Source organism: Lagenorhynchus albirostris, chromosome 11, assembly GCF_949774975.1.
Source record: "Lagenorhynchus albirostris chromosome 11, mLagAlb1.1, whole genome shotgun sequence".
Classification (NCBI taxonomy): Eukaryota; Metazoa; Chordata; class Mammalia; order Artiodactyla; family Delphinidae; genus Lagenorhynchus; species Lagenorhynchus albirostris.
In genome coordinates this window covers 91,445,226-91,589,404 of record NC_083105.1, presented here as the reverse complement: position 1 = coordinate 91,589,404, position 144,179 = coordinate 91,445,226, and the positions used below count along the sequence as shown (strand labels likewise).

The 144,179-nt window shown below is 38.4% G+C and overlaps 1 protein-coding gene across 1 annotated transcript; it reads right to left on the bottom strand.

The window, feature by feature from the left end:
• Positions 1–30,531: 30,531 nt before the first annotated feature.
• On the bottom strand, positions 30,532–121,295 carry SLC15A5 (solute carrier family 15 member 5). The gene is given in 10 exon segments (XM_060164420.1): positions 30,532–30,679; positions 36,629–36,737; positions 58,893–59,024; positions 68,670–68,858; positions 76,654–76,840; positions 88,735–88,852; positions 88,854–88,950; positions 98,100–98,269; positions 111,204–111,426; positions 120,935–121,295. Coding segments are annotated over 10 exon segments (1,734 nt in total).
• Between the last annotated feature and the right edge of the window lie 22,884 nt (positions 121,296–144,179).

Sequence of the window (144,179 nt, the reverse complement as noted above, 5' to 3'; positions counted from 1 at the left end):
CATCGCTAAAATGGGAATAATAATGCTACTTATGCCATAGAGTTGTGAGGATGACATGAGCAAATACAAGTAAAAGTACTCCGAAAATGCCTGGCCCTTAGTAAGTTATTGGTAAAAGTTAGCTACTACTACTCTTACTTCTAATTCCATGCTTGTCTGGGAAGGAAAGGGGATACAAGTGAAGGTGGAAAATAAAGCAATAGGATGAGGTCACTCAGAATAGAAGAAAAAATGTAGAGCTTGTGAGGCCTTAAATTGTTCCAAGCCTTTTGTGACTAGACTTCAGTTATTTTAAGATAAGATATCTCTATCTTGTAAAACTTGTCTGTCTTTGAACTTCTACATTTTCAGTATTTTCTTTTTATTTTCATTTTGCTTGGCTTCTTGGGAAAGTCCTGTATGAAAAATTCCAATGTCGATGTAAAGGAATCAATGCCCTAGAGCATGAATTTTTCAACTTGAGGGAGTTTTTGAAGTAAAAATTTGACCATATGTACTTAAGTGTATTTATGGATATAAGGTAAGAAAATTCCCCACTGAATTCTATGAGAGTACTATGACACCAAAAAGGTTAACACTCATCCTCTGAGAGCCAGCTTACCTGTGGCCTCTTCCTGACCCCACTTTCTGTGCCCCTAGATGAGTGGTTTTCAATCAAGGGCAGTTTTGCCCCCTTGTCTGGGGGCATTTGGCAATGTCTTGAGATACATTTGGTTGTCACAACTAGTGGGTTATACTGGCATCCAGTGGGCAGAGGCCAGGGATGCTGCAAAATACCCTACAGTGCTTTTTTTTTTTTTTTTTTTGCGGTACGCGGGCCTCTCACTGCTGTGGCCTCTCCCGTTGCGGAGCACAGGCTCCGGATGCGCAGGCTCAGCGGCCATGGCTCACGGGCCCAGCCTCTCCGCGGCATGTGGGATCTTCCCGGACCGGGGCACGAACCCGCATCCCCTGCATCGGCAGGTGGACTCTCAACCACTGCGCCACCAGGGAAGCCCTATTCTTTGAATAATATATAGGTTCTGTCTAGTGGCCTGGGGACAAGATCACCTGTGTCCCAGTTGTGTTCCTAGAGTGTCTTTGTGTGACTCTTAACTTTTCTTCAGTTTCTCCATCATTAAAATTACCTAAACCTTTATTGTTTTCTGTTCTGTGAAAACTCTTCTGTACCTTTGGAGAACCACATTTGGAGGTGAGGCCAACATCAGAGCTGTGAAATTTAAAGAGATGTGAGTTCATTAGCTTTCTAGAGTTATGTCCTAAATTTCTGGGGAAATAGAGTGGGTGTGTGAGAGAGAAGATCATTTAGACAAGAACATTCCTTTAAGTGAGTCACAGATGAGAAAAAAAATCATTGTAAAACTGGAAGAGCCAGCATACCTGCTATGGAAAATAAGATGGAAAATAAGAGGTAAGACTTTGGCTTTGTCATATAGACCTCAGGAATAGATGCCAATCAAAGTTCACAGGACTTTGACAGTTTCTGTCTAATCTTTCTCATGAGAGTACAGAATAAGAAGTGGTCTGGATTATATGAGGGCCAATTTTCCATAATCCAGGACAAGTGTGGCAGACGCCAAAGCTTTAAAAGTGTCAGTAATCTTTTCCCTGTTGTTCTTGTGATTTTTTCCACGAGGAAATAAAACAAAGAATTATCTGGATTCGAGTTCCAGCTTTGTCACTCACTAGCTGAAAAAAAAAGTTTCCTCAAATGCCAAAAAGAAGGAACTGTACTAGATGACATCAAAATTCCCATTCAGAGCTAAGTTCCTATAAAACCTGTCTCTGTGATGTGTCAAGAACACTGCCTTCAATTTCAAACAACTCTCTATCACAGAAGTTTCTATGAGAAACAGTAATATTTCTGTAAGCTTTACCTCCAAAACTCCCCGATTCTGGACAAGATCTCAAGCTTGGACCTTATCCTGACCAAATTCATCATCAGAATTAATTCACTGCTAGTGAGTTCCAAGCTTGAGTTTAAGCTGCTGTCACCCCAGACAGCTGGACACATTCACTGCTTTTGACAAAACCAAAACAGTGAGGTCACCCGCCAGGAGCCTATTTGCACAAGGGAGCTGTCAGCATTATGTATTCTCTGTCCAGGAAAGAAATTCTTGGAGAAGAGAGTTCCAGGTACCCAAGCTTGCTGAAACAAAACCCTTGAAAGGTTTTGAATTTGAATACACAATGGTGTCCATTATTTCTGTTTGGATGTTTCCACTAATACCTCCACAAGACCTAAAAGTGCCTGGCTACACTGCTTTGGTATTTGTGTGACAGAGGGGAGCACAAAATGGGCAAACCCTGTGGCAGGGGAAAAAATGTGGCTTCAGCAAACTGAGGGCTTCAGCATGTAGAATCCCAAAGCCTCTATCAGAGTTACAATGTCAGGAGCTGTCAAGATACCTAGGGGCTCTGACAAGGGTATCTGGCAGTGTTGGCACCTGGGGGTCTTGGAAGTACTGGGCATCAGAACGCTGATGGTTGGTGGCGTCACTGTGAGGACACGCTGCAGCTGTGCCAGTGAGATCCTCCTGAGTGACTCTTTAGGGAGTATGTGTGTGGGGAGAGGTGTGACACAGCAGTGGGTACTTACTCCATAGGGGGTGGAGAAGGCTCTTCCATGAGAACTTGTGAGGCCCCCCGGGGCGAGATTTTGAGTAGGGCAGAAGCTCCAACAATCACAGGTCCAAGGGGGAATCACACAGACATAGTCTGTAATTATACAACTGTGTATAAGCGTGACCCTGTTTTCACTCTTCATCCGCTACCTCTAACAGCACCCTCAGCCCCCAATCTCCTCCCTCTGACCACGCCCTCCCCACAACTGGTGTCTTAAAACCCACTCAGTTGGAAGTGAAATATCATGAGAAGGTCTGAACAGAACAGAGCTACTAAAATAGCTGCAGTGCTGGGTACTGCTGCAGTGTTTGGAAGCAGTTCTTATATAAAAGTTAGGAATACAAATGATTTTGGGAGGTCCAGGATACCTTGATGGTAAATTTGGGATGATAATGGGAAAATGCTAAAAGAATTATCCAAATAGACTCTCCTGGAACAGAACTTGTACACGTACCATAACTCCTTCCTTGGAAAACAGCTACAGCATAAGGTGTGCTGTACAACCTTACCTGCTGGTCCTAGCTTGGAATAGAAAAGTAAGCAACCTAGGTGCTGTGACCTTTCCAGCTCCAAAATCATTGCTTAATTGCACTAAGCTTCCTACTCTGACATCCTAGATCGTGGAAGTGGTCTCTGACTTTTATTTTAGTTTTGCTTCCTGGAATCCATTTACCCTACTTTTGGAGACTGTACCCCAGTTTTCCTCTGAGGACTACTCTATTCCTGATGTTCTATCCATGTGCTTCATCCCTAGAAAGTCATCTCCATCTCCAGCTTCAGAGATGGGCAATGAGATAGAGCCCTGGGTAGCTGGAGAAGGATATTGCTGTGGTCACAGTGCTTGGTTCAAAAATGGGCACCTGCTCCTTTGGAATCTGTGAGATGTACTGAGACAATAGCTAGGACTTTTGAGAAAGAACTCTATCTAGCTTGTTTTCTGCAGCCATCAGATAACCATGAACTAAGACCCTGGCTGAGAATAAAGCTGACATGGAGGCGAGTAGAGACAGATAACAGAAAAAGAGACACTGAGTTCGGATGCTATCATGAGCTTTCCATAACGTCATATCCAGGGACCAGGACTGGTTTCATGGGTGTATGTCCTATGTGGTTGCACAGGGTCTCGTGTTCAGAAGGGCCCTGTGCTGCGATTAATGCTCAGCTGTTGCTGTTCTCAAACATCTTAACATTTTATTATTGAACTTGCATTTTGTAAAGGAAGTCTAATGGGGCAATGGGTCATGCAGGTGAGCAGAGTAGTACAGGTAACGTGCGTCTGCCACTCCCTGCTACCCCGTTTGCACAGAGCATTCACGATGACCCAGAAACACAGAATTCCAGTGAACCCCACCATGTGTGGACGTTCATTGAGACTCCAAGTGAGGACAAGGTGAGCCTGTCAGGTCTCTGGCAGGGTAAGCGGGATGCTGACACTCCTGAGAAGCCATGCTTTCCCTTTGAATCAGAACTTGCTCAAATGCAGAAAGAAGGCAACTGCATTGCAAGAAACACAAACGAACAAAGAACCCTGGCAGATCCTCTCTTTTTTGAGTGCTACTTCCCTGTATGAGTCAACCATTTATGCTGAAAATGATGACATAGAAGGAAAAGGAAAGAAAGGACAACCTTCAGTTCCTTTTCCTTTCTGTCCTTCCACACTCATCAATAAATACATAGAGGAAAGAGAGTGTCGTAGAATGTGTGTGTATCAAGAAGTAAAGTAAAAACAGTTGAGTTAGTTTCTGCAGCATTTCTACTCTTCTGATAACAATAGTCTACATATGCATCTAAAGGGCATGAAAGATGAACTGTGCAATTTGGGTGATTCTGCACGTGAATTAAGTGTTCTTATATTTGCGTTTGAAACTGCCATTGTACAATAGATAAATGGTAAAATTCATGCTAATAATTTAACATTTTAATTTTTCTTTGCTCGGAATCACCTAAAATAGCAAAAACAATCAAAACCCAAAACCCCCAAAAACAAATCATCAGAAGTCAAAGAAAGAAGAAGGGGAAAAAGCCTAATGTTTTAGTATCTTTAGTGGCACTTTTTTCCTGCTTTTTAAACCAGGGTACCACATTTTCATTTTTCACCAGGCCCCTGCAAGGGCTACTATATTAAAACACCAGACTGGGGGGCTCAAACTATAGAAATGTAATTTCTCATAGTTCTGGAGGCTACAGATCCAAGATGAAGGTGCTGTCAAGGTCGGTTTCCTCTGAGGCCTCTCTCCCTGGCTTGCAGACAGCCACCCCTCTTGCTGCCTCTTCATTCGGTCCTCCCCCCTTGCATGTGTACCCTGGGTGTTTTCTTTTGTGTCCAAATTTCCTCTTCTTATGAGACCAGTCAGATTGGATTAGGACCCACCCACGTGACCTAATTTAACCTTACTTACCTCTTTAAAGACCCAATTTCCCAAACAGTCACATTCTGAGATACTGGCAGTTATGGATTCAACCTATGAATTTTGACCTAACACAATTCAGTCCGTAACTAGACTTTTCAATGGCATAAGCCCATAACTTCTGGTTTCTTTATGTAATTTAGGTTGGCTTTATTTTTGTCACTTAGGATTTGAGTCTGAGACGGCTTCCCAATGCAACCTTTCAGGTCCTGCTCCTCAGTATTCTGCTCTCCATGGACAAAATTATTATTATTTTTTTTTTGTGGTACATGGGCCTCTCACTGTTGCGGCCTCTCCCGTTGCGGAGCACAGGCTCCGGACGCGCAGGCCCAGTGGCCATGGCTCACGGGCCCAGCCCCTCCGCGGCATGTGGGATCCTCCTGGACCGGGGCACGAACCCACGTGCCCTGCATCGGCAGGCAGACTCTCAACCATTGCGCCACCAGGGAAGCCCTGACAAAATAATTTTAATGCTCTTAAGAAACTTGGAAATGAGGGAAGAGAGACAGATAAAGTTGTCACGAAGTACAACTAGATGCTTATGAAAATATACCTTCACACTATGTCCATGAAGCCTGAAAATATTAGTGGCAGTGGAGATAAGGTATCAGCCCTTTCATTTTCACAGAAAATAGAAAGGGAGCTTGAGGAAGTCCAATTAAATCCACAGAGCTTGGGAGCAAATACTAGGACCCACATCTCCTATGCCTAGATCAGAATTCTTTCCATCCTTCTCCATGGTATTTACTTCAATTATCCATAGTACAGAGATAAAGGGCATAATTTTGATCCCTGAATTGACTCACCTGTGTGATAAAAAATTCACCTCCTAGGTGATCTTTGATTACAAATTTTTTTTTTGGCTGTGTTGGGTCTTTGTTGCTGTGCATAGGCTTTCTCTAGTTGAGGCGAGTGGGGGCTACTCTTCGTTGTGGTGCGCAGGCTTCTCTTTGTGGTGGCTTCTCTTGTTGCGGAGCACGAGCTCTAGGTGCACAGGCTTCCGTAGTTGTGGCACATGGGCTCAGTAGTTGTGGCTCATGGGATTAGTTCCTCTGCAGCATGTCGGATCTTCCCAGACCAGGGATTGAACCTGTGTCTCCTGCACTGGCAGGTGGATGCTTAACCACTGCGCCACCAGGGAAGCCCCAGCTGCAAATTTTTTAAAGCAAAGTATTGTTTGAATGAAATATGCATCAATATATCAAGACCCCTGACTAAATTCAAACTGGCAAAATACATGTGATAAAAAACTGTTTTCTCATTTGTAAACAAATTCTTTGATAGAAATAATGCAAATAAATGCACTTTTCATTCAGGAAAAATTCACAAATGCTACAGTCTAAACTGGGATCTTTGTAGATGTGACTTCATTTCCAGTGTGTGAGAGGTAATCAATAATTATAGAAGGAAACTTCTCTAAGGCAATATTGGGCTTCAGAACCAGGACTGAGTTTTGAAATTTAGAACACCCTCTACCTATCCCTGGAGGCCGTTACAAATTCAGGGAATAGTCTCTGGTCTCAAGAATGAACAGGGAGCAGAAAAACACTATTTTATTTGCACAATTTTCTAAAGAGGAATCACATACAGGGTGGATGGATAATTTTTATTTATTGAATGTACTCAGCATTTCTCATTGGTGTCTCTGAGTGGCAGAATTAAAATCAATAGAAAGGCATAAAGAGGTAGCCTCATCCACCAGAGGGCAGACAGCAGAAGCAAGAACTACAGTCCTGTTCCTGTGGAACAAAAACCACATTCACAGAAAGATAGACAAGATGGAAAGGCAGAGGGCAATGTACCAGATGAAGATAAAACCCAGGAAAACAACTAAATGAAGTGGAGATAGGCAACCTTCCAGAAAAAGAATTCAGAATAATGGTAGTGAAGATGATCCAGGACCTTGGAAAAAGAAAGGAGGCAAAGATCGAGAATATGCAAGAAATGTTTAACAAAGACATAGAAGAATTAAAGAACAAATAAACACAGATTAACAATACAATAACTGATATGAAAACTACACTAGAAGGAATCAATAGCAGAATACTGAGGCAGAAGAATGGATAAGTGACCTGGAAGACAGAATGGTGGAATTCACTGCTATGGAACAGAATAAAGAAAAAAGAATGAAAAGAAATGAAGACTGCCTAAGAGACCTCTGGGACAACATTAAATGCAACAACATTTGCATTATAGGGGTCCCAGAAGGAGAAGAGAGAGAGAAAGGACCAGAGAAAATATTTGAGGAGATTATAGTTGAACACTTCCCTAACATGGGAAAGGAAATAGCCACCGAAGTCCAGGAAGTGCAGAGAGTCCCATACAGGATAAAACCAAGGAGAAACACGCTGAGACACATAGTAATCAAATTGGCAAAAATTAAAGACAAAGAAAAATTATTGAAAGCAGCAAGGGAAAAACGACAAATAACATACAAGGGAAATCCCATAAGGTTAACAGCTGATTTCTCAGCAGAAACTCTACAAGCCAGAAGGGAGTGGCATGATATACTTAAAGTGATGAAAAGGAAGAACGTACAACCAAGATTACTCTACCCCGCAAGGATCTCATTCAGATTCGACGGAGAAATCAAAAGCTTTACAGACAAGCAAAAGCTAAGAGAGTTCAGCACCACCAAACCAGCTCTACAACAAATGCTAAAGGAACTTGTCTAAGTGGGAAACACCAGAGGAGAAGAGGACCTACAAAAACAAACACAAAACAATTAAGAAAATGGTCATAGGAACATACATATCAATAATTACCTTAAACATGAATGGATTAAATGCTCCAACCAAAAGACACAGGCTTGCTAAATGGATACAAAAGCAAGACGCATATATAGGCTGTCTACGAGAGACCCACTTCAGACTTAGGGACACATACAGACTGAAAGTGAGGGGATGAAAAAAGATATTCCATGCAAATGTAAATCAAAAGAAAGCTGGAGAAGCAATACTCATATCAGATAAAATAGACTTTAAAATAAAGAACATTACAAGAGACAAGGAAGGACACTACATAATGATCAAGGGATCAATCCAAGAAGAAGATATAACAATTATAAATATATATGCACCCAACATAGGAGCACCTCAATACATAAGGCAACTGCTAACAGCTATGAAAGAGGAAATCGACAGTAACACAATAATAGTGGGGGACTGTAACACCTCACTTACACCAATGGACAGATGATCCATAATGAAAATTAATAAGGAAACAGAAGCTTTAAATGACACAACAGACCAGATAGATTTAATTGATATTTATAGGACAATCCATCCAAAACCAGCAGATTACACTTTCTTATCAAGTGCACACAGAACATCCTTCAGGATAGATCACATCTTGGGTCACAAATCAGGCCTCAGTAAATTTAAGAAAATTGAAATGAAATCAAGCATCTTTTCTGACCACAATGCTATGAGATTAGAAATGAATTACAGGGAAAAAAATGTAAAAATCACAAACACATGGAGGCTAAACCATATGTTACTAAATAACCAAGAGATCACTGAAGAAATCAAAGAGGAAATCAAAAAATACCTAGAAACAAATGACAATGGAAATATGATGATCCAAAACCTATGGGATGCAGCAAAAGCAGTTCTAAGAGGGAAGTTTATAGCTATACAAGCCTACCTCAAGAAACAAGAAAAATCTCAAATAAACAATCTAACCTTACACCTAAAGTAACTAGAGAAAGGAGAACAAACAAAACCCAAAGTTAGCAGAAGGAAAGAAATCATAAAGATCAGAGCAGAAATAAATGAAATAGAAACAAAGAAAGCAATAGCAAAGATCAATAAAACTGGAAGCTGGTTCTTTGAGAAGATAAGCAAAATTGATAAACCATTAGCCAGACTCATCAAGAAAAAAAGGGGGAGGACTCAAATCAATAAAATTAGAAATGAAAAAGGTGAAGTTACAACAGACACCGCAGAAATACAAAGCATCCTAAGAGACTACTACAGGCAAATCTATGCCAATAAAATGGACAACCTGGAAGAAATGGAAAATTCTTAGGTGTAACCTTCCACGACTGAACCAGGAAGAAATAGAAAATATGAACAGACCAATCACAAATAATGAAGTTGAAACTCTGATGAAAAATCTTCCAAGAAACAAAAGTCCAGGACCAGATGGCTTCACAGGTGAATTCTATCAAACATTTAGAGAAGAGCTAACACGCATCCTTCTCAAACTCTTCCAAAAAACTGCAGAAGAAGGAACACTCCCAAACTCATTCTACAGGGCCACCATCACCCTGATACCAAAACCAGACAAAGATACTACAAAAAAAGAAAATTACAAACCAATAACACGGATGAATATAGATGTAAAAATCCTCAACAAAATGCTAGCAAACAAAATTTAACAACACATTAAAAGGATCGTACATCATGATCAAATGGGATTTATCCCAGGGATGCAAGGATTCTTCAATATACGCAAATCAATCAATGTGATACACCATATTAACAAACTGAAGAATAAAAACCATATGATCACCTCAATAGATGCAGAAAAAGCTTTTGACAAAATTCAACACCCATTTATGATAAAAACTCTCCAGAAAGTGGGCATAAAGGGAACCTACCTCAACATAATAAAGGCTATATACGACAAACCCACAGCAAACATCATTCTCAATGGGGAAAAACTGAAAGCATTTTCTCTAAGATCAGGAACAAGACAAGGATGTCCACTCTCACCACTATTATTCAACATAGTTTTGGAAGTCCTAGCCATGGCAATCAGAGAAGAAAAAGAAATAAAAGGAATACAAATTGGAAATGAAGAAGTAAAACTGTTTGCAGGTGACATGATACTATACGTAGAGAATCCTAAAGATGCCACCAGAAAACTACTAGAGCTCATCAATGAATTTGGTAAAGTTGCAGGATACAAAATTAATGCACAGAAATCTCTTGCATTCCTATACACTAATGATGAAAAATCTGAACGAGAAATTAAGGAAACTCTCCCATTTACCATTGCAACAAAAAGAATAAAATACCTAGGAATAAACCTACTTAGGGAGACAAAAGACCTGTATACAGAAATCTATAAGACACTGATGAAAGAAATTAAAGATGATACCAACAGATGGAGAGATATACCATGTTCTTGGATTGGAAGAATCAATATTGTGAAAATGACTATACTACCCAAAGCAATCTACAGATTCAATGCAATCCCTATCAAATTACCAATGGCATTTTTTACGGAACTGGAACAAAAAATCTTAAAATTTGTATGGAGACACAGAAGACCCCGAATAACCAAAGCAATCTGGAGGGAAAAAAATGGAGCTGGAGGAATCAGACTCCCTGACTTCAGACTATACTACAAAGCTACAGTAATCAAGACAATATTGTGTTGGCACAAAAACAGAAACATAGATCAATGGAACAAGATAGAAAGCCCAGGGATAAACCCACGTACCTATGGTCAACTAACCTATGACAAATGAGGCAAGGATATACAATGGAGAAAAGACAGTCTCTTCAATAAGTGGTGCTGGGAAAACTGGACAACTACATGTAAAAGAATGAAATTAGAACACTCCCTGACACCATACACAAAAATAAACTCAAAATGGATTAGAGACTTAAATGTAAGACCGGACACTATAAAACTGTTAGAGGAAAACATAGGCAGAACATTCTATGACCACAGCAAGATCTATTTTGATCCACCTCCTAGAATAATGGAAATAAAAACAAAAATAAACAAATGGGACCTAATGAAACTTCAAAGCTTTTGCACAGCAAAGGAAACCATAAACAAGTCGAAAAGACAACCCTCAGAGTGTGAGAAAATATTTGCAGATGAATCAACGGACAAAGGATTAATCTCCAAAATATATATACTGCTCATGCAGCTCAATATTAAAAAAACAAACAATCCAATCCAAAAATGGGCAGAAGACCTAAATAGACATTTCTCCAAAGAAGACATACAGATGTCCAAGAAGCACATGGAAAGCTGCTCAACATCACTAATTATTAGAGAAATGCAACTCAAAAGTACAATGAGGTACCACCTCATACCAGTTAGAGTGGGCATCATCAGAAAATCTACAAACAAAAAGTGCTGGAGAGGGTGTGGAGAAAAGGGAACCCTCTTACACTGTTGGTGGGAATGTAAATTGATACAGCCACTATGGAGAACAGTATGGAGGTTCCTTAAAAAACTAAAAATAGAATTACCATATGATCCAAAAATCCCACTACTGGGCGTATACCCAGAGAAAACCATAATTCAAAAAGACACATGCACCCCAATGTTCATTGCAGGACTATTTACGATAGCATGGTCATGGAAGCAACCTAAATGCCCTTTGACAGACGAATGGATAAAGAAGAAGTGGTACATATATACAATGGAATATTATTCAGCCATGAAAAGGAACGAAATTGGGTCATTTGTTGAGATGTGGATGGATCTAGAGACTGTCATGCAGAGTGAAGTAAGTCAGAAAGGGAAAAACAAATATCATATATTAACACATATATGTGGAACCTAGAAAAGTGGTACAGATGAACCCGTTTGCAGGGCAGAAATAGAGACAGAGATGTAGAGAACAAACTTATGGACACCAAGGGGGGAAAGCGGTGGGGTGTGTGTGGTGGTGGTGTGATTAATTGGGAGATTGGGATTGACATGTATATACTGATGTGTATAAAATGCATGACTAATAAGAACCTGCTGCATAAAAAAATAAAATTAAAAATTTACAAAAATTAAAATAAGAAAAAAGAAAGGCATAAAGTTGCAAGATGGGAATGAAAAATGAGATTACGAGTAATGCTTGTAAAAATGCAAAGATATCTGTGTGAGAGGCAGTGGAGGAAGTGTGACCCAGACTCTCTCAAGCTCCCCTCTGTTCTTGTGTGACAGCACTGATGCCATGGCCCTCTTGAGAAAGCCCTTTCTAAAGTATATGGCATGTGGAGCTTGAGACAGTGACAGAGAACATGCAATTTTAGGAGAAATGACCGTTCAGTCAAAGTTGAGATTTTCGTCACTGCCCTAAATACCTAGGACTTTAAAATAATGTGGCTGTGGGACTTCCCTGGAGGTCCAGTGGTTAAGATTTCGCCTTCCAATGCAGGGGGTGCAGGTTGTATCCCCGGTCGGGCAGCTAAGATCCCACATGCCTTGCGGCCAAAAAACCAAAACATAAAACAGAAGCAAAATTGTAACAAATTCAATGAAGACTTCAAATAATAGTAATAATAAAATAACGTGGCTGCATTTTTGGGTTGGTTCTTGTTTTCCACAAATATACTAATACATTCAAATGAATGTTTTCATTTGAAATAGTCACCTGATAGTACATGTATTACAATACAATAGCCATTGCTCAAAGCATCTTTGCCATTACTTATTTTTGAGTATATTGAGAGCTAATAAACATATGTCTGTGGAATTTTGGAAGCTGCCAGAAGCCTGCAAGTACCATGTTTGGTAAATAAAACCTTGATTTAAGTGGATCATTTTTTTCTCTTTCTTTCTTTTACAATTGATAATCAAACATGGAGAGTAAATATAAACTAATGGAATTGATTTTCTTGTATAGTTTATAAAATGATGCTGAAGGCTTAAGAAAGAGTTGGACAATGACAACACCATAAACAGAACCTTCCAAGGTGGCTATTCTGAAGGGTCCAACGTTCAAGTACATTTGGCTATGTTTGTAAACACACACTCACACACAGAGCTTGTGTACAGGTGGCAGTGTTTTCAAGTGTCTTGGTTGTGTAGAAAATAAAGCTTTATTTTATATACTTCAACTAAATATGCATTCAAAGACACTATTACTCTCTGGTTATAAACAACACAATCTAAGTCAGTTCTGAGTTTTCCCTATTTCTGGTTTAAACTCCATTAAGTCATAGTTTCTCCTTTTTCTTGGGACTAATCTAAGCTCATAGCACAGTCTCATAGCAATAGTGGCGAGGCAGTACCTACTCCTTGGTCTTCACCTGTCCTGCACTTGTCTCTCCTGAGATAGACAATTCTCCCATTTGGTCCTCCACGCTGCTTTGTGCTTATGTGACCCCTCATCATGACCGCAAAGCGCATTTGGGGACACTTGTTTGCTCTCTCTCTCTCTCCTTTCTTTCAGAGCTATAACTTCTGCATCCTGAAAGTTGGGGAAGAGGGGGTGCTGGAGACTTGCAGATACCTTGGGCCCTCTGCCCCAGACATCCCATGAAGCCATTCATCTCTGCTGCTGCCTTGCTTTAGTGCTATAAACAATAACAAAAAGCCCTGTACAGATACACCTGGCACACAACAAGGATCACTCTGAATGTTTGTTGATTGGCTGACTGAATGTATGCAGATGCTGTCTCCCAGACTTCCAGAAGAACTGAGTTCTTTTGGATTCCCCAAATCATCCCAGAATTCTATTCTGTTCTCCATCTCTTTGAAACTAATCATGGGATGAGAGTGGAGAGAAGAGTGTGAGGCCCCTTCTATGAGACCTCTTAAAAATAATTCTAGATCTCCAAGGACTTCCTGTATCTACACAATCACTTGAGGAGGCTGCCAAGTGTCCCCCATTGTTTGGTTATATTATCCTCATCTTTCAGGGTTTAGATGATGCCTACCCCTTGATTCTTCCCTAGACTGTATGCTCCATGAGGGTGTCTTCCTCACCTTTGCATTATTAGGTACTATCCTGGGCATATCAGCAGTCAATACATATCTTTGAAATAATGTGAACATGAATAGTTGAACTATTTGAACCAGGCTATTTTGACATTTCAGAGGGTTCCTGGTGTTTTCTAGATTTTGCTAGTTCAGTTATCTCAGAAGAATAGAAGTATTGTCTTAGCTCTGGCTGCATCTTTGCAAATCTTGAGATAGTGGGTTAAGAGGGAAAGGTTACTATTCCTAAGTAAACATCCCTCATACAGCCCCCAATTTAAGGAGATAATTGGGTTTTAAGATGCCATTTATCTAACTTTTCAGTTAGATGGTTAAAAAAATTTTTCTGCAGACATTTAAGGTCCTATTAGAGTGCTCTGGGACAACTTGAGATCTGACAAAGTCAGTAATCACATGTAAAATTTTGGTTATATGACCAACAGTGCATTTCTTACTGTTCAGATTCTTCAGTGACCATAAATCACTTTGAAAGGAAGAGTAATCCTCATCAACTAGTACAGGGAAATCTCCAAAGGACACTTTGCACATTGAAGATTAGGAATGGCTGGTAAATCTTTAATGGACAATTGGCTCCATTCTTCATGGGTTTATGAGAACACCAAACTAACTAAATTGAAATGTTCTGTATTCTGCTGAGAAGGGTCAACTTTTCTCTTCCTTTATTCCTCCCTCTCCCTCCTCCTCCCTTTTCTCCTTCTTTCATTTCTTCCTTCCTTCCCTCCTCCCTCCTTCCTTCCTCCCTTCCTTCCTTCCTTCCTTCCTTCCTTCCTTCCTTCCTTCCTTCCTTCCCTCCTTCCTTCTTCACTTCTTTTAATTTTTCTTATTACATTTCTAGCTACCATGTCTTTAGTAAACTAGTTTTGCATAGAAGTAATTCCACCTATGATCGGCACATGTGAGGGTGAGAAGAGTGCTTATTTCCACTTGTTTAAACCTCATCCATATCCAATTCAGCTGTACCTAGGAGCTAAATTTTTTTAGGGATGAAGAATAAAGTCCAGGAAAGATACTAGTTGTCTGGGATTTTCTCTGGACGTATGCCTTCCTTGTATCAGATACCAAAGACAGAGAGATATTATATATCCTCAAAGTCAAGACAAAAATTTAGCATATATGTGTGATATTTGATCTTTATTAACTTGGGTTCATCACAAGGAGGCAGCACAACCAATAAGAAGGTGGGAATTAGAAGATGTTAGTTCTTTATCTTAGATTTGGAGCAGATTATTTAACTATAGTTTTGAAATCTGAAATTTCAGATAGGTTGCCTTTTCATTTTGTTGCTTTTTAGTTTTATGTAGTCTTACTTTATTTTTGTTTTTGTTGCTTGTGTTTTTGATATCATATCCATGAAATTATTTCCAAGACCAATGTCATGAAGCATTTTCCCTATGTTTTATCCTAGGAATTTTACAGATTCAGGCCTTATGTTTAAGTGTTTAATCCATTTTGAGTTGATTTTTGCATATGGGGTAAGATAAGCATCCAGCTTCATTCCTTTCTATGTGGATATCCAGTTTTTCCGACACCATTTGTTGAAGAGACTATCTTTTATCCATTGTGTGTTCTTGGCACCTTTGTTGAGGATCAGCTAACCCAATATGTGTGGATTTATTTCTGGGTTCTCTATTTCATTTCATTGGTCTATGTGTCTGTCTTTATGTCAAAACCATACTGTTTTGGTTACTGTATCTTTGTAATATATTTTGAAATCAGGAAGTGTGATTCCCCCAGCTTTGTTCTTTCTCAAGATTGATTGGGTATTCATGGTCTTTTATGGTTCCAATGAATTTTAGATTTTTAAAAATTTCTGTAAAAATTGCCATTGGGATTTTGATATGGATTACATTGAATCTGCACATCACTTTAGGAAGTATGGACATTTTAAAAAATATTAAGTTCCCCCATCTATGAACATGGGATGTCTTTTATTTGTTTTTTACAAATAAATGTATTTGTGTCTTTTAAAAAATTTCTTTCATCAATGATTTGTATTTTTAAGTGTACAACTTTTTCACCTCTTTGGTTAAGTTTATTCCTAAGTGTTTTATTCTTTTCTATGCTATAGTAAATTGGTTTTCTTAATTTTGGATAGTTCATTCTTAGTGTATAGAAATGCAGCTGATTTTTATATGTTGATGGTATATCCTGAAAATTTAATGAACTCGTTTATTAGTTCTAACAGTTTATTGTTGTTGTTGTTTTGTTTTGTTTTTTTATGGAGTCTTTGGGGTTTTCCATATATAAGATCATGCCGTCTGCAAAGAAGGACAATTTTACTTCTTTCTGATTGGGATGACTTTTATTTCTCTCTTTAACCTATTTGTTCTGGCTAGGACATCCACTTATTTTTTTTCTTACCTATTTGTTCTGGCTGGGACATCCAATACTATGTTGAATAGCAGTGGTGAGACTGGGCATCCTTGCTTTGTTCCTGATCATAGAGGAAAAGCTTTCAGTTCTTCACCACTGAGTTGATGTTAGCTGTGAGCTTTTCATATATGATCTTATTTGTGATGAGGTAGTTTCTTTCTATTCCTAGTTTGTTGAGAATTTTTATCATGAAGTGGTGTTGAATTTTGTCAAATACTTTTTCTGCATCTATTGAGATAATCGTGTGATTTTATCATTTATTTTGTTGATGTGTTGTATCAAATTAATTCATTTTCATATGTTGAACGATCCTTGCATCCCAGGGATAAATCCCATTTGGTTATGGTAATCCTTTTAATGTGCTGTTGGATTTGTTTTGCTAGTATTTTGTTGAGGATTTTGCATCTATTTTTATCAAGAATATTGGCCTATAATTTTCTTTTCTTGTTGTGTCTTTGACTAGCTTTGCTAGCAAACTAATTTCAGCCTCCTGAAATGAGTTTAAGTGTTCTCTCCTCTTCATGTATTTGGAAGAGTTTGAGGAGCATTGGTGTTAATTGTTCTTTGAATTTTTGGTGGAATTCACTAGTGAAGCTATCTGGTCCTAAGCTTTTCTTTGTTAGGAGTTTTTTTTTTAATTTTTATTATTTTTTTACATTTTATTTATTGATTTATTTTTTTAAAAATTTTAAATTACTAATTCAACCTCCTTACTAGTTATAGCTCTCTTCAGACTTTCTACTTCTGCATGAATTAGTCTTAGTAGGTTGTATGTTTCTAGAAATTTATCCATTTCCTCTAGGTTATCCAGTTTGCCGGTGTGTAATTGTACATAGTTGTCTTTTATGGTCCTCTTTATTTTTGTGGCATCACTTGTATTGTCTCTTCATTTCTGATTCTGTTTGAGTCTTCTCTTTTTTTTCTTAGTTAGTCTAACTAAGGTTTTGTCAATTTTTTCTTTTACCTTTTCAAGAAATGAACTCTTACTTTCATTGATTTTTTCCTATTGTTTTCTATTTTCTATTTCATTTGCTTCTGCTTTCATCTTTGTTATTTCCTTCCTTCTGCTAATTTTAAGCTTAGTTTTTTCTTATTTTTCTAATTCCCTGAGATGTAAAGTTAGATCAGTTATTTGAGATTTTTCTTCTTTTCTTATGTAGGCATTTATGGCTATGAATTCCCTGTAAGTACTGCTTTTGCTGCATCCCGTAAGTTTTGGTATGTTGTGTTTTCATTTTTATTTGTCTTGAGGTATTTTCTAATTTTATTTTTTAATTTTTCTTTGATACAATAGTTGTTCAAGACTGTGTTGTTTAATTTTTACACATTTGTGAATTTTCCACTTTTCCTTCAGCCTTTGGTATCTAGTTTAATTCCACTGTGATCAGAAAAGATATATGGCATAATTTCAATCTTCTTAAATTTGTTAAGACTTGTTTTGTGACCTAACATGGAAAAAGATCTATCTTGGGAAAAACGATGTGTGCTTGAGAAAAATGTGTATTTTTTTACTGTTGGGTGCAATGTTTGGTATAGGTCCATTTGGTCTATAGCGTTATTCAAATCCTTTGTTTCCTCATTGATGTTCTGACTGGGATGTTCTATCCATTACTGGAAGTAGATTTTTGAAGTATTCTACTTTTATTGTATTCTTGTCTATTTCTCCCTCAGTTCTGTCAATATTTGCTTCATATATTTAGGTGTTCTGACGTTGGGTGTGTGTGTGTGTGTGTGTGTGTGTGTGTGTGTGTGTTGTGTATACATATATATATGTAATTGTTATGCCTTCCTGTTGAATTGGCCATTTATCATTATGTAATGTCCTTCTTTGCCTTTTGTGACAGTTTTGGACTTAAAGTCTATTTTGTCTAATATAAGTATAGCCACATTTGCTCTGTTTTGGTTATAATTTGCATGGAATATCTTCTTTCATCCCCTCACTTTCAGCGTATGTGTATCAAACCTAAAGTGAGTTTCTTACAAATAGCATATAGTTGCTTTTTTTTTTTATACATTCAGCCACTGTACGTCTTTTGATTGGGGAATTTAAGCCATTTACACTTAAAGTAATTACTGATTGGGAGGGATTTATTAATGCCATTTTATCTGTTTCCTGTTAGTCTTATAGGTCTTTTGTCCTGCATTTCTTTCCTTGGCATCTTCCTTCGTGTTTTACTGATTTTTGTGTGTATGTGTGTTGATATCTGTCTTTTGCACAGTTCAGATAGGAGAGTTAAATGGGGTTTGGTGAGAATCATCATATCTGCATTTTTTAAGCCCTTGATGGTGGGACTAACTTCTGCAATCTCTCCAGAAATGTAGTATTTCTTTTGGTTTACTGTTTTCCTATGTGGAGGCAGTTCTAATGTGTTCCACTGGCCTTTCCAACCATAATAATCCTCAATCTATAGGAGAGCGAGCCAATGTGGAAATTTTGCCAGCTGCTAAGTATGTCTATTCCAATTATGCATTCTGGAACTGGGTCAATAACCACAGGGTGGGTTTGGGAATACACTGGACCCACTGTGAATTAGACTTGAGCTAAAACTCCATCGATCACCCGGTCTTCATAAGTCCCTACTCTGACTTGTGGGCCATAGTGATGTTTTGGGTCTCCTGGAATCAGTGTCAGCTCAGAGCCAGTATCCAGTAGTTCCCCCGAAGTTTGATCATTTCCTTATCCCCAGTGTACAAGTACTCTGGTAAAAGGCAGTAGGTACCTTTTGGGGGGGCCTAGGAGGAAAATTAACAGTATATTTCTGTAGTGTACTGGGGTCCTTTCTCAAGGGGACCTGCCCCGCACCAACTTCATCCAAGTGGTTCTGGGTCTGTAAGATGGCTCAAGCCTGGAAATGGTTCAGATGGCTGTGACTCTCTGTTTTTACGATTCAGATTAAACTTGTGTCCACTTGACCTAGAACTTTTCTGCCGATACACATTAAGTAAGAATTTAGCATCTTACATCTGGGAACACCATGATCAACTAGCCAGTGCCATAGGTCTGCATGAGTCAGGCTATCCTGATTGCTACTTTGACTCTGCTGTCCATCGTGGTAAGAAGGCTCCCCCTGCCTTTGGTGGTTGAGTGCTGTCGCTTGGCCTCTGTCACCCTGGGATCCAATCACTCCCATTGCATTTAAGTTTCCCAATTCAGTGACTGCAGTTCCCAGTGTAAGGTCTGGCCTACACAGAAGAGTGATCACAGAGTTCTTCAGGGACGCTGGGGCTCCATCACTACCTTATTTCTCATAGTATTGGTGAAAGGTATGTCTTCCAGGCCCTTCTAGTGTGGGTGAGTAGGTCTTAAATGACAAATCCACACTAACATTCCAACCTCTCCCTCTAAGCCTTTGAATCCCTTCCTATACTTTAAACCAAGGCAGGTTGGGATTTTCCAGTTTGCTCACTGTGGGCCACTCTTTGGTCCATGTTTCAGCCAACCAACTGAACAAACTGTTAGAACCCTTTCTAACTCCCTGAGCTGTAATATTTAATGTATAATCTTGATTTAGTGAAACCATATTAATAAATTCTGCCTGATCCAACTTTGTATTTCTTCTACCTTTATCTCATATTCCTAATATTCATACCCATACATGTTCCCTGTTTTCCTGACTATAAATTAGAAAACTCATGTAGTTCTTCTAGAGTGTAGTCCATTACCTCCCCTTTAGGAGTCTACTAGGACTTGAGTCCAGTTACAGGTCTAGAGGCGAAGAGGGGTGTAGGGGTGGGTCCTGAGGATACTCAGCATTGTCTTGCTGCCTCAGGGAAAGGCCTTAACAGTTTCCTCAGGCAATGCAGGGTGAATCCCCTCAGACTGAGATGGAAAGGTCTGGAGAGGCTAGTTCCACTGGGGGGTGGGGAGACCTCTTCCACTGACAAAGATTCATCAGAATTTAGAGGCTCCATGTCTCCAGCTCCCTCAGGGTCTTCCCAGATGACCCCATCCCAGCTTCCAGGATCAATGCCCAGACGTTAACAAATTGCCTTGTAATTCATTCCCAGGATGATTCTGCATTGATTTTCAAATCTTCAGCCCTGCAGCTCCAGGAAACAAGAATCTCCCTCAGGACACACAAAGAAACTCTTAGGTTGTTTATGTGGTGCCTGAACTGGGAATTCAGACCCCTGAGTTCATCCTTTTCTTACACTACTTTGTCCAGCAACATTAGAAGCAACCAATGTCATTGTATTCATTCGTTTTTAAAAAAAGAAAGTATCCTATGTAGTGCACAGAGTTACCTAGCTCCTTGATTCTTATAAGTGAGTGCCCAGTGAAGATGCTTTGTATATGTCTATTGCCAGATCATGCCGTGGACTTTCAGCCCTCTCTTTACTACCAGAAAGACTCATTAGCAACTTTAAATCTAATCACGTTAGAGAGCCAATTCCATAAACTCTGGAACCAATTCAGAAAACTCATTCTTAGTATTCTGTTCTTCTAGAACCACACTCAGTACCAAAACCTGTATTAGTCAGGGTTCTCCAGAGAAAAAGAACCATTAAGATATACATGTGAAGATTTATTATGAAGAATTGGCTCACACAAGTATGAAGCCTGAGAAGTCCCATGACCTACTGTTTGCAAGTTGGAGACCCAGGACCAGTGGTATAATTCCAGTCCAAGTCTGAAGGCCGGATAACCAGGGGAGCAATGATGTAAGTCTCAGTCCAAGGGCAGGAGAGCAATGTCCCAGATCAGCAGGCAGGTAGGGAGGGAGTGAATCATCCCTTCTTCTACTTTTTGTTCTATTCAGGCCCTCAGTAGATTGAATGATGTCCACCCCCATCGTGGGGGGACAATCTACTGAGTCTACTGATTCAAATACTAATCTCATCTGGAAACATCCTCATCGACATCCATAGAATAATGTTTAATCTGGGCACCCCATGGCCCAGTCAAGTTGACATATAAAATTAACCATCACAGTTTCTTTCCATCTTATATAGTGTTTATCTGTATGAAGCTCTAACTCATTTATAATTCAATTATGAGTACCAAGCAAGAGAAAACTTGTTAACCGTGTATCTGGAGAAATTCCAAATTCCATGAAGACTTGTTACAATGAATCAAGGGACTTTTTGTTCTCATAAATGAGATTTCTACTTCTCCATCTCTTCTAGTCCCCAAATTGGAAGAATTTAAGGTCTGGCGTCAAGGTGATTGGTATTAATGCATAAACATTTTATTTAGAGTAAAACAAATAGGAAAGACTAAATGCTTTTTATTTTTCTAAGAGTGAGAAATAGAATATTAAATAATATATACTTGAGAGTAGTTTGGGGAATATAGAAGATATCCAATGAGTATTTGCTGATTGAAGAGGAGGAAAAAATAGCAGGTGACTGATTTATATTGACTATCATCATGTCTCAGGGTTTTTGCCACATTCATTATATATGTTGATGTGCAAAGTCCTGTGAAGTATATGTTCTTACTCTATTTTGCAGATGTAGAAACTAAGCCTCAAGGAGATTAAATAGTATGTCAAAGGCTGCCCAGCTACTGCCTGATGGATACTTAGTTCAAATCCAATTTTTTTTTTTTTTTTTTTTTGCCGTACGCGGGCCTCTCACTGTTGTGGCCTCTCCCGTTGCGGAGCACAGGCTCTGGACGCGCAGGCTCAGTGGCTCTGTGGTATGTGGGATCTTCCCGGACCAGGGCACAAACCCGTGTCCCCTGAATCAGCAGGCGGATTCTCAACCATTGAGCCACCAGGGAAGCCCTCAAATCCAATTTTGTTTGATCACAAAGCCTATGTATTTTCTACCCTACCAGCATCTCCAATGTATAGCAAAGAATACCAGTGCTGAGAAGTATTCTCTGAGCAAAGGACTGAGTGACCACATGAATTTAGAAAACACTGAATAGCAAATCCATTTCTTAGCAATTCCCAATATATATAATAAAGCTTCTGAGAAGTCCTGAAGACATTGAACTAAATTGTTTGTTAAATCCAGCATTTGAATACGGAGGCTTCTTCCCTAATAATTCTTTGGCGAATCCATACTCCAGGGAGCCAGACTGAGTGTCAGAACTCCTGGAAGCTTTACCAGCTAAATAGGTGTTTCTCTGTTTGAAAATTGCATCACCTCTCTGGGCCTAGATTTCCTCATTTATAAAATAAAAATTTGGTTAGATGTTCCTTAATGTCCTTTTAAGTATAAACGTTTGATGACTTAGATTCATTTCTTTTTTAAAAAAATAAAATAGTAATAAACATTTACTTGTTGCTTTACAAATATTATCTTACTTAATCCTCATAAAAACCTTGAGGTCGTAACTGAAATACCCATTTTACAGTTGGGGTAACTGAGACTCAGTGAGGCAGCGTATCTTGCCCCACAGGTTAGAACTCTGGCATTCTGGTGTTGATTTCCTATATTGCCTTCAAAGCTTTCCCTTTTAAAACACTTGCACTGTGGGCTATGAGTTTTTCTCTGGCTTCATCCAAAACCTTTGTATTATTCCATTTTCTCTTTTCTTTATCCAAATCCTTATCCATTTTTGAAGATCCAGGTTATATACCTCCTCAGTAAAACATGGTCCTATCACCCCAACCTATCAAGATTTCTTCCTTTTCTGGATCTTTATTTTACTTTCAATTAAGATAGAAACTAATTGTGTGCTGACCTATGACATCTTTCATAGTATTGTCTCAAGTTGCTATTAAAATATTTGTTTAATTTTACTTGTTCACATCTAATGTCTCCAACTAGATTCTTAAACATCAGGTTCATTTCTGTATGAACAAAAGCCATCATGCCTTGTGTAGATCACCAACAGGGTTTTAGAAATCTCCACTCAACTCCCTACAGACACGTCAAATTCATTATGTACAAACATGTTTACATCCTTTCCACCATCCCAGTCCCCCATCCTCCTGTATTTCTTTCGTTAGTCAAGTGGCATTAACAGTCACTTTGCTGCTTGAATCAGAAACCTGGTAATGATCTTGGACACGTTTTCCTTTGTCACCACCACATCCAATCAGTACAGCTTAAATGTGTGGGCTTCCGTGTTGGACTCTATGAATCCTAGTTCTAATTGTGGGGAAAATGGGTAAGTACCTTGGCTTCTCTCTGTTTCAGTTTCCTAACGTACAAAATAAAGACAGTAATAATTCCCAGATCATAGAGTTACTGTGAGAGCTACCTGAGATAATTAAATGCCCAGTGGAAATCCAATAAATGGTTTCTTCCTATCATTATGCCTTTGAATGTCCTATGTTCTTCCCCTTCCCATCCCCATCCTGCTATCCTAACCTCAGACCTCATTATCTCTTACCTCATTATCTCTTACCTCATTATCTCTTACCTCATTATCTCTTCACTTACACACAGTCACCATCCTGAGCTAACTTCTTTCTAGCCCCTACCGATGTATCCTCTACATTTTTTGACTGAGTGTTCTTTTTGAAACACCAATCTGTCGTATTATTCTGCCCTTGAATCTTGTGCTCCAGTCAAACAACTGCTCCTGTCAAAAGTCCAAACAGGGCTTCCCTGGTGACGCAGTGGTTGAGAGTCCGCCTGCCGATGCAGGGGACACGGTCCGGGAAGATCCCACATGCCGTGGAGCAGCTAGGCCCGTGAGCCATGGCCGCTGAGCCTGTGCATCCGGAGCCTGTGCTCCACAACGGGAGAGGCCACAGCAGTGAGAAGCCCGCGTACCGCAAAAAAAAAAAAAAAAAAAAAAAAAAAGTCCAAACAACTTGCAGTTTGCAGAATAAGCTGTTCTGTTTCACACTTTGCCACGGTGCTTATGCGTCGTCCTAACGTTACCTGAAATGCTTCCGCCTCTGCCCTTTGTTTGTCTAACAGATATCTGTGCCTCCTTAGACTAAAAATGTCCACAGCAACATTTGGGGTCCCAAGTAAATTTCTGGAATTTTGCTATTTCTCACAAAGAGATGGAGCTGTTTTCCCTTCTTTAAATCTAAACAGGACTCTCTGACTGCCTCAACAAATAGAATGCAGTAGAAGTGATGCTGCATAGCCCCTGGCTAGGTCACAAAAGACAATATTGTTTCTGCCTGGCTTTATATCTTTGCGGGGATACTTGCCCTGGGGTACCAGCCATCAAGCTTCAAAGAAGCCCAGAGTAGCCCATATAGAGAGACAACATAAAGCCCACATGGAGAAGCACAGTAGCGTCAGCTACTGACTGGAACCCTCCTTCTGTACATGTAGGTATATGTATATGTAAGTACATATGTGGAGATGTAGATCTCCACAAAAATCTCTGTCTTCATGGACCACATATTCTCTATTATCTTGTGGCCACATGTAGGAAATAAAGATCCTGTAGTAAAAGAGATATCGTCGATGAAGCAAGAAGAGAGGAAGGTATCCTTTTAGCTAGACGAACTCATTAATGTGAAAAATCATTTACGATGTAGCATGGATTAGCAGAGAAAGCTGGAAGGAGAGAAGCCCTTGGATTTTTTCCACCTGCTCATCTAGCCAGTGAACTTCATGGACAGTTATGCAGTCAAGCTTTCTGGTAATTTAAGCCTTCTCTTGTGAGCTGCATATGGTGATCTGGGCCGGCCGTCTGGGACGTGACTCCTGCTTCGAGAGTAACGATAAAGTTTCCAGCACTCACTGTCATTGTGAGAGGCAGACTGTTGTCGAAGTGTTATTATTAATGAGAATTACTACTGGACAGCTTGAACTAGAGGATAATTTATTCTCCGTGAACTTCCAATTGCAGTAAAACGGTTCATTCACTGCCACACTTGTCCATCTTGTTTGTTCCTGTCTTTCAGGCGTGGTTGGCTGCAAAGAAGTAAGGCAGAACTGTACAAGCTTCATGAAGACAGAAGTCTGCACTTACGGAGATACCGTAGAAGCTGGTCAGGAAGGTTTCACTCATGTAAGAGAGGCGTGGGAATGTGGTAAGAAGCATGGGGTCTGCTCTAGGGGGTCCTAATGAATTCACGGGAATCCAGGCACCTATGCTGTGCAGTGTATCACACGAAAATGGGAAATCAGTGTCTCCAGATGGCCTCTCACTGCTCTGGCTTCTGAAGCTCGCACTTCCTCTCTGGCATTTCTGACAGAGAGCTCTTTCTCTTATTTTAAAATTTAGCATATTCTCTCGACTTGCCTTCTCGTTTTGCTTCCAGAGATTGCTTTGGGAAAATGAAAACTGACATGATGACGACATGTGTGCTTTCTTGGTAGTTTCTTCAATGTTATGGTGACTTCCCCCTGATTTTTGCCAAATTTCCGCCGCCCGTTGATTCCATTTTTCTCCTTCTTATATCCCTGGTAGCAGTGTTACCTTGCTTTTTGCGTAAATGTCATTAAATGTGCTCCTGACTTGCTGCTACCATGGTAATAGACACTTGTCATAGGCTCTTGACTCATTACTGTATTTATATGAGACTTGGTCACTTGTGGTTTAGCAAACTGAAGCAACAACCTGATTCCCAGCCAGTAAATGGATTCAAACCTGTCTAAGATGGGTGATAGATTAAGGTTTGGGTGCTATTATTATTTAGTAATTAGGAAAGTCTCTGAGTAGACTAGTGACAGTGTATCACTTGGGGAAAAGATCTTGGCTGTCAAATAGCATCCATTCTACTGTAGACAACCTCAGTGGGACACAGAGCCAGAGAGAGAGAGAGCGCTGAGAGACAGAGAGAATGAGACAGAGAGACGGAGATAGGCAGAGAGAGACGGAGAGGCTGGGTCTTGACATCACGATCCCTGATTATCTTTGACACCTCCACTAAGCTTACTGGAGAGCAGGGCTGGAGGCATCCCAGGAATGTCTGTGGAGAGGCTAAGGAAGTGGAGAGACTAGTTGACCTAAGGCTCCATCTTGATCTAATGATGACTGTCATTTGAGGAACAGACAGCTTACCTTGTGATTTAAGGAACACCGTACAAGGATCCCTACAACAGTTTTTCTTGTTGTTTTTTTTTTTGCGGTACGCGGGCCTCTCATTGTTGTGGCGTCTCCCGTTGTGGAGCACAGGCTCCGGACGCGCAGGCTCAGCGGCCATGGCTCACGGGCCCAGCCGCTCCGCGGCATGTGGGATCTTCCCGGACCGGGGCACGAACCCGTGTCCCCTGCATCGGCAGGCGGACTCTCAACCACCGCGCCACCAGGGAAGCCCTCCTACAACAGTTTTGAGATAGAAGTACCCACTCACTACCATAGAGTCTGAACTTCTGCCCTTAGAGTCATGCCTTTGGGTGTAAGCAGGAGAACAGTAATTATTCACAAAACGGGAGGGAGGGGGCACTACCTAGGGGTGTTAAAGTACCTGTTGTTTCCATCCAGCAACGACTGATGGAAGAAGTCACGTTCTTTTGAGACTGAAATCCCTTGGGCTAAGGCATTGTCTTCCATGGAATTGCCCTGAGAATACATAAAGATCTATTGTAGACAACAGCTTTACTGAGAGGCAGCGATATAGAGAGGGCTAGCCCCTGGGATCTGTAGTCAGGATCCCTAGGTCCAAATTTTTACTCTGTCCATGCTGCATGTATAACCTTTGGAAAATTATTTATTTTTATTTTTTGGCCACACCGCATGGCATGTGGGATCTTAGTTCCCCGACCAGGGATCGAACCCGTGCCCCCCGGCACTGGAAGCACAGAGTCTCAACCACTGGACCACCAGGGAAGTCCCTGGAAAGTTATTAACTCCTTTGTGCTTCATGTTTCGTATCTGTAAAATGGGGTCTACAATTGTACTTATAGAGTTACTGTGATGATTAATGAGTTAATATTAAATAAAAACACTTAGAACAGTGTCTTGTACTCAGCAAGTACTACAGGAGTCTTCACAAATCTTAATCACATTTTGGGGGGTGAATTTGTTTTTCTTAACCCGTTCTTTCCTAAGCAGTTTGGAATTGACTATAGCACATCTGAGGGCATTTTGTTGAAAGGGGAAGGAAAGGATGCTTTTGAGCCCAAGACCCTCTTTCCCGACCCCAGTGTGGTCAGTCTGGGCAGGTCTTTTCAGTGCGGTGCTTCTGGCAGCCTGAAGTCCACATGAGGGTAGTGCCTGGCTCCACAGAGGAAGCTGAGGGCAGGGAAAGAGATGTTAGAAACATGCTGTTTTGGGTAACCATTAGAAACATGCTGTTTTGGGTAACCATTTTGTCAGGGTCTCTGACCCCAATGTGGTCTTTCTTTTCATTCTTGTTCCCTTTTGGATTATTTAGAGAGTGTTTCACCTGAGTGGCTGGGGATGATCCAGTGTTGGTGACATTATGAGTGTCATTTGTAGAAGGGACTGGCTCTTCAGAGACAGAGGGACCGAGGTTCTAGTCTGTGACATCCCGTATCTCTGTGACTCTTGATAATGTCTCAGAGCTGCAATGTCTCATGTACAAAATGGGCGTGCCAAAATGTGCCTACTTCCCAGGATTGGTGCCAACCAAATGTGACGATACATGTGACAGCAACTTGTGAACTGTATAGGGTTGTTATTATGAGTGGGTCCTTTCACTTCCCTGTTCTCTACAAGCAGACCTGAATGTTAGCAGCACCTGTGTGCTGTCATCACTTGGCTGTTGAATTCATTTAAGAACCTTACCCATAAGCCTGTGACCGGTAATTGTATGTCAGCTTCTCTAGCAGTGGCAATGGGCTATGCCCACCGCCGACTGGTTCACGGTCCTAATGCTGAAGCTCTTTTCTCATCCAACAAGGGATCCTGACAGTTTTCAGAAGGGGTGATTCTCCCTCCTTCAATTTGTAAATCACATAATATTAGTAGGAAACTTTTTGGAATCATGAGCTGTATTTTGGTGATACTGTTACTCTGATAGTCGACGAAACACTTTCAGAAACCAAGAGAATTAGAGGTTGGCCAGAGTGGAATGAATGCTATGGAATGAATGCTATATATCAAGATTACCTGAAGGGGATATGAGAGAGAAGGGATTAAACCGAGTAAAGAGATGAGGGGAAATATCCCAGAAGCTTGAAAAAATTTACCAACACCCAGGAGCAGATTTCTGAGTGTTATTAAAAAAAGTCCCACTGATGGAAACATTTTCACTAGCAAATTTACATAATAAGAATATGGTTTTCTTAATTTTGTATACAGGCTCAATGCAGTGACTTTTGGCTGCATTGGATTGAAGCGTTACAAGAAAAAAAGAAAGAGGAAAGACATGTGGACGTCAGTTATGGATAGACTCAGCTGGGGTCAGATCTGTGCTCTGCAGGTCACAGAAAACATTTTCAAGTACCTTGCCTTTCAGGTCTCCCTCGTGGACAGAAATAGAGCACCGAAGATGCTTCTTAGGGAAGACTCCATTTTCCCAATCTTTTACAACTGAAACATGGAGCAAATGAGTGGCTGGGTACAGATCCTTGACACCAAGTGACTGGGAGTCAATGCAACACTGCAGGGACACAGAACTTTGCCAGCCAATGAGCACATTACGGGAGAAATACAGTACAGAACCCAGCAGTCTCCTACAGACAACGCATCCCTTTAAGTTAATTGGTGTTACAGAGAAGCAACGCTTCTCTGTAAATGCTCCGCTTATTTACAAAGCTACAGATTTATGTAAAGCAAAACCAATTACACTTAATGCCTAAACTATTCCAGGTGCTCAGTGATAATGTTGCTAAGCACTAGACAAGAAACTAGTGCATGAATGCATCCTGTTTCCAATGGAATCGTGTGTAGTTCCCGCAGTTTAGCTAATCATGAGTGTCAGCCCCGATGTGAGAATTCTAAGCTCTTTTGGTGTTCGCTTAGGGTCATCTTTATAATCCTGTAGCTCTCTTTTCATCTCTAAGGATGAGTGAAAGCATAATGAGCACCTTTTTCTATTATGATGTAGAAATTAAGGAGAGGAAGGCAAATTTGGGGCGGTGGGGAGGGGGAACAACAAAATAAGGCAAACCCTTTTTCTAATGGTGAGAGGGACCGTTAGAGCTTCTGACTTGTCCTGAGACGAGATGTTTAAAGGTTTCTTGATCTTTGGGGTGTTCATTAAACCCAAATCGCACACTTGGCATTTAACGTTTTGCAGCAAAGAAAGATTCTAAGGAAGATCAAGGACCGGCCTCAGTGTTTCGTCAGAGAACAAATGCTGAAAAAAGAAGGATTTAAAAAAGTTACAGGGCAAGAATTTTTGTCTGTAAGAGTTTGTCTTTTCATTTGTCCTCAGAACAAACAAAAAATAGTTTGAGTAAGAGAAACACCTGGTGCTTTACAGCTGTTCTTTTGCAATTAAAAATGCATATCGCACCTAATCAAGATGTGTAAATCTTTTATTCTACAGATCTAAAATATTTTAGGTCACAAGGGAGGTGCTTAACTGCAGAATCATTTGCAATCAGCTGATAAACACCCCTCTCCTATCCAGCTTGAACTGTCCCTTAAAGCAGTGGTGCTCAGATTTCAGGGAGCGTAAGAAGACTTGGGAAGGTTTGTTAGAACTGCCGATTCCTGGAAAAAGGTTTGGGTTAAAGCAGTCTATGGTAGGGGCCAGAAAGAGGTGCCTGAAGCAGGGGGTCCTTAACAAAACTTTGACAAGCACTGCTACAAAGATTTGGGACACTAGTTGTATTTGCCTTTTTTTTCTTTTTTTTTTTTTTTTGGTTTAAATGAGTTTTTTTCACATTTCTTTGCTTATACGGGAAAAATCTCTTTTAGAAGATAATTTTCTGAGTGCGTCTGAACTGGTAGCAGTGGAGACTAAAAGACATCCTTTGGACTAGGGAATCTCTTTAAGCATCCCTGATTGATTTGATCACTTGCCCTTCCCCCAACACTCATTTAACCTTCCTTAATTTTCTTCTTTCCTTCAATCGCAATAATTCCATCATTTCCATTTATTTTACAGTTTCTTCGGTATGCGAACATTCTCTTTTTGTTAAGGACCTCTATTTTAGTAGTGTTGCTCTTTGATTCAGAGAATATTTCCTTAATTCATAACTTGATAGTGTAATAGCAAGATGAAGTATAGTGAAATTGTGTATAGGTTTATTATTTACTCTGACATAGACAGTATATGATCACTATGCCTGACATGCAGTAAGTACTCAATAAATGCATTGAAAGAAAGAATGTTAACATACTGTTATTTTGATTCTAAGGACACATGAAAACTAAAAAATGTCATATAGGTTGCTTATAATGGCCAAACCATTGTAAAAAGTTTTAAAATATTGTGATGCATAGGAAATATTAACTTTTTGTTGTCATAGAGTAATTACTTAGACTTTGAAATTACTTCATTAATTCAAAGGCATAACATGGTAATGCAAAAGCGTAATAGTCATAATTATGACTAGAGGAGTCATAATTAGTCTTTGTAAAGTACACGGATAATATTCATAAGGCCACCTCACACATATTAGCCCTAAAACGAAAACGCATAGTGTCTAGCCGAAGAAAACAGTGAATACTCTGCTCATAAGACAGGTTGAGTCAAACAGAGTTTCACAGGGCTGTTTCCCAAAGATCAATACTCGAAGAAAATTCCTGTGTACTGCCATAAAATTTCAGAGACTTTTCATGGAGGGGAAGTGTTTCTTCAAGATTACTTCTGCTGATGTTCTGGGCATTAAAATGATTTAGATTACAATATCTAAAAAAGAAAGAAAGCAAGCTTTTTTTAGGACCAGATGTAGAGGACCTGATAAATCATTTGCCTTCCTCCTGTGCTTGTCTTACTTTTATTATAGGCCCATAGATACTGGCATAACAGTGATGATTATTTAAGAGCACCGCTCACCAGAACAGTCTTTATAAAATGACAAAAGGAGTTTTAGGACATATTAAGGTGCCTCACGAGGACCTTTAGATGGCGCTCTTTTACAACCTGCAGTGAGTCTGACAGTGAGAGAACTGGAAAGTCTGGAATTATCAACCTTGTAGATTTCGTGGTGGCAGGAGTCGAAAGATTTATCAGATGCACTGAGGGTTTGTAAATTCGGTGCTGAGACTGTGTGGAAAACACCACTGTCAAAGAAAAAAATCCATGAACATACTTCTAAAATGTGTGCCCTCTATCCTTGACTCAAGAAAAATCTTCTAAGTGCCAGGCAACGTGCTAGGGTCCAGTGCTCACCCTAACGTACCGAATTCTCACTCTAACCCTGGAAGGGTGGAACCATCCCCATTTCACAGACAGAAATACTGAACTTCTAGGAGGTTAAATAAGTTGCTTAGGGTTTGTATGAGTAATAGTTGGCAGAGCCTGGGTTTGAAACCAGAAGTCTCTTATTCAGAGTCCTGGCCTTTTCCCTCTATGGCACGCTGCCTCTAAAGGCAACTTACTTCTTAAACATTTTGAAGAAGTTCCAGGGGGAGAGGAATTTCAGACTGCTTTAGTCACTGCTGTATTCCTAGTACCTTGATCAGTGCCTGGTACATAGCAGATGTACAATAAATATTGGTTGAATGAACAAATGGTCAAGGGCCATACGTTCAATTTTATCAAATGCACCTAAGTCTTTGAGGTCAGACATTTCTTCTTTTTTTGATTTGTGAAAGTTTCCAATGCTAGAGAGTTTTACCTTCTTTTCCTTCTTAATATATTGCTAGCGATAACTGTAAGAAAAGGATATGCTTGAATGACCGGTCATTTTTCTCTGATTTATGTCTCTTTCAATAATCATTGCAGGTTATGCACAAAAGATTACTGGTATCATTAACAAAATAAGCACAATGATATCAACTTCGTAAGATGTGTTTTACAACATTGGAGGGACGGTGGTGTCAAGTTGTAATAACAAATACGCTTCTGCTCTCTCCCCCCATAAACATCTGTAAATACCCTTTATTTTAGCATTTGATGTAGGATACATAGTTATAGTAAGGACTGTAGAGGTGTTTGTATGATACTTTTCAGCAAGGAAAGACATTTCATCCACCTACTTCCTCCACCCCCAGCCTGGAGAGCCTCAGGTGTGTCATGTCACCACTGCCCTATTTCAGATTTGATTGAGGGGGACTCTAATACAGACAGAGGCAGAGGAAGGGGATTGTTTGTAATGGAAGGTACATCTGGACTGACATTCATGCAATAGTCCTAATTATACTCAGTTAAGTGATCTCCTACTGACCCCTACAAGATTAGTTTGGTTCTAGGACTTACACCAGGATTGTTGCACACTAATATAAACTTGATGGTAGGGTGCCCTCAGGTGCTAACACAAACCTAATTCCACCTGTATATTAGCGAGGCTGCTGTTTCATCATTAATCCACTGCTCTCAAGATCTTGGGGACAAGAATAACTTGGGACTGTCCTATTCTTGATAGATTCGTCACCAGTATCTGGCTCTGAACAAATACACCTTTGGGTTTGGTAAAAATTGGATTGTGATTGGAAGTATATTAAGATCAAACACCATCTGACTTATAAATAATATGTTTCAATAATGCTGTCCCTGGGACGTCTGTGTTTTCCCGTTTCTTTGCATCCTTATTGTTCGTTAGGGTTTGACAGAAACAATCAGTATAGAAATAAGCTGGAATCATGCACTTCTTACTGCAGACAGTGATCCGATGTCTTGGATTCCAGGTAGTTTTTTGGTTCACTCTTTTGATTTGGCCCCTTGGATCCCAGTGGGAAATAGATACCCAAGGCAATGTGTGCCTTTGAACTAATGTAGTTGGTTCTAGCTACTTAATCTCTGCAGGCAAATTTTTCAGATTCTCCTTTCTTGTGAAACATGACACGCATTCTCTTCTTGTGGCGGCTGATCAACAGGTGGTGGTGGGTATAGTTAGTTGAACTGAAGGGACTGGTTTCCTCCCGCACGAGAGTTAAGGGGCCGTCAGGGAGCAGGAAAAGGGCTCCTCTATGGCACTTAGAGGCAGCAGAGTCTAGGAGAAAGTGTATGGGCTTTGGAGACAAAGTAGGGTTTGCATCCTACTTGTGTGAACTTAGTCAATTTACTTGGTTCAATTTTCACTTTAGTTTTCTTACTTATTAAGTGGAATGGTATGATCTCCATAACAGGGAGGGGGACAAACCTGCTGCTTAAGACGGAAATGCTCAACACATGGAAAATTAATTTCTTTCCTTCCTGCTTTGTTTCACCCTCTCTTTTTTACCTTCCCTCAAAAAGTATGCAGGAGAAAAGAAAGTATACAGGAGATGGAGAAGATTTGGTAAGACTCCAATTTCTTTCTGAATAAGCCCTACATTATCCCTTAATTCCTTTCATCTTTGGTTCCTCCAATCTCTGGTTCTTTGTATTTTTTATTCTCGCCTCCTTCTCTGAACCCCAACTCTACCATCTCTCACTTTACAGTAACTCACTTGCTCGACAGTCACAGAAGAATCATACTTAAATGTTTTGAGTACTAGATGCCAACTCCTTGTAGACCAGTACTTTGTTTTCTTTGGTTTTATTTTTCTAGTGCTTGGAACAATGCTTAACATGTTGGTTAAATGAATGGATAAATGAATAAATGAGTCAGTCCCTGAGCTAGTAGGTTTTTGGTTCCAGCACTAGCTCTACCTGAATTCAGCCCACAATCATGGTCATCTTAACCATATCTCAGCATGAGTCTAGGTAAAGAATAAAAAGAAGGGAGCATAAGGCAACATATGAAGCCATTATTATTACTGCTAACACTTTGGCAATTTACTCATCCTCACAGCAACCTTCTGACACAGTTACCATTCTTATTATTTCCTTTTTACAAAGTAGAAATTGAGGCTTAGCAGGGTTAAACAGCTTAAAGTTTGTGCAGCTAAGTTGTGGGACTGGATTCAACTGGGCTGCCTCTAGAGACTGCCTTTTAAACTACTTCATGAAAGACAGGGTCAACTCTTACAGTGGGAGAGTAACTGAAATTGAGAAAAAACACAGGTTTGTGAGAATTAGTGGATGGGCACCACTCGTGTTTGGAGGTGATGGACAGAGGGGAGAAAGGTCTTGCCTTCAATTTCAGTTTTTGATGCCAACACATTTTGCTGCAAAGCTGGGGACATTTCTGTTGAATCCTTCTGCAAGAATCTGACTTTCTAATTTGGTTTTCAATCTAAGAATGAGACAGGCATTTTAGGGAAATTATGCATCCTGGAGGGTCACTTCGATAATATACACTTTGGAAGGTAAGAAATTTTAAAATTCAGGGAGCCATTAAAACTTTTGATTTTGTCATTAATTCTGTCTTGCATGAGGTTTAAGTGCCTCTCTTATACTGGACCGTAAGCTCCATGAGAGCAGGGACATAGGTGACACTAAACATATACTGATACTGACTTTATGTCCTTCTAATTTCTTACAGTGCCTATCACATGACTGATGTTCCAAAAGAGATTTATTAGATGAACAAAAGAATAATTCAAGCAGGGAATAAGTGCCAATAGATGAGATACTAAATAGATGAATGAATGAAAAGAAGTGAGGAAAATAAAAATCTGTTTAGTTCCTGCTATGTGGCAGACATCACACTTGGTCCTTTATCAACAGAGACTCAGAGAGGTTAGAGAATTTGCTCAAAAGAACACAGCCATCCAAGAATACGTCAGTGAGAGGGAGACAGGCTGGCAATGGATGGATGGTAGATAATACATATTAAGCCACTGAATGGTCTCAGGTGACTGACTGGCTAAATGATTTTGCACAGTTTGTTATTGACCTTGAAATGGTCACTGCTGATTTAAAGGCCTGAATGGAATCCAAATCTTAAGCATCATTAGATTTCTAGCTATTTGTTTAATGATATTTGCTTTTAATGATAATGACTCATTCATTCTTATTATTGATATGGTTATTTCTAACTCTAAAATGGTACTATATGGTGGAGAAAAAAATCTTGTTTTAGAATTGAGCAAAGAACTGTTTTTATTATAAGGACCAATGGAAAAAGTGAAGTCTATACTAGCACAAAAACAGAAATATAGATCAATGGAACAGGATAGAAACCCAGAGATAAGCCCACAAACAGATGGTCACCTTATTTTTGATAAAGGAGGCAAGACTATACAGTGGAGAAAAGACAGCCTCTTCAATAAGTGGTGCTGGGAAAACTGGACAGCTACATGTAAAAGAATGAAATTAGAACACTCCCTAACACCATATACAAAAATAAACTCAAAGTGGATTAGAGACCTAAGTGTAAGGCCAGACACTATAAAGCTCTTAGAGGAAAACATAGGCAGAACACTCTATGACATAAATCACAGCAAGATCCTTTTTGACCCACCTCCTAGAGAAATGGAAATAAAAACAAAAATAAACAAATGGGACCTAATGAAACTTAACAGCTTTTGCACAGCAAAGGAAAACATAAGCAAGACAAAAAGACAACCCTCAGAATGGGAGAAAATATTTGCAAATGAAGCAACTGACAAAGGATTAATCTCCAAAATTTACAAGCAGCTCATGCAGCTCAATATCAAAAAAATGAACAACCCAATCCAAAAATGGGCAGAAGACCTAAACAGACATTTCTCTGAAGAAGACATACAGATTGCCAACAAACACGTGAAAGGATGCTCAACATCACTAATCATTAGAGAAATGCAAATCAAAACCACAATGAGTTATCACCTCACACCTGTCAGAATGTCCATCATCAAAAAATCTACAAACAATAAATGCTGGAGAGGGTGTGGAGAAAAGGGAACCCTCTTGCTCTGTTGGTGGGAATGTAAATTGATACAGCCACTGTGGAGAACAGTATGGAGGTTCCTTAAAAAACTAAAAAAGAACTACCATACAACCCAGCAATCCCACTACTGGGCATATACCCTGAGAAAACCATAATTCAAAAAGAGTCATGTACCACAATGTTCATTGCAGCTCTATTTACCATAGCCAGGTCATGGAAGCAACCTAAGTGTCCATCGACAGATGAATGGATAAAGAAGATGTGGCACATATATACAATGGAATATTACTCAGCCATAAAAAGAAACGAAATTGAGTTATTTGTAGTGAGGTGGATGGACCTAGAGTCTGTCATACAGAGTGAAGTAAGTCAGAAAGAGAAAAACAAATACCGTATGCTAACACATATGTATGGAATCTAAAAAAAAAAAAAAAGGTTCTGAAGAACCTAGGGGCAGGACAGGAATTAAGATGCAGACGTAGAGAATGGACTTGAGGACATGGGGAGGAGGAAGGGTAAGCTGGGACGAAGTGAGAGAGTGACATGGACATATATATACCACTGAATGTAAAATAGCTAGTGGGAAGCAGCTGCATAGCACAGGGAGATCAGCTCAGTGCTTTGTGACCACCTAGAGGGGTGGGATAGGGAAGGTGGGAGGGAGACGCAAGAAGGAGGAGATATGGGGATATATGTATACGTATAGCTGATTCACTTTGCTATACAGCAGAAACTAAACATTGTAAAGCAATTATACTCCAATAAAGATGTTAAAAAAAAAAGAGAAAAGAAAAAGTGAAGTCTAAATGGAAATTTCTTGCTCCGAATATCTGTTAAATTTCTCTAATATGCTAACTGGTCCAGTCATGGAATACAGGATTCCCATTGGCTCAATGATGGCTCCCAGATCACTCTTTCATGGACTCAGAAATTGTTCATCTTACCACACACTTACTTACCTTTGTGAAACACTCCAGAATCCCAGGACGTTCAACAACGTTAATGATGCCAAGAAGAAGAAGAAGCTTTCTAAATTGCCTTTGTTTAATGTGTTTGGAAACCAATTGCCTGTTTGGAACAAATGTAATTGTTATTCAACTGTGGAGTTGTAAGTTTCTGTGAATATTTTATCATGCCATAATTCATAGAGCTTTATTCGCTTGAATAATATCTACAAAGCAAAAAAGCACATCTGAAACTCAGAGTTAAAATTCATTTAATTCTGTAATTAACAGTAAAATAATAAGCAAGGCAGGCCAAATGTTTTGAAGGTCAAAAAAACTTGATTTGCATAACACAATATAGGTGTCAGAAGAGCTGGGTTCTTCTGGGTAACTGGGTAACCCTGATTATGCTATAATCAGGTAACCCTGATTATGCTATTAATTTGCAGAAACCACATTTGTCTTTTTCATCCTTATATGTCTAATATCTAGAACAGTGCTTGGCACCCCCATAGGGATTGTTTGGTAAATATACATTGAATGTATGAAAAATATTTACCATCACCAGATAGCTGGTTGCATGTGCTAATTGTAAGGCTAGTGAGATAATATATGTAGATGTCAGATATTACTTTATTTTGACAACTTAGATAAGATAATCCGGTGTTACCTTGTTATAATATCACAGACCCTGTCAGTCAAATACTTGCAGTCTCTGGTTGATGTGAAGATTTTCTTTTAACCTGATGAGTGATTCCTTCAGTTTAATACCCCTAAGTAAGGAATCCTCACTTCCTTTTTTTGTTTTTTGTTTTTTTTTTTTGCGTTACGCGGGCCTCTCACTGCCGCGGCCTCCCCCGTTGTGGAGCACAGGCTCCAGACGCGCCGGCCCAGCGGCCATGGCTCACGGGCCCAGCCGCTCCGCGGCACGTGGGACCCCCCCAGACCGGGAAACAAACCCGCGTCCCCCGCATCGGCAGGCGGACTCCCAACCACTGCGCCACCAGGGAAGCCCCCTCACTTCCTTTTGATGTCCAACTGAGTATATATGAAACTAATTAGGATTCAGGTAATTTTTTTACTTTGCTCCTAAGTTGTGACTTTTGCTTTGATCTTTGCTAGAACTCTTTTTTCATATCTACACCTACGTATCTATATCCATATTATCTCTATGTCTTACACACACATTCAATTTTTCTTCAGTTGGTTTTGAGATATTATCAAATACATCATATGAAATATGATGTATTATATCATATATATTATACATGCAGCACTTATTTTTATGCAATACTTTAAAAACAGCAATGGAATCTTAGTATTAACAAATATATCACACATATATAGCATTACAGAAGTTTAAAAGATTGATTAAAAGGTGAAATCTATCTTCAGAGAGAGAACTTAAATTCAATTGCTGTTCTGAATGGGCAGAATATTTCCCCTCAAAATGTTATGCAGTATGAGAGCAGGAATGGATCATCTGTGAACAGTCAGATGCCAAGGTTCTTGGCATTTCCTTGCTTTTTTACAGGAGCGGCTCCTACATTGGGTTGTGAGCAATCTGTCTACGTCCCAGTAGACTTGATCTTCAGTGTCATCTTTCGCACATGGGTTATGGGTTGCTTCCTGAACTAGAATATGGTTCTTGGCCTCTCCCTTGACAGTGTATACTTTTAAATGGGGTTTGAATTAAATGCTCTGTTCAAGGTTGATAGTCAGGAAGTGCATAAGCATGACAGCTGTGAATAATTGTGCCATTTCCCATTTAAAGCTGCTTCTCTTCTGTCATTTAACTTCCCAATGACTATTATTATGGACAACCATGAAAATTAGCTTGTGTCCACTATAGTCTAGGACCTATAATGAAATCTGGTACTGAGTTTAAAGCTATTGTGTAAGTTCTACTTCCCCATTTTATTAATTTGTGTTCCGTTACAATAGAAATGTATGGTTTTATTGCTATATTGACATGCTGCCTTTATCTGATATTTAGGAGAAATTTCCCTGAATGTTTCTCTCTATGTCTGTCTGTCGGGTATTGTGTAACGCTCTTAATGTGTGTGTGTGTGTGTGTGTGTGTGTGTGTGTGTGTGTGTGTGTGTGTGTACAGAAACTAAACAGTTGATTGTACTTGAATGGGGGAGTCAGGGTAGAGAGGTCAAGGTACGCTGAGATAGCATCACGCTTATTTTCAGGAAGAACTAAGCCATCCTGCTAAGCCTATTCAAACAGTCCTGTTTCCTTATTTCTCTTGAATTAATACCCACTCATATTTTTGTCCTTTTCATTTCACATAAGCACTTTGCATGTCATGCGATTATACCATTTCATCACCGTGTTTCTCTGGCTAGAGTAAAAGGAGTTTGCACAGAGTATGCAAAGCCTCAGAATTAACATGGCATTAATTCTTCCCGGAGCATGCATTTTGATCCATAACAAGTAATTGGAAAGACTATCTTTATTCTATAACGAAGTCAGCTGAGGGAGAAGAATATCAATTTTGTAAGATCTTTAAAGGTAATACATAATATTTCCAATAAATTGTGCAATTACAGCGAATACCAGCCTATCAGGAGATGGCGCTAGATCCCCCGGGCATGACGGTGTGCTTGCGTCTCTGTCACTGGGGATGCCGGGGTGGGCACGCATGAGAAGCACTGTGACTTGGCATTATGTGCATGTGGGGTGACAGGAGGATGTCGTACTAGGAAAGTTAAAGGCAGTGGAAATTTACGAGTAACAGGATATTTTGTGAGCGGAATTATTTTAAAAATAAAACGAAAGAGTGCCGTACCACCTGTTCAGACTCCTGATAATACTCCTCTATTGTTTCTTTATTTCTTTTTAAAAATTTTTATTGGGGTATAGTTGATTTACAATGTTGCATTAGTTTCAAATGTACAGCAAAGTGAATGTTATACTTATAGCCACTCTTTTTTAGATACTTTTCCCATATAGGCCATTACAGAGTATCGAGTAGAGTTCCCTGTGCTATACAGTAGATCCTTATTAGTTATCTATTTTATATAGAGTAATATTCTTTCTTTTTTTTTTTTTTTTTTGGTACGTGAGCCTCTCACTGTTGTGGCCTCTCCCGTTTGTGGAGCACAGGCTCCGGACGCGCAGGCTCAGCGGCCGTGGCTCACGGGCCCAGCCGCTGCGCGGCACGTGGGATCTTCCCGAACTGGGGCACGAACCCGTGTCCCCTGCATCGGCAGGCGGACTCTCAGCCACTGCGCCGCCACCAGGGAAGCCCTAGTATTCTTTCTTAAATACCATTTTCGTGTTCAGCTTTCTTCCCAATGGTGAGCTCATTCCAGCGCCATATTTTGGCCTTCTTTAGCTATAATTTAACATTGACTGTATAGCTAATTTACATGGTGAGCTTTGTGGTAAAGAGAACCGTCACCAGAATTGATAACATGGAACACACACTAGCATCAAGTTGGAGAGACAGATTCTTCATGAAGCTTAAATTTGTTTTATATGTATAGAGCGATTGTGTCTATGTAAAGAGATAGCATTGGGTATAAAAAGATATACCCAATGGGAATAGCGTGGGCTTTGGAATCAGAGAGACTTTTGAAGTCTCTGTTATTTAATAGCTTTGTTGTTGGGCATTTGCTCAACTGGACCCCTTCAACCTTGGTTTCTCCTCTCTAAAATGACAGCAGTACCTCTCTCACTGAGCTGTTATGAGAAGTGAAAGAGATAATAGAAGTCAAGGGTTAGGCACAGAGGAGGCACCCATAAGAATTAGGCTATCACCTCTCCCCTCTTGAGAGATGCTCATATGAAATCACGTAGCCTCAGCTTGATCTTGGGCCCATTTCCTGTTAGATACTTCTTCACGTTCTGTGTGCCTTTTTTTTTTTTTTTCTTTTTATCATTATCCCAGGACTGGTTGTAAAATGTTCCATTTAACATTGTCAGTTGACTCAGCTCTTAGGTACTATAACTTTATTTTAGGAGCTTATAAACTTTTATTGTCATCATTCACATTTGTGCCATTTTTCATCTGACATTTCTAGTACCTGGTTGAAATCGGGAGTATCCTTGCAAAAGGAGACAAAGTGAAGACTTTAGGTCTCGAATGGGACTAACTAGACTTCTCTAGATCTTAGCTGGGGTGGACAGGCAGGTTATCAACATGAGAAGAAAATAGCCACGTAAAGAGTCCAAGGAATGACAAAGTGCTATTTGTTAATGCTGACAGTGGGCCCCAGTTACGTACTTTAATTGTATAACCAGCTAGTTAGTAATGAGTGTTAGGCTGTTGAGGTAATAGAGCACTCACAAAATACTTGACATTGCTCACAGTTTCCTCAAATATCTCTTGCTCAGCTAGGTTTATTTGTTCATTTGAAAATCATTTGTTAAGAAATTTTTATGTGCCAGGAAATGGGCATTCCAAGTTGCTTAAGAAAGGGAGCTCATGGATTAGTAAGGGAGACACGCACACCTCGTTTTATTGCACTTCACAGATACTTCATGTTTTACAAACTGAAGGTTTGTGGCCACTCTTGTCAAGCAAGTCTATCAGTGCCATTTTCCCAAAGGAATTATTTTTTAATTACCGTATGTACATTGTTTTTTATACATAATGCTATTGCACACTTAATAGACTACAGTACAAGGAATGTACAGTGTAAACAAAACTTTTATATGCACTCGAAACCAAAAAAATTCACATGACTTGTTATTGCTTTATTTGTTTTACGAACCTGCAGTGTTTCCGACGTATGTCTGTAATTACTCTCAAGCATTAGACTTTATAGATACTAAATAAAATGTTTCTATTTATCTTAAATGATCATGGTCATTTTAGAGATAAACAGACTATAGACTTATCTAAGCTAGTTCTTGTATGTTATTGACTAAAGGGTGAAGACACAGAGAGGTAAAGGGAATCATGGCTCAGCAGAACCCTCACTTCTTACCCTCACCACTGCATGAATACAGCCCCCTACTGGCGCTAACAGAACTACTAATTTTATGACTTTCCTTAGCATCTCAACAGTTTAAAAACATCTGGACAGCAGTCTTTGACATAGCTTACCCCAAATAACGTTTAAAATACCTAAGATGGCATTTCCACCTAAATCCTGGGATTGACCTATCGTGAGACTCAACCTATCATGAGACTCTTGCGGTAATTTACACTAAATTTAAGGCTTTTGGAACGGAATTGAAAAAATACATACGGTGACCCACACATGCTATGAGGCTATAAACAGCGCAAAGCTGCTGACGTGAAAGAGGAACATACTTTATTCCTGTCCCATCTTATGCCCTGGATTATAAGGCCTAACATTTCGTGTGCTGCCTTCCCGTCTTGAGTGTCACAGGGCCCCAAGGACCTGACCACACATTTCCCTGCTTCCTTTGTCAGATATGTTCCCCACACGGGGATATCGTCCCCTCCTGGCTAGTTCCCTATTAGCCAGACCAGCTGCACTCCACTCGGTCCTCAGCCTAACAGATTTCACTTCCTTACCAGCTTTCAACATTATTCAGACCAGTAATCACATCCTCCTGTAGATCACCTCACTGCTTTGTTGCTACAGACCCTGCTTGTTCCCTCTCTTCCTCAATGCAACCCCACAGGGCCAGGCATGGCATGCTCTGGTCCCCTGGGCTGTGAGCACAGGTGATGAATAAACTGCTGTCAGTCTCATCTGCCCACGTATTCAGCCTTCTTATGCTATTTAGGGGGAGGATTCTTCCCTCCCCAATGGGGTGAATAGGAGGTGATCAGGAAGTGCCCCTACCACAGAAATCAAGGTCAATTCTAGACAGAATTATAGTATTTGATGTTGATCTAATGCATAGTTACCGTTTTGGGGAGGAGAAGTCCTCCCCTACATCCCTCTAACCAGTACCCAGCACCAAGTACCTCTGCTGCTAAACTATTGATACATGGGGGAGTGGAACTTCCATTAACCCTGAGACAAGAAGTAATGGGAGCACAGCATTGTAGTTCTCAGAAGGAAAGCATTACAGTTGAACGTGAGCGAGAGTCAAGTATGCTTGAGACTGCAAATTATAATCACACTGTCTGATCAGAGTGTTGGAGAACCAGAAAATGCTATAGATAACGTTCTCACTTTATCTCAGCAGTCTGCTTGTTGCAGTAACTTGGGTTTTAATGGGGCACCTTAACAGAATATTTTGGCAAAATATGGAATGTGACCAGAGGTAAGGAAATCGGTATACATTCTCAGTTAGTAGATACTGCCTCTCAGTAGATCTCTACCTTGAAGATAAGTAAATAGAAAAAAAAAAAATCCATATGAAGGAGGAAATGTGATGATAATATATATTATTACTGTTGCTTACAAAACACCCCAACACAAAATGACAAAGGTTAAAATAATAATAATAATGAGAAACTCATAATAAAAATGAGAAACTCATAAAATAATAATAAAAATGAGAAACTCATAAAAATGAGAAACTTTGCCTCATAAGGCAAAGATGAAAATAAAATAGCAGAAAATACTGATTTCAGGAAAAATTGAATTCAAAGGAAAAACTATGTCAAAGGGACATCAAGGATCTTTTTATATTGGTAAAAAGCACAATTCAAATTGAAGATATGTCAATGAATATCCCTTAGGTAATGAAACATAACAAAACACAGAAACACAGAAATAAATAACAGGTAGATAATTCTTGTGAATGATTACATACATCACACTTTGATCAATTTTTGATAGAATAGGCAAAAAGGAAAATAATTTAGAGAATTAGAATAATGTGATTGGCACTTTGCTGTACACCCAAAACTAACACAATATTGTAAATCAACTATACTTCAATAAAAAAAGAATAATACAATCGGTAAGAATTTAATTAAGACCACCTCATTGTTTAGTAGAAAGAAAAAAGTTATAGAACTTATAGAAGTTTAGGTAATATCAACGACAAACCAAATTCCTATAAATTGAAGATTCTGCTCCTAAATAACTAGCAGGTCAAAGAGGAAATGAAAACCACAATCACAATGTATTTAGAAAATAAAGAAAATGAGAAAATTGCATTTACAAATTTAGGCATACAGATTTAAATCCTGTTAAGAGACAGATTTAAAGGCACACTGTTTTCATTTTTAGAGTAAGAATGAGCATACATGAATTAAACATTCAACACAAAAAAAATCAGAAAATAACTTTTAAAAAATCTACGGAAAGTAAGAGGAAGGAAATAGAACAGAAAGTCAATATCTTAAAGTATATTAAATAGTTCTAAGAGCTGATTCATTGCAGGAAAATGTAACAACAGTAACAACAAAAACCCTGACAAATCCAATCAAAATACACAACAAAAGAATCAAAAGAGATAACAATGTTTAGTTATCAGTATGCTATGTTAGTGTCAAAAAATCTTATGCAAGGAGGATGATTATCTAGGAAAACATTAATTGCCAAAATAGAACTAAGAAGAGATGAAAAATCTTAATGGTGGCAAATAGCAGGAAAACGTTACAAAGAATGATTCTCAAAAGAGATATTAGGTCCTGAATGCACCCTTTAATTTTCATGGAAGGAGTGAATCTTTCCCCTGGATCTTCCAGAGCAAAAGATCATCAAGTACTGATGCTACTGAGGATTGTTTATCCCATGTATGTTAAGATGACTTCATATTGAAAAATCTATTAATTAAATATACCATAATGTCAGGAGCAGTAAGAAAAATCAAAAGGTGATCTCAAGAGCTGTTTAACAAGCATTCAATAAAATTTAACCTGATTTATTTAAATCTTAGAGAACAAGAAGTAGAAATTTTCATTTTCTTATGGTAAAGAACATCATTTAAGATTATCTTTATAAACCTACAAATATGCTTAATAGAAAACTGAGAAAAATTCATATTAAGATCATGAGCAAGATAAAATGTGACTGTCTTCTGGTATTAACATTGCCCTGGAAGTGCTGTGTACTGATGAGGATGCAAAGCATAGGAGTTAATACTGAAAATAAGGATAAAAATTATATGTATCTTAAGATTAGAGAATACTGCTATAAACTTAAAAGGATCAACTAAAATATTCTCAGAAATTTACTGAGAAAGTTTAAGAAGTTGGATGCAAGATGAAGACATAAACATTAATAATCTCCCTATATGATAGTGATTATCTCATTGAGTTGTAATGAGGGAAAATGATTCAGTTCATAATAGCAAAAAGAAAAAGAGCATAAAATGCCTACAATAACTCTAACAAGAAATGTTAAGGATATATATGAAGAAAAGAATCTTACTGAACTAAATTTTTAAACATTGAATAAATTTAAAATGTTATACACTTAGATGGAACACTATTGTAAAAGCTTTTATTGTTTTTCCTAAAAGCTAACAACTTTTACTTATTTTATTAAATAAAAACAGGATTTGGGGAAAGCTAAAAGAAGGATTTTGAAATTCATATGGAGGTATAAACCATAGGGAATAGGATTCTTATATTTATTATATTTTTATAAATGAAGAATGACCATAAGAAGGATGATTAGTAATACCTGATATGTATTATATATCATAAAACTGTAATAATTAAAAAGAGGGTGATACTAAGCTAAAATCAAGAGGCAACTGAAAGGAACAGATGCAAAGATAGCCCTGAAACAGTCCTAAGATCACCTGAGCACTAAGGCTATATTAAAGTACACATCACGGGACTTCCCTGGTGGTCCAGTGGTTAAGACTTCACCTTCTAATGTAGGGGGTGCGGCTTTGATCCCTGGTTGGGGAGCTAAGATCCCACATGCCTCGTGGCCAAAAAACCAAAACATAAAACACAAGCAATATTGTAACAAAAATTCAATAAAGACTTTAACAATGGTCCACATCAAAAAACATCTAAAATAAATAAATAAATAAAAATAAAGTACACATCATTAACTAATCAGATTCATTTCATTTATCCTATGGTTGTGGAATATTTTTGGTTTAACTAACCTTTCTCAACATACATCAAACTATGTTGTGCAACTTTTTTATTTGAATCAAATAAGTGTTATCTTTACTTAACATGAAAATTAAGTCCACATGAATGAGAAAATTCTATTCAAACTATTAATCTACTAAAATTCCATAACTATAGATAAATGCAATGAAATTAATCACAGTGATAAAAGTTGATAGAATTGATTACATATATTAGCAAAACACATGTAAAAAATCTCATCTATAAAATTAAATGTTTAGTTAAAACTGGGAAAATATTAGCAATAAATGACAATGATAATGTCTCTAAAGTTTCAAGGATATAGAAAGCAATAAGAAAAAACACAAATAGACCAAAAGAAGAATGGGCAAAAAATATGATATGTCATTTTATGAATGAAAAAAAGATAGCAATGTTCATAACATTAAAAATTTCAATTTCCTGTTCTTAAAAACACAAATTAAACTAACAATGGAATATAATTTTTGCTAATCAGATTAACAAAGATTAAAATAGTAATATTCTCAGGGCTGAAATTAATACATTGAGACAATATTATCCTACCACACTGGCAGCATAATTGATGTAGCCTTTTAGAAAACAATTTGGCTTTACTTCTCAGGAGTCTTTAAAATATTTAACTTCATTGAAAGCAATCACATATCCAGAATTCTATTCCACGGAGACAATAAGTTGATGTACTTTAATATTATATAAAACATGCTCACCTTAGTACTATTTGTAACATTAGAAAATGGGAAACAACCTAAACATTCCTCAAGAAGGGAAAGGCAAATTAAATTAAGATATATATTCATCCATGCAATGAAATATATCAAGTAATTGTTAAAAGTGAGCTTTTATTCTTTTGGAGAGACATGGAAATATGCTCTCAATATTTTTAAGGAAAGAACAAAAGGTGGGTACTTGATACAAATTTATTTATTGAGCTTTCAGCAGGATTAATTTGGACACTAATTTTGCTTAAAATATATACCCATATAAATTTAATACCTACACACACAAATAAAAAAAATTTGGAAGAAAATTTACCCAAATAATAATTGCTATTATCTTTTCAAAGTCTTTTTTTCTCCCTTCTTTTATACTTTGGATTTATTTCATCATATATTACCTTTATGGCAGAAAATTACTATTTTAAAACCACTTAATCAAACATACTTTTGAAAAAATTTGACTTCTAAAAATCATTTCTGATTTATTATAAAAGATCAGAATTGGCTGGTTTTCAATCACAACTAACTCTTCTTCAGCAAAGTACAGGATAACAGCCTCAATATTGTAACAAGTTACGTGCTATTTACAAACCTGTCCTAAGATTTTATTTTGGAAATTATAATACCCCAAGTGACAAAACTGGTTGATTCTGAACCCTTCAGTGACATTTCACTGTATTCTCTGTTGAAATCCTAGATTTACCCAATACCTCAAGTATACATGGCATTATTTTAAGTGCTAAAGCATATTGTTTTTGATTCAAGGCAGACTTTGGCTATCTCTTTTTGGAGGAAGAGGCAGTATTTCCCCTTTTTACTAACTACTGTTTTATTCTGAAGGTAATGGAACTGTGAAAAATCTTTATTTTTTTATTTTTAAATTTTTTTATTGAAGTATAATTGATTTACAATGTTGTGTTAATGACTACTGACCAGCAAAGTGATTCAATTATACATATATATACATTCTTTTAATATTCTTTTCCATTATGGTTTATCATAGGATATTGAACATAGTTTCCTGTGCTCTACAGTAGGACCTTGTTGTTTATCCATTCTATATATAAAAGCCTACATCTGCTCACCCCAGCCTCCCACTCCATCCCTCCCCCACCACCCTTGCCCTTGGCAACCACAAGTCTGTTCTCAATGTCCATGATTCTGTTTCTGTTTCATAGATAGGTTCATGTGTGTCATATTTTAGCTTCCACATGTAAGTTATATGGTATTTGTCTTTCTCCTTCTGACTTACTTCACTTGGTATGATAATCTCTAGTTGCATCCATGTTGCTGCAAATGGCATTATTTCATTCTTTTTTATGGCTGAGTAGTATTCCATTGTGTATATGTATGTGTCACATCTTCTTTATCCATTCATCTGTCGATGGACATTTAGGTTGTTTCCATGTCTTGGCTATTGTGAGTAGTGCTGCTATGAATATAGACGTGCATGTATCTTTTTGAATTATAGTTTTGTCCGGATATATGCCCAGGAGTGGGATTGCTGGATCATATGGTAATTCTATTTTTAGTTTTCTGAGGAACCCCCACACTGTTTTCCAAAGTGGCTGCACCAACTTACATTCCCACCAACAGTGTAGGAGGGTTCCCTTTTCTCTACACCCCCTCCAGTATTTATTATTTGTAGACTTTTTAATGATGGCCATTCTGACCTGTGTGAGGTGATACCTCACTGTAGTTTTGATGTGCATTTCTCTGATAATTAGTGATGTTGATCACCTTTTCATGTGCCTATTGGCCATCTGTATGTCTTCTTTGGAGAAATGTCTGTTTAGGTCTTCTGCCCGTTTTTCAATTGGGTTGTTCGTTTTTCGTTCTTGAGTTGTATGAGCTTTGTATATTTTGTAAATTAAGCCCTTGTCAGTCACATCATTGGCAAATATTTTCTCCCATTCTGCAGGTTGTCTTTTCGTTTTGTTTATGGTTTCCTTTGCTGTGCAAAAGCTAAGTTTGATTAGGTCCCATTTGTTTATTTTTGTTTTTATTGAAACTTTGAAAATCTTAAAATGTGCCTTTTGAAATTTTTCAAATGATAGTTGGACCCAGGGAGCAATTATCTATCTCAAACTTCGTTAGACTTTTTTAAAAGTTATTTTACAATGGGGGTCATCTAGCAAACATCCAAAATGGTTGAGACAAAACTGACATGGGTTTTATACCTTACTTGACTTTAGGCACATCTATCACTTCACTATGTGGTTTTTGCTTGGGAGCCAAGACGTATGCAATTAAAAAGATGCAACCATCATTTTCCAGGGTGGACGTGCTTCTGTGTCCAGGGAAATAAACCCTGTGCAGTGAAAAGAGCTTTGGAATCAGGGATCCACCTTGGCTATGTGATTTGGGCAACTTGTATAGTTTTCTGAGCTCATTTTCTTCTTATTCGTGGTGAGGCTACAAATATCTACCCCCAAAGAATTGTTGTGAAGATTTAATGAAATAATATCTTTGTGAAATGCATACAGCAAGGTCTGCATATAACTGACACTTAATAAATGTTAATTTCTTTCCTTCCTCCTTTCACTAACCTGATTTAAATGCTTCATTTGAGATTCATAGCTCTACTACCTGAGTTAATTTTTAAAACACATTAATTTTCATGATACCTGAAGGAAAAAATGCCTAACAACTATATTCTAACTTTGGCTTTTCTACCACTTTTTCATATTTATCTAATAACTACTCAAATTATTATTACCCTCAAATTACAGACAAGGAAACAGAGGCACAGAGAGGCTGAACTGTTTGCCTGAAGTCATGTAAAGGAGACAGAATGAATATTTGTTGAATGAATGGGTGATTGGAGATTGGGCCCCGGATCTGCACATGCTCAATACTTTGTTCTCATAACAATGTCTGCATCGAGACTAAAATTTGCATTTCTACTTCTTGGGAATTGTGGATAAAAATGAAATCAACTTGCTGTTTCCAGGAAGGGACACCGTGTCTTTCAAAATTGTTGAGAAATCTCTCTGCATTGTTCACCTGAACTGCAGGAGAACAGGCCTGGGTGATATTTGGGATAACAAGCTTTCTTATAAGGGTGATTTCATTCTCTTGAAGAGCATTGGGAGGTAAAAACCCATCAAGATAGTGTGTTCTCATGATGATTTCAATGAATTATCATGGAAATGAGTTTTAGAAGAGAGGCAATGCTTTGTGATAATAGCCCGATAATGCCATTAGCTCTGAACTGTAATTGTAATAGCATTAGTCAAATGAATAGATCTGATATTAATTTGAGTGTCAAATATTTCTGTAAGGTTCTTCTTGTTAATTAAACATCAGCCATGGTATTATTAATTCAGCATCTAGCCAGTTCTCGCACATAGTAGGAACCTAATGTGTTGTTGTGGACTGAATTAATAAATCAAGCTCTAAGTGGAGCTGTTTCAAAGAGTGAAATATTGAATTTAAATAACATCATCGATATAGCAGAAACTGATTTTTGCCCCAAATCTGCCTGCTTGTACAGTCTATCCTTTCATTTGCACCTGCAAATAGCTAATGGTGTAGATTTATTAATATCAAATTTGAGAAGAAAGTTTTTCTCATTTTTTGCATATTTATAGGGAAATAGCCTATAAGATTTATCCTGAATTACTTAAAATCTAGAATAGAGTTTGTGCCTTTCTTCTTGTGTCTTACGGTCTTTAGACCATTTTAAAATCTACCAGACAGTTTCATGCCTGCCTTGAGCACCTGAATAGCACTGGGCAAAATCGTGCTTTAGGTGGTTTGAAATCACCCTTCATGATCACCAGTGTCAACTGGGTCCTCAACACTGCCACCCTTCTTAACATTTCTCTTCTAAGTCATCTTTTCTAGCTCTCGAGGTAACAAATTCCGATCCCCCTGTCTTTCCTACTCTTTATTCTCATCCTGAGCCACCTTTGCTTTCATGAATGGTTCGCTGCCTACTTTATAAAGAAAGTTGGGAGCCTTGAAAGGAAGGCTCCAGAACATTTCTCACACCAGAACTACACATCTGCACCTGCACCCACGCTCTCCTTTCTTCTATTTCAGTGCAGGAAAGAGGTATCCACCCTCCGATAAGAAGTCAACCTCCCTTTGTCTCTTGCATTTTTAACTTCTCCATTTGTACCAGATAATTTCATCAGTTAAATGTGATCAAGTGTCTCTCAAAATTAAAAAAAATGTATCTCGAACCCACATCTCAGTTTCCCAGGTAAAACACAGGGCTCATGGTTAAATTCGAGTTTCAGAACAACCATGAATTACTTTTTAGAATAAGCATGTCCTAAATATCGCCCACATAATTTTGTAAAGTATAATTTATGCAAAGTACATCCATAATATTGCATGGGACATACTTATTCTAGAAAAATTTTTAGTTTACCTGAAATTCAAACATAATTGGGTGTCTTACATTTTTAAGTGATAATCTGGTGAATCTACCCACAGCTTCCTCCAAACCACCACTTTATTTCTTAAATCTTCAGAGAAAGTTCTTCAAAAGAGTTGTTTAGATGTGAGGCCCTTATTTCCTCACTTACTAGATATTTTTGACCCTGCTCCAATCTGGTTTTCTTTCCCTCCTCACTGCTGAAATGACTCTTGCTAAGGTTACCAGTGATGATCATGTTGCTGAATCTATGGATACTTTCCATTCCTCACTCTACCTGATCTCACAGTAGCATTTAACACAATGTATCATCTCCTGTTTGAATCAGTCCTCTCTCTTCAGTATACACACACACACACACACGCACGCACACACGCACATGTATGTATGTATATATTTCCCTCCACCCTCTGACTGGCCTTTTCCTTCTCCGGCTGGCCATTTCTCCTCCATTTAACCTCTACTATTGAGGCTTTTCAGATCTAGTTCCCGGGGTCCTTCCTCTCCTCGTTCTTAATATTCACACTAGATAATTTTATTCACTTCTATGGATTCAAACACTATTTTTGTGCCAAAGATTCTCATATTTATATATCTAACCCAGATCCTTTTTCTGAGATCCAGCTATTTCCATTCTGATGTCTCACAGGTAGGTCAAACTTACTGTGTTAAAAAATGAATGGCTGAAAAGTTTTTCAACCTCTTTGTCTTCTAGTGTTCTCCATTTAGTAAATAGAAGCTTTGCCCACCCAGTTGCTTTTGGCAGAATCTGGGATGCTTCCTTGATACCACTCCTCTCTTCTGCATCCTACCACCTCCTGACTTTGTCAAAACCATCACTAAGCACTATTGATTCTACCTCTGAAATCAAGCTTATATCTATCCATTTCTCTCCATCCGCCTACTTCCTCACTAGTTCATCACCACTAAACTTGCCTGAGTTGCTTCATTTGAACCCTTCCTGCTTCTCCCAAGCCATTCTTCTTTCCTTTTCAAATTACATTGCATCCACAGTGATCTTAAAACACAAATAACTCATGTCACTTGCTTGATGCCTTTATAATTTCTTATTGCATACAGGTTAAAAAAAAAAATCCCTGTAAGCCAAAGGTCCTGCATGATTTTAATTCTACTTTCTCAACCTGACTTCATGTGATACTCCCTGAATATTTTCAGGGTACTGATCTCTGAGTTCCTCTGATGCACCAGGTGACTCCTTACTTCCAGGCTTTGTTATATGTTCTTTCTACTGGAAATTCTTCACTATTATGCTCAACAAGCCAAATACCACTCATCTTTCTAGTGCCAACTTCAACACCGTTTGCAAGCACTCTTACTATGAACATGGATGTGAATCTAACTCTATCTAGACATGTAAGTTTGCCATGCAAAGGGAGCACCGCTAATGGCATGGGTCCATGAGGCCAAGAAGAATCTCAGAACGTGGCTTTATTTCATCTAATCCCAATCTGGTCCTGGAATTGAAGCTGATAGGACACCTGAGCTCTGCATTTATGGGACATACTCTTTTCTGAAGAATTATAAAAATGCCAAACCTGAACATCATGCCCATGGTAATCCTAGCTCACTTGGAAAATGTTGAGATCCCACTCAAATTACAATAACAATACAAATCATTACTTTTGTGCACCTTTACTGATCTGGTGCTTTATGTCTATTTCCTCTGGTCCTCATAGATATCTTGGAAATTGTTAGTGATACCATTTTAGAGAAGGAGAAATTGAGACTCAGACAGGTTAAGTAATGTGCAGTCAGGGGTGAAAAAAACTTCCTTCTGTCCTTCTAGGTTCTTCTGGCTGGTCTAAGAATGAAACTGACATGAGACAGATTGACAGGAGAGAATCAAATTTAATTTTGTACTTACGGGGAACCCCACATACATGAGAGGTTCAAAGACAGAAAGATAACATGAGGTATATATGCCAACCTGATGTAAGAAATGGGATAGGGGCCTGGAGCTTCCAAAGAAAGAGGGGAATTCACAGGCTAATAAGAAAAAGAGCAGATGTTTCATAATTAGATGTTTGCCCTGCCATATAGATGGGGCCCACTTAGGTAAAATTTACCTCTGGTGAAAACTCTTTTTCCGGGAAACATTCCCAGTTTAAATTTTTCTAGGAAGTTAAGGGAGGGGCAGTAAAGCCTCCACTGACTTTAGCTCAAAATAATCCAAACTTTAGCTCAAATAAATAATATGCCAAACTGGTACATCTTGGGGAGGGCTGCTCTGAACCCCTAGCGCTCAAGACCCCACAGTTCATCAAGGGCTGAGTTGAGTTGGAACTCAGGGTGGTCTGACTCCAAGTTCCTCTGTTTCTACCTCTCGTGAGCCAACAGCAATGGATGCTCCTGTCCACATGTAAAAAGTATTTGGGGCTTTGTCCTGATACTGTTATGAACCCTAAGACCTCCAGGCAGCTCTAAGGGTCTCTCTGGAGCCAAAGGTTGAGGGTGTAGAGTAAGTTGTTTCTGGGATATTTAAGTGCCCCATTGGACAAGGAGGTCTCTGCACCTGATTCTGATGGAGGACCGATAGCAGGTTTGCCCGTGGAGCATTGGGGGCAATGCCATGTTAGCCACGGGAAGAGCGGCACAAAACCAATGGGCGGTCTAGTAGAATATGGCCTGGCTAAAGGTGAATCACGGGGTAGCAGCCCACTTCTTTTCCCTTCCGGGTCTAAAAATCTGTCATCTCGAAAGCGATTTGTAGTTAGACCTGAGGCATTGATGTGAATTGGAAGAAACACATCTCTAAGAAAGTAGGCACGGACCTGTGAAATCCAGTTGAATAGCCTTCCAGATGCATAAGTACTTTCTTCTTTCAAGTTTACTGCAACTGCAAATTCCTGTTTCAAGAACGACTCCTTGATTCATGCTGAGATGTCTGTCAGTGGTCTCAGTAATCATAGATATTTAAATGAGAATTTTAAAAGATCACTGTTCTAATTTAAAATGCTCTTGGTGGGAATTAAACAGCTAAATTCTCTGCTTCTTTCCTGAACTCTGAAGAGGAAGGACTAACGGGGACAAGAAGATGCCTACCTTGACCCCTTGATTCTGCCCAATTATCCAGTTTCTCTGAGACATTTTGCTTTGGATCTTTCAATCACCTACACATCCATAACTAAGATGTCACTTTTCACTGAATTCTATTTCGTTATTTTTGTCAAAAGGTAAGCTCGCACTCATGCGTGTGAGAAAATTGATCTGGTTGCTAATGGCATAGAGTCGAAATAAGCAGTTTGACTGACTTCTTCACTCCCTTTTATTAGCATTGCTACTTTTAGATAAACTATTCCTGAAATGATTAGTGTAGGAGGATGGGTTTAGTCTTGTATCTTCTTTAAAGCACTCAGAGTTAGAGATCCCAGAAGGATCAGTTTTCTCACTTGTACTGAAAATGTCATTCTAACAGTTATCTGTCTGCACAGTCAAGTTTTGAGAAATCTTTTGAATTTACCGCATTCACACCATTCTCCATCATGGTGCTAAAAATGACTAATGCAGCTTGGAGACCGTGATAGCTGATCATCGTTTCCAATCATACACTAACACTCACACACGCACTCACATACACACATGCTCTGCTGACATAAATCCTTAAAGGTTTAAAATATCCTATATGCTAAATGGAATGTGGAGGCTTGTGAGATGCTTAAGCATAGAGCTATAGTGTTCTTTTCACTATGGTCGGTTCTGTCAAAGAAATTGGTCTGGTTGTTTGATTAAATAGACCCATCTTATTTCTAACCAAATGTGCCACTATGGCTTTATTTTATATTTAAAATAATCTCTGGCATTAAAATTTCAAATACATTACTTAATTTTATCCTCCCACCATCTCTGAGAAAACTGAAGTGCAGCATTCTCTTTTTTTACGTAAGAGGAAACAGAGTGATGATGACCTGCCCAAAGTCATGCAAAAAGTCAAAGGATCACCCTCCTTAGGGGCCCTAATTAGTCACCATACGCCAGTTTACGGTCACTAAAACCAAATCATCTAAATGAACTTCATTTCCTTTCCTGACAAATGCTACTCTGATGGTTAAAGGGACTGTCACAAACTCAGATACATCCTATTCCTGGAAAAACATGTGACAAAAGCCTCCTGTGATGTCATTCTGGGAATGATGGAGAAGTGTGTGGGCTGAAGGATAGTAATTAGGTGAAGTGGGAGATGATTATATCCAAAAGGGGAGGATTAGTTGATTGTCATTAACTTGCAGTGAGATCTCTAGGTATTTTCCACAAGGCTTTGGTTTTGGTCCTGTCCAGTTCAACAATTTTATCAATTACCTGGAAGAAGCCGAAGAACCTGCTTACTAAATTTGCAGATGACACAAAGCTGGTAAAGAAGTAAAGATTAGTAATTCACTGGATGACAGAGTCAAGTTTTTAAAATGTCTGTTATTTAGAATGATGGGTTGACATTTATTAAGGATAGAGATAAAGTCCCCCATTTAATTAGGAAAAGAAATTGTGATAAGATGACTGGAACTGAATTGAGAAAAACTGCCAAAAATAAAAAAAAGCCTCAGGTTTTAATTTACCATAGGTGTGATGCAATTACTGAAAAAGTCACCACAGTCGCTGTTGGCATTAAGAAAGAGAGGAGAGAGAAGGTTGATAGAAGTAACATATCTATCTTGATGTACCCATTTTGAGTATTGCGATTGATTCTGGAAACCATATTTTAAGAAAGATACTGACAACTTGTTTGTTTAACGGATGGAGGGGTTTTGATAGTGAAAAATCAGGGAATCATGTAACATGAAAAAAACTGGAGTGGTTTGTCTATAAAATAGAAGGGAATCATAATAGCTGTCTTTATTGAGCACTTATTGTGCATATTAATTACTTAATCCTCTCAGCAACATGATGAATTATTTATTGTTGTTGTTTTTGGCATGAAAACTGAGGACACACAGCTAGACTACCTGGATTGGAATTCATATCGTTTGACTACAGGACCTACTCTTTTAAACATTGTACCACATTACTTCTCCAAATATTTATCAAATGTTTGAAGAGTTGATATGTGGATAGAAAACTAAGCTTATCCTGTGGAATACAGTTATCAACAGATGGGTAGACTTAGGTTACTTCTCAAAGTAGAGAATTTTTCTGGGCACTGGAAGATGATGGTACATCTTCTAGTTTTTGGTACAATGTTAGACTAGATTACCTCTAAGGTGATATCCAACTGTGAGATTCTAATTTATTGGGATGTGATTTGATGTAACATGGTATTACTATGAACAGAAAAAAAAGTTTTCAGAAGTAAATCAAATCAATCATCAGTAATTTAAATGGTGTTCTTTTGAACATAAGTTTAGAGAATCTCCCCTGCACATCCCATGTTGCTAAGATGTCCTTACCATGTGTTCTTAGTAAACCTCCTTTCATGGACACCAAACTCTGCCAAAATTATATAAACTTTTAAAAATCTATCTTTTACTATGTCTAGAATATTCTCAGTAATATCCTACATGCAGACGTCCATCCAAGGAGATTTTATTGCAGAAGTAAAAAGCCCTTACACTGTGTGGCCCTTAGGAGCTGTTTGATGTATTAAAATCAACATTGGCTGCAAATAAAGATCATACGTGCCGCAACAAAGATCCCATGTGCCACAACTGAGACCTGGCATAGCCAAAGGAAACTTAAATAAGTAAATAGATACTGAAGAAAAACACTGGCATTGGTTTCAGAATGCTGGGAGGGTCAGAGCTCTGTCAGATTCTAGTGGTGGTGACTGAAGCACTTCATTTTCTTCTTTCTGTCTTAATTATTAAGTTTCAAAAATGAGGATAGTAACATCAACTTTATAAGATTGCTGTAATAAACCCAGTAATGTATATAACAGGTCCTACCACACTATGCAGATTCTCAATAAAAATTTAGGTTTTCAGTGAAATGTATTTGCAAGAATAGTTGTGCATGATAGAGAAATTGCCTGGTCTTTCTTCCTGGTTCCTGGGAGATAAACTCTAAAACCTTTGAATTTCCTAAGTGATTGAAGTATGTTTGTTATTCATGATTGGCCTCGTAAGCCCCACCTGATGGTTTATGTTAACGGCATGACTCAGAATGGGAGCTGGCCAGCCAGGAAGACCAACCATATGATTAGAGGTTTGGGGTTTTGAGCCACAGGATATCAGCCCGATCTCTTAAGAGAGAAAAGAGGCTGGAGATTGAGTTAAACTACATGGCCAATGTTTCAGTCGATCTGCCTACATAATAAAGCCTCAATAGAAAGTCTGCACACCAAAGCTCAGGTAAGCTTCCCTGGGTGATAATACTCTGCGTATTGTCACACACTGACGTGTCAGTTGGGTGCCACATCTCTCAGGGTGAAAGAAGCTTCACTTTTGGGACCCTCCCAGACCTTGTGTGATGCCTCTCTCCCTTTATCACATTCCCATTTGTATTCTTTTGCTATAATAAAGCTGTAATCCTAAGTATTGTGCTTCCTAGCAAATTATCAGTTCTGAGGGGGAGTCTGTGGGGAATCTCCATATTTATAGCCAGCTTATCAGAAGTGACGGCAGCCCTGGGGACCTCCAAACTTGTGGCTGATGACTAAAGTGAGAACTGCCTTGTGGAGAACTTAACTTGAAGTTTGGCCAGACTCTGGGTCAGTTGCTTAAGCATGTATATGAAAAACTTAGACTTATATAAAAGGTAAACTGATAGTAATGTTTGACTTTGCAGTCTTTCTAGAATATGTCAAAGGTAATTTGATTATAGACCTTTTTTTAGCAAATTTTCAGAAACATCTTCATTGAGTAATGTTGAAGAAAATAAACATGTTCAACAACTAAGATGTTGAGGTAGAGATATAGGTTAGAATTTTCCAAGTTATCTTATAAAATCCTAATACCAGTGCTTTGTTCTTTGTTTGCATTTAAAGAATCTAATCATCAGAGATGTCAACAACTCCTGTCGTTCACACTTAATTGTGACAGTTTGGATTTGAGCCCTTTGAAAACTGGAACCATATCTCACATAATTCCATGTAGCACAGGGCCTAGCACATGGTAAGTATTCAATATATACTTTGGCTTAACTTTCTCAGTCAACTAAGAAAAGAACAGGGTTTGATCTTAATCCTTAATCAAGGATTGTAGATTTGTTCCCTAGAACTCTACTATACCTATCATTTAATTCAACACTCAATTTTATTGCTTCCCTACACCCCTGGAAATTTTGTGATGGTTTGGAAGTTTATTTTGCTTGCCATGGTGTTTCTAGCGCCCAATATGGTAATTGGAACAGAGTGGATCCTCCATAAATATTTTTTGAATGGATACCCTAGTGTTAAAAGGAGTTTCTCATTCATAGAATTTATGTTTTCCATAGTGTGAACGTAGGCAAGTAAAATTTATTTGTAGAGAATACAAATGAATATTTCTTTACATTATTTTAAAAGTATAACTAAGTATTTTTGAAAGCAGAGAATAAGCATGCAGTATTTCCCATAAAATAAGCACAAGCAAATGTAATAAATTTTAAGCTGTATTAACCTCTCAGAACAAATAAAGGAAAAAGTCTGTAGATTTTAAAAACAGCCAAAGACATTTCACTGTGACAGCTAATCTTTAATGTTATCCTGTTTGATTTTTCTACCAGCCCATATAAGTGTAGTACTTTTTATGTTGCATGTGAATTTTTCAGATTGATTGTTTCTCCTTACCAAAATATCTATAGGGAAAATTTTCCAAGATCAGTTGTCATTCAACTCACAATTTCTCTTTGGTTGCACAGACACTATTTCTGGCTAAAGGATCATCCAGATACCCTGTCCTCTTACATTTACACAGGACTTACCTTTTCTGAGTGTCACCTATGCCAGCTATGACACATTATGGAATACAGCCCTGTTGAAAGACCTAGTAAGAATATAATGACCAGTTTGTTTTAAAATACACGAAAGAAAGACAGTAGACAGGGTCTCATGAGAAGTGACATTCTGTAATTACCTCCCCCTATCAAAAGAAAAACAATTCCTAGAAATTAATGAATACAGCAAGAGTCTATTTCCTATCTTAATTCTATCTTAATTGCAAAAGTGGATCAATTTAAAAAAAGACTACACTAGCAAAGCCCCTCTCTTAAGGTTTTGTCCCTCAATTCTCTAGTCATCGAATCAATATATATATAAGCATACCGTGAAACTGTTTTTACCTTCTGAGATGAGGTAGACCAGCTCCACCATCAGTGCCCCCATGAAACAACCAAAACCATTGAACAGTGTCAAACAATTCATAGAGTTTCTTCTGATGGTACTTGGAACAAATCTGTATGATATTACAGAGACTGAGAAGAAAAAAGGTCAGAATTTAGAACATTCTCTTTAAAATACTTTCATAGATATTCTTCAAATTAGTATTGATCATACCTCAAAGAAAGTTTACCAAAACAGCCAAAATTTCTGTTGGACTTTGTTAAAGTTACTATAGTAAGCTATATATGTTACAATTTACAGATGTCTACAAGGAATAAAAAATGGCAAGATATATTGCTGTAATGGTACAAGGAAAATTTGATTACTGGTGGTTGAGTGTCCCAATATATTCACCCAAATTTCACCTCAGTTGGAATATTTCTTGTGAATTTTGGATTGAGCTAAGGCTTGTACTGGTTAATATCATGGCAATCTATCAATAAGGTCTATGATTCTGTACTTCTGTATACATCATTAGGTTCCCTATAGAAATCTTGAATTTATCATAGAAAACTAGCATGGAGGTTAACAGCATGGGGTCTGGAGTTAGATAAGCTTATACTAAAATCTCGGGTCAACTGTTTACTACCTCTGTGATTTTAAGTATGTTACTTAAACTTCCTAAGCCTCAGTGTTCTTCTCTATAAAATGAGAGTAAGACCATTACTCACTTGCTGAGGTGCTGTGACTGTTACTTGCTATAATATATGTAAAGTGCTTATTACAATGCTGAATAAGTTTAGCTATTTTTAACAGTATTAATTTTACCAAATCAAATAGCCCCTAACTACTTGTGTAAGGCACTGTGCAAAGCCCTTTATATGCATTTAAATTAGCCCATTTAAGGAGAGACAGTAGCTTAAGCATTGGGTCTCCAAAATGGTTATCTTTTTCCCCCCAAGTCATCGTTGGAGTAATAGTAATGATGGTGGTAAGAGGTTGAAAGAAAATCACGGAGCAAAGTTCTTTTTAATTTTCGCCTAAAAATAATTTTTTCAATATCAGAAATAAATGAACTAAGTATATATAATTTTGTACATTCCATATCAACATAACTATGTGAAAATATGCATGGCAATCTAAGGGATAAAGCTAAAATATGAAGCTGGAACATGAATACATGGGAGTTTATCGTACTCATCTCTCTTTTGTATATGAGTGGCAAAATATTGTAAGTAAACACATTAAATAGGATGAACAGTTTTAGCTTTGACTGGCTAAATTATTGGATTTTTACTCTTTTGAACTTTGCAAATTTTTCTACAATGAGAGCTAGTAGATAAACACTAAAGCTCTTTTAAAAAAGAAATGAGGTGATAGAAAACTGATATACCGTAAGCACTAAACTTTTAGTTTCCCTCTCTCTAAGAAGAATGAGATTTTATTACCTTCTTCCTTCCCTTTCAGGAAGACTTCACCCCTGGTTTCTCTGTACTTTTACCCCAGTAAAACTCTGCATTTGTCCAGAACTTTTTTTTTTTTTTTTTTTTTTGCGGTACGCGGGCCTCTCACTGTTGTGGCCTCTCCCGTTGCGGAGCGCAGGCTCAGCGGCCATGGCTCACGGGCCCAGCCGCTCCGCGCCACGTGGGATCTTCCTGGACCAGGGCATGAACCCATGTCCCCTGCATCGGCAGACGGACCCTCAACCCCTGTGCCACCAGGGAAGCCCTGTCCAGCACTTTTAAATGAACTTACTAACACCTAATGTCAATGTATTCACGTTCCTTCCTGTTTTCATTTAACATTTCTGTTTTGCTTTCTGTGTGTTCTCCACGTGTTTTTATTTATCACTTGATAAACATTTAAAGGAGTCTCTGTGCTCCAGATGTGCTGAGTTCTGGGGCCGAGGGTGGGAAAAAAGCATCAGTACATCTTTCCTGGATTTTAAACCCTGGGAGGGCAGCACAACACTAAGGGCGGTGCTAACTGGGCACTTAATACCACACATAGTTACTGGAGATGAAGGTAATGATGGTGAGAAATAAAATACTGTGCAGAAGGGCTTCAAATATCGGCAACAGGAGGCCGTGGGTACCAGAGCTCTCTTGTGCAGTGCAAACCACCCGCAGGAGCCCGAGGCCAAGCTCGCAAGCTTTGTTCAGGAAGATCCAAGGGAGAGTACGAGGAAAATGCTGAAGAGGCTTTGGGAAGAAATGATTCATGGTTATAAAAAGGATGTGGCTTATGAACTTTCCTCTTTATAAATACGAGGAGACAAACAATGGGCAGAAAGACGAAGTAGGCCCATTTCTTTCACTGAGAAAAAGCAGAAACTCTACAAGCCCATTATTACTTTGCTAGTTAATTATTAATCCTGTGCTTTTCTCTTGCTAGAACTTCTGGTGCGGTATATAATTCATGAACACACTTTGCCAGCTCTCTGCCTGCTGGTGAATCTCTCTTTGATGTCATTTTCATCGTTTTGAAAGCCTCCGGTTCCCTTTTATAGGACTTAGCACTTGAAGTCCTCCGATCTCCAATTCCAGGCGTCTACTTGCATGTTCTGATCTTTTTCAACTTTGGTGATCACCAGATTGATATTTTAGGCTCCATGATACTTCTTTTGGCATGTTGTAGTATAGATATGATCAACAAGTCTGCCACTATTCTAAAATTCTCATTTTACTGTGAAGATACTGTAGAAAATATTCAGTGTACGGGAAAGCTGGTCTTCTTGCCAAAGAGAGCTGAAATGTGTCTCCAGGTGGAGGGTGGTTAGTGTTTTGCAAAGATGCCCCATCACAGCATATGCGGAATCTACGAACTCTAGGGCCAGAACTGCCTTCCTGACGCACCTGGTGCTAGGAACTCTTTGCTGGAAATTTCTTTTACTCCAGTTGTTCTTAAACAGTTAAAATGTGTTTATTGCATTTGGTGAGGGGTTATTTTGAACATGTGGAGAAGCACCACAGAACTAGAAAATGGAACTTTATACTATTTCCATTTTCAGGTCATTTTTCCTTCCTCATCCCTAAAAAGCTTCAACTTTGAATCTCATGTTACCCAATTATATCACCTAATATTTCTCTTTTGTGCTGTCAGCCACCAATCGCTAAGACATTTTCCTCTATTTTTCAAAGTCATCAGCTCCCCTCTAATGGTCACACTCTCCAGTTCCACTTCTGCCTTAATCCTCAGCAATTTTAACACACACATACATATAGATCATCCTCCCAACCTTCCATCCTGCCATCTCTTGGTTTCCCGGTTCCTGACCTCCTTTCCAATGTCCTTGTCCTCCACTTGACATCAGCCACTCACACCCATGGTCACGCCCTGAATCTTGCACCCCAGACCAGGGTTGTTGAACTACAGTCAGGTAAGGTCCAGCCTGCCACCTATTTATAAATAAAGTTTTATTGGAACAGAGCCACACGCATTCACTGTATATTGTCTCTGATTGCTTATACACCACAATGACAGAGTTGAGTAGTTCTAACAGAGAGTAGAGTGTAAAACCTAACCATTTACTATCTGACACTTTTAAGAAAATGTTTGCCAACCCATGCCCTAGAGTAATAATTGTCACCATTCCATAATCTCAACTTTGTGCCTTCCCCTCTGACTACCACCTTACATCTTCCCAGCTTACTCTTGACTACTCAACCACCAGAATGCTTGTCCTCCTTCAGGGCCTCCACTCCATTACTCCTTTTATTATTTTCACCTCTTTCATGCCCTTCATGTTCTCACTACTCTTTTTACTCAAGTTAAGTTCCACTGGATGAGTTAAGTTCAACTGTCAGAGTCATATTCTTCCACATTCCCTCATTTCTTTGCCTGTCTCTTGCTTTCTGGAAATTGATTGGCAAAACAATTCTTTATCTGCTATCTCTGCTCCTATATCCATGCAGTCTAATGTGGCTGGAGAAAACCTTATAACCCCGTTGACCAACCCATTTTAAATTCCTGCCCACAAACCTCAAATGGCCTCCTTATGCTCCGTGGTAACTTCTGTATTATCTCCCTGGTTCCTTCACTCCCCATTGTTCTAGACAACGACTACACGCCTTTCCTCTCTCTTCCAACCCTCAAGATGTCCTCCTTCATCCTCAGCTCATGGCTTGGCATCCTACTTCACTAAATATATCGAATTAGCTGGAAGAGAATTTCCATAGAATCTCCACACCATGAGTTTCTGCATCTACACACTCTGACTTCCAAACTGTCCCCATTGATGAACTATGCTTGCTACTGTGTAAGCCAAATTCTCAACTTGTATTTTCCTGACACCATCAATTTTCCCTCTCTGTTGAATCATTCCCACCAGAATAATCTGTGATGCCATCATTTTTCTTCTTTAAAACCAATACAAATAAAAAACCCTTTCTTAACCCCATTCCTTGTCAGCTACTGTTTCATTCCCCTGTTTCCCTTTGTAGCAAAGTTTTTCAAATGAATCATCTCCAATTCTTCTTGTCCCGTTATCCCTTAAACTTATTCTGGTCAGGCTTTTGAACGTTCCCATTCTGGGCATACAAAAAACTCTTGCCAAAATCACCCATAGCCCATAGATTGTTTAATTCAATAGTCAATTCTCAGTCCTCAGCTTGTTTGATCCATCAGCATTTGACACAGTTGATCATTCCCTCCTCCTGGATACCTTTTCTTCATTTGACTTTTAAGATGTTGCATTCTTGGTTTTCTTCTTTACTCAGGTTCTTTTCTATCTCCTTTGCAAGTTTCTCATCTCCTGAATGTCTTCATAATGGAGTGCCTCAGGGCTCTCAGTTCTTGAATCCTCTTCTCTGTCTACACTGACTTTCTATGTACCCTGACTCCCTTGGTGATCTCAACTAGTCCCATTACTTTAAATACCACTGAAATGCTTATGACTGTCAAATTGCATCTGTCCCCTACTTCAGTACCAAATCATAGGCTTGGATATCCAATGCCCTTTTTGATATCTCTGTTGGACAGCTCATCCTCAACATGTCCAACATGAAACTCGTGATCTTCTCCTCAAGGCTTGCTGCACCGGTAGCCTGTTCTCTCTCTATAGATGTCAACCCCATCCTTCCAGTTGCTCAGGTCAAAAACTTTGATGTCATCGCTAATTCCCCTCTTTCACTCTAGTGGTCTGTCTTCAAATATGACTAAACTTTGACTATTTCTCACTACCTATACTGCTTCTTCCTGTTCTGAGACACTCATTTGTCTTCCTTGGATTATTACCTCCATGTATCTATCCTTTTCCTCACTATAGTATATTCTCTACAGCAGAGAGAGGGTTTTTCTTTTTTTTAAGTGTGAGTAATATCATGTCACTCCTTTTCCCATGTCACTCAGAGCCCAAGTTGTAGTCTTTTTTTTTTTTTTTTTTTGCGGTACACGGGCCTCTCACTGATGTGGCCTCTCCCCCCCGCGGAGCACAGGCTCCGGACGCGCAGGCTCAGCGGCCATGGCTCACGGGCCCAGCCGCTCCGCGGCATGTGGGATCCTCTCGGACCCGGGCACAAACCCGTGTCCCCTGCATCGGCAGGCGGACTCTCAACCACTGCACCACCAGGGAAGCCCCAAGTTGTAGTCTTTATAATGGCCACTTTGACTCATCTGTTACCAGTTTCTCTCTTCCTCACTCCTCCAACTGCATGAGACCCCTTGCACTTTCTTGCCAGACACACCTCCCATCTTTGCATTTACTGACTGCTTTTCCAGCAATGATATTCTTTACATATATCCATGTGGATGACTCCCTCAACTCTTTCAAGTCTCTGCTCAAATGTCACCTCTCACTGGGGTCTATCCTGACCAATCTCTTAATGCTGCAACCTGTTCTCTCCCTACTTGGCATTTCTGATTCCCCTTATCCTTTTCTATCTTTTCTTCTTTAGCACTCATCAACTTCTAACATGCTCTGTGATGTATTTATTACATTTATTGTGTATTACCTTTCTCCCCTTGGTAGAATATAAGTCCTACAATGGCAGAAATATTTTCTTTCTTTTTTTTAAGCTGATGTGTCTTAAGTTCCTAGAGCAGTGTCAGGCATATTGTAGACACCCACACAGTATTATCTGAATAAACAAAAATAAGTTATGAGATAGCTGGGGTATACACTGCCATGATTAAGACATAATTTGAAGTGTTTTTTTTTTTTTTTCTTGCGGATCATCTTCAATGTCCACCATGACTTAGCGGGGTAAAAAATGTCCACTGAAATTTCGGAAGTGATCCACTGTGCTTGCTTTCTCAGTGCTAACAACGTAGGACACTGTCAGTAATTTGAATAATATATTTTTATTATACTCAAATAGAAATGGCTATAGAGTTCATCCATTCATTAGTTTATTCAATCTAGTATATAAAATATACTTATTTATCACCTACCATATATGTGTACTTTTCAGAACACAGAAGAATACAGAGATGAAAAAGAAAGATCAGAAAATGTACTTCAAGACTGTACATTCTCATGGTGAGAGGCAGGCAATAAACATACACTTATAAATAAGAAAATTTTTGATTCTCACAAGTGTTATTTTAAAAAAAGTGGAACAGGGTAATGGACTGGAAGATGATGGGATGACCAGGGAATCCTCTCTGACGAGATGATCTTTGAGAAAACTCAATAATGAGGAGAAGCCAGCTGCTTGAAGAGGAAAGAAAAGAGATTCTAGACAGAAGAAATTCAAAGGCCTTGGGGCAAAAATAAGTTTGACACCTTAGAAACACAGAATGAAGATCATCAAATTTCTAGTGAAGCGATCAGGGGAAAGAATGTTATAGAATGTGGTTGGAGCAGTACACGGAGGCTGAATCATGTGGAGTCTTACTCACCATTTAAGGAATTTATCTCCAAATCCCTATTGTGGAATTTTAAGCAGGGGAACGACAGGACTGATGTTTTAGAAAGAGCAGGATAGCTGTTAAGAGAATGGGCTCAGGCAGGAGAGGAAGCAGGGAGACAAGTTAGGAGGCTCAGAAAGAATTGGGATTAGAGGACTTCCCTGGCGGTCCAGTGGTTAAGACCCCATGCTCCCAATGCAGGGGGCAAGGGTTCAATCCCTGGTTGGGAAAGAACTTGCATGCCTTGTAGCATGGCCAAAAAAAAAAAAAAAAAAAAGGAATTGGGATTAGAGACCAGGTGGATAGCAAAGGACATAGTGAGACAGAGCCAGATTTAGTTGTCATTTTTTCATTTTAAAAAATTTTATTTTTAGTGAAGTACAGTTGATTTACAATGTTGTATTAATTTCTGCCATACAGCAAAGTTTATTCAGTTATACATATAAAGACACTTCTTAATGGGTTTTTTTCCATTATGGTTTATCTCAGGATATTGAATATAGTTGCCTGTGCTATATAGTAGGACCTTGTTGTTTATGCATCCTATATGTAATAATTTGCATCTGCTAACCCCAAACTTCCAGTCCTTCCCTCCCCCACCCCCTCCCCTCTGGCAACCACAGATCTGTTCTCTAGGTCTCTGAGTCTGTTTGTGTTTCATAGATCAATTCATTTGGAGACAGGGCCAGATTTAGATTATATTTCAGAGTAAAGACAAAGACTTGCTGTTGGATTGGAGGTGAGAAGTAAGGAGAAAAAAGGGACCTAGAACGACTGGTGAGAAAGACACGATTGTGCCCACACTGCCAGGTCTCCTGGTGCTCACATTGTGGTAGGTGTGGTAGAAAGAGTTATGAGCCGTACATCTGTGCTTGAGCCCCGAGTCTTGGACTATTAATTTATGTGAAAGATAGTAACAAAAATAACAGCATACATGACTGCTGCTAATACTGAGTGCTGTCTATATATTTGACACTCTGCTTTTTTCCTTTACGTGAAATATTTCACTTAGTCCTTACAATATCCCTTCCCCATTTTATAGATGATGAGAAAGGCTCAGAAATGCAGAATAATTTTGCCAAGGTCACACAACCAGTCAGTGGCTGAAGTGGGTCTGAATTCAGATCTGCCTGACTTTAAGACCATAGATATTAACAGCTATGCTGTACTGCCTTCCAGAAGAGTGATTCTTGATTTTACGGTTCAAAACACCCTTTCACATTTTATGTCATTTAATTCTCAAGAAGTAGGCTTCATTCCCATTGACTGTTACACGGATGCTGTGATATGAGGAAGGAGTATAATTATTTCCATTTTAAAGATCTAAAAGGTGAAGCTTAGTGGTTAAATGAATTTTTAAGGTCACACATGTAGTAAGGGACAAAGCTGTAAATCAAAACAAAGTTTCTGGTCCCTACCCCATGAGCTCTGTAGAGGATAAGTCAGTTGACTTAGTTTGACCTCAGTTTCCAGATGGGTAAATCAGGGATGGGTGGACTAAATGATTTATACTACATGATCTGCCTTTTTAAGTCTATGTGTGTAAGTGCCTCTCTGGCTTTTGTGTGTTGAACCACAATTGCTTAGCTGGCTGGGCATTTCCTGACTGTATTCACTCATCACCTTCATACATTACCTTTCTTCACATCTAACCTATAAAATTCTGGCTGACTACGTCCAACAATTTTCTGGAAACATCAAGGAAGTCACAAATATTTGTGTGGTGGCATTCTTTTATACTTCTGTTGTATTCCTTGTAGTGTTAAACAGTGATAGCCACATTTTAGAATCTCATAAAACCTTTTATTTCATGTGGAATGAAATGATTTAAAATTATAAGAAAGAAGTCTAACATATATATGACTGTAATGACACAATTTTATTTTGACTTTTTTCAAAGAACTGCTTCAGCATCATATATATGTATGTGTACGTGTGCATGTATATATATATAAAATATATATTTCTTTAAGGAATTTAAGAATAACTGAAGATAATAGAATCATTGAAGATTTTAAACAAGGGAAAGAATCGTAGAATTGGTAGAATTGTCATTTAGGATAATTACTCAAAAGGTTGTGAATTGAGTAGCTAGAACAGGAGAGATGTTAAAGGTAGGAAGAGTTAGGAAGTTATAAAAATAATCATGGTAAAGTATAATTGGTGCTTGAGTTACAATCAGGATTCCCCATACAGGGAACAATAAGGAAGATAGAAATCTAGGATGCAATAGATCACACTGATAAATACACACACACACTCACACAAATACACACACACACATTTCTGTGCAAGAAGTCACAGAAATATTGTGATGAATTTTTAAGTGGCTAGTTTAATTAATATCAGCCATCTAGATATGCCAGAAAACGCTTGATTTTTAATAAAGTTACTTTGAACCTGTCTTATGAAACACTAGTGATCCCACTTAATTTAGTGTAATTTAATTTAAAGACATTGAGTTGTCTGGAAAATTGACTCAAATTTTCATTGCTTTGCATACTTATATACTCTGAAAGTACATTAGAAATGTCATTCTTGGAGGGAGTATGTATGTGAGTTTATCTATGAATGAGAAGGAGCGGGGTGGGAACAGGGAAGGGAGAAGAGGAGAGTTTGCATCTGCATATGTCAGTGGTGTCTTCTAGATTTTAGCACAGTTTTTTCCTCCTGTCATGTATCTGACCAAATGATCACTGCCTTTAACCAAGTTAGTAAATCGTACGTTCCATTCTATCTATATTCAGGTAGAATTAATGATAGTCTGTATGTAGTAAAGGAAGGAAGAGTAATTATACATTTTTTAAAAATGAGGGTGATGCATAGGCTTGTTCTGAAGCATTGTGGGAAATCTCCAGGGTGGGACTAGATCTCCAGCTGCTTGAGGTGATGTGTTCTGTGTGAAGACTCAGTATGTTCTAACAGGTGGTGAAAAAATTGTTACTCACAGGCTGGGTTGACCAGAGTTTCAGCCACTCCAAGTAAAATGTATTGAAGAACCAGGTGGAAACAGGGCATGGAGGAAATGGTGGCAACTTTGCCTGAAAGAGACTGCTCGACTGGATGGAAGTGCTTTCTGTGTATTTCAAAGAAGCTGGCTACCATCACAGACAATGCAGCAGAAAGATTGCCAGCAACTGAAGAAAAAGTGAAAAAGAAAAAAAAATTTTAAAGAGCCTCCAAATCAGTGTAATAGGCTATAGCATTTCTTACACATGGACAGTAGAGGATGTATCCTCAACATCTGTTGTTTTTGCTGATGTTCCGAGGATATCCAGATGCCAGCTAACTGTGTTGTGTGATTTTCCTGTGCTCAGGCTCTGGTCTCTCAGAAATGGCTACATTAGTTCCCTATTTCCTGACTTACTGGTTACATGGCCTCAGTTATTTAACCTCATTATCTCTTTCCTCAGCTCTAAGATGGGGTTAAAGACACTTACTTTGTAGGATGGCTATGAGATTTAAAGACAATGTACAGTTATTATTGTAACGGTTCCTGGTAGCAATTAGTAGCAATTGTTATTGAAGCTAAAGCAATGGTTTTGAACTTTTATCCTCAGATAAGTTATATTATTCTGATAACTTTTTTAGATATATCTGAATCAAAAATGATTTGGGAAAATTTTAAATAAAATGATCTCTTTATAAGATTTTAATTATTATTGAAAAACAGTTTTGAAATAACCTGTAAGCATCATCAGTCCTCAGTTTTCTGACATTTCTCTAATCTTTCCAGAAAAAGTAAAGCAGCTATTACAGAATTAAAGACTAGAAACTTTGGCTTAGGAAAAAAATATTAAAGGTGAATTAACTAGGAAACAGATATAAATGGAAGCAATTATTCAGATAGTGGTTCATCTTTTCTCTTTTACTTTTAAGGAATTATCTAGGAATTTTTGGTTGAAAATGAGTAGAGATTTTGTTACAATTTTGGTACAGTTTATATCTACTGCAACCATTCCATTTCTCAATTTATCATTCCTATTACTGGACTTAATCCCATTGTTAGAGCAGAGGCAAACTTTAGCTTGATGGAATTTACTTGAAATTTAGAGATAGTCACCTTTTGCTAACTTGCATAAAAGTTCAGATAAGGCAAAGCTTTCAATTCAGAAAAATCAATCTAATGTTTAAATAGCTTAGTGTTTGTTTTGGTTGATAGAGAAACTGGTAGGTAAAGTTTTTGATTGTATCTCAGCATTTAAATGTATCCATAAAATCTGCTCTTTACTGAGACCTCAAGAAATAGAAGGTGTAAAAAGGGAGGAAATCTGAATAACAGAAAATTTGAGGAATTTTAAAATTTATTATTACTTTAAATTAGGTTCCACGAAGGCCCATTCATTAATGGAGATTTTGGCTCTGTTAACAGTTCATATTTAAAAAAGGAATTTTAATATTATCTACCTTTAAGATAAAATTCATCACAGGATTTATCTAGATTACTTGGCACATTAAGACTCACCAGAAAGAGACCTGAAATGTCAATTCAATTTAATATTTACTCTGTTACCACTATATGTAAAGCAGTTTGCTAGGGCAGTTGGGGCCAGATTTGGCCCGTGAGTGTAGTGGTTGGCCAAACCTTGGTTTAGTCATCAGGTTTTATGGCTTACTGATGAATTTTAGCTCTGACTTGATGCGGAATTGTGGCATTTTTACCTGGGCCTCTGTTTCCTGCACATAGGCGTGAAATGTGAGAGAGAAGTCTCTTGGCCCCTTGCTCTGTCCTTGAAACTCAAAGTATAGTCCCTGATCAACAGCTTAGGGATCACCTGGAAGCTTGCTAGACATACAGAATCTCAAGCTTCATCCTAGAAGGACTGAATCAGATCTGCATTCAACAAGATCCAAGAAGATTTCTACACACATTAAACTTCTCTAGCATAGAGCACTCTGAGACCTGGTCTAGGAAAACCCAATGAAAGGTAGTTCTCCAATTTCAAGCAAAGCACAAATATTTAACTCATTTACCTAGATATTTTAGGGCAAAGTGTATTTTACCTGAAGCATCTAGGTAACTACATTTGCTTTTTATTTGCTGCTGCACTCTGGTGCAAGTGAAAAATGGCTTTTTAAAAATTCATAACAAAGTTGGATTCCAACCTAAATTTAATCTGCTCCATTTTTATTCCTAACTTCTATTAGATCATAACTCGTCCAAAGCAGAGTGCAGTTTATCAGAACGTACACATTTTACACCTCTAGCAGATCTGTATTTACAAGATAAAGCACATGGTTCCAAAGGAGATATTATATTCAGATAAATAATGTATGTTTTAATATTGGCTGTGTGATTGTAGACAGGTCTATAAAAGTCTTAAAGCTCTTATAGTTTGTTCTATTATCCCACCATGTAATAATTTTCCAAACTAGACCACAATGAAATTTTTAAAAGTCAGAATTTATTCCAACATTTCGGTTGTACTTGCCATTTCCTATTGAAGCAGAATCTGATACTACAATATAGATATGTTAAGATTCTTCCATTATTGGTTAAATTTACCTCACTGAGAAAACTATGGGTTTTTTACGTGTAGTTTGATGTATGAGTCTCTGATGTGTAACACAACAGTAAGTATGGAATTCTACTGAGTCCTTGAGAAATTGCCCTTGGATCCATGATTTTGGAAAATTCTGAGAATATGAAATTAGCTAATGTAAGAATATACTGGTGTCCATAAAACACTCTTATAGAGACAGCTGTGATTTTATCATCATACATATCTGCTGCCTTTGTGGAAGATCCTTCTCACCCACTATTAGAATGGCATATGTTTTGTGCTTTATTGTTTCTCCTACTAGTGGTATGTTGCTGTATTTGAATTGAGCTATCCATATTCTGTCTTTCGTTTCTCTTTAGACCACTGGGAACTCATTTCAGGAGATTCGGCTTCAGTTTGTGTTTAAACTTCTGAATCTGGAACAGGTAACTCATTTACATGGAGATCAGTTATACAAGTGTATCTGTAAGGCATAAATGATTGCTTCAGATGGTTTACTAGATGGTCGCCTCAAATTTAATTCCAGTGTTCACGTCAACTTTAAAAGTAAGAACCTGAGAACATTAACCTGCTTTCATTAAACAAGTGAACAACCGAATGAACGAGTTATTCAGGCTAGATATTTGCATGTTACTTCTTTTAGTGTTTATACACTTCCTCTTGCCAGGTATTTTGCGATGGGTATACACTGTGATGTTTCTTGGGAAAATGTCACAGTTCTAAAAACTATAATAGAGAAAAAGTAGTTTTGATGAAATAATCCTACTTTCAATGAAGGTGCTTGGATCTCTGACTTGGTTTTTAATTTATCAAGCATTTTGATTCCAACCAAAAAGAAATTTTATATCACTGCCAATTATTAGGACTAGTAGAAGTTAATGGTTATACAAGAAGGAACCAACACCTTGGCTGTACCTATATCATAAAAGACTTTAAGTTAGAATTTGAATTTTCAAGTTTTATTTTAAAGAGGAAGGTCTGGCAGATATTTGAATATACTTCATCTGCATTTCAATATCAATGCTACTTAAAAGCCCAGATAATTGCTACCTGCTGTGTTGTACACGTCTGCTTTGTATAAGGCTTAATAACAATCTTAATTAGGCTAATCTTAGTCAGATTAATACTTGTGTGTGTCAGCGCTAGCTACTAAACGCCACATACTGCAGGGCTTTAGTTAATGGTAAGGAAAGGAAATACTCATGGTGTAAATATTTTCGAACTGAAAAAGGCTAAAACAAAGGATATCCAACGATGACAGAGGATAAATCACACTATCACTGATTCTAGATTTTTAGTGTACTAAGACTGACTTTTAAACAGACAAATCTGTCACATGTAACATTAGGAAAATACAGTCTTGATGAAACACTCTGAGCGTTATCAAACCTTTGCCTTTCACAGTTCTGGAAGGTTTGGAGATTTTTTTATTGTTGGTACTTTGGTACACTTGTTGTTTTCTATAGCTGATAAACTCAAGAATGTCCTATCTTGAATAAGAAACTCCTCTTTCGTTGCACTGTTTATGAGCTAGATGAAGGAAAGTGAGCTCATTTTTTTCCCTTTATTAAATTTCTAGTTTGACCAACTGAATGAGATTTCTCTATCCCTCACTCTTGGCCGGGGCTGTGATTATCCATGTCAAACACTAGGCATCGTCATTGTCTATACCATCTGCCTCCTTAAACATGATGGGGAATGACTGAATGTGAAAGGGAGTGGGGGACTCCAGGAGCAGCTACTCATTGTGATGACAAAATTTTTCATTCACTTCATAGCCTTAATTGGAAATCGCAGTCAGGATTCCAAATTAACACTGATAACTTCTATAATCTAAGAACCATGTATGGCTGGTAAGTGGAATAATGATAATGATGATGATGATGATGATGATGCAATGGGCTTAGAATTAGAAGGTCTGAATTCAAATAAGACATTATCTTTGAGACCCTTGACCTAGTAAATGATGAATTAGCATGAAGTTAAGTGGGGTATGTATATGAAGGTGCCTAGGTTCCAATTAGGAATTCATAAATATTTGTATGTTCATAATTTATATACTTATATACTTCACTCACATTTTCAAGGCACTTGGGTTCAAAGTGAAAGTAAATTTTAATGTTAGATTAATTCAGTTATGTAAATTACTATCAAAAAGTACCCTAGGTTTATGTTTATATGTCCTGATAAAACTTATTCATCTTCCATAATCACAAGCAGAATATGGAAAACTTAAGCAAACATTTAGTTAAAAAGATGCATACCTCTTTATATTCCCATAGCAAAATGTTATGCAAATAAGTGAACAAGTATGTAAATGAACAAATGAATGGAGTCTGGCTTAGAAACAACTGAATTCAGTATTCTGTATGCAGAAGAATATAGCTCAGTTTTTTTAGATGAATCTAGTTTCTTTCTTTTTCCTGCCCAATAAGTCTGTTACCACTCTTCATAGGGAATATTTAGTTCATTAACATCAAACAATATGTTAGATAACTCTGTCTAACTTTCCTCTATCCAGAAAAGCACACACACTTCTTTAAGAATAAACATGATTTCAAATATGCAAGAGTGGAGGATTGTCCAAGAGAAAGTTGCTCATATTTCAAGTGAATTTAAGATTTCTTATTCTCAGGATTTTTTTTTTTTTTTTTTTTTTTGGCTGCACAGCATGGCTTTTGGGATCTTAGTTCTCCAACCAGGGATTGAACCTGAGCCCTCACCTGGTCAGCAGTGAAAGTGTGGAGTGCTAACCACTGAACTGCCAGGGAATTCCCAGGAAGGATTTTTTGTTTTTTGTTTTTTTTGGCGGTACACAGGCCTCTCACTGTTGTGGCCTCTCCCCCCGCGGAGCACAGGCTCTGGACGCGCAGGCTCAGCGGCTATGGCTCACGGGTGCAGTCGCTCCGCGGCATATGGGATCTTCCCGGACCGGGGCACGAACCCGTGTCCCCTGCATCAGCAGGCGGACTCTCAACCACTGCGCCACCAGGGAAGCCCCCAGGAAGGATTTTTAAAGTAGTTCTTTCAGTCATGTTGTATACCATATTTCTCTAAAGTAGCCCAATTAAAAAAATTTTTTAGTACTAAAGCATAATTTGGAAGCATAGACTCAATTTTCATGATTCTGAACAGGACTGCCAAAGTGTCTAGTATTTTGCAATGTAAATTTACCCCCATTTTCTTCTGCATTCAATATATTAATAGTACACTTGCTGTGGGTAGGTACGATGTCTTTTCTTTTGTTTCCTCAAATAGTGTCGGGCATTCACTAATACTGATTTGGATTTCACTGGCAGACAAAAAAAAACACTTTTTAAGATTTAAGGACTGTCAAAACCTATTAAGATTTATAGTTTGCCTAAACCTATGACAATAAACAATGTCAGGGTTACTGGCTTATGGAATAAATCAAAACAGAATATGCACTAAAGACCTCTACAGTTGAAGATAAAATAAACTAGGGAGAGTTTAGTCACTTGAGTTCTTTCCAAAAACAAATCTACTTTGTGATGTGATCTTGTTGATGGCTTTGGTAAATAGGAAGCACATACCCTAAAATGTAATTTATAAACAGAGGAACAGCAAAATATATGATAATGGGTTACTAGAAGACTGCTTGGTCTTCACAGATCTCTACAAAGGAGGAATTAAGAATAACAACTGGTTAACCAAGAGAAAAGAATCAGTTGCTTGACCTTGGCTATTTCAATGAAGTTATTTCTCAAGTAGATGATAAGACATAAAGTTGCCATTGCATGCTATTTCTTTTTTTTTTTTTTTCCGGTACGCGGGCCTCTCACTGTTGTGGCCTCTCCCGTTGCGTAGCACAGGCTCCGGACGCGCAGGTTCAGCGGCCATGGCTCACGGGCCCAGCCGCTCCGCGGCATGTGGGATCTTCCCGGACCAGGGCACGAACCTGTGTCCCCTGCATCGGCAGGCGGACTCTCAACCACTGCACCACCAGGGAAGCCCCATGCTATTTCTTAAGCGTTTCAAACTCCCTTTGTTTTGTGTTTATACTCACCAAACAATGAGACCTGCCCCTTGCAAATGATGACTCAATATTAGTTAACATTTATAGAGTTTTCACTCTGTGTCCCAATTGGGCTCCAGGTACTGGTGTCACCCTGAATGATTTCAAAAGTCTTACAGAACAAAGGGACCCAAAATTTATCTCAGGCATGCCCCTCAATAAAAAAAAATAAGTGAACTAGAAGACAAGAAAGGTTAAGTGGCTTTTCCAATTCACTCAGGAGCAGCTCAGTACAGAGCAGGGGCTGAGACCTCCATTTCTGGTCGTTAGATTGAGCCTGGTTTTCCTGTACCATCGTTTGTCATCTTGTTCCACGGCAGCACCTGAGGGACCACAGCGAGGCAGAGGAGAGTGTGACCAGAATGCTCCTTCTCTCCCATTTCATTGGCAGAAATTTTATTTTACAGTCTATTGATTGTGTTCTGAGTAAGAAGTCCTAGATTTTTTTTCACTTTAAAAAATGGGAGTAGACCAAAGAATCCGCCTGCCAATGCAGGGGACACGGGTTTGATCCCTGGTCCAGGAAGATCCCGTGTGCTGCGGAGCAACTAAGCCCATGTGCCACAACTACTGAGGCCCGCGCTTCTAGAGCCCATGCTCCACAACAAGAGAAGCCACCGCAATGAGAAGCCCGTGTACAGCAACGAAGAGTAGCCCCCGCTCGCTGCAACTGGAGAAAGCCCACGCGCAGCAATGAAGACCCAATGTAGCCAAAAATAAATAAAATAAAATAAATTAATTTTAAAAAATAGGAGTAGACCATAACAACAGCAAGGCTGTAATTATGTGAGGTAATGGATGTGTTAACTAACCTTATTGTGATAAATATTTTGCAATATAGACTTGCATCAATTCATGACACTGTGCACCTTAAACTTATACAGTATGTCAATTATATCTCAATAAAGCTGGAAAAAATGTTTGAAAACTACTGTTATACACTTTACTATTGGAAGAAGTACTACATTAAAGCTGTGAATACGACTGACTTTTAATAAATTTTTCTGCTGGTTCAGAAGTTAAAGCCTCCCAAATGTAGCTCAGCATTATTTTTTAGGTCCATTACCTGTGTTAATTTTTAAGAACATTCTCAGCATCGACTTAAGAGTAGAGACTGCTTTACTTGAAAAAGAAGAGGCCATTTGGTGGCATTGGAAGTTGCACCAAGTCTTTATGTGTATCTTCTAAGGAAGCATAAAAGGATGAAAAGAAAATGGGACACTGATATCTATGTAGAGATTTGAGAAGCTGGACATAATCACTCTCAAATTCACCTTCTTCCCAATTTGTCACAGACTACCCCAGAGCATATAGCTAGCTTAGATCCTAGTACAGTGTTTTTTTATTTTAAAAGTTGTAAACCATTCACTTGAAATGGTAAGCTGTACTTACTAATGCATGCCAACAGAAATGGGCCATCTCTCTTAGAGGGATATAGGCAGGTGCTGAAATACTCCATTAAAGGAGCTAAAAGTAGTAGTGGTAGGATGCTGACGACATTCATTACTGCAACTGGCAGAAGAAATCCACCCAAATTCAGGTTGGAATTCATGGTCTGCAGATAATATCCTGAAGGAATCTGTATTTGAAGGGGGAAAGAGCCATTCAGTAAGACATTTAAATTTTAAATTTTAAAGTAACTTTGGAGGAAGTGTCCTGTGGCAGATTCCTTGTCCCTTGCCAGTACTCTGTGACAGATGAGCTGGATGTTCCCCGGGTCTCCAAGGTCATGATTATGAACTGACAAAGGAGAGTAGGAACTGTGTCTAGTCTATTGACAATTCTACTGATTCTTTATGGACGAATATTTTGTCCTCTAGTCTATCTTCTTAATTTTCCTTGGAAAAGTAAAAGTGACCCTAATTTTGTGCTTGGGATGACACATAAGAAATCATGTAATAAATTTTGCATATAAGCAAATAAGCTTTTTGTTTTTCCCAACAATAAAGCAAAAGCCAGTAGAAAATATTAAGACTTTCATTTTCACCTGGATTAAAAAATAGTTTGGGGCTAGACTAGATCCTTTAAATACCATCAAGTTTGATGGCGAAATAGGTAAGAATGATTTTTCCCTAAGAGGGGACCCAGTGAGGAAACACATTACTTGTTGTAGGCTGTCTTTGTAGGCTACCTGGATTGGCCTTGTTTTTAACATAAGCCAAGTAAGACGAGAAAAGGGAGAGAAAACATACTTGTGTCTATACTCTCCTTTTAAACTAATCGTGTGGCACTAGAGGACCAAAAAGGGAACTCCAAGAAAAAAGTTGCACAATAAAGTAGCAGAAATGAAAACGAAAACAAAACACTAACAACACCTCTACCTCACTGGAAACCATCAAGGTAGTGTTAGAATTTTTTTAAAAAAACCTAATACTAACTAAAACTCTAACATTAACTTGGAGTCTCTTCAAGTATTCCTAACCTCTCATTAGGTCACAACATCAGAACTAAAGTACAATGTCACAGGAAAAGGGGCATCTCCTCACTTTTATAGTTCATGAGCTGTGTTGCAATAATCACATCTTTGTCATTATCATTAGTAGCACAGAGTATTTCTTTCATTCCCAGGGGCACACAAAGCCACTGAGTGGCTTGGCGAGAAAGTCAACCCAAGTCTTGTCCTTGAGGAATGGATTCTCCATTTTTTCTTACAGTGTGTGAACTACATTAGGAGTCCTGCCTTACCTCCATCCTGGGAGAGCAACCCAGCTCAAACATCCAGATAACAGCTTCTTGTTTGAAACCTTCACTAACTCCTTCTCTATTATCAATTGTGCAATTCGAGGAGGTATAAGGAGAAGCAGAGTCATAAGTCAGTATAGCTGCTAACCAGCCCACCAGTTGTAAAATGAGCCTATTGCTATGTTAACTGCCTAAATCCAGGAATGGACCACATTTTCACTGAGATTCTTTCTATCTGTATAAAATATGTCCTGGTGATAATTTATCTTCCAATCTTTAATTTGACCCTTGGGATTGTAAACAGGATTGTTTTGGTTGGGTACAGATGGCAAGAGGGAAGGGAATATTAGCTAGTTCTGCCCTAGTTCAATCAAAATATTAAGCATGTATCTCCAGTCAGAGGAAAATGAATGATGGTTTTTAAAATAGTGCTGGCAGCAGAACTACTCTAAGACTGAAAGGATCTCAGTACAACTTGAAAGTTTCTGTTACTGATTTCAAGTGAGAATTATTGTTAACAGGAATAAAGTTATTGTCGGCATGAATCACAGACACAGAAACCTGTTAACTTAATAATGTGGCAAATGTACTATTAATCTTTAGTGAAGCAATATTAATATATTGCATAATCTAAAAAAAGGCCCCGATAGCTTGAAATCATTTCTGCTTCTGCCTCAAGTTCTGAAATCATCTCCTTTAAAAATTTTAAATACTTTTATTTCATACAAGCCTCTGAGAATTCAGGAATAACTGCTGTCAATAAAGATTCATTTTCACCTTTGAATGGCCAGTAATGTCAAATGGCAACATCATTGGCCTTAATATCAACATATTTTAAATGTATGTCTTGGAACTGAAGGTCAATAATGGCTACTAAATTTAAAATATGGAATTCAATGATGTTTTATTCTTGGTATTTTGATCGCCTTTATACTGGTGATTATTTCACCTGGAGGCAAAAATCTTATTCCAGCCTATCCCAATGGAAGTTACCTCTGCCTCCCTTGAGAAGTACATTCTAAACATTTTCTTTGAAGTTTCTGGTATAACATTACTGTATATGATTTTGGAACCTGTATAGTCTGTACCAGGGATTTTTAACCCAGCTGCAAGAGAGGCATACTGGGTAACAGCAAAGTGTGGGCATTGATACCAGCCTGGGGTAGGGATAGCCCCTCTGCCATATGCTAGTAGGGTAACCAAGAACCAATTGCAAGTCACTTAATGTCTCTGAGACGCAGATTTAGAATAGTAAAATCTGCCCTGTAGGCTTGCTTTGGGGGTTAAATTAGACACTGTGAAGTCATCTTTTAGAGGCTCTGACACATATAGGTGGTCAATAAGTATTAGTATTTGTTCTTTGCAATAAACTAGGCATCTAGATTTGGTGATATGCTTAAAAATTAGCTTATCAAAATTTATTCTAATTTATGTTAAATTTTAAAATATGTAACAGTTTGCAGAGAAGACTCGAACTTAGTAAAAAAAAAAAATCAGGGGTCACTACATTATGAAGGTAAGAATCAGTATGTGCTATTTGCACAGAAGGTTCGAGGCATCCCATGGAACAATTAGTACTTTTGTACTCATGATTAATTTCTCCATTCTAAGATGTTTTCATGATATTTTTAAAAATTTTAATACATTTATTTAACCCAATAAAGTAAAAATATTTTAGCACGATCAATATAAAAATTATTAATGAGATATTTACATTGTTCTTTTTTCATATTGTGCCTTCAACATCTGGTATTTTACACGTATAGTATGTTTCTTTTTGGACAAGGCACATTCCAAATGCTCAAGAGCAACAAGTGGCTACCATACTGAACAGTACAGTTCTAGAACAATATGGGAGACAGTGATTAAAGTGTGTGGGATGCAAATGGTGATATGTTTTAAAAGTTCACCTGTAGATATGCACCTCTTATCTGCTCACCTACGTTACCCTAGAACTAAATAGGCATCATGCTTTTACTTGTGTGTCAAAGCTGTGGCTTAGAGTGTCTATCCAAGCTTACAAAACTACCATCTTTCTCCTCCCCTTCGGAGGTTAAAAGAATACACCCACTACCAAAGCTTGAAGTCTAACCATCAACAGTTAGCAAAAGACCTTAGCTGGTTGAGGGCTCTTATGATTAAAAGTTAGGGAAGCCCATCACAACTCCAGCATTATGTAAAAGCTAATAAACAGCAGTTGTTACATTTACTTATTGCAGGAACAAGCACCCAAAGTTTAACGTGGATTCTCTTAGTTCAGTTATGTTAAAATAATCCAAATAGTTTCCAAGCAGTTACTCTATCATCTGAAACTGCTGTGTTTGAATACTGCTGGCATATGTTAGAAACAGCTAACCTGGATTTACAAACTGTTTCTACCCTGTAGTGATAAATATGTTCAGATGAGTTTCTTGGAATGGAAGGGGGAAGTTAACATGAGAATAGAGTCTACCAGATCAGACTTCAGCCTCAGTGAAAGTATTTCCCAACACCAAGTCTCTCTGATACCATTGCTGAAAGTTTGTGTTTTTTTGGCAACATGAAGTTAAATATTAACTCCTGTGAAGAAAGAGTTTTTGGAGTTGAGGTTTTAGAAAAAGCTGATTCATTTGGCTTGGCTTTACTTATATTTTCTGTGTGAATATAATGTAATATTTTCTGTGGCCTTTTTCTTTAAGAATCTGAAAACCCACTTAGTAGAAGAGGATGGGTGTTGGTCTCTAGCATGGGTGACAAACCAATCTCCAGCACGTGAATCAGACTGCGTACTTGGAAGAAGTCAGAGGAGCACATCCCCAGTTTCTTTCAGAATCTTGGATGTAGCCCCTCTAGATTTTTATTTTTTATATACAGCAGGTTCTTATTAGTCATCAATTTTATACACATCAGTGTCTACATGTCAATCCCAATCTCCCAATTCATCACACCACCACCACCACCACCACCACCCCCGCCACTTTCCCCCCTTGATGTTCGTATGTTTGTCCTCTACATCTGTGTCTCTATTTCTACCTTGCAAACCGGTTCATCTGAACCATTTTTCTAGATTCCACATATATGCATTAATATACAATATTTGTTTTTCTCTTTCTGACTTACTTCACCCTGTATGACAGTCTCTAGATCCATCCATGTCTCTACAAATTACCCAATTTCGTTCCTTTTTATGGCTGAGTAATATTCCATTGTATATATATACCATATCTTCTTTATCCATTCGTCTGTTGATGGACACTTAGGTTGCTTCCATGACCTGGCTCTTGTAAGTAGTGCTTCAATGAACACTGGGGTGCATGTGTCTTTTTGAATTATGGTTTTCTCTGGGTATATGCCTAGTAGTGGGATTGTTGGGTCATATGGTAATTCTATTTTTAGCTTTTTAAGGAACCTCCATACTGTTCTCCATAGTGGCTGTATCAATTTACATTCCCACCAACAGTGCAAGAGGGTTCCCTTTTCTCCACACCCTCTCCAGCATTTGTTGCTTGTAGATTTTCTGATGATGCACATTCTAATTGGTGTGAGGTGATACCTCATTGCAGTTTTGATTTGTATTTCTCTAATAATAAGTGATGTTGAGCAGCTTTTCATGTGCCTCTTGGCCATTTGTTTGTCTTCTTTGGAGAAATGTCTATTTAGGTCTTCTTCTGCCCATTTTTTTTTTTTTTTTTTTTTTTGCCGTACGCGGGCCTCTCACTGTTGTGGCCTCTCCCGCTGCGGAGCACAGGCTCCGGACGCGCAGGCTCAGCGGCCATGGCTCACGGGCCCAGCTGCTCCGCGGCATGTGGGATCTTCCCGGACCGGGGCACGAACCCACGTCCCCTGCATCGGCAGGCAGACTCTCAACCACTGCGCCACCAGGGAAGCCCTCTGCCCATTTTTTGATTGGGTTGTTTGTTTTAATATTGAGCTGCATGAGCTGTTTATATATTTGGAGATTAATCCTTTGTCCATTCATTCCTTTGCAAATATTTTCTCCTATACTGAGGGTTGTCTTTTCATCTTGTATACAGTTGCCTTTGCTGTGCAAAAACTTTTAAGTTTCATTAGGCCCATTTTTTAATTTTCGTTTTTATTTCCATTACTCTAGGAGGTGGGTCAAAAAAGATCTTGCTGTGATTAATGTCAAAGAGTGTTCTTCCTATGTTTTCCTCTAAGAATTTTATAGTGTCCAGTCTTACATTTAGGTTGTTAATCCATTTTGAGTTTATTTTTGTGTATGGTGTTAGGGAGTGTTCTAATTTCATTCTTTTACATGTAGCTGTCCAGTTTTCCCAGTACCACTTACTGAAGAGGCTGTCTTTTCTCCACTGTGTATCCTTGCCTCCTTTGTCATAGACTAGTTGGCCATAGGTGCATGGGTTTATCTCTGGGCTTTCTATCCTGTTCCATTGATTTATATTTCGGTTTTTGTGCTGGTACCATACTGTCTTGATTACTGTAGCTTTATAGTATAGTCTGAAGTCAGGGACTCTGATTCCTCCAGCTCCATTTTTTTCCCTCAAGATTGCTTTGGATATTTGGGTTCTTTTGTGTCTCCATACAAAATTTAAGATTGTTTGTTTTAGTTCTGTAAAAAATGTCACTGGTAATTTCCTAGGGATTGCACTGAATCTGTAGATTGCTTTGGGTAGTATAGTCATTTTCATGATATTGACTCTTCCAATCCAAGAACATGGTATATCTCTCCATCTGTTTGTGTCATCTTCGATTTGTTTCATCAGTGTCTTACAGTTTTTCTGAGTACAGGTATTTTACCTCCTTAGGTATGTTTATTCCTAGGTATTTTATTCTTTTTGTTGCAATGGTGAATGGGAATGTTTCCTTAATTTCTCTTTCTGATCTTTCATTGTTAGTGTACAGGAATGCAAGAGATTTCTGTGCATTAATTTTGTATCCTGCAACTTTACAAAATTCATTGATTACCTCTAGTAATTTCTGCTCACATCTTTAGGCTTATCTATGTATAATATTATGTCATGTGCAAACAGTGACAGTTTTACTTCTTCTTTTCCAAGTTGTATTCCTTTCATTTCCTTTTCTTCTGTGATTGCCGTGGCTAGGACTTCCAAAACTGTGTTGAATAATAGTGGCAAGTGTGGACATCCTTGTCTTGTTCCTGATCTTAGAGGGAATGCTTTCAGTTTTTCACCATTGAGAGTGATGTTTGCTGTGGGTTTGTCTTTTATGATTTGTCATATATGGTTATTATGCAGAGGTAGGTTCCCTCTATGACCACTTTCTGGAGAGTTTTTATCATAAATGGGTGTTGAATTTTGTCAAAAGCTTTTTCTGCATCTATTGAGATGATCATATGGTTTTTATTCTTCAATTTGTTAATATGGTGTACCACATTGATTGATTTGTGTATATTGAAGAATCCTTGCATCCCTGGGATAAATCACACTTAATCATGGTGTGTGATCCTTTTAACGTGTTGTTGGATTCTGTTTGCTAGTATTTTGTTGAGGATTTTTGCATCTATATTCATCAGTGATATAGGTCTGTAATTTTCTTTTTTTGTAGTATCTTTGTCTGATTTTGTTATCAGGGTGGTGGTGGCCTCATAGAATGAGTTTGGGAGTGTTCCTTTCTCTGCAATATTTTAGAAGAGTTTGAGAAGGATGGGTGCTAGCTCTTCTCTAAATGTTTGATAGAATTCACCTGTGAAGCCATCGGGGTCCTGGACTTTTGTTTGTTGGAAGATTTTTAATCACAGTTTCAACTTCATTACTTGTGATTGGTCTGTTACATTTTCTGTTTCTTCTTGGTTCAGTCTTGGAAGGTTATGCCTTTATAAGACTGTGTCCATTTCTTCCAGGTTGTCCATTTTATTAGCACAGAGTTGCTTATAGTAGTCTCTCATGATGCTTTATATTTCTGTGGTGTCCATTGTAACTTCTTTTTCATTTCTAATTTTATTGATTTGAGTCCTCTTCCTCTTTTTCTTTTTTTTTTTCCTCTTTTTCTTGATGAGCCTGGCTAAAGGTTTATGAATTTTGTTTATCTTCTCAAAGAACAAACTTTTAGTTTTATTGATCTTTGCTATTGTTTTCTTCGTTTCTATTTATTTCTGCTCTGATCTTTATGATTTCTTACCTTCTACTGACTTTGGGTTTTCTTTGTTTTTCTTTCTCTAGTTCCTTTAGGTGTAAGGTTAGATTGTTTATTTGAGATTTTTCTCGTTTCTTGAGGTAGGATTGTATTGCTGTAAACTTCCCTCTTAGAACTGCTTTTGCTGCATCCCATAGGTTTGGATCATCATGTTTTCAATGTCATTTGTCTCTAGGTATTTTCTGATTTCTTCTTTGATTTCTTCAGTGATCTCTTGGTTATTTAGTAACACATTGTTTAGCCTCCATGTTTTTGTGTTTTTTACATTTTTTCCCCTGTAATTGATTTCTAATCTCATAGTGTTGTGGTCAGAAAAGATGCTTGATATGATTTCAGTTTTCTTAAATTTACCAAGGCTTGATTTGTGACCCAAGATGTGATCGATCCTGGAGAATGTTCCGTGGACACTTGAGAAAAAAGTGTAATCTGCTGTTTTTGGATGGAATGTCCTATAAATATCAATTAAATCTATCTGGTCTATTGTGTCATTTAACGCTTGTGTTTCCTTATTCATTTTCTGTTTGGATGATCTGTCCATTGGTGTAAGTGAGGTGTTAAAGCCCCCCACTATTATTGTGTTACTGTCGATTTCCTCTTTTAGAGCTGTTAGTGTTTGCCTTATGTATTGAGGTGCTCCTACGTTGGGTGTATATATATTTATAATTGGTATATCTTCTTCTTGGATTGATCCCTTGATCATTATGTAGTGTCCTTGAATGCCTCTTGTAACATTCTTTATTTTAAAGTCTATTTTATCTGATATGAGAATTGCTACTCCAGCTTTCTTTTGATTTCCATTTGCATGGAATATCTTTTTTCATCCCCTCACTTTCAGTCTGTATGTGTCCCTAGGTCTGAAGTGGGTCTCTTGTAGACAGCTTGTATATGGATCTTGTTTTTGTATCCATTCAGCAAGCCTGTGTCTTTTGGTTGGAGCACTTAATCCATTCACATTTAAGGTAATTATTGATATGTATGTTCCTATTACCATTTTCTTAACTGTTTTGGGTTTGTTTTTGTAGGTCCTTTTCTTCTCTTGTGTTTCCCATTTAGAGACATTCCTTTAGCATTTGTTGTAGAGGTGGTTTGGTGGTGCTGAATTTTCTTAGCTTTTGCTTTTCTGTAAAGCTTTTGATTTCTCAGTGGAATCTGAATGAGATCCTTGCGGGGTAGAGTCATCTTGGTTGTAGGTTCTTCCCTTTCATCACTTTAAGTATATCGTGCCACTGTCGCCTGGCTTGTAGAGTTTCTGCTGAGAAATCAGCTCTTAACCTTATGGGAGTTCCCTTGTATTTGTCGTTTTTCCCTTGTTTCTTTTAATAATTTTTCTTCGTCTTTAATTTTTGTCAATTTGATTACTATGTGTTTCGGCGTGTTTCTCCTTGGGTTTATCCTGCCTGGGACTCTTTGCACATCCTGGACTTGGGTGGCTATTTCCTTTCCCATGTTAGGGAAATTTTCGACTATAATCTCTTCAAATATTTTCTTGGGTCCTTTCTCTCTCTCTTCTCCTTCTGGGACCCCTATAATGCGAATGTTGTTGTGTTTAATGTTGTCCCAGAGGTCTCTTAGGCTGTCTTAATTTCTTTTCATTCTTTTTTCTTTATTCTGTTCCATAGCAGTGAATTCCACCATTCTGTCTTCCAGGTCACTTATCCATTCTTCTGCCTCAGTTATTCTGCTATTGATTCCGTCTAGTGTATTTTTCAATTCAGTTATTGTATTGTTCATTTCTGTTTGTTTGTTCTTTAATTCTTCTAGATGTTTGTTCTTTAATTCTTCTAGGTCTTTGTTAAACATTTCTTGCATCTCCTCGATCTCTGCCTCCATTCTTTTTCTGAAGTCCTGGATCATCTTCACTATCATTATTCTGAATTCTTTTTCTTAAAGTTTGCCTGTCTCCACTTTATTTAGTTGTTTTTCTGGGGTTTTATCATGTTCCTTCATCTTGTACATAGTCCTCTGCCTTTTCATTTTGTCTATCTTTCTGTGAATGTGGTTTTTGTTCCACAGGTTTCAGGATTGTAGTTTTTCATGCTTCTGCTCTCTGCCCTCTGGTTGATGAGTCTATCTAAGAGGCTTGTGCAAGCTTCCTGACTGGAGGGACTGGTGGTGGGTATAGCTGGGTGTTGCTCTGGTGGGCAGAGCTCAGTAAAACTTTAATCCCCTTGTCTGCTGATGGGTGGGGCTGAGTTCCCTCCCTGTTGGTTGTTTGGCTTGAGGCAACCCAGCACTCAGGCCTACAGTTTCTTTGGTGGGGCTAATGGTGGACTCCGGGAGGGCTCACGCCAAGGAGTACTTCCCAGAACTTCTGCTGCCAGTGTCCCTGTCCCCTCAGTTAGTCACAGCCACCTCCGCCTCTTCAGGAGACCATCTAACACTAGCAGGTAGGTCTGGTTCAGTCTCCTATGGGGTCACTGCTCCTTCCCCCTGGGTCCTGATGCACACACTATTTTGTGTGTGCCCTCCAAGAGTGGAGCCTCTGTTGCCCCTAGTCCTGTGAAAGTCCTGCAATCAAATCCCACTAGCCTTCAAAGTCTGATTCTCTGGGAATTCTTCCTGTTGCCAGACCCCCAGGTTGGGAAGCCTGATGTGGGGCTCAGAACCTTCACTCCAGCGGGTGGACTTCTGTGGTATAAGTGTTCTCCAGTTTGTGAGTCACCCACCCAGCAGTTATGGGATTTGATTTTATTGTGATTGAGCCCCTCCTACCATCTCATTGAGACTTCTCCTTTATCTTTGGATGTGGGGTATCTTTATTGGTGAGTCCCAGTGTCTTCTTGTTGATGATTACTCAGCAGTTAGTTGTGATTCTGATGCTCTTGCAAGAGGGAGTGTGTTTTCATGCTATTAATGACATATATACAGGTAGTAATTTTGTGTTTTTGTTCCATCTACTATTGTGGAGTCAAGAGAGAGGTTGAATCTGCTAAGTCAGCCTAGCTTTCATGCATTGTTTAGAACAAGGGTCAGCAAACTTTTGTGTAAAAGGCCAGATAGACAATATTTCCACATGTGGATTCTGTTGCAAGTACTCAGCTCTGCTGTTTTCATGCATAAGCAGACATACTATGACAAACAAACAGGAGTGGTTGTGTTCCAATAAAACTTTATTTATGGATTCTGAATTTTTTTCCTTTTAAAGAAGAAGTTTTTATTCTGTTTGGTTAGAAGGACAGGATCCTTCTAACCAAACAGAAGTTCTATACTTATCCTTTTCTAACAATTGTACTTTCTTCCTTTTTTTTTTGAATTTAATTTTATTTATTTCTGGCTGCACTGGGTCTTTGTTGCTGTGCACGGGCTACTTTCTTTTTTTTTAATTGAAGTATAGTTGATTTACATTGTTGTGTTAGTTTCAGGTGTGCCACAAAGTGATTCATATATTCATATATATATATATATATACATATATATATATTCTTTTTCGGATTCTTTTCCCTTAAAGCTATTACAAAATATTGAGTATAGTTCCTTGTGCTATACAGTAGGTCCTTGTTGGTTACCTATTTTATATATAGTAGTGTGTATACCAAACTCCTAATTTATCCTCCCCACCCCCCACCTTCCCCTTTGGTAATCATAAATTTGTTTTCTATGTCTGTGGGTACGGACACTGAATTTTGAATTTCATATAATTGTCTTTTGCTACAAAACATTTTTCTTCTTTTGATTTTTTTAAACCATAGAAAAATGTAAAAACCTTCTTACCTTGCAGGACATATGAAAAAGGCAGTGGGCTGATTTGGCCTGCAGGTAATAATTTGCTGACCCCTGGTTTAGAGAAGCAAGCATTGTACTAAGAATAAGAAGGTAGATTCTGCTTTTCCTTCACTACTATTCACTGTATGACCTCCTTATCCCCTTCAAAATCACTTAATTTTTCTGAGCCTCAGTTTCCTCTTCAACAAATGAAGTAGTTGAACAAGTTAATCTCTAAGTTTTTTCCCAGCTCTATTATTCTATGATTTAAGAATATAGCTCACTCATTAGCCATCTGATTCCAAGGTAGAGGTTAGTAATGCAGAGTCCCAAATTTCTTCAAAGACTTTTATAATCATTTATATTTCTTCATAAGTAAGTGACTCTTTGACCATTACTACATTAAAATTGTATTAAAATCACATATACTTATAAACAGTATTTTGGACTTAGTATTTTCCCCTTGATTTCCTCATAGCATTGGGACTGATTCACCAAGGGAACTAAGAATTGGTAGGGAAAGAATCGTTTGCTGATTAGTATTTATACTTAAGAGTACAGTGGGGGGTGGTACTCAAATCAGCCATTTTAGCTACTTGTTAGTACCAGTTTTTAAAGGCTTGGTCAAGCACGAAGGCAAAACCTTTGGAAGGGAGTAGTTGGGTAATTATCCATAGATCTCATATTTGTGCATTACTCTTAGGCCTTATGACAAATTCTCTGAAGTATTGTCTGCACCTACTGACAGACATTCATAGTTCTATAGGAGAAACATTACACCCAGGTCCTCCTCAGATATGCCTCTGTCTGACCCCACTTAGCTTTTAAAATTAGAGCCTGTAATGTATTTATATGGTAACAGCCTAATGAAGTATATGGGAAGCACTTGTTGGGGTGAAAAGAAATGTTCACTTGTTATGTTAACATGCAGTCATTTGGTTGTTGCTAGGGGTAGTATTAATTACCTTTCCTCACCTGCATAAGGCACATTCTGTAGAGGAGCTGAAAAATGAAGAGAGGGAGAAGGGTGAAGAAAAATTTTGTGTCTTCCACATGGAGCTCACTGTAGCGGCCGCCATTTTTTTCCTTGGCCTAACCAGCTTGTCACACCTCCACCAAGGTGGCAATACTGCAGACAGCATGTTTTTAGTGCATTAACAAACACCCCAAAGGTTGTCAGGAGGGAGCAACCTGCAAGCAATTGGAAATATTACATATTAGTAAAGGAACTGTTCTTCAAGTTTCCAAAATGTCAATCAGAAAGATGGCAATTGTAAGGATGAAAGGCAATAAAGTGATTGAGAAGATTTTAGCACCCAAGGGGTTGAATTCAAAGGAGTAAGCTTCTGACAAGGGCTCTGGCATCCTGGTGACCAGCCCAAGGTGGTGCCTGACAGATGATGTAAAAAATGAAAAAGCTAAGATCAGTGGAAGCATATTAAAAAGGGAAGAAAGGTGACAAAATAAAGCACCAAAGTAAAAGATTTCAGAATCTCTCAGAAGCCTCTAACTTGAACACATTAATGACTAAGACAACCTGAAGTTTCATTTATAGCCTTAACACAAAGAACTAGTACTAGTTTTTAATATAAATTGCCATATAAATAATCCGCACTTTCCTTGTTAGGTAGGAGGCGGTCTCTTATCTTGACATGTAGATGAAAGGAAATATTTTCTCTGCTTTGACTTTATCCTTGAATTTCAGACATAAGGTTAAACTTTGAACTCTTCAAATGACTTTATGTATGTTGATAGTGTCACTAAAAGTTCACATTAGATTAGTTGGCTTTTGACTTTTCCAGTAGTTTCCTCTGGATTTATATGGCTGTTGCTTTAGCATCAGCCGTATTTTATTGCTTTAGATGTTTGCAATCACTTACTGCTAGTGATTTGCAATCTCATTGTTGCTTCTTTTATGATCTTTCAGATTTCACCTTTTCTTCAACTCCATTAGGACTTCCTGATACAATGACAGATAAGAGATCCCGGTTTGGTGAGCAGTTCAGCTGTGCCAATCATGATACAACTTCTCATAGCACTCCTTTTGACCAGATAAACCCTTTCACAAATTACCAAGACACCAAACCATGGCTGCAGGGTAAACGATAAAATAAATATAAAGATGTTGGAGTTTCTCCAAAGAAAGCTGCTGTAGAAACTCAGATAATAGTTTGATCATCATTTTAATTATGTTCAAGTTTCCTATAGTAAAATGCTAGGTGAAATGCCTTCTAACCAAGTTCATTTAAATGCCACAGGGTATTGGTTTTTATATTTAAATAAAGGGTATTTATTAATATTTCTTTTTATGGTTATAGAGTGATGATAGTGATTTGATCTGGTCTTTTCTTTAAGAGTTGTAATAGACCTATTATGTCAGTCTTTGATTAATTGAGGAAGCTGGGAGCCTGGTAATGGAATATGGAGCCTTTCACCTCTAAGTCACTGAATCCAATCCAGCCCAAATTGGTAGTGACCAAGAGTGATTACAGCAGAGGCCTCTGTGAAGTGTGTTGAGGTCAAGTGGAAGTATGTTGGGATAATGCTGGCAGGAGTTAGGCTCATATCTACAGTCACTACTGCCTCTTAGTCACTGTGGCCAGACCAGAACTGAGAAGGCCAAGAGAACAGAAGCACCTGTGAGTGACCAAGGTCTGTGTCTCTTAACAAGGAAGTCATTGGGACATCTCTTTACTACTGGAGAAAGAACTTCTCTATTAGGAGACTATTCCCAGCTATTTCAATTAGTTTACTTAAGATTTTGGTAAGATGAAAACTGAGAATGTCTTGATGAACAGTCTAGAGACTGAATTTGAACAGGTCTGGGCTAGGAGGCTTAACTTCCTGACATTTCCTTCTCGTCTTATCTCTGTTGCTCATCAACCTGTTCTCTGCTCAACTCTTGCGAAACAATGCCACGTAGACAGGAGGGTCATTACTGGCATTGATCCAACTTACTCTGTGCTTTCAAAAAGACTTCATTATTAAACAATAACTATTTGCAGGATGAAGGGTTATTTCAAGAGGTATTCTCCCCAATTTCCTTCCTATGTTTTAAATTCAGGACTTTATTGAATGTAATATGTTTTAAACCCACTAGTTCTTTTCCATATAAACAAATCACTATTTGTCACAAGATAAATTTGGATCTGCTTTTATGCATGATAAATTGATACCTCCAGTCTTATTAAGTAGTTAAATACCACTATCATAGTAGGTAGTATCATATCAAAGGTAGTTCGGATTAGCGCTTCTGAAACTAGCTGTGTTAAAAGATAAGTTTTTTTAATAAAATTCTCAACTATCATGGTCAATACATTTGTGAAATACGATAAAATGGAATACCTAAAAAATAAAATAAAAACAAAGATACAAAATATAAAACCTGATCTTTTGATTATTAGATTCAACAGACATATGATGTAACTTTCCATAATATTTCTACATGTTTTTTCTCAGTGTCTTTATTTTCTATGTTGCACACCAGTAACAAACAGTTTATGATCAGCACTACCCCATGGACCAAGTTTTGAGTAGCGCTGCCTTGAATACACACTTTGAAAAATTAATTTATTTAAACAAGTATAATTGTACCTGATATGGTGATATGAAGCAGCAAAAACAAAATGGTTAAGAACAAAAAATGATTAGGTATGAATGAGGTCTAAAATTTTAGCCCTCCAAGTGTGCATAATTGATGCCAAACAAATGTGAATGCAATCATTCATTCATTTAACATATTTATTACGTACCTACTATGTGTCAGGGACTTTTCTAGGCCTTAACAATATAGTAGTGAACAAGATCTAGAGATCCCTGAGAAGACACTAAACAAGCAGAGAAATATTAGGTGAGTTCAATGATGAAAACAAAATGAGGTGATAAGATAGAGACTGATTGTGGGTAGGGTATAGAGGACACCTAAAGAGTTGAAATTTGAACTGAGGATTGAATAGACTGGAAATAGGCAAAAAGACCTGGAAGAAGCATATATCAGGCATGGCATGAAGTAGAAATGAGAAGGGAGAAGCTCAGGAACAGGAAAGGCCAATGAGGCAGTAGCTCAGGTAGAATGTTGGAAGGAGATGAGGTCTAAGATTTGATTAGGGTCAGACTTTACAGGCCAAAAATAAGGAGCTTGGGGGCTTCCCTGGTGGCGCAGTGGTTGAGAATCCGCCTGCCGATGCAGGGAACACGGGTTCGTGCCCCCATCCGGGAAGATCCCACATGCCGCAGAGCGGCTGGGCCCGTGAGCCATGGCCGCTGAGCCTGAGCGTCCGGAGCCTGTGCTCCGCAATGGGAGAGGCCACAACAGTGAGAGGCCCGCGTAATGCAAAAACAAACAAACAAAAAAAAACAAAAAAAAAAACAAAAAAAAATAAGGAGCTTGGAGTTTATTCTCCATGTTATGGGAAACCATTAAGAAATTTTATGCAGAGTGGACATATGATGTATATTTTTAAAAAGTTACTCTGGAACTCTAGTAGTTGTATGCATAATGGATTTTAAGGAACAAAAGAGGAAGCTGGAATACAGGTAAGAAGTCGTGATGACTTGGACATAAAACAGCAAGAAGAGAAGTGAACAGAATGGGATGTGTTGTTAGAGAATCAATAGGATCTTCCAATGTGGGGAGAGGTTGAAGAAATGAGAAGATTTGAGGATGCTACTTTACTTCCCCTTAAACCACTGGGTTTCGGTGACTTACATGAAGATGGAGAAGACAAGAATAGAATCCGTTTGCAGTTGGGTGAATCAAGAGTTGAGTTTTGGTCAGGTTAAATTTGAGATGACTGCTAGGTAACAAAATCAAAATGTTGAATAGGAAGTCGGATATATGAGTTTCAAGGTGAGGAGAGAGGTCAAATGAAATTGAGCGTTTGGTGTATAGTTGGCATTAAAAGCTGTGGGACTAGAGGTTACTTAAGGAAAGAGGGTGAGAAGAGTGGGGTCCCTAGAATAAATCGGCGGGCTCCCCATTAGGAGACTGTGAGAGGAGGAAAGGTACCCAAGAGCGGACAATGAACTACATGGGTTGTAAGTCAGAGAGAAGAGGAAGTAATAAACCTAAATTGATCAGATGGACTGAGAGGGAGCCAGTAAGTTAGAGCGGTCAAGAAAAGGAGCTATATGGTAATCTGTCTACCCAAAGGGAGCGCCCATTGTCCCATCCAAAGGTAGTTATCCCGAGTGTTAGGAGGGATGTCCCCGTGAAAACCTCTACATCTAAACATCACACCACCTTCCTGGATTAATCTATTAGACTTAATAGAAAACTCATGCCTTCTGTACAAATAATTTTGTGTGTCTTGTAGACTCAGCCTTAAAAAGAAAAATCCGTTGTCATTATAATCCCCAGATTGGTTTTCTGCACCAGGAGCAGAAATGGGAAGCTGAAAAAAAAACCTGAAGTGAAACTTCAAGCTCCAGTTTAAACGTGCATGGCAAACACACCAGGCGTGCACATTTTAAAATAAAATAGATGAGCTATTTTAAATGCTTTGTTGAAAAACTTAAAGATTGTAGCCACTACTATTTAAAAAAGAAATACTTTAGAAAGCAATATTTCTATTCTTTGTACCTTTAAGTTCTTAGCTCTGACTTTCTGCTCCTCTGACCTTGATCTAATCATGAATATCTATGCTACCTAATTATAATAAAAAAAAGCCTACATTGCCCTGTAGATGGTAGATGCACATTTTTTTCTTCTTTGGTCACCTGCCAGTTCTCAAAATTATAGCAGTGGGAAGAAATGCAAATGAAGGCCATGCTTGACAGCTAAACATAATGGAACGCATGGTCCACATTTGAAAAGTTACCTTAAAATAAAAGGTAGCATATAAAAAATCATTTATTTAAGGTCACCTATGGCTTTGAATTACAGCTTTGAGGAATTTCCAATTTAGTCATCAGAGAGGAAGAAGCCAAAATAAGGATTATATACTTTTCTAGAGGCAAGACAGAATTTTACTTCATCATAATTGGGTGATCGTATAACTTGGAAATAGAAAACAAAACAAAGCAAAACAACTCCAAAATATTCATTTGATATAGTATTGTGTAAAGTAAACCACTGGTGAACATTTTATATTATAATTTTACTAGCAGCTAATACAGTTTCTTTCTTGTAAATGTCCAAAGGAAGGTTACCTTATCACATGTTAAAATATTTAACATATGGACTAGAGTAGGCTGGCAGTAAACAGAGGTGTTCAGATAGATTTGTATTACCTGAAGAATTGTAGTTCTTTCTTCAGATGAATATATTTTCAAATAGGAGATTAGGAAGCAAATGGTTGGATGCCAAATAGTTATTTAGAAAATTTGAATATGAAAATTATGTATACATAATTAGTCACAAAAAATCAGAATTATTTGATAATTACACACTTTAGAATACGTCAAAGTGGTCTTTTGGTAAGTTTATTTATTTCTCTTTTTTGCCTTTTTGGGGCTGACAGAGAGGATCTCTCAGACACTTTTTGCATAATGAACCCATTCCACAGACTACCAGGAGCCTGTGTACTGCCTGGCTGTGATCCACAGAGCACAGAGCTCTGAGGAACAAAGCAGAGGCTTCTGGGGATGATGTTTTCCCTGTTTCACTGCTTCAGTATGTGGTGTAATAAAACGAGCTCTAGCCTGAGAAAAGGTAGGCCTGGGTTCTGGTTCCACTTCAGCCACTGCCTGTGACATCTTGGGCAAGTCATTTAATTCAAGTATGTCTCATTTTTTGTACTCAGTTTAACAATATCAAACACTGAGCATTTACCATATTCCAAGTATGTACACAGCACAGGAATTTCTAACTATATTCAGAAATAGATGATTTCAACACAACACGTTAGGTGAAATGGTAAAGATAGCTCAGGGGGCTTCCCTGGTGGCGCAGTGGTTGAGAGTCCGCCGGCCGATGCAGGGGACACGGGTTCGTGCCCCAGTCCAGGAAGATCCCACATGCCGCGGAGCGGCTGGGCCCGTGAGCCATGGCCGCTGAGCCTGCGCGTCCGGAGCCTGTGCTCCGCAACGGGAGAGGCCACAACAGTGAGAGGCCCGCATACCGCAAAAAAAAAAAAAAAAAAAAAAAGATAGCTCAGGATGGTACAGGAGCAGGGGCATAGGACATGGAGTCTAGTCTGTAAAAGGAAATATGGGGCCCTTCTTGCCCACCTCACTGGTATGTGGAGAAATGAAGTAACAACAGTGAATTTTTAAAAATATAACTTATTGCACTGCTGTTACTGGTAGTTGTATAGGTAAGTGGTAGAAACAGTGGTAGCAGTCAAAGTACTACTAAAAGTAAAATGTGTTATTTAGAAATTAAGGTCAGAGTTAAACAAGATAGATGAATATGAATACAGGTAGACTGACTAACCAAAGGGACAGAATAGAAACTCTAGAAATGCAAGTGGCCATATACAAAGGAGGTGGCATCTCAGATTAGCGGGGAAAATACAAACTTTTTAATGAGTGAGGTTGGATAATGTGACAGTCATATGGGAAAAAGATAAATTTGAGTTCACTCATAAAACTTATTCTAATATAATTTCCAAATGGGTCACAGATGTAAAGGTATATATATATACCAAAAGAAAATATGAATGAATTCCTTTATAATCTAGGAATGAGGAAAACTTTTTCACCATGAATCAAAATCTAGAAGCAATAAGGGAAAAGATTGATAAATTTGATTACAAACAAAAACCACACAAAAGACAAAACAAATAAACAATAAGTGTTGTGCATGGATAACAACACAAGAAGCAAAATTAAAAGATATATGACAAATGGGAATAATATTCGCAACTTTTATCGTAAACAAAGAATTAATATCTTCAGTGTATAGAAATCTAAAAATTGAAAAAAATTGGAGAGATTGTAGGGAAATAGTCATTGTCATACATTTTTGGTGGAAATACAATATGGTACAACCACTACAGAAGGGAATTTGGCGATATATAGCAAAATTATCTGTGGATTTACTTTTTGGTTTAGTAATCCAATTTGTAGGAATCTATCCTAAAGATCTGCTGGGGAAAAAATGCTAAGAGAGGTATGCACCAAGCTATTCTTTAGAACCTATTTAATGTGGCAGAAGTAAAGAAACGAACCAAACATCCATCAATATAAGACTGGTAAAATAAACAATGGAGTACTATCCAGCTAGAAAAAGAATGAGGAATATTGTTATATACAGTTATGAAGCAATTCCTAGGTTATATTAAATGAAAAAAGCAGGTGAGAAAAGTGTGAATAAAATGCTACTGTTTATAGGAGAAGGGGGGAAATACATACATATACATAGAGATATATACACATATATACAATTTTAGTATTTTTCTTTATTTAAAAAATGGAAGGATGATTCTTTAAAAATATGTAAAAGGACACCTAAAGGAATAGAGGGGATATAGGAATACAAGTAGACCTTGTATTTGTGCATGAATTTGTGATTCATTTGTGATTTGTCATTTGTCATTTGTCATTTGTCATTTGTGATTCATTCATGCACATTCATTTGTGCATGAATTTTAGATCCATAAAATTATTTAAGATTTAAAACAAAATAAAATTTTTAAAATCCTTCCAAGTATTTAAAATTTTCAAATTTTAAAAATACCTCAGGATTTTTAAAGGATGAATGAAATAGATGAAGGAAATTAAGAGGTATAAACTTCCAGTTACAAAATAAATGAGTCACAGGGATGAAATATACAGTGTGGACAATGTAGTCAGTAGCAATGTAATATCTTTGTATGGTGACAGAAATGGTCAAAAGGTATAAACTTCCAGTTATAAATAAGTACAAGGGATGTAATGTACAACATGATTAATATAATGAACACAACTGTATGTTATAGACGAAAGTTGTTAAGAGAGTCAATCCTAAGAGTTCTCATCACAAGGAAAAATTTTTTTAAATTTTTTTCTTGTAGTTTGTATCTGTATGAGGTCATGGACCATCATTAAACTTGTGGTGATCATTTCATAACGTATGGAAGTCAAATCATTATGTTGTTCACTTTAAATTTATATAATGCTGTATGCCAATTATATCTCACTAAAACTGGAAGAAAGAAAAACCTGATGTATGCAGATATGTAATTAAAAAGTCCAACAGGCAAGGCTTCACAGTGTAGCTCAATAAGGTCTCCAAAGACCTGTGGGTCCTTCAAAGATACAGGAAGTATTGTTACTGTGATTTAAGGGGGATCAGTGCTGGATGTTAAACAATATATGCTTATGACAGGGTTATATGAGCTATTTAACAGTTTTCACATTTAGCTTTGAGTGGGCTAGACTGAGTATAATATAATATAGAAATACTTTGGATAGGAGACTTGTGGGTTCAGAGCTACTAAGATTCTGTGCTTTTTCCCAATTTATTAGGAATGGTCTGGGTCCAGATTTTAGTAACTATTGTCTAAATCTTTACATGCAAAAAGTGAATTTTAACACTATTTCCTATTGTTGATATGGTATGAAATGAGATACAGGATGTAAAGTGCTTAACACAAAATAAGAATCATATTACACTCTATCAACAACTAAAAAAAAAAACTAACCTCACCAATGGAACAAATGCACTTAATTGTATTTAAAGTTAGTGGCATAACCAAACAGAGAGGAACTATACCAAGTGACTTTAGAACATAATCATCTTAGTGTACATTCCTAGGGATTATAACATAAAGAAAAAAACTAAGAAGAATTTTGAGACTGTCAATAATCATTGTGAACTGGGATTTTGGCATGGGAAGAAGTAGAAAAAGACTTGAGTTTGATAAGGTTAAGGAAAAATCCTGTAGTTCCAGTTTTGATTATGGTGTTCGTATAGTCCAAAATGTATGTTATCTTAGAGAAAAAGAAAAGGACATTTTCTAGGTCTGAGCATTGAAAGACCTAGAAACCATGATGGACTAAGTAGCGATGAGCATCTCCATCACCAAGACTGTAGTCTCTAAATACCAGTATATATACAAGAAAAGGAAACAGTTCTTTAAGAAAGAGATGATTCAAAGTTCAGGGAAGAGAGTGATGACCATAGAATATCTTGGCATACCAGAAAGCAAGGAAGCATTCAAAGACAACACAGGCTTGTCTGAAGGACTCAGGCCCAACATGAAGAGTACCTCACTGCCCAAACATGGAACAATTTGATCAAAGAAGATAGAGATTATTGATATTCTTGAAGAATCTGTTGTTCTCAAGTATAATAACTGACAGACTCTGCAAATTTTCTGAGTTGAAAGAGAAGTTATAGGGGATCCAAGAGGAAGAAGATGTGTTGAGAAAACCATAAGAACCAAATAAATCCATGTAAAGTGTGATTTGCTTACATTTTCCTGGCTGATAAATCAGGTTATAGTGCATCATACAAAGGGTTATCAGAGCCATAAGTGTAGACATAAAAGGATTAAGTAAGACCAGGGCCCAGGCCGCCAAGTGCTGGATATAAGACAGTCCCAGAAAGACAACAGTTGCATTTAGGCTCATGATCCAATAAAACCTGGGATACCAAAACAAAAATAAAATTACCATTGAGTTACTTAATATAACAATTGCTAATTTTAATGATTTTAATAAATATAAGCTACAACTTAGCAGCATGTTAACTGAACTAGATTTTGCAAATGTTGTTTATCAGCTTTCTTTTTTTAATTTCATTTAAAAATTTTTTATACAATTTTTAAAGGTTACTCTCCATTTATAGTTATTACAAAATATTGGCTATGTTCCCCAAGTTGTACAACTCATCCTTGAGCCTATCTTACACTCAGTAGTTTATACCTCCCACTCCCCTACCCCTATATTCCCTCAACCCCACAAGCACTAGTTTGTTCTCTATATCTGTGAGTCTGCTTCTTTTCTGTCATATTCATTAGTTTGCTGTATTTTTTAGATTCTACATATAAGTGATATAATACAGTATTTGTGTTCCTGTATCTGACTTATTTCACTTGACAAAATACCCTCCAAGTCCATCCATGTTGCTGCAAATGGCAAAGTTTCATTCTTTTTTATGGCTGAGTAGTATTCCATTGTGTGTGTGTGTGTGTGTGTGTGTGTGTGTGTGTGTGTGTGTTATCACATCTCCCTTATTCATTCCTCTGTTGATGGACACTTAGGTTGTTTCCATATCTTGACAACTGTAAATAATGCTGCCATGAATATTGTGGTACATGAATCTTTTCAAATTAGTGGGTTTTTTTTTTTCCAGGTATATACTCAGGAGTGGGATTGCTGGGTCACATGGTAGTTCTATTTTTAGTTTTTTGAGAAACCTCCATACTGTTTTCTACAGTGGCTGTACCAACTTACATTCCTACCTGCAGTGCACAAGGGTTCCCTTTTCTCCACACCCTCACCAACATTTATTTGTGTTCTGTTTGATGATAGCCATTCTGACAGGTGTGAAGTGATATCTCATTGTGGTTTTGATTTGCATTTCCTTGATGATTAGCGATATTGAGCATCTTTTCATATGCCTGTTGGCCATCTACATTTCTGTTCTTAGCTTTCTTAATAAGCGCATACACATCAGCTATGTCTAATCAGTTTCATTATCTATGTTTCCTTTCTATTTAGAATAGATATAGGAAGAATGTGTTCTCTTTTCTCTAAAGCAGAAGTTGACAAACTTTTCTGTAAAGCGTCTGATAATATTTTAGGCTTTACAAATCATATGGTCTCTACAGCAACAAGTCAACTCTGTTGTGACTCTAGAGAAGCCATAAATAATACCTCATTGAATATGCCTAATGAACCTGGAGAAGATTACATGGTTAAAGAGTTGAAACTTATTTATTCCACTTTTCAAAGTATGGGAAAACTCAGGAATACTCAAGTTATACCTAGACCATGGCATGGGTAAACCAAAGAAATTAGTGTCACTTGAATAAAGCTTCCAGTGTCTCCTCCTAACAAACAATATTAAAAATAAGTACCTATCCCAGTAGTATGGTTTGCAAGTTCTGGGGGAATAATCTCTAACTCTCAACCTTTCATTGGGTCTAAATTCTGCTGCTGGAGTCCCATTGCAAAGGGGGTGTCTTACAGCTACTGAAAGTGGGGTCTGGCTGCTTACCGCTCAAAAGCCAATAAAGAGGCAAGTTTGGTGGAAAGGAAAGTTTGCTTTAATTTGGATGCCTGAAACTGGGGCAGGGGGAGGGCGGACTCCCATCCAAAGGCTTACTCCCCTCCACTGACAGCCAGTGGGCAAGAGCTCTTATTGGCGGAAGGAGGGGACTACATGTAGAAACAGTACAGTTAGTTTGGACAGTCATCTTGAAATTGGTCATACAGTGGTCTGACGAGCATCATCTTGATTGTCTTAAGTACAGTTAATCTTCAGTTCCGGGGTCAGTTTGTTCCCATTTCCTTGAGTCCAATTCTTGGAATTGTGGCAGCTTATATTACGGCTACAGTCTGGTCATCATGTAGTTAACTTCTTCCACCTGGCACAGGTTTCAGTATCTACAAGACAGCTCACAGGATGTGGCTTAGAATATTATCTACAGCCCTTGAGGAGGAACTAAAGGTCCTTGACTATGCTTAGGGACTAAACGATTATTGTTTTGTCCTGTTTGACTGATTTTCTTTGCTTCTGCATTTTCTTACTTCTCTGATTAAATTCATTCTTTGGCTAAAGTTTTCCCCAGACAAAGGGCAGGCAGAGGACATGGGGGACAAGGACCAAAGGGTCCTATTCCATTTCATTAACATTAGCTTAAAAAATTATTGAAGTAATATTGAATATAATAAAATTTACCCATTTAAAAATATGGTTTTATGGACTACTATATTTAAAATAGATAACCAACAAGGACCTCCTGCATAGCACAGGGAACTCTGCTCAATATTCTATGATAACCTAAATGGGGAAAGAATTTGAAAAAGAATAGATACATGTACAACTGAATCACTTTGTTGTACATTTGAAACTAACACAACACTGTTAATCAACTATGCTCCAATGTAAAATAAAAATTAAAATCAAATAAAAAATTTTAAAATATGGTTTTATGAGTTTTGGTCAATGTTTTAGTTGTACAAACACTAATAGATCTATATTAGAACACTTATCACTAAAATATGAAGGGCTTACCTAATTAGATCAGGCCCACCCAGGATACCAGGATAATCTCCCCTTTGATTAACTCAAAAGCAACTGATTAGAGAACTTAATTACATTGCAAAATCCCTTCACCTTTGCCATATAACATAAGGAGGGGGTGATATCCTATCATCTTTGCCATGTTCTATTCAGTAGAGACAGGTCACAGGTTGTTCCCGTACTCAGGGACATGGATCTGCCAAGAGTGTGACCCACCGGGGGTCATCCTATGGCATTTCCCATACATCTCCCTCCCTCCCTCCCTCCCTTCCTTCCTTCCCTCCCTCCCTCCTTTCTTTCTTTCTTTTTCTTTCTTTCTTCCTTCCTTCCTTCCTTCCTTCCTTCCTTCCTTCCTTCCTTCCTTCCTTCCTTCCTTCCTTCCTTCCTTTCTTTCTTTCTTTCTTTCTTTCTTTCTTTCTTTCTCTCTCTCTCTCTCTCTCTCTCTTTCTTTCTTCCTTTAAGTAAAGGAAGCAGAGGGAACAGGTAAGACTGGCTATGAGAAGGGGATATTGAAGGTTTGAGAAGAAAGGAAAAGGTTAGAAACAGTCATATGAAGGAGGAGGAGAGAGAATGATTGCATACTCTACACCTGAAGGATGATGGTAAGGATTCACTTGAGGTTGGCCATGTATTTAGTGCCAGCATAGCATGATTTTACATTTTTCTCCAGACCTGTTTGGCTCTGTAAGTACAGTAATAGAACAAGTAAAGAGTTGAATTTTAACCAGGATTGCTTCCTTCATTCCTCAGGGGAGTACTGCTAAGTGTGGGGAAAGAGAGAGAAGAATAGTGGATGTGGAATTAGATTGTTAGTTGAAGACCAGCCTCCTGACTCTACTAATTCCACTTGCTGATTTACGGTGGGGATTGGCTCCTTGCTGTGCTCAGCTGACATTACCCAGGAGGGTGGATTGGTGCCTGACCTGCTTCTGCTGGGCAGAGGATTGAAGACCACTTCCTTACTTGGTCCCACCAACATACCACTCAATCTGGGGAATCAGAGTGTCCCCGCCTGCTTTGTATGTGTGTAGGTGTGTGTGTGTGCGCGTGTGTGTGTACATACAATAGATTCCTCTTTCCTGCTGAAACTATGGAGCCAGAGTAGGAGGGTGGGGCAGTTTTTCCACAGTGTTTGCCTGAAGTAGGGCAGGTATTATCAAAAAGATATTTTATGTTAGGCTACCCTTTCCCTGGTACTTTACCTAAGGGCAGCAGGCTTTTCTTGGAGCTGCCCTCTCCCCACCATGCCTGTGGGCAGTTCCAGGCTTCTCCACTGTTGGCAAAAAGAAAACCCAGAAAACTCATTGCTCTCCTCTCTCAAGTTCCAAGATCTCTAGCTAGAGTCTGTTATCTTTCCACCTTTCAGAATCTTCCTATGTTTGTTTGTTGTGTTATGTCCAGGGTTTTTTAGATGTAAAAAAAGGAGGACCTGGAAGGAATGGGGCTACTGTCATGGTCTGTCCTTGAATCCCTCTATGATTTTTCAACTGGGTAGTTTATCTTCCTATTATTGATTTGTAAAAGTTCTTTATATATTCAGGCTGCATGTCTTTTGTCAGATATATGTTCTACAAATGTTTTCTCCCAATCTGTGGTTTGCCTCATCATTTTCTTAGTTAAATCTTTTCATAACAGCAACTGTTTTTAATTTTAATAAATTTCATCAGTGTTTTTAATTGGTTCATGCTTCTTGTGTCCTATGTAAAGAATACTTTCTATATGTAGGTCACAAGTAGTTTTTCCTTTTTTTAAAAGCAGTTTTATGCCTTTAGATCTCTATGTTAGGTCAATGATCGGCTTTTAATTAAATTTCTAGTCAGGTGTCATGAGTAACTTTTTCTATTTGATATCCAGTTATTCTAGCACAATTTATTGAAAAGATGATCCTTTCCCCATTGAATTTTTTGGCACCTTTGTTGAAAATCAATTGACCTTATAAACGTGGTTCTTTTTTCTGAATTTCAATTCTGTTCTACTAATCTATCCTTCTGCCAAAACCATACTATCTTTATTACTGTTGCTTTTTCTCGTGTTTTTTAAAACAATTTTATTGAGATATAAGTGAGCTACAATAAACTGCATGTGCTTAAAATGTACAATTTAAGTTTTGAATATGTATGCACCCAATAAGTGATCACCCCTTTCAAAATCATGAACCTCCACTCTCCATAACTGACCTAGAAAAGGAATCAAATGTCAAACATGGCCATGCTGAGCAAGCTGATTGACTGTAATCCACTGATCGCAATTTATTTATCACAGTGCAGCATGGGTACAAAGTTAGAATTTTCTAGGACAATGCGGTAGAGTCCCTAGGCTCAGCCTCAGGTCATCCTTTCGTGCAGTTGCAAGCTGCACACTTGAACTGTGGCTGTAACAACCAAGGGAGGCTGGAATTGCAGAGCGATGTTATGGTCCTTTCCATCTTTAAGAAACCCTTTTTTCAAATGCTAAGTATTGCTGAGAAAAAATCCAAGAGGACACTGTGCGACTCTTCAGTACACCACAGGGGGATGTAAACAGAATTGCTCTAAAGAGGGTCAAGGAAAATTACAATTCTTCCAAGACTTACATCTTGTGAAATATAGTTATAAACCAAAGAATTATAGTGCTGAATATCTCTGTATAGGGAGAGATTTCACATAAAGTACTAAATGTGTTTTAACAAATGCCACCCAACCTATTTGATTGTGTAATTTTCTGGAAGAATTACCTAGTACAGTCATGTTTTATATAATCTTTGCTGATCCATGGACAGGACAAGCCATAGATAATTAAGGGTGAAACTGTATATGTCTCAACTGTAAAAAAATAAAAGAAATAAAAATCCACAGTCTTCAAACTCACCATTAAGACTCCTTTCATCTCCTAGCTCACCAGCAAATTGAATATATAAAGCACCTCTCACACAGAAAGTCAGAGAGCAAAGCACTAAAGCAAAACAAATACCAGTGATTAAGGAAAATTGAAAGCAGCAGTAAAAATATGTTTCTTTAGTTTACTTTTAAATACAGACTGGGAACTGCAAATAATTGGGGGTATATATAAGTGGTAATTTTTTTTTTTTTTTTTGGTCTTCATGATTCTATGGTGTTGAATACAAATAAGGGAAAAAACCCTATTGCTGCAAAATTCAGAAAACCTTTTGAGATTATTTATTTTAAACATTCACCTTAATTTATTTAGTAATAGTTTTTAAAGTCACTCAAATATTCTGTCACTTCTTAGACTGACCAATTTTGACATGCTTCAGACTTATTTTAAGTGATTATAAGAGAAATAGTTTGAAATGGGCTTTCCAACCTACTTGAGAAGGTATTAAAGAGGGGAGAAAAACTTCTGGGTCTTCATAGCCTTAGTGGACAATTTTAAGAGTTCAAACAGGGCTTCCCTGGTGGCGCAGTGGTTGAGAGTCCGCCTGCTGATGCAGCGGACTCGGGTTCGTGCTCCGGTCCAGGAGGGACCCACGTGCCGTGTCCGGAGCCTGTGCTCCACAACGGGAGAGGCCACAGCAGTGAGAGGCCCACGTACCGCAAAAAAAAAAAAAAAAAAAGAGTTAAAACAGAATATTTTATTCTGCCTTGAAAAATATTGAGATAATTCACCAGGGGATTTGTGTTTCTTCAATGGGCCAAAATTGAACTGTTTAGAAGAGTCAATGAAACACTGGGGCGCTGATTTCATGGTGGATGGCTGTTGTCAATCATTGCTTCTTTTAGCATAACCACTGGCCCACTGAAGTACTTCAAAGAATATTCTAGCTAACATGAATTTGGAGAAAGAAGGACCAGAAGGAAATTTTGCATTTCCTACTTTTTAAAAAAAAATTTATTGGAGTATAATGATTGCGTTAGTTTCAGGTGTACAGCATAGTGATTCAGTTATACATGTGCATATACTCATTCTTTTTGAGAGTCTTTTCCCATATAGGTTATTACAGAGTACTGAGTAGAGTTCCCTGTGCTATACAGTAGGCCCTTGTTGATGATTTTATATATAGTAGTGTGTGTATGTTACTCCCAAGCTCCTAATTTATCCCTCCTTCCACATTTCCCCTTTGGCAACCATAAGTTTGTTTTCGAAATCTGTGAGTCTGTTTCCGTTTTGTAAATCAGGTCATTTATATCATTTTTTCCTACTTTTTATCTATAAATATTTTTCAACAATGCTATTAAAGAAAAGATGGCTTAATAAAGGAAGATAATTGATTTTGCTGAATCGACAGCATGATTAAAGTAAAAGGTTCACTTTTAATTAAGAAATTGGGGGGGAATGCTTCACTCTCTTTCTCCTGCCCTCCCTGCCTGTGTCACTCCTTTAACTTGCTCTCGTTCCCTTTCTGTCTTTGTTCCCCTGTCTTCTGCCAAATCCCAATTTTAACAGTTGTTTATGTTGTTGAAGAGAAAACCACAGGCCCCAAATGGCGTCACTTGTGCTAAAGCCCATGATACCAAACCTAGGCTTAGATACAGGACTTAATTGCAGTTTCGAGCTTCTCCAGAAATGTAATCTTAATCAACCAGTCTGGAGTTTTCTTGTCGGCATCAATGAGGTCATCTGTCATGTGGGCCCTCTCCATCCCCCAGAAGAAGAGGCAATCTACGTGGTAAAACCCTTGCCTTTCCCTCCCCACCCCACCTCCCCAAAAAGAAGATACCCTGGCCTAAAAATAATGCTTCCTTTTCTTTTGCGAATAGCTCCCTTGCCCTACCCTTCTTCCTATAAAAACCTTCCATTTTGTACAACCCTTCAGAGCACCCTTGTAGTTGCTGGATGGGATGCTGTCCAATTCATGAATCGCCTAATAAAGCCCATTAGGTCTTCAAATTTCTGCCGTTGAATTTTGTTCTTTTTAACAATGTGTATCATTTTCTCATTTCCTGAGTTTAAGATCTTTGAACCACTGCGTGTTTATTGATAAAAATAAGTCCCTGCTGATGCACCTACCAAGCTTAAAAGCTACCAAGCAGGGCTTAAAAAAAAGCAGTAGGCTGTAGGATCAGTAAGAAATTTCTTTTTTTTTTTCTTTCCCCAATACTTTTTAGTTTACATGGTTATATGTTGGAGAGGTATTCTGAGTGTATTTTCTGAAAGTTTACAATTCTGGCCAAGATAATGAAGGAGGTGCCTGTTGTAATTGGGGTGAGTGGGTAGCATTTGTTAAACTTGGCTAGAGCCCATGAAAATAGAATTTTGGAAGGTCTAGTGATTTTTTAGAAAGCTACTTACAAGCTATTCCTCAGTATATGCAACTTAGAGGATATTCTGAGTGCAAGCATACCTCAGAGATACTATGGGTCCGGTTCTAGGCCACCGAGGTATAACAGGTTGCACAAAGTTTTCGGTTTCCCAGTATATATAAAAGTTATGTTTACACTCTATTGTAATGTACTAAATGTGCAATAGCATTATGTCTAAAAAGATAACGTGCATGTCTTAATTAAAAATACTTTATTGCAAAAAATGCTAACCATCATCTGAGCCTTCAGCGCATGGTGGTAGTAACATCAGAGATCACTGATCACAGGTCACCATGATAAATATAATAATAATGAAGTTTGCATAGTGTGAGAATTACCAGATGCTTCACAAAGACATGAAGTGAGCAAATGCTTCTGGAGAAAGGCCACTGATAGACTTGCTGATAGACTTGCTGGACATGGAGTTGCTGCAAACTCTCTGTAAATTTTACAAAATTTAAAATTTATAAAAATTTATAAAATTAAAAACTTTTATCACTGTGAAGCACAATAAAGCAAATTAACGAGATATGCCTGTATTAATGAGTACTAGTAAGACTATTCCATGAACTGTTTCGATTTCGTTAGCTGAAATTATGATTTTACTATTGCAGAATTATGTAAATTCATATTTTGTTTCTTTTCTCAAGGATTAGGTAGAATTTCTCAAACGGGTAGATTTCTAAGTGTGGTAAAAATTGTGGGAATCATCAAAAATTTCTGAAGCATCCTTGTATGAAATAGGTGCTTCCCTCAATGTTTAGCTCCATTTCTTTTCAAGAATATTTCTAGACCACGTTTGGAATCCACTTTCCTTATGTCTCTGGAACTGTTTTCAAAATTCTGAAGCACTTGCTAAAAATGCCCGTTTGTTCCCCAGCTATGCTCCCAGGAAATTCTGATCTAGGAGGTTGGGGTTGGGCATGGGAAACATTTTTTAACAAAGCCCTCAAGTGATTCTTAAAATCATGCAATGCTGCTCGAGAGCAGTGGTTCTCAAACCTTACTACTTAGGCAGCTTAAAAAAAATCCTAGTCTCTGGTGCCCATCTCAAATCAACATAATCAGAACTTCTGGTGGTAGGGCTCAGGCATCAGTATTTTTTAAGCGTCCTCAGGTGGCTTCCTTGGACATCTGGGATTGAGAATCGCTGCTCTCAAACAACACTCAAGTAAATATTAAAACAGCTTTGGAAAAAAGGCTGTGGGATAATAATTTTTTTACTTCTAGTGTTTTCCCAAGATAAAAGATATTAAATTTGAGCAAGTTTTTAAAAATCAGAACACTTTAGTATGAGACAGATATTATGTAGAGTCAAACTGAGTACCAGATATTCAAAATTTCTGGGATGGAATAAGTCAGTCTCTAGACTTTTTCAAGAAATTTATACCAATCTACTATTTGAGCTTTTAAATAATGTATAATTCACTCTGGTAACTGGTTAGCGACAGACTGTGATATGCAGATGGCATGCAAATTATCAGGTGAAATAAATAGAGACACGAGGAAGCAAGATTTAAGGTTAATTGTGGTAGGATTTAAAATTATGGTCATGAACAGACTTAATTATTCACCATTCATTTTGTTTCCAGAAAAGATTCTGCACAGGTGTATTTACCTAGATGATCGCCAGTATGGTAACTCTTATTGTACATGTCAGATTTTGGAAAATGCTGAAAGAGCCAGATTCCGACCTGGACGATGGCACAAGGAGATGTTGGCAGATTATTATGCCTCTTGATTTCAGGGAGTTTAGCTTTATTCTTTCAGTTAGGTACATAGTCGAGGAAGATCCAGTACCAGATGGTGATGTTGGCTGGGAGGGGTTTTCTCACCTACATTTGGCAGCTCTACTCGGAAGTGGTGCTTTCAGTGCTTTAGACTTCCAGTCTATACTATTTCACATGATCATTGGGAAGCTTTAGGTGGTAGAGATGCAATGACACATCTCATTAAGCGTCCTGTAACTATGAACAGCTGACATCTGTGCTGAAAACAGAACTGGATGCAGCCTTCAAGTGGTTATAGGTTCAAGTGCTGTGTTGCTTTTTTTTTTTTTTCAGTTTATAAGTGATTTAATAAGCATAGCACTGCTGTCGTTAAACCAGAAAAATATATGTAGTAGAGACTTGAATTAGAATATATTACTAGGGCTTCCCTGGTGGCGCAGTGGTTGGGGGTCCGCCTGCCGATGCAGGGGACACAGGTTCGTGCCCCGGTCCGGGAGGATCCTACATGCTGTGGAGCAGCTGGGCCCGTGAGCCATGGCCGCTGAGCCTGCGCGTCCAGAGCCTAAAAAAAAAAAGAATATATTACTAAAGACTTGAATTCAAAAATTTGAAAAGTAGTAAGTCTTTCTGTAGGGAGAGATTAGTGGTCAAAAGTTAGCTGTGGGGCTTCCCTGTGGCACAGTGGTTCAGAATCCGCCTGCCAGTGCAGGGGACACGGGTTCAAGCCCTGGTCCGGGAAGATCCCACATGCCACGGAGCAACTAAGCCCGTGCGCCACAACTACCGAGCCTGCGCTCTAGACCCCGCAAGCCACAACTACTGAAGCCCACGCGCCTAGAGCCTGTAGTCCACAACAAGAGAAGCCACCGCAATGAGAACCCCATGCACCGCAATGAAGAGTAGCCTCCACTAGCCGCAACCAGGGAAAAGCCTGTGCGCAGCAATGAAGACCCAATGCAGCCAGAAACAATAAATAAATTAAATAAAATAATAAATAAATTTAAAAAAAAAAAAAAAAAAGTTAGCTGTGTTGCTTTTTTAAAGACACTGCTGAAATTCATTATATTAACCAAGCTTGTAATTTCTAGAGGCATTTTTGACTTGGAGAAATAGATTATAAATCAGTGGGCTGCTCATTTTAAAGATGGCCTTCTCCTAAATGGCCTTCCTCTTTCCCAGAAGTTGGACAATGATTTTAGCTGATGACTTATTTATTCGTCATTTAATAACAACAGTCATAGTTACCCTGACTTGAATGCCTATAATGTGCTAGGATACTTTGTGTAAGAACCCCACAACAGCCCTCCAAGTTATCCCCCTTCTGTGCTTTGAGAGGTGAAGGAACTTGCCGAAAACCATAAGACTCCTAAGTGACAGAGCCAGGATCCTGCCAGCTATCTGGCTGCCCAGCAGGGACTCTGTTCATCTTGCCACCAACCCCTGCGTTATGTACAAGAATAGAATGAACAGTCATTTCTATAAAGTGCAACAAGCAGCTGTTCATAAAAGTTTAGTATTTGAACTGAGAAAACAACAACAACCGTATTCAGCCTTCAAGGGGCTTATTATTTCTACAGTCTCTTATCACATTAAAGAATAACACCCTGGTTCTTTATACACATTTCTCGGTGCTTAACTTTAAAAAATATTGCATGATTCCTTTATCAGAGATTTTAATGAAATCAGGAAATAATAAGTAACCCAATCGAAATGTGTTCATCCTAAATTTGGCCTGGCTACAGAAATTCATTTTCACCTCATTCCTCATCCCCGCCTTTCCAATGTCCTAAAGCACGAACCCATTGGGTGTTCCCTCCGTTTCCCCAAGGAAATATTTCATTCATATAATGTCTCCTTTGTAATCAACACTGAGAAATGTCACTTTGATTAAACACAACTCTGAATGACTAAGGCGACAGTACAATAAATTCTCCAGAGCTATCTTTCAGAACAACTGATTGCTCTTTAGTCTTAATCCTCCAGAGTCTTATTTAATCAAAATGATGTTGCTAATTAAGGATTAAAACCTCCGAATAGAATAAAAAAGAAGGATTTTTCTTTCTCCTTTGGGCAGGTCAAGGAGGCAGAATTTGCTGTAAGGAAGTGAAAAGTCCCTTCCACCTTTGGTAAAACTGCATTATTCTCTGACGTTTGGACTTAATCCAAAATAGGCCTGAGTGCTTTGTCATATTAATATAGTCGGGGGATGGGGGGGAAAGAAGGAAAGAAAGAAGGAAACAAAAGAAAGCAGAAAGAAAAACAGAAAGAAAAAGGAACTGTCTTAGATAGCTATATGTACCTAGATAATATTTATTCTAAATTTTTTTCATTTAATGCTTTTAATATGAATTTTCTTTAAACATTTTGTCTGACACTGTCTGTGCATTGCTTTTGTCCATTGCTAACATTGATGGAATGGCAGAATATTTTAGAAAAATGATACTAACCCATTTCACAGAGAAGAGGAAGCAAAAGACAATATATCTCCAATATATTTGACATCAACTGGTGAATGCCAATAAGAACAACAGAGTTCTCTACTAAATGCTGAAATACTCTATCTTGAGATCAAAATCTCAATTTCTCCTTGAATTTGCATTTGATAATAAAAATTGGTTCCTCGAAAACACATAAAACTGTATAAGAACTCACTAAGAGAGACAAAGCTGTATAGAAATGTAGTTTGATTTCCATGGAATACAAATTCTTTCAGGTGCTGGGGGTGAAGTGGATGTTAAATAGAGATGCTGGCTGATGTTTTAACGAATTGTAAAATACTTCTTCCATCCTTTTCATCTTTCTGAATTTATAATCTCTGCCGTGTTAGTCTATTACAATGTAGACATAACTAATAATATCTACTGTTTATTGATTACCACTAGGTGCCACATTCTCTGCCAGTAATACACATATTATTACCTCTAATAAAACCCAGGAAGAGGTATTATTGTAACCCTTCAGAAATGGTTAAACTCAAAGAAGAAATGACTTGACCAAGGTCAGGCAGCTGTGTGAAGTAGAATTGAGATTTCCACCAAGGCCTGTTTGGCTCCAAAGCCACATTCTATTCACTATGACATGCCATCTCACACTTGTTTACTTGAAGGATAGTCATCAGTGTGTTTCAAGAAGGTGCTGGTAAACTGTGTTGGCCTATACCTGACTCATAGGCTCCCAGAATACTGGCTGAATCATTGTCAAAGGTATTGTCCCATTGTCACCCAGCCCAATCAATGACAAAGGCTGAACAACGATCATCAAAATGGGACCAGAGAGCAAGCAATGAGAAATGCCCAAAGGGGGAGGAATGTCTGTTCCCGAGAATGCCTGTTTTCTCTCCTAGCCAGTGCTACTTACCAGTTAAAAAAGGACATTCGTTTCTGGGATCCATACTCCTGAAGGCTGTAAGCGCCCAGTGGACAGACAATGGTCCTTATTCCTCCTGTGCCGAGGCAGATGGCCACCAGTGCTACGTGAAACAGCCTGGTCTGTTCCTTTTTTGGTATGTTGTTAATCATATGGGGAGTGCCCATGTAGAAACCCTCCAAGGGAAAAGCAGCCACAGATAACAAAGCAGAGCCTATAGATAGAGAAAAAAAAAAAGGAATAAATGTGTATAGACCACTGACTCACCAAACCACATCAGAAATAAGGTTTTTCCTCTGAACGTTGCCTCGTTATGCAATTGTCTTATTAAAATATGAATCATGGCAATTCTGGAGGTAATACGATTTTCCTAAATGTAAATATTTCCCTCAGTACATGTTTTTAATGAATCCAAAGTCCTAGTTTTTTTCCCCTCAGACTTGAACTATCTCTCAGAGAACATACAAGCAAATCGTGTCCATTTTAACAAAGTTAAAACAATTCAGAAATACCTGATGTGAGACACTAAAGATGTTTGCAGTCCCACCCCCAGAGAAAAACCACCGTTCACAAGGGTTATTTGTTCTTAATCAACAGAGTGAGAAAAACCGCGATGATCTCAGACATCTCGGAAGCCTGTTAAAGAAAACGTTTTAAGAAGAACGTTATTGTAGTTAGAGGAGAACATAGCCTCTCTTTTCCTTTTCTACTTCGCTTTTTCCTTTTCAATCCCTTTTATTTCTCTCATTTCTCCTGTAGTGGCGTGGAGCCTCCTTTGCCACACACATAGGTGAGAAGGCTGGGGACAGGTGTGAGGTGAGTAATGCAGTACAGGTGGGAAGGAGGGAGGAGAGAATGACAAAGGAAGGTTGAAATCACTTTGCTGTACACCTGAAACTAACACGACATTGTAAATCAACCAGACTTCAATCAAACCCAAAAACAAACCAACAAAAAGAAGGTTAAGCTGCCTTCTTACTTCCGTCTTGCAGGGACCAAACTTGAAGACTTTCCTTGTCTAATAATTACCACTCAATTCCATACTTTTGCTAAGCTATTTATAGTTTGCAAACCATTTTTGTGTACTACATTGTTTGATCTTGGAAAAACTTTGTGATGACAGAGGACAGTTTTTTTTTTTTAATTCTGATTTTTCAAAAAAGAGAAAAAAAAGAAACAGGTTTGTTGAGGCTAAGTGACCCAATGTTACGGAGTAACCCAGTTGTGATCTCCCTCTTCTTGAAATTCCTGTTATCACATGATCAAATCAATTTTTGGGGGGGGTCAATTTGATTAGGGAAAAATGGCTTCTCCATGTTAGTTTTCAACTCCGTTTTATTAACTTGGCATTCACACTTTTTTGGCATAAATTTTTATATAGTCATTTTATGTGGTTAGTTTTCTCAATTAGACTATAAGGGTATTAAAGGCAAAAATTGGGCCTAATGTTTCCATCTCCCATACAGTGGCTTTTGCAATGTGAAGAATGCATGCCCTTAATAGTTGTTTGGTAACAGATTGATTTACCATGAGGGTGGGCCCTTTACTGAGTTTGAAATGTTTCCTGTTAAGGTGAGCCAGATGTGCAGCTAACTTCTCCCTCTCTCTCTCTGCCACTCAGTCTTTATCTCTGGAAGTGTCACGTGAGGCCTGGCTAGGCTAAGGTTATCCAAAGAGGATGGACAGAGAACTGCTTCTTGCAGCAGCCATCTATTTAAAGACAAATTCTTTTAGTGGTAACTTTGTGTAAATTTGAAAGGCACTTTACTTCCATCTTTTCAAAAATGTCATAATACACTGATTGCAGTAGGTCAAAACTTTATTTCTATCTACTGTAAAATTGATGTAATAAAAATACAAGTCATTGACATATAAGATAAAAAGATTCCTTGTTGATGTGTGCTATTGTGCAGTGCACAGTCCACACACCTATACTTGGTAGCTCTGTATAAAGCACCATGATGTGTCATATCTCTTGCTAGGTGGTGGGGGTCTGCTGGTTCCTCCCATCAGGAGCGAATGCATCCACTGGAGAAGGCACACATGCAAGTGGACAATTATAATGGGGCAAATGCAATCACTTGGGTATGATCAGAGTGTGGCTGAGCACAGAGGAGCTAGCAACGAACACTACGTGAATCTTTTTTTTTTTTTACATCTTTATTGGACTATAATTGCTTTCCAATGGTGTGTTAGTTTCTGCTTTATAACAAAGTGAATCAGTTATACATATACGTATGTTCCCATATCTCTCCCCTCTTGTGTCTCCCTCCCTCCCACCCTCCCTATCCCACCCCTCTAGGTGGTCACAAAGCACCGAGCTGATCTCCCTGTGCTATGCGGCTGCTTCCCACTAGCTATCTACCTTACGTTTGGTAGTGTATATATGTCCATGCCTCTCTCTCGCTTTGTCACAGCTTACCCTTCCCCCTCCCCATATCCACAAGTCCATTCTCTAGTAGGTCTGTGTCTTTATTCCTGTCTTACCCCTAGGTTCTTCATGACATTTTTTTTTCTTAAATTCCATATATATGTGTTAGCATACGGTATTTGTCTTTCTCTTTCTGACTTACTTCACTCTGTATGACAGACTCTAGGTCTATCCACCTCATTACAAATAGCTCAATTTCATTTCTTTTTATGGCTGAGTAATATTCCATTGTATATATGGGCCACATCTTCTTTATCCATTCATCCGATGATGGGCACTTAGGTTGTTTCCATCTCCGGGCTATTGTAAATAGAGCTGCAATGAACATTTTGGTACATGACTCTTTTTGAATTATGGTTTTCTCAGGGTATATGCCCAGTAGTGGGATTGCTGGGTCATATGGTAGTTCTATTTTTAGTTTTTTAAGGAACCTCCATACTGTTCTCCACAGTGGCTGTATCAATTTACATTCCCACCAACAGTGCAAGAGGGTTCCCTTTTCTCCACACCCTCTCCAGCATTTATTGTTTCTAGATTTTTTGATGATGGCCATTCTGACTGGTGTGAGGTGATACCTCATTGTAGTTTTGATTTGCATTTCTCTAATGATTAATGATGTTGAGCATTCTTTCATGTGTTTGTTGGCAGTCTGTATATCTTCTTTGGAGAAATGTCTATTTAGGTCTTCTGCCCATTTTTGGATTGGGTTGCTTGATTTTTTGTTATTGAGCTGCATGAGCTGCTTATAAATTTTGGAGATCAATCCTTTGTCAGTTGCTTCATTTGCAAATATTTTCTCCCATTCTGAGGGTTGTCTTTTGGTCTTGTTTATGGTTTCCTTTGCTGTGCAAAAGCTTTGAAGTTTCATTAGGTCCCATTTGTTTATTTTTCTTTCCATTTCTCTACGAGGTGGGTCAAAAAGGATCTTGCTGTGATTTATGTCATAGAGTGTTCTGCCTATGTTTTCCTCTAAGAGTTTGATAGTTTCTGGCCTTACATTTAGGTCTTTAATCCATTTTGAGCTTATTTTTGTGTATGGTGTTAGGGAGTGATCTAATCTCATACTTTTATATGTACCTGTCCAGTTTTCCCAGCACCACTTATTGAAGAGGCTGTCCTTTCTCCACTGTACATTCCTGCCTCCTTTATCAAAGATAAGGTGACCATATGTGCGTGGGTTTATCTCTGGGCTTTCTATCCTGTTCCATCGATCTATCTTTCTGTTTTTGTGCCAGTACCATACTGTCTTGATTACTGTAGCTTTGTAGTATAGTCTGAAGTTAAGGAGCCTGATTCCTCCAGCTCCGTTTTTCATTCTCAAGATTGCTTTGGCTATTCAGGGTCTTTTGTGTTTCCATACAAATTGTGGAAGTTTTTGTTCTAGTTCTGTGAAAAATGCCAGTGGTAGTTTGATAGGGATTGCATTGAATCTGTAGATTGCTTTGGGTAGTATAGTCATTTTCACAATGTTGATTCTTCCAATCCAAGAACATGGTATATCTCTCCATCTATTTGTATCATCTTTAATTTCTTTCATCAGTGTCATAGTTTTCTACATACAGGTCTTTTGTCTCCTTAGGTAGGTTTCTTCTTAGGTATTTTATTCTTTTTGTCGCCATGGTAAATGGGAGTGTTTCCTTAATTTCTCTTTCATATTTTTCATCATTAGTGTATAGGAATGCAAGAGATTTCTGTGCATTAATTTTGTATCCTGCTACTTTACCAAATTCATTGATTAGCTCTAGTAGTTTTCTGGTAGCATCTTTAGGATTCTCTATGTATAGTATCATGTCATCTGCAAACAGTGACAGCTTTACTTCTTCTTTTCCGATTTGGATACCTTTTACTTCCTTTTCTTCTCTGATTGCTGTGGCTAAAACTTCCAAAACTATGTTGAATAAGAGTGGTGACAGTGGGCAACCTTGTGTTTTTCCTTATCTTAGTGGAAATGCTTTCAGTTTTTCACCATTGAGGACAATGTTGGCTGTGGGTTTGTCATATATGGCCTTTATTATGTTGAAGGAAAGTTCCCTCTATGCCTACTTTCTACAGAGTTTTTATCATAAATGGGTGTTGAATTTTGTCGAAAGCTTTCTCTGCATCTATTGAGATGATCATATGTTTTTTCTCCTTCAATTTGTTAATATGGTGTATCACATTGATTTGCATATATTGAAGAATCCTTGCATTCCTGGAATAAACCCCACTTGGTCATGGTTTATGATCCGTTTAATGTGCTGTTGGATTCTGCTTGCTAGTATTTTGTTGAGGATTTTTGCATCTATGTTCATCAGTGATATTGGCCTGTAGTTTTCTTTCTTTGTGACATCTTTCTCTGGTTTTGGTGTCAGGGTGATGGTGGCCTCGTAGAATTAGTTTGGGAGTGTTCCTCCCTCTGCTATATTTTGGAAGAGTTTGAGAAGGATAGGTGTTAACTCTTCTCTAAATGTTTGATGGAATTCGCCTGTGAAGCCATCTGGTCCTGGGCTTTTGTTTGTTGGAAGATTTTTAATCACAGTTTCAATTTCAGTGCTTGTGATTGGTCTGTTCATATTTTCTATTTCTTCCTGATTCAGTCTTGGCAGGTTGTGCATTTCTAAGAATTTGTCCATTTCTTCCAGGTTGTCCATTTTATTGGCATTTCATTCTTTTTTCTTTATTCTGCTCTGCAGTAGTTATTTCCACTATTTTATCTTCCAGGTCACTTATCCGTTCTTCTGCCTCAGTTACTCTGCTATTGATCCCATCTAGAGTATTTTTAATTTCATTTATTGTGTTGTTCATCGTTGTTTGTTTCATCTTTAGTTCTTCTAGGTCCTTGTGAAATATTTCTTGCATTTTGTGTATTCTATTTCCAAGATTTTGGATCATCTTTACTATCATTATTCTGAATTCTTTTTCAGGTAGACTGCCTATTTCCTCTTCATTTGTTAGGTCTGGTGGGTTTTTATCTTGCTCCTTCATCTAATGTGTGTTTCTCTGTCTTCTCATTTTGCTTATCTTACTGTGTTTGGGGTCTCCTTTTCACAGGCTGCTGGTTCATAGTTCCCGTTGTTTTTGGTGTCTGCCCCCAGTGGCTAAGGTTTGTTCAGTGGGTTGTGTAGGCTTCCTGGTGGAGGGGACTAGTGCCTGTGTTCTGGTGGATGAGGCTGGATCTTGTCTTTCTGGTGGGCAGGTCCACGTCTGGTGGTGTGTTTTGGGGTGTCTGTGGACTTGTTATGATTTTAGGCAGCCTCTCTGCTAATGGGTGGGGTTGTGTTCCTGTCTTGCTAGTTGTTTGGCATAGGATGTCCAGCACTGTAGCTTGCTGGTCATTGAGTGAAGCTGGGTGCTGGTGTTGAGATGGAGATCTCTGGGAGATTTTCACCATTTGATATTATGTGGAGCTGGGAGGTCTCTTGTGGACCAGTGTCCTGAAGTTGGCTCTCCCTCCTCAGAGGCACAGCACTGACTCCTGACTGCTGCACCAAGAGCCTTTCATCTACATGGCTCAGAATAAAAGGGAGAAAAAGTAGAAAGAAAGAATTAGTAGAAGTAGAAAGAGAGAAAGAAAGAAAGAAAGAAAGAAAGAAAGAAAGAAAGAAAGAAAGAAAGAAAGGAAGAAAGAAAGGAGGGAGGGAGGAAGGAAGGAGGGAAGGAAGGAAAAAAGAAAGGAGATAAAGTAAAATAAAATAAAGTAAGATAAAATATAATAAAGTTATTAAAATAAAAAAATAATTATTAAGAGAAAAAAAATTTAAAAAACGGACGGCTAGAACCCTAGGACAAATGGTGGAAGCAAAGCTATACAGACAAAATCTCACACAGAAGCATACACATACACACTCACAAAAAGAGGAAAAGGAGAAAAAATAATAAATCTTGTTCTCAAGTCCACCTCCTTAATTTGGGATGACTGGTTGTCTATTCAGGTATTCCACGGATGCAGGGTACATCACGTTGATTGTGGAGATTTAATCCCTGCTCCTGAGGCTGCTGGGAGAGATTTCCCTTTCTCTTCTTTGTTCTCACAGCTCCCAGGGGCTCAGCTTTGGATTTGGCCCCGCCTGTGCGTGTAGGTCGCCGGAGGGCGTCTGTTCTTCGCTCAGAGGACGGGGTTAAAGGAGCCGCTGATTCGGGGGCTCTGGCTCACTCAGGCCGGGGAGGGGGGGGAGGGAGGGGCAAGGGGGGGACGGAGGGAGGGGCAAAGGGGGAGGGAGGGAGGGGCAAGGGGGGAGGGAGGGAGGGGCAAGGGGGGAGGGAGGGAGGGGCAAGGGGGGAGGGAGGGGCACAGAGGGCGGGGCGAGCCTGCGGCGGCAGACGCCTGCATGACGTTGCAGCAGCCTGAGGCGCGCTGTGCGTTCTCCCGGGGGGAGTTGACCCTGGGTTCCGGGACCCTGGCGGTGGCGGGCTGCACAGGCTCCCCGGAAGAGGGGTGTGGAGAGTGACCTGTGCTCACACACAGGCTTCTTGGTGGCGGCAGCAGCAGCCTTAGCGTCTCATGCCCGTCTCTGGGGTCCGCGCTTTTAGCCGCGGCTCGCGCCCGTCTCTGGAGCTCCTTTAAGCAGCGCTCTTAATCTCCTCTCCTCGTACCAGGAAACAAAGAGGTAAGAAAAAGTCTCTTGCCTCTTCGGCAGCTCCAGAGTTTTTCCCGGACTCCCTCCCGGCCAGCCGTGGCGCACTAACCCCCTGCAGTCTGTGTTCACGCCGCCAACCCCAGTCCTCTCCCTGCGCTCCGACCGAAGCCCGAGCCTCAGCTCCCAGCCCCGCCCGCCCCAGCAGGTGAGCAGACAAGCCTCTCGGGCTGGCGAGTGCCGGTCGGCACCGGTCCTCTGTGCGGGAATCTCCCCGCTTTGCCCTCCGCACCCCTGTTGCTGTGCTCTCTGCCGCTGCTCCGAAGCTTTCTCCCTCCTACACCCGCAGTCTCCGCCTGCGAAGGGGCTTCCTAGTGTGTGGAAACATTTCGTCCTTCACAGCTCCCTCCCGCTGGTGCAGGTCCCGTCCCTATCCTTTTGTCTCTGTTTTTTCCTTTTTCTTTTGCCCTACCCAGGTACATGGGGGTTTCTTGCCTTTTGGGAGGTCTGAGGTCTTCTGCCAGCGTTCAGTAGCTGTTCTGTAGGAGTTGTTCCACGTGTAGATGTATTTCTGGTGTATCTGTGGGCAGGAAGGTGATCTCCGCGTCTTACTCTTACGCCATCTTCCCGGAAGCTTCCCACTACATGAATCTTGAAGGAAGGGCCAGGAGTTTTCATGTCTCGGATATGGGATGGAAAGGTAAAGGAAAATGACAATTTCAGGCAGAGAAAAGAGCAGATGTAACATTAGAAAAGTAGGGAAGCCCGTGGGGAGAAGTTCCGCCTGATTGGGGTCGTGTACTGAGACAGAAGTTTGGAGAGGTAAATTTGGGACAGGTTCTAAAGGTTCTTATAAACTAAATTGGCTTTTACATTTTAGATAATAGAGCCAATGTATAGATTTATTCTTTTAGGAAGTCAGTGTTTTTTGGTAGAAACAGCATTGGGGTTACACTGATGACTGACAGCCAGTAAACAGGCCACTGTAATGGTCAAGAAGATGAAGACTGCATTTTTGAGCTAAGGTTGTAGCAATACAGACAGAAGACACATTTTTGATGGAACCTCTGATACTTAGTGACTGGTTGGAATTTTATGACATCCATGAGTGGGGGACACCAGGAAACAACTTTGAGTAGGAAACTGAATGGTCGTGGAATTGACTTGCCTTCTGTTTGCCAAATTCTAAGTTGGGACTTCAGTCCTAGTCTGATGACTTACACAGGAATTTAGACTGATGGGAATCACCATGTTAAACAAGAAGTTACCTAATGCCGCTGACATGACCTGTTACCAAGTGAAGAAGAGTAAATCATGCTTAAATGTCTCCTCATCAGAAAACATTCCCTGACACAGAAGAGCCACCTTGTCACTCTCTAGTCCATCCTGTCCCCTTCCCCAGCTTTTTTTTCATCATCACACATTACCACCCAACATAATAGCTATTTATTACTTGATTTTCCCTCTCCCCACATCAGAAAGTCAACTTCATAAGAAAAGAGACTGCTTTCTTCTCTGTTGGGTTCCAGATCCTGGAACAATGTCTAGCACAGAGTAGTCAATGAGAAACACTTATGGAATGGTGAACAAATATTTGCCATGCAGTGACTTAGTTTTTATTTCATGGAACTGAAACAATGAAGAAGCTTACAAGTTTGAATCACGCTCTGATCGATTCAGTGAATGGTACTTTACCGTCTGATTGGAATTGTGTGTAGGTTGAGTAGCTGATACCCATCACTTCCTCATTCACCTCCCCTGTCCCCCAAAACTGCGTTTCTGCTGCACTGGTCAGTTTTGATGAACTGCCTACCTAAGTTCCTCAGCTCAGAACTTGGAGTTAATTTCTGTCCTTCCATCATATTTGTGACCTTACATAGTTGACGAGTTTTTATGGTTTTATGTTCTTTCCTGGATTGACACTTCTCCATCACCTAGACCAACATCCTGAGATTTTCTGTTCTCTCTCTAACCTCTCACTGTGATTGTCAGTCCTGTTTATTGAAGCATTTCACAAATGTGTTCATATCTTCAGTAACTCCTTCTTGTCTAGAAGAGCAACCTGAACTTTCCAGCCTAAATTTCTAGACTGTTCATTAACTTGATCTCTATTTCATATCAAACAAATTTGATATTTCCCCAACATTGCTTGCAATCACGTCACTCCCAAACTTTTGTAGATCTATTTCTTTTTTGTTATGTAAAGAAGCACAGTGTAGCGTTAAATTCATTCATTTTTTAGCATGTAGCCATACTTCATAATATGGAAATCATGTCTTCAAGTGCAATCTTAATTATTATATGACTAATTAAAAGACCACCTTTTGATGAAAACGTTTCTACATGTACTTCAAAACAACTTTTTAGCACACTTCACTTTAGTTGTGAAGCAAATGAACTTCATATTTCACAGAATTTGTCACAAATTTTGGCTTGGGGTAGGAAGGGGGGAAAGGAGGGAATTCTGCAGAGTATAGAAAACAGACATTTAAAGAGATAATTATTATAAAATATAATCAGTGCAATGATAAAAGTATCAAAACATCCTCTAACACACACACACACACACAGTAGTATCCCTCAAATAATACAGAGAATAAACTAAATTGAAGCAACATTCTTAGCTCATTTATTACATCTTATGCTAAAAACAAAGTGGGTATAGCATAAATCAAACGTTCTAATAAAAATCCACTAAAATAAGTTGTAAAACAATCCAGTCAGAAGTGGACACTCACCTAGAAAATGCAGAAATAAGCAAACCTGTACCAGTTTGTTTCTTCCTAGACATACATCAGCAAGCCATCCTGCAAACACCGGGGTAAGGATTGACGTTCCAATAAAACACAAGTTCAAAATGGCGGCCTGGTAATTGTGATAGCCAAGCTTGACGGTGCAAAAGGGGATCATATTGCAGACGACTTCAAAGAAAGTGAACCTCTCACACAGCTCCACCAGAAGCAAACAGATTCCAACTTGAAATTTTTTCACAGAGTATGATGAAGACAAATAACCAATATGTCTTATAGTTTTCTCCTTCTCAATGCTGTGATTTAAGGGTACTTTCTCATCGGTGTTTTTAAAGCCTGTAACAGACATGACTACCCTCCTTGAAGACTACTTATGCTAGTGGTTTGAACTTGGTGATTTTTCCCCCATTCCTCTAATGAAAAAATAAATAAGATCTTTGCTTTGAATTTCACAACTCCATGCTAAGTTTCATACGTTTTTTTTGCACATTAGTGTTGTTCATTTTGATGATCGAAGAGCACAAGAAAAGAGACATGAGTATTTAAACCGTGGTAGCTCAGTGTAGCCAAATCTGATTTGTTCGTCTAATTACTTAGAGGCTAAATTAGGCTCTTCCTCCAAATTTATATTGAATTACATGAATCCAGTTGAATACGTGTGGAAACTCATCTGCCTCACACTGATAAAGTTTAAATACGGAGGCAGAAGAAGCAGTTTTTCAGGAGAATTTGAGCACTAGATCAAGAAATAATTTGAGTCTAATAATTTCTGATACTTTAATTAAACAAGCCAGAACAGTACCAAGAGATAAAGCGCGAAAGGAAATCTGTTTTGAGGGGGCAGGATATCTTATCATTATTACATTTCTTGTTATTTTTGGTTGGAATTCTGATAAGAAAGCTAATTAGGTAACAAAAGTGCTAGTACATTTAGGTAACAAGCAGAGCTTGCAAGAAAGTAATTTAAGTGCACTAATGAAAAGAGAAAATATTAAACAAAACCCGTCTTCCTTTAAGTTGACCCCAGGCTTGTAGAACAGCCTCTCGGAGGAAATCAGAGTGAAAGGCACTATATGACTCATTATTGGTCAGCAACAGGGGTACAGCAACTATCCTACACATGCTTTGGGGAATATTGGATCTGGTATCACCCTGACCCTTCAGCTGGGTGAATGGATGTTAACATTCTGTTTCGGAAAGCAGAAGAGCACAAATTAAGCTGAAAAAGCAGCCGTATGATAATTCATTCTTTTTTATGACTGACTAATTTCCATTGTGTATATATTATATATACCACATCTTCTTTATCCATTCATCTGTCGATGGACACTTAGGTTGCTTCCGTGTCTTGTCTATTGTAAATAGTGCTTCCATGAACATTGGGATGCAGATATCTTTTCGAATAGGGTTTTTGTCATTTCTGAACATACACCAAGGAGTAGGGTTGCTGGATCATATGGTAACTCTATTTTACTTTTTTAAGGAACCCATATTGTTTTCCATAGTGGCTGCACCAATTTTCATTCCCACCAACAGTGTAGCAGTTCCTTTTCCTCATACCCTCTCCAGCATTTAATATTTGTAGACTTTTTGGTGATGGTCATTCTGACCAGTGTGAGATGATAGCTCATTGTAGTTTTGATTTGCAGTTCTCTAATAATTAGCAGTGTTGAACATCTTTTCATGTGCGTTTTGGCTATCTGTATGTCTTCTTTGGGAAAATGTCTATTTAGATCTTCTGCCCAAGTCAGAGAAAGACAATTATATGATATCACTTATATGTGGAATCTAAAAAAATAATACAAATGAATTTATTCACAAAACAGAAATACACTCACATAGGAACAAACTTATGGTTACCAAAGGGGAAATAAGAGATAAATTTACCAAAGGGATAAATTAGGAGCTTAGGGCTAACAGATACACACTACTATATATAAAATAAACAACAAGGTTTTACTGTATAGCACAGCTATATTCAATAACTTGTAATAACCTATAATAGAAAAGAATCTGTAAAAATATATATGTATAACTGAATAACTTTGCTGTACACCTGAAACACAACATTATAAAAAAATATATACTAAAATTTTTAAAAAAAAGCAGCCGTAAAAGGGAACATTTTAACAGTTAGGGGTTTAGTAGCAAGGACATAGGAAGACAAGGGAATGGAATTATTGGGTCAAAGTCATAATAATTCAAAACATAGGGGGTGAGTATAGGAATGTTATTTTCATGTTGGAGTCGAAAGCAAAAGACTGATAAAAGCTTTTGATGCTAATTCTTATCTTTAACCTGAGAGATTGGGTGCAAAACACTTTGTGTTGACCTCTTCTAAGAGTCTCGTAATGGCGGCTGTTTTCATCCACTCAGCATCACTTCTCCCCCCTTTGGTAACAATGCCCTGTTTTTCCTTTTTATAGAGTGATCATTCAATTTATTATCGAAACTTGGACACGTTTGTGAGTGAAAGTGATGCTACTTATAGTTATTCCTAAAAAACAGATACACACTGGGATTGTCTAGGGCAAACCCCAGCCTGTAGCCATCCTACCTTTGGGGAATGACATCCATCTATACTTGAGATCTCGGTGGGGCTTTCTCCTGGCCAAGGGGATCAGCACATGGTCTAAGATAGTACTTTTGCTGTTTCTCCACAGGAATTTTTATCATAAGTGGAATGACAAGATTAGAAATGGTGGAAGCTGAGTCAGATGGCCTTACCAAAAAGGGATTGCCCACGTGGCCCTGATGGAGAACTCAGTGCCACTATGGTCCTTATCCTTTAAGGAGACATGATTAGTTTTTCCTTCTATAAAGGACTCAATTTCCAATCAATTTTGGTTTAACTTATCCCCATTAGGTTTCTGTGACTTACAAAGAGTCTTCAGTGATACTTTGTTTTTATTTGCTGCAAATGGAAGGGAAAGTTGGTCCCCAGCCACTGGCTGATATATTTAGCCAGTATCTGACAAAGGTCTCCTGCAGTGTGATTTCCCAAGGAGGGCAGCACCGCCTCTTCCTGGGGCCTGGTGATGATTGTGTTTGACTTCTGTGCATCCTTGCCCAAGAACATGACACACGTGGTGGGGACCTGTCGTGTGAGGGTGGTTATTCAGGGACAGCAACAGTATTTGCTGAGTAGTGTTGAAACAATAGCAAAGCACCTCTTTCTTATTGGTATTTCTCAATACCAAGCTCAGAATGAGCTTAAAGGACAAGTTCCAACTTCACTTGAGAAGGATATGCTTAGCAGGATTCACTTGGCAGGATATACTGCATACCATCTTCATCAACACACATGAGCCCTTAAGTGAGAACTTAGGCATACTTTAGCTTTATGCAACCCTATCCTACCCCCAACACCCTCGGGCTTGTTCTCTGCCCCTCCCACTCCGTGCCACCCTTAATAAAGTGATATTTTCCCTCCATTATAGAAACAGGTATGCACATTCGATACAATTTGGAAAATGTCTCAAAATAGAAGAAAAAAACAAACAGTGAATGTTTTTGAAGCATTTCTTTTGATGTTGTCCCCTCATGGCTAGTTTTTATTAGTAGGCTTTAAATATTTAAATTGTATAAAATTACTGTATGTTTTCTACCCCTTTTGTAAGTAATGTTATAAGCACTTTAACATGCCATTGTGAACTTTTTATAAACATGAATTTTTGTGGTTGCGTTAATAGATAGATACATGGCTTACTTAACTATTCCTCCATTTTGGGTTAGTTACATTTGTCTCAGATCAGTTATAAGTCAGTCTTTCTTTAACTTTGGACCATGAAACCACATTTAAAAGAAAAGACAACTTTATCAGCAATACTTTAATGAATATTTGTGCTTAAAGCTTCCCATTCCCGGATTATATCTTTAGGCTAGTTTTTCAGAAACAATATTACTGGGTTGAAGTGTGGGAAAGTTTTTAGACATCTTGATATATAATGTCAAATTACAATGCAAATTTCAGGCATTTTTTAAAATTAAAAAGCCTGTATTATTTTTGGAATGTAAAAACTATACTTATCACTAGAATTTTTCATTGGAAAGACAAAAGTCATGTCAACATGTGGGGTAATAATGTTGACCATACTTGTAGGTATTGAAATATGTATCTTATGTATTAGAAAAAATTAGTCAGAAGCTTATTTGATGACCTAATGACTACCCATGATTTTTACTGAGCACCCAGAACCTGAATGCTTCTGATCCCATAAGGGTTGCACTGGGAACATACCAGAAATGTTAAGCCCTGCTTTTTTTTTTTTTTTTTGGCGGTACGCGGGCCTCCCACTGTTGTGGCCTCTCCCGTTGCGGAGCACAGGCTCCGGACGCGCAAGCTCAGCGGCCATGGCTCACGGGCCTAGCCGCTCCGCGGCATGTGGGACCTTCCCGGACCGGGGCACGAACCCGTGTCCCCTGAATCGGCAGGCGGACTCTCAACCACTGCGCCACCAGGGAAGCCCAAGCCCTGCTTTTAAGGAGGCTATTTTTAACAATGTAGGATTAAAAAAGCATTTCTATAAAATATCTCCAAGTTGATTATGAATTTTGAGAAAACTGTAGTGTCTTCCAAAATGATTTTACAGCGTGTTGCTGTAATACTTTCACATTTTATGTGTACTTACAGGATAATTTTCATAGGTCCTCTAAACACTTAATAAATGTTTTTTTTTTTAGACAATGTTTTTCAAATAAATTTATTTATTTATTTTGGCCGCATTGGGTCTTCGTTGCTATGCATGGGCTTTCTCTCTAGTTGCAGAGAGCGGTGGCTACTCTTCGTTGCGGTGCGCGGGCTTCTCACTGCGGTGGCTTCTCTTGTGGCGGAGCACGGGCTCTAGGGAGACGGGCTTCAGTAGTTACGGCTCGTGGGCTCTAGAGTGCAGGCTCATTAGTTGTGGCGCACGGGCTTAGTTGCTCCGCGGTATGTGGGATCCTGGACAAGGGCTCAAACCCGTGTCCCTGCATTGGCAGGCGGATTCTTAACCACTGCGCCACCAGGGAAGTCCCTTAATAAGTGTTTTTAAGGGAAGATTTTTCTAGCTCAATAATTCTCCGTAAATGTTATGCACAAAGGTCAGTGGAAGATATTTGTTCTTTTAGGCCTGTCGATTCCATTTAATTCCATTGACTATGAGGTTTCGTAGCTGATTTGAAAACAATGTCAAGAACATGGGGATTGGTCTTACTATAATTTAACTATTAAAAACTGTGCATCAAAGACTTGTTGGAGAGCAATTTGTGCTTCGTCATCTGGTTGTAAAGTGGAACTGGAAATGTACACATTGGGCTATGGATTCGTTTTGGGAAACGACATTCTCTGTGTTAACCCCTACTCCTCTATTATAAAGAGGCTCCCGCAGTTGTATAATATCTATACCTCGATCCTTCTGTCAAGTGTGGAGGAGATTTACTTCCGCCCCCCACAGATCATAGCTCATACAGTCCCAAGAACATAAAAAATGTACCATCATTCTCCTTTCTCTGAGGATAACTAAGAATGAAGGCCATTGCACTCCTAAGGGGTTTTTTCTCTACTGTGCAATGATTATTATGAATCTTGCTGCTGCGTTGAAGTCTACATAGAAGGTGTATTTGTATAAAGTAAGTAAGGCGGGAATGAGTTATAGCATGTACACTGTAATAGTTAATCTTCTGTGCCAACTTGGTTGAGCCACTATACCCAGATATTTGGTCAAACATTATTCTGGATGTTTGTGTGACGATGTTTTTGGATGTGATTTATTAATACATTTAAATCAGTAACTTTGAGTAAAGCAGCTTGCTTCATCCAATCAACTGAAGACCTGAGTAGAGCAAAAGGCTAATTCCCCTGGAGGAAGAAGAATTCTCTAGCCGATTGCAGCATCGGCTCTTCCAGATTTTCCAGCAGACTACCTATGGACTCGAACTCTAAATCTTTTCTGAGTCTCCAGCCCGCCAGCCCCCTCGATCAGATTTTAGACCCAACAGATCTCCCTAATCATGTGAGCTAATTCCTTAAAATGAGACTCTTACTATATATTTGCACTTTCTATTGGTTCTCTTTCTCTGGAGAATCCTGACTTCTACAGACACCACCCATAGTGCCCCTGTTTTTCTTCCTGCTTTGACCAAGAACTTAAGAGAAAGACAAGCTTAAGAATAGGGAATCGATAGCTCTCAGTTCTGTATGTTTAACTGAGACATTCTCCTGGGTTCCTGGTAAATGCGTGGACCTCTCCATCTAGGTTTCTACTGAAAAGGCAAACTCGTCACATTCTAAGCTTAACTCATTATCTTCTTTCCAGATCCTTGGTCTCTTGCTCGACTTTCTAGTTCATGACTCAAATATTCAAACTAGACTATGTCTTCGACTCTTTATTTCTTCCTTATCTACCTTTTCCCAGAAAGTTTTTACTGAGTACCTACCATGTGGCAGGTACTATCCTCGACTTTGGGGGCAGGGAGTGCTGTCAATCCAACCTGTTAAATATTTCACAAATCCTTGTTTTTCCTTCACCATTTCTGATTTATGTTAGCTTGAGCTCTTAACCTTTCTCCTTGCACCACTGCTCCAACATCGCCTCCTTCTACGTCAAACCTCAGTCATTTGTACATCACTGTCATCAGTTTGTGTACTCTCTTGCCCCTCTGACTGTCCTGAGTTTTGCCATATTGATACTAATTACTTAATAGTCATTTAAAATGATTTACTTTCAAAAATAAAGTAAGCCTATTTAACAAGGAAATTTAAAATGATTACCGTAAATGGAATCACTTGCCATAAATAGAAGGTAAAGTAAATATTATGCTAATTAAAAATAACAGTTAACATTTATTAAGTGCTTTTTGGGTCATGCTCTGTTCTAAGCATTCATTCACTTATCTTTGAAACCATCTTAGGCGGTAAATACTATTTTTATGAAACCTCTATTATAGTAATGGAAACTAAGGCACAGAATGTAAATAACTTATTCAAGATAATTAATATATAGGAGAGCAGGGACTTGAACCTATGTGACCTGACTCCAGAGCCTACAGTCATAAGATGCTTTTTCTTTTATGTGATAAAAAAAGATTGGAATATAATGCATAAGCAACCACTTTTCACAGGATTCCATGTTATTTAATGCTCAATCCACATATCACCTAAAATCATTTCCAATTCCAAGGTATTGGAAAACACTCCTGTATTTAAATCTCCATAAAGGCCCTGGAGATTTTTTTTAATCTGAATTTGATCAATTTGATCTTCTGCTTAAGGTTTGAGAACAACTCCTTTAGACTATGGAATCACATTACAAATTCTTTCCCGGCACATAGAGCCCTTTATGATCAAGTTCCTGACTTGTAACAAGAATCTCCCCTTGCAGTTCTGCCACGGAGCTGGATCACCTACTCACAGTTGCACAGCTATGGTGTGCTCTTTTATCTCTTCATGCTTTTTCACATGCTATTTCTTTTGCCTGGAATACTTTCATTTTCCATTCACTCAGGGAACCTCTTCATTTTTTAAACTCCAGCATAAGTATCACACTCTCAGTAAAAGTTCGTTTGATTCTCTGGCCATCATTAAAATGTCTACAAATAACAAATGCTGGAGAGGGTGTGGAGAAAAGGGAACCCTCCTACACTGCTGGTGGGAATGTAAATTAGTGCAGCCACTGTGGAGAACAGTATGGAGGTTTCTTTAAAAACTAAAAATAGAACTACCGTATGATCCAGCAGTCTCACTCCTGAGCAGAAAAAATACATATCCAGACAAAATTCTAATATGAAAAGATACATGCACCCCAATGTTCATAGCAGCACTGTTTACAGTAGCCAAGATATGGAAATAAACTAAATGTCCATTTACAGACAGATGAATAAAGATGTGGTGTATATATATACAATGGAATACTACTCAGCCATAAAAAAGAATGTAATAATGCCATTTGCAGCAACATGGATGGACCTAGAGATTATCATACTAAGTGAAGTTAAGTCAGAAAGAGAAAGACAAATACCATATGATATCACTCATATGTGGAATCTAAAATATGATACAAATGAATTTATTTACAAAACAGAAACAGACTCATAGACATAGAAAACAAATTTATGGTTACCAAAGGGAAAAGGGGGAGGGATAAATTAGGAGTTTTGGATTAACAGACACAAACTACTATATATAAAATAGATAAACAACAAAGTCCTACTGTATAGCACAGGGAACTATATTTAATATCCTATAATAAACCATAATGGAAAAGAATATTTGTATGTATAACTGAATCAGTTTGCTGTATACCAGAAACTGACACAACATTGTGAATCAACTATACTGCAATAAAAACAAATTTTTCAAAGTTCTTTTGCATCTCAAAGATAGTCTTCTCTGTGTTCTTAAGACATTGTGTACATCTCTCTTAATACATAGTTTTCAATTAGTTTGCATTTTCTTCACTGACCATGTGTTGAGAGTAGGGGCGGTTTCACGTTTATCTTTATACCCCACTGCCTAGAACAGTGCCTGGAATGTTATTTCAGTTTGTGTCTAGTGTCTGAGAGTGGCTGTGATATACCCAGACACAAATAACATTCACTCGCACAGAGCTCTACAAGAAGTGTTGCTCATTTCGTTTTGTGTGTGTGTGTGTGTGGTACGTGGGCCTCTCACTGTTGTGGCCTCTCCCGTTGCGGAGCACAGGCTCCGGACGCGCAGGCTCAGCAGCCATGGCTCACGGGCCCAGCCGCTCCGCGGCATGTGGGATCTTCCCGGACCGGGGCACGAACCCGTGTCGCCTGCATTGGCAGGCGGACTCTCAACCACTGCGCCACCAGGGAAGCCCTATTTTGTTTTTTTAAATAGCTGAATAGCCTTTATGTTATTTTATTTTTGTATTTGTTCCACTCGCTCCATATCCTTTTATTTTATTTAAAAAAATTTTATTGGAGTATAGTTGTTTTACAATGTTGTGTTAGTTTCTACTGTATAGAAATGTGAATCAACTATACGTATACATATATATCCTCTTTTTTGGATTTCCTTCCCATTTAGGTCACCACAGAGCATTAAATAGAGTTCCTTGTGCTTTACAGTAAGTTCTCATTAGTTATCTATTTTATACATAGTATCAATAGTGTATATATGTCAATCCCCATCTCCCAATTTATCCCACCCCCCTGCTTTCCTCCTTGGTATCCATACATTTGTTCTCTACATCTGTGTCTCTATTCCTGCTTTGCAAATAAGATCATCTATACCATTTTTTTAGATTCCACATATATGCGTTAACATACGATATTTGTTTTTCTCTTTCTGACTTACTTCACTCTGTATGACAGTCTCTGGGTCCATCCACGTATTTTGATTTTAATTTTAATGTTTTGAATCACTTCTTTTTTTATTTCTTGGAGTAAACTAAACAATTTGGCTGTTATTTTTAACACTAGATTATATCTTCACTAAAAGAAAAAAGTAAGCAGATGAATCACATATTATGTTAATCAGTGTGAAGGTAAAACTGATTTCTTGTCATTCACCTCAGTTTGGGGTTTTGCCTGCACCAATTTTAGGGAAGATACGTAGAAGGAAATCATTAACCTCTATAGTACTGGCCTTGAAAACTTAAAATGTTGATGAATGTTAAAGCACCCACTTTTAAACCAATCATTCCCTTAGAATATGAGCTTGGTCATAAACTAACAGATGTGTTTTGAAAGAATGATGGCTTAAGGAAGGCATCTTACCATAGGGTGAGGGAGGATTGGAGATGTGGGTACAGGGGTAGGACTGGTGGCCTCTAATTTTTAAAATTCATCATTTTAGATCAACTAGCACCTAATGTCAAAATTATACAATTTTAAATCCGGAAGAGGACATTTTGGCCAAGCTCCTTGTTTTACAGTGTTTTACACCTGAAGGTCTGAGAGGTGAAGTGATTTGCCTAAGCTAACTTAACTAATTAACAGCCTGTCCTGCAATAAAATTCATGCCCCTTTGTTGCCAGTCCAATTTTATTTCTATAGCATTGTAGTTGGGTAAAAAATCTGTCTTAGAGCTCTGAAGGTTGAGTGTCTTGAAAATTAGAAATTGACCTGGACTTGTAAAGTTTATGCTTAATGAAGTCCATAATATTGTAGAAATGCTTTTAGACCCAGTTCTCCTACTAACTACACACATTTGTACAATAAACTTAACTTCTCAGGACCTCAGTTTCCTTATATGGTGACCAACAGCTTTGGATTACATGATATTTAAGGCGCTGTCTAGTTTTCTGATTCTAATTTCCCTTGCTCAAAACCCTGGAAATTTACAAGAAATATATCCTTTTCACAGTAGTAATAGAATTGCCTTTCTATAAATTTTACTTTTCATATATGTAAACTCTGCACAGGGCATAAGTAAGATTTAACTATTTTAAAAGATGCAATTACCATGGTTATAGCTAGATTTCTATCTTGGTAGTACTGTCCCTGTGGATCCAATTTGAGAGGTGGGAAGGTAAAAAGCAAAGGAAGAGCTACTTATCTCTCTCTCATTCCCTGGACCCAAGAGTTAAAAAATTATCCCTGTCCTTTCAAAATTTATGCAGGAGAAAAAACAGAAAATTTAAAACTATACAATTATAAATGGCACTTTGATTCTGATTTGTTTCTTCAAACTCTGCAAATTTTATTCTGGGGACTTTATTCAAACACATGTAATTACCTAAGCTAAGCAGTTTTTCATTCTTTCAAAGCTCTTGCATTATTGCACCTGTATGACGGCTTTATAATTCAGTAGTAATTGAACAGCAATTATTTTTCATGATGCATGTACGTTTTTATATCAGATTGTTGGCAGATTTTCTTTATGACGATGTCGTGTTCACTAATGAGGAAATTAGAGCGAGTTATCTCATAGAGCGAGATGTCTTTTTCTGACTCTTTTCCTAGCTCTTGATATTGGATTTGAGAAAGTTTTTGAATTGCAAAGCAGCATATACAAATGGGAACAATGTTATCTCTGAATCCATGGAGCACAGGGGCTGTGGTGTAATATTTTATAGGGCTAGTAAGATCCTGTCTATCTTGTCCATGTGATGGACTCTGATACTAAGCTTATATATGCATCTATGTATGTATTTACATTGTAAAAATCTCAAGAGAACAAAGACCAAACCTTTTAAGCTTTTCACAGTGCTTTGCCCAATGTACATCCTCAAATGATAGACTGACAACTAACCTACTCAGTAGTGTGCGTAGGAAAAGAGAGCAGAGGGTTGGCATGATTTTCCAATGAACTGAGGCGCGGAAATCAATCCATCTAGGCCATTTAAGACCAATGAAAATTCAACACTTATTAGGCACATGTTGTGTGTCAGGCACTCTGCTAGAATGCTAGGGATTCAAAGGTGAATAAAGTCATCTTTAATTTTCAATTTCCTCCAGCAAGTATATTATAGATATGCTTTATACATATAACTATGATAAGATTACTTCCTTCATTCAAAAAATATTTATTTTATATCTGTTGTGTGCTAGAAAGCTGCAATAAGTAGGGGGAGCCCAGAGAAAAAGACAGAGATTTGGCCTTCAAGAAATTCATAGTCTGATGGTAGAGACCAAATAAAAATACAATTAGGAAACAGTGACAGTTATTTTCATAGAAATATGCACAGGGCATCATGGAATAACAGGTGAATTGCACCTGAAGGAGATTCTACAGAAGAGACTTTCTGGAAGAGGTAATGCCTCTGTGAAATCTCCAGGTGCAAAGGGTGATCCAGGTCAAGAAGGAAGGGAAGTACATTCTGGGAAGAGGGTGGAGTGGGCCACAGCAGTCCAGCGTGAAACCAAATTGAGAGTCTGAGAACTGCAGATATTTTGATAGTACGAGGGCACAGCGTGAAGAGAAGGAGGGGTGAGAGATGAGTGAGATGGGGCAAAATCGTGGAGGGTCTTGTGTCATGATATAGAGCTTAGATTTTACGCTGAACTCAGTAGAAAGCCACCAGAATTTCCAGCTGTGGGTTGATGGAGTCAGAACTATATTCTAAAGAGCCACAAAGGGCATCTTTCCAGCAGCAATGGGAAGAATGCATAGGAGGCCATAGAAACCGGCTAGTAGAGGCGTGATCCGGGTGATAATGATGACAGCCTATTTATGGGTGTTTTAATGAGGGTAGAAGGCAGAGTACGGATTAGTGAGTCATGAAGGAGGAAAACGTTACAAAAATTTCTGATGGATTTAAATATCTGTGCTAGGGGAGGGAAAATCAATCTTGACTCTCAGGTTTCTGGCTGGAGAAATTCCACAGTGCTATTTGCTGAGACACAGATGAGTGGAAGGGTTCTGTAGCGGGGGGGGGCGGGGGGGGGGTATGTGAGAATGAAGAAGATAATGGACTAAGTTTTGATATATTGCTTTTGAGAAGCCTGAGGGACATACTGAAATAGACGTCCAGAGTATTCATATCTGAAGCGGAGGAGACAAACCTGGACCAGAGCTATAGATTAAGAGTCATGTATTTACCGAGGCTAAAAGGAACCATAAGAGTGGTTGAAGCCATTCAAGGAGGGTGGGGAGAGTAAAACAAAGGCAGAACAAGACAGGTAGAAGGATTTCAATATTTAAGTCAGAAAAAGAGTTGCTTATGTGGGAATGTAGGAAGGAAATGGGAGTGGCAGCTGGGGTGGGATTGCCCAGGAGATTTTGGAAGAACTGAAGAGTCAAATGTCAAGTTAGATAAGAAATAAACTGTACCTATGTAATTTAATAATAAACAAGGTATTGGTATTTTTGATGAGGAACCAGTTTCATTGGCACATTAAGTGCTGTTACTGAACGTGTTTTCAAAGGGCTCAGAGCATGTTCCTTAATGCCTATATAAGACACCTGTATAAGAGGAGGGATTTATTCCCCTGAGGTGAGGGGACAATCAGATGATATTTGAGTTGGCTGTGAAGAAAGTGGGAAGTTGCCTTGTGGAAAAGGTGAAAAAGTGAACTCTACATAGAGAAACAGTGTGAGCAAAACCCTGCAGCCTGGTAAACATGGAGTATTTGGGTCCCTGTGTGGCTGGGTATTCCTGGACTGTCACCCTTCTCAGGCCTCCAGTTTTCCACATGTGCACAACCCCTGTCCCCCAACTGATCAAACTGAAGTAGAATCCAATTGGTAAGGGAGCTTCAGAAACAGAGTTTTCAGAGGTCAATCTCCAGTGATACAGAGCAAAGTGGCAAAAGGCCCGAATGAACCTAAGAAAAAGTAATACTGGAAATGGATAGGAAGAGATAAACGAATAGACATGTCCTAGATATTGATGCCTAAGTGTGCTGATTGGATGGAATGGGCCACGGATACTGGCCCCAGAGGGATGTATGGAAGGTAACTTCATCCCCTCCCTCCCCGGGTCCCCACACACACTTGGGTGAATGACATTTAACTGGGATGGAAAATACGGAAGAAAAAGTACATTTAGCTTGAATTGGGGCATATGGTTGAAGTTACCAAGAAACATTCAGATATTCAGATACAGAAATATGGACATGAGAATATGAGCCATAATGATGGTGACCTGGGAATCATCAATGGGTGGATAATCATTGGAGCCAACAGAATAGATGAGGTCATCCAGAAAAGGTGTGTATAGTGGGAAGAGAAGACCACCAAAGACTCAACCCTGTGGGGACTTGACAATTCTGGATTAGATATTGATCGTATCTGTTTTCCTCAATCTAAATTCTAATGTCATTTTCTCCAAGGGTATCTATGTTAGGTAGGCAAGTGAAGTGGAAAACTGAGCTTATTCTGAATATTAGTAAGCCTTCTAATATTTCTTTTTAAAAAGAACTTCTACTACTCAGAGAAAAAGGAGTTTGGATGGTTTAATTTTTTGTTTCCTTTTGCATTTTTATTCTTTTTAACCACAGTAAAAACCACACTGATGATTTGGGTTGACTCACTTCATTTCATCATCTAATTTCCAAATTCCTCCTTTTGGGGCTTTTGCTTATAGTCATACCCAGTTATTCTTTTTTTTAAAAAAAAAACCTACTTTGTACCTTACTTTGGCCACCTCTACTGAGAGAAATCAGTGACTATTTCCTGAATCTCTTTGTGCTGTGCCAACAGTCCTCATTTAACACCCAGATAGCACAGAACATTTAGTTGTTGCCTTCCCTTACATTTGCAATTCATTCTCTGTGTCAATTCATGTGGTGGATATTATAAAAATTATTTTAAACCTAGTTTAACTTTTCTTTTTTAACGTTTGGCTTATTCATAATTTTATGAGCTATAAATTTTATTGCATTGTGAATTGCCTTTCCCATCTGCAGATAACTCTGAGGAAGTCCTTGGAGAAATTGCTTAGGATGTAGTAAAAAATGAAAAGAAAGGGACTTCTGTTGTGATGTGGTACATGTTAGGCCAAAATGTATCCTTGAGTAGAAAATGACCAGGGGGGAAAGACTTGGGGTCTGTAAATCCAGTTTTATTTGAAGTGTCCACTCTAGCTGAACAGGTAAACTCTGCCCACGACATGCAAAATGAATATGAAATTTAATGCAATTGCATGGTTTGCTGAAACAGGAGCTCTAACAAATCCATATAAAGTCCTTCTCAGCTAAAGATTTCTTCAGTGTGAATTATCCAGTTACGCTGTCAACAAGAACTAAAATAAAGTGAACGTGCAAGTTCCTGTTTTTCTTGTGAAATACTGACTTAGTCTTGGTACGGAGAAAGGCTGGGGTTACTATGGTTGTATCAAATACTTATGGAATGTTTTAGGATTCCCACACTCATATTTTATTATTAAGGCAAAGGCAGAAATATGCAGAAGAAAAATTATATTGATTGGTTTCATGTTGGGCTTGTTTATATTGACAAAGTCTAAATGACTCAAAGGATATTAAAGAACGGCTACAATGAATTGGGGGTTCAAGTTCTTCTGGTTTGTTGATTCAGCACAAATATAATGTTATCCATTCTCTAGCTATTTAAACTTATTGTTTTTATATTTCCAATAATGTGAAAGTATTCCCCTTGAGAGTTTGGAGAGGTCAATATCAGAGTTAAGAAGTAGAAGATACTGCATTTGAGGACTGCTCGTTGGATTAAAACTTCACTCTTTTAATTTTGCTGTCTGGGGCACGTATTTCCACTATGTCCATACACACCAAACATGTCCTCATCGTAGGGCCTTTTCCTCAGCCCTTTCCTCTGTCTAGAATGCTTTTCCCCCAGATAACCACGGATCCACCTTCCTCACCTCCATCAGGGCTTTGCTCTGATACCATCTTCTCAATTAGGCCTACGCTGAGCTTCCTCTTTAAAATTGCTTACTGGTCCCCACTCTACACTCTGGGGACCAACTTGTCCTGGTTTGCCTGGAACTTTCCTGGTTTTAACATTGCAAGTCCCACATCCTAGGAACCCCCTCATCTAATATGCCTTACTCTGCTCAAGTTGTTAATTTATCTATCTATCTATCCATCTACCCACTCCTCTTCATATACACCACACACACACACACACACACACACACACACACACACACACACATTTAATTGAACGTTTCCCTATAGTAGAATTATAACAGCAGGATTTTTGCTCTTCCCCTCCCCCCCCCCACAGAAGCATTCAAGGGCCTCAAAATAGTGCTCAATAAATACTTATTAAATGAATGAAAAAAATTATATGTCAGGGCAGATTAGTAAAAATTAGAAATAGAAAGGCCACGTTAGAGTCTCATCTGTCTGAACAGCTACCAAAATGATGTTTTGATTTTTATCATTTTTCTCGCTCATACAGGTAAGCGCTGAATGAGTCAGAGATTCCAAATGGCAGGAAACGTAATGCCTTATATACTGGTCATTTGAACGGAAAATTGAGATTTATATAATGAAAATGCTGATTTATATCAGAATTGTGCTGCAGGATGATCAGATTGGATAGTAACTTTCAGTCATGCTTCAGTCTGTTAGAGACACTGACAGAAAAATACAGAAAAGAGGAAGAAACGATGGGCCTAACAGAGCATTCGAAAACTAGCTTGGCATCTTATTTGGAAGAAGGCAAGGCACAGTGGGTACTAGAACATTTAGATTCAAATTCAATCAACCAAAACGTACACGTGTAGGTACTTCTACGTGTAGCATACAGATATATGTTATCTAGTAAAAAAAAAAACAAAAATGGAAAACCAAATATGATAGATCTGGATGTGTTATTAAATGACATCAAACCAAGTACTACAAGTAGAAATAAGGATGCGAGCCCAGGAAGGTGGCGTGGTTTACCAGGATTGCTTAGGAACTCAGGATGACTCCCTACAGCTCTTTATGATGGTTTCTTTCAGCCTCTGTCCTGGCTAAGTCTCTTGTTACCTTTCATTATCCTCCCTTCCCCTTTCTCATTTAAGCTTCTGAGGCTTCTTTCACTAGCCTTCACATCCAGTCAATGTCTGTACCCACTTTGCTTTCAGATATTTTTCAGATTGTCTCCTCTTTTCTACCCTTAGTGTTCCTTATTCAGTGTTCCCTCACGATGCCTAGCTGTAATTACTGTAAGAGACTTCCCACAGATCATCCTGTCTCCACTTTGGTGACGTTATAATCCCCTCTCTATTCAGCTGCCGTGATCCTCTGTTTACTGTGTCACTCCCCAGAATGAAGCCCTTGCTCCTTGAGAAGACACAGTGCTCACCGTAATCTGGCCTCTCTCTGTTTCTCAACCTTCAGCAACTTTCTCTGCTTCATCAACACCAAACTACTTACAGTTCCCACCACAACTCTGGCCTTAATTTCTTTCCTCTGGCCCATGCTGTCTCCTATTTCATGAATACTATCTTCTCCAGTTGGCTAAGTTTTATTTGTATTTCAAGATTATGTCAGGTTTCCTGACCTCTAGGAAGCTGTCCCTACACTTCAGTCCATGGAAAATGACATGCTTTTTCTCTGTGCTTCTGTAACACTGTGCTTCAAGATATCACTTATCATTTCTATTTATATCTCTTTTCCCCACTTTGTCCTTCTATCTTGCAGACATGGATGGAGTATTATTCTTTTTCAAACTGATAGCATCTGGCAAAGTACTTGGTGATAAAACTGTTTTTTGAATGATTGAATAAATGAATGAACAAATGCTTATATGACCTCACTGTTACCAGCACTGCACCAATGGACATACCCAAGTCATTTACTGATCAGCAAACAACTTCCTTTAACTCTTTTCAAGGTTATCTCTTTTGTTTCTCTCATGGAGAATCCTCTTTTACTTCAACATCTGACAAATGAGTCACACTCAGCTGTAATGAAATTTTCCTTCCACTGCCAATCCTCTGTTCCTGATGGAAGGATCCATGTTAAAACTTTTTATTTTATTCCCTTTGGACTATTGTAATGGTCTTTTGGCTGGTGTCCCAGCACACGTAATTAACAGACTTCAGTTGATATGAAATGTTGCTGCTAGAATCCAACCCAACACTGGATCAAATAAGCACATAACTGTGTTTTTCGTGTCATCAAAATTAGAGATGGAAAATTATTATTAGTTCCACATAGACCCTGTTCCTCTGGGGAGTTGAGGCAAAATTGCTCCCCTCTGGTGTTTTGTCCACTAAGTTTAAGTGAATCAAGCAACAGGTCGTCTACTATTTCCCTTGGGAGATTCTTTCACTGTCAAATAGAAGTGATTAAAAAAAAGAAGAAAAAAAGAGAAGAAAAAAACCTCTTCAACCTATATTAGGTTTTCTTGACTGTTTTCTTTCTAGCCTCTGCTCAGTGGAATTCTGAAGCATCTATACATGATGGAGTGTATTCTTTGGCCAAAAGGTTTATTTTCCTCTGTGATTCTCATTGAAGGCATTGCCTTTATAATGACCCATTTAATCCCAGTCACTTGGAAATGAGTTAAATGCTACCTCCTTCACACAATCTAAATCTTTCAATGCAAGTTATTTGTGTAATCCCTGCACGTGCTAATGTATACACCTCAATCTGATGACATAGACATCAGGTCCAAACAAATGATTTCAGGGGCCTAGGAGCGAATTACTGTATTGATCTATTAAACAGACCTAAAATGCTTGTTTGGATTTGGAAGTCATTTGCAATCAGCAGCATTTTAGTGAAAGACATAGGCTGTGAAGGACTTAGAAGGAGGAGGCAAAAGCCATGTTGCCTGACTACCCCTAGGGATTGGTATTCCAAGAAGTTTTCCAAAAGGCTTTCACTACTGACAGGCTTTACTGTGGCTTGATGTCAGTTTCTCCATTAAGATCATCCTTGATATTAGATTATGGTGTCAGGGAGGAAGAAATTTTACTCTGCCTCTCTAGGTTCTTCTGATTGGTCTAAAGATTAAATTGATATGAGACAGATTAACAAGAGAAAATCAAAGGTTTAATAACATGTATACCTGAGACCGACCCAAGAAAACTAACTCACCAGAGTGGCAGAAGACTTCACCTTGAGTACCATTTTCAGCTAAAGACAGAAGAGGATGTTGGGGGCAGTGGTTTGGGACCTCAAAGGGGAGGAAGGCAATTCACATGGAGATGGAAAAGCAGGTGTTTTCAAATGTTCCGTGGGCCATGCAGAGATCATGGGACACAGAGAGGAATTTTAACAAACAGGCTTTGCTAGATTCCTCCCTGTCTATGCACCTAGTTCATACTATAGTTATCCATGGTGACATCTCCCTTCCTGTAACAGGTCCTCTGTTTGCATTCTTTTAGGCAGTTAGAGGGAAGGTCAACATTTCTTCCTGAGTCTTTTGGGCCTTAAAAATAATTGGCCTAAATTAATCCTCATGCCAAAGAAACACAATTTGGGGTGCCAAAATTTCGTCCCCTACAGTGGGGAGAGGGGAGAATTTTCCTATTCTACTTTTTCACAGTTACATACTACATTGATTAGGGAGGATTTAACACAGGGGAAAGAAAACTTGCTGGGATTTGAAGCCAGATGGACTTCCATTCAAATACCGATTCTTCTACCTTGTAGCTGTGAAACATTTAAAAAGTTATTTGCCTTTCTAAATCCCTGATTTCTCATTTATAAATTGGGAATAATAATATGATACTCATATGACTGCTGTGGGGATTAAATGAAATAATGTATGTAGTATGAGTTGGCATATGGTAGACACTCAATAAAATTTTGGTTTATATCTCCCCTTCTCTTTTCTGAAGACGACTACTCTACTACACAAATCAATGAGGGTGTGTTGGAAAATGTAGATGAACATCTGGTATGAATTTAACATGCATTTTATGGAGATAGGAAATCAAGGTATACTGTATGCTTAATTATTAATAAAATACCATAAATGACAATAAATAAAAAGTTCTATGTAAGTTCAAGATGCTACTGCCACTAATATTTTTATCCATTTAGTGATTGGTCACATCCCTTAAGAGCTCTCCCTTGACCTATAAAATGCTTTAAGCTTTTTTTCCAAAGTGTCTTTCTATATCCTCAAATATTATTTGGGGCACCTCGATCTTGCCTGTTTGTGTCAATAGTATACGAATGTGTCATACTAAAAAGTTATTTCATATATTCTGGAAGCCTTTTTTCTCCCTCTTGTTTACAATCAATTGGTCAATAATATTCTTGAAGTTCTTAGAGCAAGCAAAGTGTGATGTGTGTGTGTGTGTGTGTGTGTGTGTGTGTGTGTGTGTGTGTGTTATGTGTGGGCAGAAGTATTGAGCAAAAAGTGAAAGAAGCTTTATGCCATTTGAATGGATCCAGTCTCCCAAGCTTCCATCATTTTCCAGGCTAACTTTTGAGGTCCCAAAGCTTTATCATTTGTCTCGTATGACTGTACATCTTACTTTGTTGCCTAAGTAACAAAGGCAGTGGAGTCTTTGGATTCAGGATGTAGATGTGATATGAAGGTTGAACAGGAGGATGCCAGCCTCACGGGTGGATTTCTTGCTAGCCCTGGCTAAACCTGCAGGAAGCCAGCTTGATCGAGGTCCTGTAGGAACCCAGGAGAAGATGAGGTGCTACAAAGATTGCAGTCTTGAACAGACTAGCTGTAAAAAAGTTGGTGTTGACAAGGATTTCTAGATTGTGTTTCAAGCTATGTTATGATTCAGTAAAAATAATCCAATCTTTTTTTACTCTCTGATTTGTTTTTCCAAAAATATGTTCTTTGTTGCCTTAGCATTTGAGCTGTGTATTATGTTTTGAGAGATTTTCTAATTTTTAAAAATAACTGTTTATGAGACAGATCAAAATCAAACATGGTTGAAAAAAATAGTTCCTAAAGGCAGATGGTTAACTTATTTCTATCTAGAACTACGCTCTAGTCCCATTAAAAGAAGCGCCAGAGCAGTATTAATTTGGTTATTTTTACATAAATCTGCATTAATATCCAAGAGACCCTACTCCAGATGTGCAAAATAAAGTAGCATTAATTAATTAGTGCTACCTTTGTCAACTATATTCAAGCCCAAGATTCAAAGCAGGAGGTGGCTGGAAAACACAACAGGTATTTAAACCAATCAGTGCTGATTCATGCTTGGAGGAGACAAAAAAAAAATCTCCCAGATCTGCTCTTCTTTTTTTTTTTTTAAGTAGATCTTTATTGGAGTATAATTGCTTCACAATACTGTGTTAGTTTCTGTTGCACGACAAAGCGAATCAGCCATATGCACACACATGTCCCCATATGCCCTCCCTCCCATCCTCCCTATCCCACCCCTCTAGGTGGTCACAAAGCACCGAGCCGATCTCCCTTTGCTATGCTGCTGCTTCCCACCAGCCAACTATTTTACATTCCGTAGTGTATATATGTCGATGCTACTCTCACTTCGTCCCAGCTTTGCCCTCCCACACCATGTCCTCAAGCCCATTTTCTATGTCTACCTCTTTATTCCTGCCTTGCAACTAGGTTCATCAGTACCATTTAAATTTTTTTTTAGATTCCATATGTATGCGTTAGCATATGGTATTTGTTTTTCTCTTTCTGACTTACTTCACTTTGTAAGACAGACTCTAGGTCCATCCACCTCACTACTAATAACTCAATTGCGTTTCTTTTTATGGCTGAGTAACATTCCATTGTATATATGTGCCACATATTCTTTATCCATTCATCTGTCAATGGATATTTACTTAGGATCCATGTCCTGGCCATTGTAAATAGTGCTGCGATGAACACTGTGGTATGTCTCTTTTTGAATTATTGTTTTCTCAGGGTATATGCCCAGTAGTGGGATTGCTGGGTCATATGGTAGTTCTATTTTTAGTTTTTTAAGGAACGTCCGTACTGTTTTCCATAGTGGTTGTATCAATTTACATTCCCACCAACAGTGCGGGAGGGTTCCCTTTTCACCACACCCTTTCCAGCATTTTTTGTTTCTAGATTTTTTAGGTCTAGATAATGACCATTCTGACCACTGTGAGGTTATACCTCATTGTAGTTTTGATTTGCATTTCTCTAATAATTAGTGATGTTGAGCATCTTTTCATGTGCCTCTTGGCCATCTGTATATCTTCCTTGGTGAAATTTCTATTTAGGTCTTCTGCCCATTTTTTAACTGGATTGTTTGTTATTTTGATATTGGGCTCCATGGGCTGTTTGTATATTTTGGAGATTAATCCTTTGTCTGTTGTTTCATTTGCAAATATTTTCTCACATTCTGAGGGTTGTCTTTTTGTCTTGTTTATGGTTTCCTTTGCTGTGCAAAAGCTTTTAAGTTTCATTAGGTCCCATTTGTTTATTTTTGTTTTTATTTCCATTTCTCTAGGAGGTAAGTCAAAAAGGATCTTGTTGTGATTTATGTCATAGAGTGTTCTGCCTATGTTTTCCTCTAAGAGTTTTATAGTGTCCAGTCTTACATTTAGGTCTTTAATCCATTTTGAGTTTATTTTTGTGTATGGTGTTAGGGAGTGTTCTAATTTCATTCTTTTACATGTAGCTGTCCAGTTTTCCCAGCACCACTTACTGAAGAAGCTGTCTTTTCTCCACTGTGTATCCTTGCCTCCTTTGTCATAGACTAGTTGACCATAGGTGCATGGGTTTATCTCTGGGCTTTCGATCCTGTTTCATTGATTTATATTTTGGTTTTTGTGCTGGTACCATATTGTCTTGTTTACTGTAGCTTTGTAGTATAGTCTGAAGTCAGGGCGTCTGATTCCTCCAGCTCCATTTTTTTCCCTCAAGATTGCTTTGGCTATTTGGGGTCTTTTGTGTCTCCATACAAATTTTAAGATTGTTCTAGTTCTGTAAAAAATGTCACTGGTAATTTGCTAGGGATTGCACTGAATCTGTAGATTGCTTTGGGTAGTATAGTCATTTTCACAATATTGATTCTTCCAATCCAAGAACATGGTATATCTCTCCGTCTGTTGGTATCATCTTTGATTTCTTTCATCAGTGTCTTACAGTTTTTCTGAGTACAGGTATTTTACCTCCTTAGGTATGTTTATTCCTAGGTATTTTATTCTTTTTGTTGTAATGGTGAATGGGAATGTTTCCTTAATTTCTCTTTCTTTCATTGTTAATGTATAGGAATGCAAAAGATTTCTGTGCATTAAATTTGTATCCTTACCAAATTCATTGGTTAGTTCTAGTAGTTTTCTGGTGGCATCTTTAGGACTTTCCATGTATAGTATCATGTCATTGGCAAGCAGTGTCAGCTTTACTTCTTATTTTCCACTTTGTATTCCTTTTATTTCTTTTTCTTCTCTGATTGCTATGGCTAGGACTTCCAAAACTATGTTGAATAAGAGGGGCGAGAGTGGACATCCTTGTGTTGTTCCTGATCTTAGTGGAAATGCTTTCAGTTTTTCACCATCGAGAACGATGTTGGTTGCGGGTTTGTCATATATGGCCTTTATTATGTTTAGGTAGGTTCCCTCTATGCCTATTTTCTGGGAGTTTTTTTCATGAATGAGTGTTGAATTTTGTCAAAAGCTTTTTCTGCATCTATTGAGATGATCATATGGTTTTTATTCTTCAATTTGTTAATATGATGTGTCACATTGATTGATTTGCATATATTGAAGAATCCTTGCATCCCTGGGATACATCCCACTTGATCATGGTGTACGATCCTTTTAATGTGCTGTTGGATTCTGTTTGCTAGCATTCTTTTCAGGATTTTTGCATCTATGTTCATCAGCTATATTGGTCTATAATTTTCTTTTTTTGTGATATCTTTTTCTGGTTTCGGTATCAGGGTGATGGTGGCTTTGTAGAATGAATATTGGGAGTGTTTCTCCCTCTGCAATTTTTTGGAAGAGTTTGAGAAGTATA